We start from the raw sequence: 144,179 nt of genomic DNA, 5'->3' as shown, positions 1-144,179 counted from the left end.
TCAGAGAAGTTTTAGAAGGAATGTGTTCACGGCAAGAGGCAGTGCTGTGATTTAAACCCGGGTCTGGACCCAGGTCCACCACCTGAGGTGCCCCTCATTATCTTCTGGGGCAAGTAGGACTAAGCCCCGAGACTCCTAGCCCCAAAGACTGGAGTTAGTAAGGAGGGACACCTCCAGGCAGGTCCCCGTCTGGTCTCCACAGAGTCCCCTCCATTCCCCAGGGAGGGCAGCCTGACTCAGCAGGAGCAGATGTCCGTGCGCTGCTTTGGTCAGGGGCTTGCAGGCACCTGCTGTGACTGTGTTCGCTCTCACCAGGGAGAGCCCAGCCCTGTCCCTGCTGACAGGGCACCACAGGTTACTTGGCCAAAGAGGCAATCGTAAACCCTTCCTCACAGACCCACCTTCAGATCCCCTTCAGAGTAAAGATGTCTTCGCTCCAACCTCAGTCAACGATGAACTGAGTCTCTAAGTTTGCAAGTGAGGGCTGAGAGCAAAGCCCTGGTGATACGTGGAGGAGGCTGCCTGATTTGCTGTGCCTCGTGGTAGCCTCCCCACTCTGAGCAGCGTCTCAAAGTGAGTCCAGTACAAAGTTCTCACTGTCGGCCAGTTTTCTCTTCACTGAAATGTCCCTAAGTCACACCTTCTCTCATTAACAAGGCTGGAATCTCCAGGAGGCCACACTTTGGAGAATTGAGTCACCAGGGGGCTTTTGTGCCCCAGGACTTGCTGTTGGTGTCTTGTTTTTAATTTGTCCTCCTATCCTGGAAAATTCTGGAATCCCATTTTGATGCTCAGTGTTCTGAAAAGTCATGTTTCTTGGTTTGAGCATTGTGTGTGGGGAAGGGGATATTTGTATACTGTGTTTGTGAGTTGGTGTGTGTGGCATGGAGTGTTTGTGTGTGATGTGTGTGTGTAGTCTGTGTGTGGTGTGTATCTGTGGTATGGGGTACAGGGTGTGTGCATGTGTGTGGTGTCTGTATGTGAGTGGTATATGTGTATAAGTGTGGGGGAGTGGGTGGTATGTGTGTATATATGTGTGGTATGTGTGTGCTGTGTTTACGAGTCAATGTGTGTGGCATGGAGTGTTTGCATGGGAGTGTATAGTTTGAGTGTCTGTGGTGTGTATGTGTGGTACATGGTATAGGATGTGTGCATGTGTGTGGAGTATGTGGTTTGTATGTGTGATGTAGAGTGTATGTGTATGTGGAGTTTTGTGTATGCGTGTATGTGTAGGGTGTGTGTGTGTGCATATGTGCGTGCCGGTCACTCTGGACCCTCAGCCAGGAAACCCATGCCCTTTAGTTCTAAGAAAATTGCCAACATTGATTCTTTGAACATCTCCTCCCGTATATTTCCCTTTTTTTCTTTTAATTTTGGGAGCCTGTTAATAAAATATTGGACATCCTGGCTGATCCTCTAATTTTCTTACACCTTTCTCCTAGTTTCCATCTCTTTGTGTTTTTCATCTCCCATCATAGAAATTTCATCAACATATCTTCAAAACCTTCTATTAAACTTTTTAATATTACTTTTACACCTTCAACTTCCAAGAGCTCCTTTTGCTCTGAGTGTTCTTTTTTACAGCCTCCTGTTCTTGTTCCATAGATACAAACTATTTTAGGACTCCAATTACATTAAAGTGTTAAGGTTTTTCTGTGTTTCTGCATTTTCTTTTGTCTGGCATTCATAATAGAAGCTTTCCCTAAGTGTCTGGTGATCCTTGGCCACCCAGTCAGATTGATGTAACTGATACTGGAAGTCAGTTGGAGGCTGTGTGTGCATGGATGGGCGTGTTGACAGGAGACATCACTAGGGGTGAAGATACAGTGGGTCAGCTTCTTTATTAGCATCCCCACAATGTCATTTTCCATGAGTCTTTCCTTAACTGGTCAGTTTCCTTAGATGGTGCTCCAAAACTCCTGCAAGCAGTACACGTCTGGAAGCCAGTTTTCAGGGGGCCAAGTGACAGAGGGGGCAGGGTGAGAGGGGAAACTCGCTGTTCTGAAGGTAGACTTGCCCTCAAGCCACTGTTCTTAATATGATCACCATCCCCACTGTGCTGGTGTCCTCGAAGTTAGAGGTTCTTGTTTTGTCCAGAGCTGACCTCCATTACCCTGCTGCAGGAGGTTAGGACCCGTCATCTGCTACATGGATCAGGAGAAAAAATCCTGGGGTCTACCTGGCTCTATATAAAGACTTTTGAACCGCCTTATTGCCTAAATTACTCTGAACCTTTACCATCAGAAGTATTGAATGCCTCCAATTTATGAGGGTTTCCAGGGCTCTGTGGTGAAGGAGCTGGCTTTCTTCCTGGGGAGGTCTCAGCTCTCTCCTCTGCTAAGTCAGTTTCCTTTGTCTGTCACTTTCTATCTTCAAGAAAGGCATTGATATCTCTCAACTGACATCATGTCCTCTCTCTTTGTCCTTGAGAGTTGTTACTTTTTAATTCCTTACTGTACTGTTTGAGGCTTTTGGAAAGGAAAATATGTAAATGAATTTTTCAGTGTATGTTCAAATCTGCATTGTTTACCTCTAAGTACTTGATTTAAGTCTTCAAATCTGTATGCTTCAGGTTATGACTCATATGAAAGAAGCCAAAGAAGCCACATAAAATGTTTTTTTAACCAGGGAATTAAAAAATAATCCTCTGCCCTGAGGTGAAGAAATTCTGGTCTCTTTATTACAAACATCAAGTCATCAAACAATTATTAAGCACTGTTACATGCTGGGTACAGAGCTCAACGCAGGGATGCTGACATCCTTGCTCTCAGCGAGCTGGTGGTTTAGCCGGGGAGGCAGACATGGAAAAGAGCCAGTGTGATCGTGGATGCAGGCAGGGGAGGGAAGATGTGGTGACGACAGAGAGCCAGCGAACAAGTCTGCCTGTGGTGGGGAGGAGGCCGGCGTGGGGTTGAGCTCTTCCTCTTACACAGCTGCAGGTCTGCTCCACGCTCCTACCTGCTTACACACTAAAGCACGAGCAGCTACACCAACACCAGCAAATGGGCTGCTGCAAGGGCGTGTAAAGTTGCTGGGTCCCAGTGCATGCTCAGTAAGAACTGATGGTATGAGTGAAAGCTCTAGGTCTAAATGATGCGCCAAAACACATAAGCTGAGTGAAGGCAGGGGTGTCTATTACAAAAGGACGGTAGAGAGAGTGATTAATTCTCTGTATGGTGGGTTAGGGGAGGCAGGTCACAACAGCTCATTCTTTCTATAAAGCTCTGAGATACTATTTGCATGGATTCACACACTCATGCATAAATTCTATCTATTTATTTATCTGCCATCTATCCATCCTTTATGCATCTACCTTTCTTATAGATACACACACATACACACGCACACACAGACACACATATCACAAAGCTCCTGCCCGGAGCTTCTGAGTCATGTGAATTCACAGTACAGAGGTCTGCAAATTACAATGTGAGAAACCCCTCTGTCTGTATGGACTTTACAACAAAGAAGTCAGGAGAAGAAAAGAGTATGCCAAGGGGAACAGGGTTTGGGGGCACACACCAGCCAGGGACCAGCTCCAGCCACAGAAAATGAAATTCCCACTTGGGAAATTCTAGTACACACAAGCTTGTGAAGGAAGCAGGGACCCCAGGGGTGAGGGAGGTGGTAGGGCATCAGAGACAATGCACTGCCATCTCGCGAAAACCAACAGGTTGCTCTCAACAAAGCAAAAGGTGCCAGTGGGGAGCATACGTGCATGAAAGGGATAATTCAGAGCTTTTGAGCAGGAACTAGAGTGACAAAGAGAGGAGAGCACAGAGGCTTCCCATAGAGGAAGAGGCAGCAGGGAACTCCCTGGCCACAGAGTGCCAAGAACTGAATGTGCATTAAAATCTTCCATGACAAAGGGGCAGGCAGCTTAATATCAAGTTGCAGTGGTAGCAGAGAGCACGTCCCTTATGTCCCCCACACCACCAGGACAGGAGGAGGGGAGGAACAAGGCTCAGGACAGCCAAGGGAAAGCAATTGGTATTCACTCTCTGTGGCCTGTTTCCCCCAGCCTGCTATGAAGCGAGATCCTGGTCAATCTAAAAAGAGAGTGGAGGGGGAAAAGGGGTCTTAGAATCTTAGGGCACCTTAGAACTGTGGAGGAGATTTTCTCCCATTGCCCACCTCATCAGCAGACAATAGGCATCACGTAGAGATGAGATCCAGAGAGGCTGAGCATCTTGCTGAAGGTTGCACAGCAAATTTAGGACCAGAATCCATGTCTCCTGACTCTGAGTCCAGCATCCGTTCTCCCTGAATACCTGTTCCTCCTTTTATCTAGCAGTGAAACCCAGCTTTAGCAGATCTTGCCTTTTCTAGACACCAAGGTGCCCTGGTCAAATCCCATCTCCGGATTGTAATTCTGAATGCATAACCCGGATATGGCCCCACCTTCCTGGGAGATGGGGCTCCAGCTTTAACGGTGGACCCACTTTTGCCCACCTCTTTCCTCCCCAACCACTCTCTTTCACCTCATTCCCATTTGTCTCCCTCACAGGACTCATCTAAATCAGAAAATGCTCTGCTGGTGTGTTGACACGTCTTCTAGTTTGTTGTCTCTTTCCTCTACTAGAATCTAAGGACAGGGACTTTATCTGCCTTGTCCACTGTGGTATTTGCAGTGTTACAATCATGCCTGGGGTGTATACGCTAAAGATAATAAATACTGGTTGGATGAATGAAGGCAGGGAAACTTAGCTCTGAATGCCAGCACCACCACTCAGTAGCTGTGTGACCTTAGCCAAGTGACTTAACCTCTCTGAGCCTCAGTTTCTTTATCTATAAAATGGGGATAGTGAGAGCTACTTTGCAGGTAAGTCATGAGAATTTGTTATCATGGGAACAGCATATTTAGCACATAATATGCATAAACAAAATACATGATGGGTATTATTAGCACTGTAAGTGTTGGCACAATTGCCCACCCTGGATTTAAAAATGAAGGCCCAGTGAACTTCTTTACAAACCAGAAATAGACTCACAGACAGAAAACAAACTATGGTTACCAAAGGGGAAAGGGATAAATTAGGAGTTTGGGGTTAACAGATACACAGTACTGTACATAAAAGAGATAAACAACAAGGACCTAATGTATAGCACAGGGAACTATATTCAATATCTTGTAATAACATATAATGGAAAAGAACCTGAAAAATAATATATATATACACATATATATATCTGAATCACTTTGCTGTGTGCACCTGAAACTAATACATTGTAAATCAACTATATTTAATTAAAAAAGAAGAAAATAGCCACATCTCTTATTATTTTCATCTGCGAGAGCCAATAAATGACACCATCCCCCATGTCACATCCTGTAAGTAGACGTGGGGTGAACCGTGATTCTTTGTTATGAAACCCTTGTTTCTCAGTGTCCTAAAATACAGCTTGCAAGTGGAACACTAGAGGTGCAGTAAGGCCAGTGGATCAGGAGATGACTGTCACTGACTCTTCCCAAGAGGAAGAAGCAGCAGGGCCAGTCAGGAGGCAGAAGGAGCAAGAGGAACTTTGGACAAGCGTCTGTATTATGGTTTCCACAGGAAGAAGCCCACAAGCCAGGAGAAGCACACTGAGGATTGGTTAGTCTGAGTCATCTCAAGGGGCCCGGATGTGAGGACTGTCCCCGGTGTCTGGTACCTGGCCCTGGGGTAACTCGTCTTGGTGGATGGTGGTCTGGAGCGTGAGAGCCTCAGAAAGCAGGTGGTTGGTGGTATGGGCTCTGGATTGGTTGGTTTGTATTTTAAAAGTGAGTACCCAGCCAAGTTGTTTATTATCTCCAGGAATTGACTATCTCCGGGAGGGGCAGTCTCTCCAAAGTCAGCAAGGTCCCAAGATGTCAGTGCAACAGAAGACGGAAAATGAAAACCATGGTTAGTGTATGCACCCATGCCACTGGCCGGTAGACCCTGGTCTAGCCTACATCACCCACATCTGAATGCCCTCCACTGAATCCCTCAGAGGCAGTTATCCCCTCCTCCAATGAGGGGCTGTTCCCCACCCCCTCTCCAAAAGGGTGCCCTGGCCTGCCTCTGCCCAGCCCTGCTGGGGGTGGGGCTGCAAGCCCCTGCCCACCATCAGCGCATCATTTCCCGAGCGCATGCAGCCTGCCGCCCCCTGCTGCCGCTGCAGTCATAACAAAGATAAGAGCAGGAGGGAAGGCTTTCTCTTAAGTAGTTCAACGCCCTTTGACAAGAAGCTTTCTAAACATCAGCTCATGTGGCCAACACTTCAAAACCCCATTCCGCACCCAAATCACTCTGGCCCTTGATCCAGTCTTAAATAAGCTTTTTGGTGCCAGGAACTAGTTAGACATCTGGTTCCACTTGACTTTGCAGGAGGGTTGTTAAGAGTGGGAGTGCTGCTACCTCAACTAAAACCAAACCCTCCAATTCAGAAACACACATCAAATCAGATCCCGCAGAACTGCCTTTCAAAACAGTCAGGAGAGATCAGACGACGGAGATGGAGAAAGATAACCACCAGGGGAAACCCACCTCCACGGAGCCCGGCCCAGCGGCACTGCAGCCCTGCCCTCAAGCCCAGCCAACCCACCCACTGCACCGGGGGTTCCGGCCAGAAACCCTGGAGTCAGCCAGGCCCCCTGCTCTCTTGGCGTCCTCCTCTGCCCCAGCCAACCATCATCAACAACAAAACCTCTTGGTTCTCCCACGTATGGTTCCCTGGATCCATCCTCTTCTCACTGTGCCTGCCACCTCCAGCCTAGTCCCAGCTACTACTGTCTCCCTTGCACCCACAGAGCCCTCCCAACCAGCCTCCCTGAACCCACACTTGGCCCTTCTAATATGTTCCCAATGCAACCACCAGAGAGAGCTTTTCCGAAAAATGGATCTGCTCCAAACTTTTCTAAACCACAAACTTTTCTTCAAAACACAGGCGTAACTGAGACAAAGGATGAAGACCACAATCACTGATAGTTCCTACAGGACCCATAAGTCCTGCCCCTGCCTGCTGCTCCAGCTCCATTATGCATGGTCCTCTGTCTCCAAACTCTATGCTCCAGCCCCAGGGCCTTTGTACACGCTATGCCATCTGCCCCCTGCCTTCACACCTCACCTTCACTAGCTCAGTATCACTCTTCCTCCAGGTCTTAACTCAGTCCCTGCAGCTTCATCCTTCACATTTCAGCTCAAGTCTCACCCCCTAAGGAACACCCTCTCCACCCTGAGTCACCACAAATCAGAGTCCTTTGTTCCAAGATCTGGCAGAGCTCTGGGCCTTCCCACTAGCAATTACCTCCCACACTTTTTTTCTGGATGATTATTTGTTTAATACTTATCTTCCCCATTAGCTTGAAAGTTCTGTAAGAGTAAGAGGTGAGTAAAGGGTATGGAAAATGTGTGAGTTGAGTGAGTTCTGTAAAGGGAAAAGGTAGGTAACATTTATTAAGTGGCTGTTAGGTCAAGCACTGTGCTAGGAATGTGTTTTATATATATATAAATATATATATATATGTAAAATCTGCAGACTAACCAGAGGAAGAAGGTACAATTATGACCATTTTGCAAATGAGGAAAACAAGCCTCAGTAAAGTCATTAAACTGATCTGGGATCACACAGCTTTGAATGACAAAGCTGGGATTTGAGCCTTTGGAGGAAAACTTTGCTTTTTCCTTGAGTCCTCACTGCAGATACTAAGGCGCCAGCTGAAACCAGAAACTGGGACTGAGCCATTCGGAATGGAATTGAAAGAGAGCCTGTGGGAAGAAACCAAAGTAGGACAAGATGGAATGAGTGGCAGGAATGGGGTCCAGCATCCAGGGTCTCTGAGTAGATTTCATCCCCAGAGTTGGTCCCAAATTTTTAAAAATTACCTTTCATTGATTCTAAGATACATTTTTCCCCCACAACGTAGCACCTTTAAAATCAGGACACACCTTAAGTCAATGTCAGCCAGGCAGCAGTCACCGAATAGTTGTCATTGCTGGAACGTGTGTGTACATGGTCATTGATGTTCAAGCTGCCTCACTTCAGTTGTGCTGTAAATGCTATTGGTACCCTACATGTGGAGTTTAACTGCTGTTTATAATGTACTCCTAAGATTACCCTATGATTCAACATTGAAACAAGAACTTCATGGGCACACAGAAAGTCATGGAAACAGAGCTCAGGTAAGATGTTGAGATCAGTAAAGCAAGCATTGGTATTTGAGCAATGGCTGCAATTCCGTGTTCGCTTGCAAAACACAGGAGCATGGGTGCTTGGTGACCCAATCAGGAGACCTCCCCCCACCCCCCCATATCAGCCCCAGACTGCTTACCCCTGGGCTTTTTTTATGTGAGAAATCAATCTCCAACGTTTTAAGGCCCTGTAACTGAGTCTGTCCTTTGCCAGCACCAGATGCTCTTGCTGGCTGACAAGCTGCTCAGAAACAGGATGCAAATGGTCTGAGGGTCAGATGCAGCCCAGAACGCTGGAGGTGACCTGGAGTGTTGGCCTGCAGGACAATAAAGATGATGATGATGATGATGGTGGGGATGGTGGTGAAGATGGTGGGGATGGTGGTGAAGATGGTGGGGATGGTGATGATGGTGACAAAGATGGAATTCATTGCCAATATTTGAAAACTAAGAGATTTGAACTAAAAATTTGACTCTCCAGCTTCATTTGAAAAATCAGACATGCCAATACCAGGCCCTCGTTCTTGCAGTCTGAGGGAGTGGAGAAGAGGTGTCCTCCCCAGGCAAGGCAGGTACCCTCCAAGAGGCCACAGCCCACATAAGGCCTCTTACCCCTTTATTCTGCCTGTCTGATGCCTGCAGGTATTTGAGTTTGTCACCCCAGCCCCTAGATAACCTTTGATGTCCCTTCTAACTCCAAAAATCTAGTAAGAAATGTCTAGAAAAGAATTTCAGCAAATTGCTGAAGATAGTTGGATAGAGTGTGTTTCCATTTTAGCACAGTAAGTTGTTTTTACTTGTTTCTTACCTGATGGGTGGCCCCACTAAGACAGCTAATTTTCTATCTTCCCCCTGCAGCAAGCCCTCCAGTCTCAAATCCAAGCTATGCTAAGAAACTCCAGGTTTCAGAATTTCTGACTTCCCTGCATTCGTCCTGGTCCTTCCTGTACCTGTTCCATGTCTGATGGAATAAAGATCATTTATTGGAGCCCATGAGTAGAGATATTCATGTTCATTCACCTTAACCATTTCTAAAACGTGAGATTTTCATTTCCTGTGGCTGCACTAGATTCCCTCCTACCCCCTTCTCCATTCCAACTTCTCAGCTCCATTCCTATACACCCTAAGCCAGGGTTTCTCAGCCTCACCAACAGTGACATTTTGGGCTGGATAATTCATTGCTGGGTAGGGTGGGAGGGCTGTCCTGTACGTTGTAGGATATTTAGCAGTATTCCTTACCTCTATCCTGTAGATGCCGGTAGCACCCGCCTTCCAGTTGTTACAGCCAAAAATGCCTCTGGACATTACCAAATGTCCCCTGGAATCAAAACCAACAGGTTGAGAAGTTCTGCCCTAGACCAACTCCTCTTCTTTTCTTGTGAATGTACTCTCCTAAGAGATAGACAACACTATTTTATGACAAAGTCCTTTTTGATCCTAAGGGAAAAGCCTGGGGAAGAGAGACGTGGTAGACAGAACAGGCCCCAAGATTCCAGCCAACTGGTATGCATACCTTACATGTATAATCCCCTCCTTTTAGGTGGGACTTGTGACTATAATGAGATATCACCCCTATGATTATGGCAGAAGAGATTTTGCAGACATAAAGAAGTGTTCTAGTCAGTGGACTTTGATTTAATCAATAAGGAGATTATTCTAGGTGGTTCTGTTCTAGTTGAGCCCTTCAAAAAGGTCAAAGTGATTCCAGCTAGGAGAGATTCTTAAAGAAACAAACTGCCTCACTGTGGAGAAGGCCACATGGCAGAGGATGGCATGCTACTTCCAGGAGCTCAGAACAGCCCCCGGATCTCAGCCAGGAAGAAAGCAGGAGTCTCAGTCCTACAACCACAAGAAACTAAATTCTGCCAACTACAGTGAGTTTGGAAGAAAATCCTGAGCCTCAGATGGGACCACAGGTCCAGCTGACACCTTGATTTCAGCCTGGCAAGATCCTAAGTAAGAACCCAGCTGCACTGTGTGCAGACTTCTGACCTACAGAAACTGAAATAGGAAATGTGTGTTGTTTTAAGTCACTGAGTTTGTGGTAATTTGTTACACAGCAGTAGGAAACTGATACAGGAGGGAAAGGGCCCAGGGTTTGGAGGGTTCAAGATGGTTTTGTTAGGGGGAAAGGAAAGAAAGAAGGAAGGATGGAAGTGAGAGAGGAAGGGAGAGAGGAAAGAGAAGAACCCACAGATGAGGACGCAGTCCTGTGCTACTTTAGGCCAAGGTTGTTTTGCATGTATGAGTTCTGCTATTTTTAATTGTCTTAAACAATTAAAGCCACACTTACTCCTTGCCAAATTTTTCTAAAGGGGGGAATGTCCCCAGATAATTCAAGAAAGGAAGAGAGAGACTGGTTTATTGATTTACTTTAGGTCTAACTGGTTTATTGTAGATTTTAGAAATGAACTCTTCCATTTTATTGTGTTGTAATCAGAAGTGTCTCATTTCTTTCCTTCCTTTGTCACCTGCCTTTCCCTCACCTCCTACTCTCTGAGTTACCTTGTGATTCCCACTGGGAAAACAATTATTTACAACCTTGAATTTTTTAGTGACTTTGGATATAGTTATGGGTTAGAACATCTATCAGTTATCCCAGCTCTGTTTTTACTTGGACCCCTAATCACAGAAGAGAGCAAAATTTGTGTGATAAGTAGATTATCAAAGGATGAGGTTCTCCTCTAGTTATTTCTGGTCACAGAGCCATTGTCACTTTTCTCCATCTTCCAGTAATGCCTGACTTTCCAGGGACTCAGTGATCAACCCAAAGAAATTCCAAGCCTCAGTATCAGACAGTGTAGTTAGTGGACAAGCCCCATGCTGCCAGCTTGGGACTTATTTTAATGAGTGCCCTTCTGAAAGAGAAGAGTTAAGAAACAGCAACAACTAGGTTGTTTTCTAGGTTTTAGTTTGATGGAAGAAGGAAAGAAGGAAGCAGGAGGGGAAGAAGGGAGGGGTGAGGAGGGAGGAAGAAAGGAAGGGAGGAAAACACTTTAAAGTGGCAGAACCCAGATAGCTATGCTTCCAGCAGAAGCTGAGTCTGTTGGGCTACATCCGTTGGCTCTTCTGGAGCACCTGGCTCTCCTGCAGTGGAGGTGAGTTTTCAGGGGGCATCTCCATCAGCCGTCCTGGCGAGGAGCAGATCACTAGCTGGTAAGGCCACCTGTTCAGATCCCAGCTCTGGAGTCACTTCTAGGGAGACCTCACCACCTCTTTCCACCAATCTCTTCTGTCCATGAACTCCCCAAAGCTAAGGCTTTAAGACTTACTGGATAACCAAATCAATGTCTATTCTGTTTATGGATTGGATACATTCTTATTGAGCACATGCAGCATGCCAAGCAAAGTACATGTCCTGGATACACACTGGTGAAAATGAGAGACATCAACATCCATGCCTGCCTCATGGGGCTTATGTTCTAACAAGGAAGACATGGAGAAAAACCAACAAAGATGCCTATAAGTGGGGGAGATGGCCAAGATGGCAGAGTGGAAGGACGACTAGCTTACCTTCTCCCATGAATACCTCAAAAACTACACTTACATATGGAACAATTTGGACAGCACACCTACTGAACCTTGGTAGAATATCTCTTACTTTGGAAATACAAGAATCCTCCTCATAAACACGGCTAAACAAAAGTTTCTTCTGTACAGCACAGGGAACTATGCTCAATATCTTGTAGTAACCTATAATGAAAAAGAATATGAAAATGAATATATGTATGTACATATATGACTGAAGCATTGTGCGGTACACCAGAAACTGACACAACATTGTAAACTGACTATACTTCAGTTTAAAACATGAAAAAAAAATGCCTATAAGCATAATACCTGAGAAATGTGTTAGATACCTTGAGAGAGGTAAGCAGGGTGGCTGTGTACAATCAGACTCCCTGCACTTTTCAGGGGCACACCCCATTACTCAACACAAGCCCCCACGACAGACTGGCTGAGGTCTCTCTTCTCACCCACTCCAACCAAGAAGGATTCATTCTAGTGCTCTAGTTCCCAAGTCGTGTCAAGGGGAACATCAAAGGAGGACACACCAGTCTAAGCTGTCTCCAAGTTTAGAGTTATTGGCTTGTATTTCCTTCTCTATTTAAAATCTGTACTCCCAATTTATTCCACACAGGATTGGAGGCAGCATAAGCAAATGCATACAACACAATGACACAGAAAACGATTTTAAATAATGATTAGGGAAGATATAAATAGAATAGGAAGCTAAGGCCAGTGGATAGGTAGAACATCCATGTGTATATTTATAAAAGAAACTCTAGTGATGAAATTTGAGTGGCACCTTCAGCCCTGAGCTTCCAAGCAGCCAAAGAGAAATGAGAAATGGTGAGTTACAAAATTCACATTGTATAAGAGAAAATAAATTCACGTTAAGAGAAACAAATATTTCAATGTTATTTAAATCTAAAATAAATTTCGGACATGGGTTTTCACATAGGGAACACTGAGGAGACATGCGTTTGTCATAGTTTGTCCTCTCAATGTGATAAAATCTTTGAAAATAGGGATCGTGATTTAGGAATAAGAGAAAGAAAAGGAAAACAGCCTTACCTCCTTGCCTCGTCTGAAATTTTGAAGGAGCAGCTCTATCTCATGATCCCTGTGTTCTGACAATGAACACAAGGCGAAGGTCTTTGGTCTTCAGCCCACATTCATCACTCCCTGCCCCATCATGAAACCCTCCACTGTTGTATATATACACTCAAGGACAGAAGTTCTGTGAGGATGAGGATTTTGCCTTGTTTAGTTTACCGCTAATAACCTAGCTCTCAGGAAAATGCTCAACAAATATTTGTTGAATGAGTGAATGGATGCATGAACATGCCTACTGCTTACAGGATTTAAGGAGTGGAACCCCATTGAGAAGGACGGACTACAGCTTGTTTGTTTTTGCACACAGGCCCTTAGTACTTTACACGTAGCAAGTCCTCTTCAAATTTGAGAGCACTTCAATGATGATTCACGGATTCAGCAGTCTAACCAGCCATACTTCTTGTTGGACTTCAACCTGCACTATCTTGTTAGACCTCAGCAATGTTGTTGGAAAGGCTGGACTCTTGTGCACATGATTTGGATAAGTTAATTGAAGGATAGAGATGTTAAATGACTTCCTTAGAGTGACACTCTTAGAAATAAAGCCATGCTTGACATCTAGCCCCTTGATAAGTAGTCCAATGCTTTTCATTTTCTCCAGAACTATGTTCCAATATTTCTTGAACTCCCCCATATCACCTGAAGATATTTAAGCATAGAGTAGGTTCTCAAAAAAAAAAAAAAAACTGCTTGAATTCCTAGTCTCTCTTAATGCCCTATGTATACCACTATGTATGAGTCCTAATTCTTGACCAAGTCAAAATCCTTCTTAAACATGAGAGTCACTTCATTGAAGATGATCAATGTATCAGAGAAGCCTGAACCTTGTGTCTCTCAGCTCTCAATTGTTAGATGACCTTTAGGAAACACAAGAATTATAGGTTCTCCACAACCTCCCTTCCTTTCATCTCTTCCTTTAAAAGAGCCTGTTGAATGAAGTAAGTCTACAAAGAGTCATTCAGAAGGGCTACCATTTGATGACTCAACCCATCTATCATCGGGCCACAGCCTGGTTCTCTGACCCCATGGAGAATGTGAAATCTAGCCATGAAATTGGATAATAACAAGCAATGAGGGATCCTGCAGCATCCAGAAGCCTCCAGAAAGTATACTCTTCCTACAGTCCAATGAAAGTAGAACCAGAAAAGTGACAACGTGGCTACTTATCTATTTGAGGAAGAAATATTAACATCCAAGTGCCACATCATTACAGGCACTTGGACAATTACAATATAATATGGTAAGTACAAGCAGAGACATTAACAGGGCATTATTGGGTAGCTGAGGAAGGCAGCCACCACCAGCTTGAGATGGGAGTGAAGGGACAAAGAAGTCTCCCTGAGGAATTGGTATGTCACATATGCATCCTGTAATTGAAATGCTGTGTCCCAGTCTCTCTCATTACCTCTTTCCTCTCTTCTCCTAATGCTGTGCTCTGCAGCATATTGGTTTTATTTTCAAACATGGTATAAAAAGACCACCAGTAAACCAGACTTTGAAGGTCCTTAGAAAATAGACTTTCTTCACATATCCAGGTAAATTCCCAAACAGGATCCTGATTCGCTACCTGAGATATTAGGGAAGGTCGTGTAGTAGAAAGCATTCTACCAGGCCAGAGAGGGGACAGCCCCAAAAGGAAAGGAAGGATTCTGTTATGAGACAGACAGGCAAGGGGAGCAGGCTACGTAATTCCCTAGAAGCCCCAGTTCTGGACTCCTTGGGGTCCAGGCTAGAGTTTTGCCTATTTGGCTTGAAAACGAGCATCACACGCTGACCTATGACCCTTCTTCTCTCATCTGAGCCACTGTAGAGTCACTGCCCCATAGCCCCTCATCCACCTGTAGCTGTGGCACTCAGTCACCTGCTCTCAGCCCATGGCTCTCTTCCTCTCCCACCAAGGGCTTTCTCTGGCACCTGGAAGCTTACTTGTCTGACTCAGGCACAACCTTGAAGAGCAAGGGGCTACACTCCACCAAGGACCAAGGATGATGGAACTCAGTGGATGAGTGACCTGCTCCTCCATCTCCCCTGGGTCAATTCCTTCCCCATGATTTTGCAGAGGTTACTTCTTGGACTTGAGTCCCCCACACTCCCACATGTGTCGCTTGATTTTATCCCTTCCTCACTCACTTCTTCCATCCTACTCTATCCCTGGGTCTATTTCGGGGAAATTCCAAACCAAGAAAGCTGGTTAGGCTAAGAGCCTGTACAAATAAGAAAATACAGTAGGAATTTACTGGTCTGGACCAAAGTGATATTGCTCTTCTAAGTGAAAGGGAGAATTTCTTGAGGGATCAATGGTGTATCTCATTTATCTCTGGTTGTCTCTGCTGTCCAGCATTAAAGCAATCAAATTGCCCAATGTATGTGTCCAGGAGGTGTGCCCTCTTGCCTATAGAGACATACCTTAACTGAGAGGGAGGTGTTCCTATTGGCAGGAAAAATATTAGAGTATTTTTAATCAGGGTTGTAAAAATAGAGAGACAATGTTAGGGATGCTTCTCATAGCTAGAAGGAAGATAAAAAGAGAGTTAGTTAATAAGTGATTAGGGAAAAACAGGTGATGGTGTGGTCCCTCCCCACCCACTCCCCTACCACTGCTGCACTAATCAAAGGCACCTTGGCCACCATGGGGAAAGATTCCTGGGTCTGGGAGTCTCAATAATTAAGTGAGCACCAGTTTGTAATTATCAACTTTTGTAACTGACCATTGATCCTGAGACTTATAGCCGTCAAGGGCACCATTTACTTAAGCCAACAATTGTGAGACCATCCCTCCTCTTGCTTGAGACGTTATGAAGTTTAAAGAATTATCACCAAAAAAACCCAGTCTTCTAAGACTAAGATATCGTCTTTCAACAGAGGGAAGTGGAACGGTGTTGTCTCTAAAGATTTCTCCATTTCCATCAGGTACAAACTCCAGCGTCCCAGCCAGCAGGATGGGAATGGCTGCTCCCAGTCTTGTCACAGGGCAGATGGATTATCTGAGAGATTGGACTCTTGTGAATTCTGTACCCAGAACATTCATGAATCTTCCCTCCCAGTTGGAGGGGTTGTCTTCTGCCTTGAATTCAGAAGGAGAGAACTCCTGTAAGATAAATAGATGCACTCCTCTGCACAATATTTTATACAGGTACATGATTTGGAAAATTAGGTCAGAGGAGGGAGGGAAAACGGTGATTCATTACTAGGGTTTGAGAGAGGCAGGATTACCTCATCAGAAATTCAAAGGTAATCAGTTTTTCCCAATTGTCATGGTAATGAATCACCATTGTTAATAAATTGGGAAGTCAGTTACACCTTTGAGTAGCTGGATAAACCAGAGTTGCCTGGCATCTGTCTTCATTAGAAAAGAACCAAGGAAATGGTGGATGGGGAGGGAGCGCTGGGTGATCCCCATGCATTTCTCCACCTGAAGGTCAAGAAATTAGGCTTTTTACTTTACATTACCTTCATAGCCAAGTCACTCAAAGCCAAACTAACCCAAATAAGTCTTTAAACCTGAAGTCACCCATCCGAGATCTGTCAAAGACCCTTGATGAAAAATCAAAGACAGCAGCAATTTATTTATTTAATGGACGAACAGCAGCAGGAAATAATTCCTGAACATCAGCCAGCACAGGCAGAGATCTTTATTAGAATAAATTTTTTTCCCATGCAAATGAAAACCAGGAGTGGAAAATAAGCCCATCCCCCTGCCTCCTCCCCTACCTCTGAATCTTGAGGGTTTTGCCTCAGAGCTGGTCACTCCAGAAAATCCAAGCCCAGTGGTTCAGACAGAGTGGTCAGGGTCAGAGCTCACTGCGGCGTTTTATGGCTCAGTGAGGGATCAGGTCTCCAGTTCTAAGAGATAAATCAGCTCAAACTCCATCAGCCTTCAGGACAGACAAATCTTTGGTCATGGAGTCGTCAAACATAACTTGGAATGCGGTTATAGCTCTTTATTGCTTTTAGGCTCACAAAAAAAAAAAAAAAGCAACAACTGAGACGAATTCTGATCTATGTGATTTGATAATGGCATTTGACAAGTTCCTATTTATTCGAAGGGTGGGGGATAAAAATCGTTTTTGTCTGATCATTGTGTCAAAATCCTGCAAGTCATTTTCATTTCTCTTTCTTGGGCAAGATTAAAAAGCAAACCCCCATGCATTCTGTCATATGATCCTGGTGCTGAGAGTTCGAAACATTTCAACAGTAATTTAATATAGGGGATTTGAGGAGACTGAGGAGGGTGGGACAGAGAGAGACAGAGAGAGACAGAGAGAGCATGGGCAATCCCTGGGAGGATAGGAAGGGTTACCTGATAGGAGAAAAGATGAACATCAAATTTGTTATTGTGTCTCATTTCCCCACTCGGGAGGGGAGCTGCGTTTGACATCTTCCATAGCCTCACAAAGAAGCCCTGCAGAAAAAGGAAGAGGAGGAGGAGGCGGGTTGGATTGCCAGACCCAAAAAGTAGGGCCCCCGTACTCCTCCCTTCCCCAGCTGTTTCTACCATAGCCACGCTGTCCTGGTTGGTCCTGATGATGCTCCTCAGCTGTGAGAGACTCAAGGCAAATGCATCATTCATTTAAGCACCAGCCCCCAGTTTACAATCAGGTTGGGGGATGAGCAACTTCAGGTCTCCATGGCAACTTGAATTCCATTCCTCTCCCCTAACCATTCCCCTCCTCACACACAGGCAGACACCTGCACACACAAGTAAGCACGCACACACACGAGACTCAGCCACCTTTTCTTGTTTCTCATAAATCTCCATAGCTAAAAAACCATTCCTCTTGTCTACCTTTGCCAAACATTATTCATTCACCTACATTGTCTTGTGAGAAAACCATGACTGTGCGTTATGCAAAAATATTTTACATAATTGGTGACTATTGCTGGGCTGTGGAATCTTAACGGAAGAAATATTGCTCTCCACCCCCAGAAATGGGAACTCGGGACATACTGGGACCACTCTGCCCTCCTGAGCCACTAGAATAAATGGCCGGCTTCCTTGCAAAGACCTCCCTCTACATAAAAATGGTCACCTTATCCTCCCTTGGTTTTCTCTTCTTCAGGAGTTTCTCAGAGACACCCAACTATCCAACTCAAATATATATTTACTACTTTAGGGCACTGTTTTTTGCTTGGCAGCACCCAGGCTTCCCCCCACATACTTCTTGGGATTTCTCAATTTTTCTCATGGAATCACCCTCCCCAGCCCAGCAGTTTGGGGCAGGTTGGCAAACCCCAGTTTCCAGAAAGGAAGATGGGGCTGGACCTGGCCAATCAGCGTATCCCACTCCCTGGTGTGGGTGAAGGATTCAGTTAAAGGGCTAGTGGGAAGGCTGGGAGAGAGGCAGGTGCCCTCCTGCTGGGCTTGAAGCAAGAAGATGTCAGGTCAGGTCTGCAGCACCTGCAATCACCTCTGAGGCTGAGGGAGAGCCTAGCCCTGGTGGATATGGAGCCAACACAGATGAGAGAGGAACTAAGAGACGAGGGTAAGAACACCAGATCCTGGGACGTGGGCTCCTCTGGTAGCAACTATGAGTTCTCTGCTGTTCCTTTCTGGCTTATACCACTCTGTCCCTGACAACCCACGCACAGCACATAGGTACGAAGGAGTCAACAACACACAATGGACAGCACCCCTGCAGAACCCCAGCATCCTCCCGATGTTCCCACACATTCCAGTATCTTCCTACAAATCCCCAGAGAAAATCGCCAATGTCCTTGCGTTCCTACTTTCCTGCAGTGCACTGTCTGAAACTCCAGCACCAACCCCTCCAAGATACCTGCTTCACCTCTTCCCTGGGCCCAGTGCCCAGCTTAGGCTCCCTGCTCATGTGGACTCCTGGACTCACTTCTATCTTGCAGGTGGAGAAATACCTCTTTGTCTCCTCGTTCCACTTTTCTGGAGTGGTCCCTCAACAGAGTGGACTCGGCGCTGGTGCACATCACCCATCCCTTCCTCCTCCAGCTCAGCACACACACCCCAGAGGTTAGATCAAGCTGAAATTGTGCGTTCAGGTCCAAGCCGCCCCTTAGCCCTGCAGCGCCACCCAAATGTGGGAAGATAGTGGGGTCCCTGGGGGTCGTGGGGTTCTTGGCAGGATTTTATGAAATATCAGCAGATTAACTGAAGATAACTAAGGATAACTTTGTATTAACCTAGCAATCATTTTGGGGTGAGAGTACCATATACCCCAAGTGGTTGCAGAACCAATGTGTTAATTAAAAGTCAAGGCAGTACATCAAAATGGTGAAAATTAAACTTACTCATTTAATTTTCCACAAACTGAATCAAAAATGATTATTCCTGGGTTTTGGCTGTTCCACACCTTAGTTCAACTTGGGGAAATGCAGTGTTCTACAGAAGCGTGATTGGGAACTTCTGGCCCAGAATAAACTGAGGGAACTGAGGTCCACCAAAATATCAACCACACACAAGGAAAATTAAGTGAAAGAGGCAAGTTGCAGAGTGATACAGAGTATAATCCCAGATTTTTAGAAAAATAAATCTTACTGGCATGGACACACACACAGAGAAAAATTGGAAAAGGGGGCAACAAGCAGTGGCATCAATCGCTTGAAGGTGGTCAGATTTTATTATTTTTTATTAACTAGTTTTAAAAATTGACTCAACTTTATTTTGTGTGACTTTATTCCAAAACAATCTACTAATTTGTAAATGTATTAGAGGACAATTAAATTAAAAAGTATCAAAACAAAAGTCCAGACCAAGAGGGTTAAAACAGCCCATCAAGTTTGTGAAACAAGCAAATTTTTGCAGCAAAAGGGAGTAGGGGTAAGAGGCGGGGAGGAGGACTCCAGGGTACCAGGGAGGCCACCTGCCCACTGGGAGGGCAGAGGAGGCAACTGCTGGTCACCAGCAGCCACAAGAGGACTGCCTGGGGCTGCAGAAGGGAGATGCCTTCCAGAGACAGGGATCTATGAAGAACAAGGCAACTGCCAGCTTATAGCAGCTTGACCCGGATCTGGGGTGGTGACCCAGGGCAGGAGCAGAAAGAAGAAGAAGAAATCACTTCCAGGAAAGGGACTGCCACCAAGCCTCCCAGCAGTGCCCTGGCCATCTCAGGACTGAGGGAGGAGAGGCACCCAGGGCAGCAAGCCCAGAACGGCGCCAGCCAAGCCACTCTGTGGGAAGAATTAGAGAAGGAATTTGAGTTTGCTGAAGTCAATCATTTCGTGCTGCTGTGATTTCTTTGTTTCCTTTTTGTTTTGCATCTTAGTAAGGCTCCTTTTGGACAATTCCAGCCTTCCTCAGAGCTGAGCTGAGAAGCAATGGGTTTCTATACACACTGAGCAAGGTGGTACGGTGTAAGATTTGGGGTCAAGTAGCCAGAGATAGAAAAACGTCTCTCACTTGAGGCAGCCAGGTTTGGAAAGTTCTGAGGTGAAAAAGAGCAAAGTATCCACAATCAAGCCAGGCCAAGCAAGTTCAGTGTTCAAGGTCAGAGGCCCAGGGACAAGGCACAGTTGGCATCAAACAGAAGAAGACCCATCACTGTGGAAGAGATGGGGCAGAGAAGCGTCTGCATTTGCCTCTTATTGGCCAGCAGACATGTGATGTGTCAGGGATAGTATAGGGGGAGCAGCAGTGAGGAAAATGCCAGGGAGTGAGAAAGTGCGTTTCCCTTCGAGTCTGGTCCAGGCATCCTCAAACACAGTGAGTCTAGGTCTCCCCTGGCCCCGCCCTCCTGCTCCTAACCCCCTCGGATGGTGATAGCGTGTAGGATGTCTGTTCCTGGGACAGGATGTATTTTCTGAGGCAGTGTCTTCAAACTGAGTGGCTGAGCTCTAGATGCTCCAAGAGCCCCTCCAGGCCTTGCTGTTTTGGAGAGCAGAGAGCAGGAAAGAGGGGTGAAGCCCAATCCCACGTCCTCAGCCCATGCCCATCATTTTTACCCCTTTTACATCCTGGGCTTCCATGGCAGCTTGCATTTGGACAAGTGGCTCTGCAGATAAAATACATTTGAAAAGCTCTGCTCTGCCATGATGGTCCCTACTGACCAGCAAGACAGCCCAGCCCTCAGGGACTTAGCTGAGAAAGGACAGTGGCTCTGGGCTGTTGCTCAGGGCTTTACCCTAGCGTGACAGTGGGGGTGAGGAAGTGTTCCACCAGCAGAGGGAAAGCATGTTTAACCGAGATGTCGGGAAGTCGTGTCAAGCTCAGAGCAGGAGGCTTGGGTTAGGAGAGGAAGCAGAAACCCCCACAAGTTCCGAGATGCTCAGAAGGGAGTGAGTGGAGACCAATTTGAGTTGCTAGTGGGTTGAAGGTCACACCACCAGTAACCAAGCTCTTACTGCTTCTTTTTCACAAGCCTCCGTGCATGTGGTTGAGTCTGGGACACACTCTCAGTGAGACAGGGCAGGTGTCAGGGGACGTGGGTTCAAATCCTGGTCCCTGCCTTCTGCTGGCTGTGCTACTTTAGGCAAATCGCCATCTCTCTGAGCCTCCTTAACATCTGTGAAAATGGCCCTAGTATGAGCAACCAGGCAGAACTGGCAAAACTAAGCACCATTACAAGGAACTGCAGCAGAGTGCTTGGTCAGAGGACATTCATTTCCCTTGTCTTCCTTGCCATTATCATGATATAAACAAGAAACTAGTCTGCCTGGGTCATCATCTGTCTTCAGCAGATCATCAGATTCTTCTCCCAATCAGAATCTCATTTTGAAAACCCAGAAACAGAGCATCTTGCCATTATATCAGATTTTATCAGAACAGATCCCAGAGACAGGATGGTGGATCAGAACATAGGTGCACCAGGCAACAGAAACGGGGGAGCAGGCTACAGAAGACCACCCTGACCCCTGTCTCTTGATTGAGCCTGCCCGGGCCAGTCAGGAGAATAGGACTGAATCCAGGCAGAAGGCCCTTGTGGTCAGCACCAGTGGCCCAGCCTCTCCAGCAGCTGCTTCAGAGATACCATCCCCGAGAGAGCAGAGAATCCAGAGCTGGAATTTGGATGCAGCCCACACACTCCAGGGACACCCACACACAACCAGTCACTTCCGCCCCATCTGAAATCGGCTGCCCCATCAATGCCGTGTTCACCATGCCTCATCACAAGAGGCTCCAAACAGCCTCCCATGGCTGGGCCAAACTAGGCCAGGTGTTCAATGGACATCTAACAAAATCAACTCTCTTTCCATGATAACAAATGGGATTGCCATGTTGGAGGCTCCATTCATGATCTTCTCTTGATCTTGAGATTATAGCTGAACTTTTGTTTTCTTTAGATTTGTCTATACTTTTCAAGTTTGTTTGATTTTTTTTTTAATGAGAATATGCTTTTTTCTTTCTTTCTTTCTTTCTTTTATATTGGTGAGAGTGAGTTTAAAAAAAAATGGGAACTAACTTTGACAGCCTCTGGAGTAGAAGTCCCCATTTTCTGGTTCCCTTCTCTTCACTTGACTATTTCTCCAGACTCTAAGTTTCTGAGGGCAGGGATTGTGCCTTTTCATTCAACAAAGATTTATGGAGTATCAGTCATGTGCCAGGAATTCTGAGTTCAGCTCAAAATGTGCAGTAGCACCAGGCATCTAAATATAGCCCATCATGGCTCCCCCTAGTCAAGCCCTGTGAGCTTCTGGAGGGCAGGGCCCAAGTCTAACCCTTGATGCCAAGCATGGTGCCTGGTTCACACTTAACCATCCATCAACCTTGCTGAATGAATAGGTGAGAGAGTGGATAAAAGAATAAATTACAAATGCACTGGAATCCACCCAAATTTTGAGGGGATGGGGGAAAAATCAAAGCAAGAATTTAAATGTTTATAGGAGAAGAAGCTTTTTGGGGGGCAGTGTCTGGAAGTGTTTTGCACCTCAAGCCTCTCCTTTCTCAGCCTAGTCATTCACTTTCTCCCTGGTAAAACCAAATGACAGTAGGCCTTGTTCCAACCACAGATATCCCTGATTCTGAAAACACCCTGGAATTCCAGGGCAGCAGATGGGGTGAGTATCCTCAGGGCACAAGGACTGACACGCTCTGATAACATTGATTTTCTTTATGTGGGATGGATCCACACTGACCCCCTGCAGGCACTAGGGAAACTGGTGTTTTGTTTATTTTGACTAGTACGTGAGGCCCTGAAGATTTTGCTTGTAGTATCTTTGCAAGGAAATAGTCATTTTAACCTGTTTAACTGTTTATTTCCATTTTCTAACCTCTCTAATCCAGAGGTTAAAAAAATCATAGCTTGATTACTGAGATAGTGACAGAAGTTATTTTCATCTCCTGTTGGGTTGTGGAAAAGGTCAGTGGAAAAAGGGAAAGTGTCAATAATCAGAAATGGGTTTTTTTTCTCTTTTTCTTCAGAAACCATAGGGAGAATGATGTTATCATTTGACACAATACAAGAACTGAACACCCAGTTGACGAGGCACCACTATACCTAACCTCCTGATAAGCCTTCTAGGAAAATGCAGCGTCCAGGAGCATGGTAGAGAGAGCCCAGCTCCCCAGCGGTCTATGGTATCAGGTAAGGGGATTGCAATTTGGAAAGTGACAATCTAGGACACAATAAGAGAAAAAAAAAAGCCCATGTGTCTTAGGAATCAAGCCATCTGGATTTGGGTCTTGGCCCTGACACAAAATGCAGGGTCTTAGGAAATCGTGAAATCTCTCAAAGCCTCCATGTTATCATCTATCAAATACAGATGAAGTGGTCCACTCTTCCTGTTTCTCTTCCCAATCTTTTCTCTCCCCTTCGCTTCTTGAATACTTCACTCCCAAAATCATTAAGTGGGACTGAATAAGGCTAGTAGTAGTCTGAACAATATCCAAATACGTTACATCCTAATCCCCAGAACCCATGAGTATGTTACCTTCCTACATGGGCAAAGGGGACTTCACAAGTGTGATCAAGTTAAGGATCATGAAATGGGGAGGTTATATTGAATTATCAGATGACCCTAGTGTAATCTCAAGGGCCCTTATAAGAGGGAGACAAAATAGCCAGGTATGGAGGGAGAGGATGTGAAGACAGAAACAGAGATCAGAGAGGAGACAAAATGCTACACCACTACCTTCAACCATGGGACCACGAGCCCAGAGCTGTGTGTAGCCTCTGAAGCTAGAAAAAGCAAGGAAATAGATTCTCCCCTAGAATCTCCAGAAGGAATGTAATCTCATGAATCCACTTTAGATTTCTGATCTTCAGAACTGTAAGATAATAAGTGTGTGGTTTCAAGTCACTAAGTGTGTGGTAATTTGTTACAATAGCAAAACAAAAGTAGTATAATGTGCATGAGGGAGGGACCTGAGCAGTATGAAGAGGACATTCTCTTGGAAGGAAGGCCCCCACATGTAGTGCTGGAGTCTGGGCAGCTGAGGTTGGCATTCCTGTCGGGGGCTGCACAGTGCAAGTGACAGAGCCCAAGTGAGGAGATTATCCCACCAGGGAACAGGAACAGCAGTGACAAGAGGGTGGTTACATACAGAGGGATTTATCAAATAAGTAAATATTATGAGGATAATGGGGAAAAGATTTCTCACTGTCAGAGAAAGTCCTAGATTGAAATCAGAGATTAACTCAGAGAAATATACATCTATTCTCTAGTTCTGTCACTGAGACCAGGAAAATAGCAACAACCCAAGAACAATGAGCACTCTCAGAGACCCAATCTTGGCTTCTAAATACCATTCTCTACTAAGAAGAAGCCAGGCTTCTTAGAGAAATGGCTGATTTCAGGACTGGGGCAAGGAAGAGCAAAGTATTTTTGTATGTGCCAGAAAGTAAAGAATTGCTCAAAGATCGATGAAGTCATATCTAAAGGACATGGAAAGCTGATTGAAGGTGTTCCATACGGCCAAATTTAGGATAATCTGAGCATCAACATAAATATATAGATTAATGGATTAGCTAGGTAGATGGATAGAAACCTAGTATATATGTTATATATTTTATATATATATAGCAGTAACCTAGTCAATAAAATAGGAATATGTGAATTCATACTCTACAAGTAAATGAATACATACACCAAAACTTTGACGAGAACTAGAATATTTATATACATTCCAAGTACCTCTCCACAAAACACTTATTAACCACAAAGAGGAAAAAGATGTAAAGTAGAGATATCTGGCAGGCACTATCTGGATCAAGTAATTAAAGTTAACATCATCAGTGACAGGAAAATTTTAAATTGTGCACTCTCTGAGAGGATGTAATGAAAATTACATAACATCACTTCTGTGATATTCCTGCTAAAGTTGTAAAACTGAAGACACCTCCACCAAACCCAAATTATAGGTCATTCTATAAAATAAATGGACTGTACTCTTCAAAAGTATCAAGACCATGAAAGTCAAGGGAAGACTGATGGAGACTTTCTCAAACTGAAGAAAACTGAAAAGACACAGCAACTAAATGCACCTATGGTTTGGGGCTGAGTCTTTCTGCCATAAAGGACATTACTGGGGCAATTGGCAAACTTGGATAGGTCTTAGGATTAAATAGCAACAATAAAATGATGTGAATTTCCTCGTTTAGATGGTTGTCTGGAATGGAGCTGTCTTAGGAGCAGCATCGTTCATGGTCATTGGCTGGAAGCAGCATGGTCTCTACACAAATGTGATGGAAGATTTCTAAGGGCACCATTTAGGGCCTCTCATCAATTATGCTTCTTAGCAGCAGGAAATCCTGCACATTTTCATAGCCTTCACACAACACTAAGAAAGAACTCTTCTCCCCCACAAAATGACTGGAAGTTTAAATGTTTATTTTAACAGTCATGTTAAATTACTGAAGTTTTTTTTTTTTTAATCCCAAGTCAAAAACTACTTTTCAATAATGAAATATCTATACCACATACAAAAGTCCTACAGATGCCATCCCAATTGGCACAGTAATTGATAAAGCAAACATTTCGCCCAGAATTTGGAGCCATGAATAAACCCAAGCATATTAACATTCATTGAGAAAAATAGGACCCACTCAAGTCTTAAATTAACTTTATCCTCTCTTCATCTCCTTTGCCTTCTCCTCCTGCCTGTTTGGCTCATGTCTCCAACTCTTACTGGTCCAACCGGTTACTTCAGACGTCCTTCTAGACTTGTTCTCAGGACCAAGTTCTCCACCTGAAAGGGATCAGCTCTGCAATGAAGACCATGTCCATTACTCCTACTTCTTTCCAGGGAAGCTTCTGGACTTGCTGAGGTCTCCACTGTCTCTCTTTTCAACTGTTACATCAACCTTCTAACCAGTCTCCTAAACTCCAGTCTTTCCTTCCAATCTGTTCTCCATTTTACAGGCAGAATGTCGCTCTGAAATGCAAGTTTAATCATGTCAGCTTAAACATTTGTCAGCAATTCTCTATTGCCTAAGCAAAAAAGAAGGGGTTCTTAGCCTGGGTTTCAGAAGAAAGGTGAATTGTGCCAGATGGCAGTCACAGTTTCATATACATAAGGATGCAAGCAGTTTGCTTAGAAGTCCCATAGGTTTGATCAGATTTCCAAAGGGAACAATGAGAAAAGGTTGAGAATCCCCAGATGCAGGATGAAGTCCAAGCTCCTCAGCCTGGCAGACAAGAACCATCCGGGCTGCTGCCCACCCACCACTTTTTCTCTTTGTACATTTTGCTTTAAAAATTCCAAACTACTCAGAATTCCGCACTTCTGCCATGTTGTTTCTGCACCCCCGCACCTTCACTCTTGCTGCTTTTCCATCTAGAATGCCCTCCCTCCTGCTTCCCCTGGCTTCCCCTTGCTTGTTCCTAATGGCTCAGTACAGTTAGGTACGCCCCTCTCAGAGAGTCTTCTAGAATCCCAGGCCAGGCTGAGCATGTCTCCTGTGTCCTCTAGAATGTCCTCTGCCCACCTTAGTGACAATGCCGACCACAATCTGTTCTAGCTACTGATTTGTGCACCTGTCTCCCCACTGGGCTGCGGGTGCCTTGGGGGCAGAGACCATGTGCTATTCATATCTGCATCTCCCAGACCTCGCACAAGGCCATGCACAGGCGGACTGCTCAAGATACATTTATGGGACCCAGTGGAACACCACGCAGATCACTGGAGCAATTGTTGTTTCCTTCCCTAGCATTTTATTGGCCTGGGCTGGACATTCAGGGAGGCTCTTTCCTCCACCTGGCACAGATGAAGGACTGGGTATGGTTTCCCTGGGTTCAGAGGAAGACAGCCTGGCTCCACTGGTGACCTTGGGCGAATAACCTCATCTCTCCATGACCCTCACTTTCTCCTGTGTAAAATGAAGCCGATAGTCCCCACCTGCCCTGCCCCACCCTGACAGTGCAGACGGAGGAGAAAATGGGTCTGATGAACTTCAGGGAAGAGGGCCGATGCACTTGCAGAATGTGCTCCCTGTTCCACAACTGCAGGGAGAGGATGGAGTGTGTCTGACTCCAAGGCTAGGGGGTTGCGAGGACGAAGTCTCTTGGTTCTGGAGTTCACAGGGAACAAAGAAAGTCAGATAAAATATGAAGCCAAAGATTCAGCCCATTGGACCCCGCTCTAACTTTGCCCAGTTCTTTGACCAAAGGCAGTGGGGGAATGCCTGCACCTTCATTTTGTCTTCTTGATCTGGCTGGGGGCAAAGAGGGCTGAGAAAGGCGGGGCAGAGGATGGGGGAGCTCGAGAGCTGACAATCCACCACTGAGTAACTGAGAGTGAGGCTGCATGGGAATTTGACTTTCCACTGGCAGATTTCAATAATACCATCCTTTGGAATGTCCTTGGAGCCTCCAATTGCTGTCTTTTGGTTTCGATTAAACCTTGAGACAGCTTGCCAAGTTTGAAACCCACCCGACCCTCACTCAGTATTTGTTTTGAGCTCAACTTGAACTTTATGAGGTGCAAGTTAATTTGCATTTGGCAAAATGCAATTTCCTGTTTCTAAGAAAAGGGGACTTTAAAAATTTATTTAAGAGACACAAATGGCTTCCTGGACATCAAATAGATCTTACAAAGCAATATTTTAATAAGTTAAGTGTAAATGAATTGAAAACACATGAATCTGATTTCCCTTGAACTACAGATGCGTTTAACAAATAGAGGGGGAAATGGCTTGGCACGGGGACTTGGGGGTTTTCTCCATCCAAAAAGTTTAGGAAAGTAGATCAAGATGTTAGACAAACCCCTCCACACACCAGGGTTCCCGAGCTCAGATTGTGTATCTCTAGGACTCTCACTCCATAAACAAAGGGAGGATTCCAAATCAATTCCACTGGGCAAATCCCACTTACCCACTCCGCTTTCTACCTCTGCTTTGCCAAGTCTTCTTCCCTCTGCCTCTTCTCCTCCCTCACTCAGAAGTGCTGAGGCTATGGTTTCCTCCCACCCTTCCCAAAGCTTTCCTGCCTGTGTTCCGTGACAATACAGGCATTGGCGCTCAGGTGGGGGTCCCCCGCAGTGCTTAGCCCTTCTGTCCAGCCTCAGCTGCTTGTGCCTGGAGAACTCATTCCAATCTAGGGAGCCATGGAAATGTCCCCAGGCCTGTGCCCCAAGCATCACCAGACCTCCCTCCTCTAATTTCATCACTCTGTGAGATGGATTGAAGCTAATTAGAAGGATGCCACCCCTCCCTTTCTACCAGATGAGTGTACTTACTCTGGAATTGATGCTTTGTATGGGGATATGGTTATACTATGCAGCCTGGAAAGGCAGCTGCACAGCAGTGTATGGAAGATGGAAACTACCCTGCCAGAGGGCCAGGAAGGCATTCCTGGGGTCACAGGAAAAGGCAATGGTCCTCAGACAGAAAACCAGGTGATAGCAAATGGCCCTAAGCCAGCAGGACACAGGACTTAGGAGTCAGCCTCTCTTTCTGGCCTGGATCTCAAGGCACCACAGGGCCTTGTGGGTGCTCCTGGATGGTGGGCAAAAATCGCTAGAGTTGATTATAATTTGCATTAACTCGGAGCAGAACTACCAAAGAAAGAGCAAGCCAGTCTCACCCTTAACATCCCCCAGCCTAGATGAGACAAGTTGGAAGGCCCAAAGCAGTCAGATGGGGATGGCAAGGGGGAAATAATCACACATGGAGCACCAATGCTCCCTGAGGCCTTCAAGATCCCCAAACAAAGGTGGAGCTTTGGTAAGAGTTAAAGTGGCCACATGAAGGTGATGAGGTTTGTTTTTATTAAGGAAGGTGATACTTTTTCATGGGAGGTGGGGATATTTCTTAAGGACTCTAGAAGAGGTCATTGCCCCATTTTCTTCTTCAACAGAATTTCCCTAGCTACCAGTCACTGTAGGATCATGCTAGGCCCTGCTGGTAAGTTGCTGAGATGCTATGGATTCAAAAACAGAATAAGACTCAGCCCCTGCCCTGGAAGGACTTACAGCCTGCTCAGGCGTGTGTGGGAACAGGGCACTTGCAGAGCAACGGAACAACCTCTCCAGCCAACTGGGTGGGACCAACAGCAAAGGGAAAAACAGGGATGTCAGAGGGGCTGGTGCCCCTCAAAGGAGGTGGACCATAACTTGGGCCTTGAAACAAGCTAGTACTTAGACTCCTCATTTTCCCCTCCTTTTCTAATTTGCAGCCTCATTGGATATATAAATCCATTACCCAAATTATTCAGCAGTGAAGTTATCCAAAACTGCTGACAGCTGTGTAGTCCAGAAAGAGGAGGGTGTTGGCATACTCAGGTCTGGGCTCCAATACCATCTCTGACACTCACTAGCTGGGTTACCATGGCAAAGTCAGTTAACCTCTCTGAGCCTCAGTTTCCTCCTGTGTAAAATGGACCTAACCACATACCTAACAGAAGTATTAAACAAGAAACTATATGTAAAGTGTCCCTGTAAAGACCTTGGCAGAGAGATAACTGACCCATAAAATCATAGTAGTTCATGTGAAATCTCAGCTTCAACAAACTAGCCATGCATTCCCCCTACACACACACACACACACACACACACACACACACACACACACATCCACTCCCACACAGCTTACAAACACAAATACCTCCTTGCACTAGTTTTCTATGGTTTATAATAAATCATCACAAATTTGATGGCTTAAAATATCACCCATTAATTAGCTGACAGTTCCGTGGGTCAGAAGTCTGGCACAGCATGGCTGGGCCCTCTGCTGGGGCTATCACAAGGCTGAAACCCAAGGTGTCAGTGGACTGCATTCCCATCTGAGGCTCTAGAGAAATTTCTGAGCTCATTCTGGTCATTGGCAGAGTTCAGTTCACTGCAGTTGTTGAGTCTGCAGTCCTTGGTGGCTGTCAGCTGGGGGTAGCTCTAAGCTCCAGAAGCCATCCCCTACCCTCCACCCAGCCCCTACATTCTCTGCCACATGTCCCCTCTGTCTTCAAACCAGCAATGGAGTACTTCACCTGAGTCATACCCTTGCTCTGAATCTCTGACTCCCCTGTCTCCAACATCTAGACCCAGATTGAAAGGTCATGTGATTAGGCCAGGCCAACCCAAATATTCTCCCTCTTTTAAGGTCAACTGATTTGGGGTCTTAATTATATTTTCAAAATCTCTTCACAGCAGGATCTAGATTTGTGTTTGGTTAAATAACTGGGAGACCTTGTGTGTATGTCAGGGGTTAGGAATGTTGGGGCCCATTTAGAATTCTGCCTGCCACAATCCACCCCCCAAAAAATAGAAAAAATGGAAGAACAGGCAAAGGAAGGAAAGGAGGGATGAACAAAGAAATAGGTATACCTTACTAATTTGATTTAAGAACTTTAAAAACATTCACACTGTCTGACTTGTTTAGGAAGCCAAACTGAGGAACCAATCTGAAATGCAGGGGGAAAAGTTTCATACGTGAAGATGTTCATTATAGAATTATTTATAATAGTGAAAAAATAGAAACACAAATGTCAACCAATAGATTATATGTGAAAACTTTTCTAGTAGTCATGTAATGGAATGGAATGGAATGATTTGAAATAAGTTTTTTTTAGATTTTTTTTTTAAATGGAGGTACTGGGGATTGAACCCAGGACCTTATGCTTGCTAAGCATGTGCTCTACCACTGAGCTTTTACTCTCCCCACTTAAATGACTTATAAAAATAATTTTTTATTGACTCGTAAACGGTTAATGTGATCATGTTTTTAAAATATATAAAATCATATATTTAGTATGAGTTTGACTATGTAATATTAAATATATATATACACAACTATCTGTATAAATAGCTAGCTGGATATGCATACAGAGAGACACAGCTAGGATGAGAAGGGAATATATGACAATGTTCACAGAGATTATCTCTGAATAGTAAAAAGACTATTACTATTATTATTAATATTGATTTTTTAAACTGTGGTAAAACATACAAAACATAAAATTTAGCATTTTAATTATTTTTTTATTTTAATTATTTTTAAGTGTTCATTGATATTAAGTACAATTCACATTGTGGTGCATTGTCACCACCATCTATCTCCAGAAATGTTTTATCTTCCCAAACTGAAACCAGCTCTGTACTGAATAAATAATAACTCCTCATTCCTCCTCCCCTCAGCCCCTGGCAACCACAACTGCACTTTCTGTCTCTATGAATATGACTATTCTAGGTACCTCAGATAAGTGGGCTCATACAATATTTGGGGATTTGGGGCTCTGGCTTATTTCACTCTTTCACTCACTTTGTCTTCAAGGTTCTTCTGAGCCTTCTTCTTGACTAGAACTTTTATCTTGGTCCCCATCCTTGTTGGACCTGCATTGTCCATTTTTTTTGGCAGAATCCTGCTGAGTCAGTTTAGCAAGAATCCCCCATCCTTAATATCTGATCACTCAACCTCTTCTTAGCAAGAATCCTGTTAAGTTAGTTTAGCAAGAAGCCCTCTACCCTTGACATCTCCTCAGTAATTTTCCATCCACTGACCACCACACCCCCTCACTTGGTGGTTGTAAATCTCCAGCTGACTTTGTCATATTTGGAATTGAGCCCACTCTCTCTCCCCCACTGCAATAGTCTTGACACCAATTGCAATATTCCTTAAAAAGTAACTTTTTTACCATTTTAACAAGTGTAAGAATAAGTTTTCCTTTAGCAGTCAAAATTCCAGTCCTTCTTAAGGCTCGGTAATATTCCATTGCATGTATTGTTAAATTAAGTAAACGAGGGAGCCATTAGACTGAGGTGGTCCTAAAGTCATGGTAGTCTACATAAGCAAAATAAGTTCTGAGCCTGTACATGCCTCAGGATCTGAAAATAAAAATCTAAGGACAGCCAATCACAAACAGCCATCTAGGCTTTAAGCAATAGCCAAACAAATAATTTTCTTATTTTGCTTCCACCTTTTCTCTATAAAAGTCTTCCCCCTAACTACTGTTGGTAGAGCACTCCTAACAACTTCAAGTTTGATGCTGCCCAATTTGAATTCATTTTTGCTCAAAGAAACTCTTAAAAATTTTAATATGCCTTAGTGTCTAGCTTTTAACAATTCATATCATATTTTGTTTATCCATTCATCTCTTGATGGATATTTGCATCATTTCCACCTTTTGGCTCTTATAAATCATGTTGCTATGAACATGCATGTACCAAATATCTATTGAAGCCTCTGCTTTCAGTTCTTTCGGGTACAGTCCCAGAAGTGGAATTGCCCTATCATGTGGTAATTCTATGTTTAATTTTTTTGAGAAACCATCATTCTGTTTCTCAGAGCAAATGCACTATTTTATATTCCCACTAGCAATGCCTAAGGGTTCCAATTTCTTGACATCCTCTCCAACGCTTGTTATTTTCTCCTTTTTTGAAAATCCTAATGGCTGTGGAGTAGTAACTCATTGTAGTTTCAATTTTCATTTCCCTAATGATTAGTGGTGTTGAGCATCTTTTCATGTAATCACTGGCCATTCATATATCTTCTTTGAAGAAATGCCTATTTAGATCCTTTGCCAATTTTTAACTGTTTTTTTTTTTTTTAATTGTTGTTGTTGAATCACAGGAGTTCTTTAACATATTCTGGATATCAATCTCTTATCAGATAATTGACTCACAAATACTTTCTCACATTCTGTTGGTGGCCTTTTCACTCTGTTGATAAGGTCCTTGGCATGCAAAATAATTTTTTGGTGTGTATTCCAAAGTTTCCACAATAACCATGCAATATTTTCAAAATAGAGGGAAAAACTTTAAAAACTCTATATGAAGCATATAAAGAGTATTTAATAAAATGAATAAATATATGTAATATAGTGTTGCTAATTAACAGAAGAAATTCAGTTAGAAATATTATCATATATACCCAGTACAAAAAAATCAGGGAAAACACCCCACAATTTTGTTGTTTTCTCCCAATAGTGAGATTATGGGTGAGATTTGTACTCTTTCTACTTTTCAGTGTTTTCTAACTTCCTATAAAAAAATACAATATCACTTTTAAACATGGAGGAAGAAAAAAATGACATTTAAGAGGAGAAAAAAATATCTGGGCTCTCAAGTGTCAAATAAAACCTTTCAAAAGCACAAAGAAAAGCAAAAAGGGTTTTGGGCCCCTTCCCTTTTTCCTTAGGGTCTGGGACCTTCTTTTTGGAAGTAGCAGGTGAGTTCCCTGATCCAGGCACTGGGAGTGGGGGAGGGAAGTGCATCTAACCGCTTGTCTCCCTCAGAAGCCAGGTCTTCAACACACATTTCCATCTTGTGCTAGCAAGGCAGAAGAAGGATCAAATTCTTGCAAGACATGAAAGTTTTCAGTTCTATTTCTGAAGGTAATTGTGACTGAAAACTGCTACTGCCTTTATATAATAGAGAACTTGCAGACAACAAATGTTTTCTTTTACTGAGTTTTGAGTTAGCTCACCTCAAGGTATGAAACTCAGCAAACACTTTCATATGCTAATCTACAGCATGAAAAAGCAGAAATAAACAACTCATCTTAGGGGAAGCCCTATAAGTGAATAGGGTCTTAATTCATGATTTCACTACCTTCCCTGCTCCTGCTCTGGGCAGCAGCCAGAGTGTGTATCACTTATCTCAGATGTATATACTTATGTATTTTGCTGTAGAATCCATCACATGCTCTTTATTGAGTAATTAGAAGACTCTAGGCTGTATTTGATACTGGACTGTGGGCTTCCTCAAAGGCAGGGGCAGTACTTTTAAAACTGGGTGGTAAAGGTTACACTCTTGAGGCCAGAGCAGTGCCCCCAGCCCAGCAACCATCTGGTTATGTGATCCTGGGAAAGTCACTTCCTTTTTCTGTGTTCAGTTTCCAGAGAGGAGTCCAGAACCATCATTCCTCTCAACACAAGTGTCCAGCTGATTCTCTCACTCTGTTCAAGTCTCTGTGCTCAAAGCCACCTCCTCTCTGTCAACACTTCATTCTCAATCGTCCCCAACTTGGCTTTGTTCTTCCTGGCACCATCATTTCCTGACATTACACTCTGTGTGTATTTGCTTGATTACTTATATTCTGTCTCTCCTGCAGAGTGCAAGTCCAATGTTGACAGTCTTTGTTGTGTTTATTATCCACGCCCCAGCACCCAGCACAGTACCAGGCTCATGGTAGGTGCTCAGTAAGTATTCATTGCATGATTTAATGAGTCAATCAGTCAACATGTCAATCATTAAAATAAGTTAGCTTCAACCTCCTTCCTGTTCTGAAGATTATAATCTGTGATTATTTTGGTGAACTTTAAGATTCTACATCCTTTTCAAATATTCTCCATCTTTGTATGCCCCCAGTGTCTAATGCAATACTTTGCATATAGTTGGTGATTACTAAATCTGGCAAATGGATAAATAATATAATATATAATATACCTACAATCAGTCAACTTTCAATCATATGCATTAATAAAGGGGAAGTGGGTGATGGATGATCTGAAACAGAAGCTAATCTGAAGGTGAGTTCTGCTGGCTGGTATGTGCGCCATATTATTCATAGCTTGGCCTCCCAGTAGTCACCATCAGTCTATGAGCCGAGGACTGCTCCAAGCTCAGAGCACCTGATGACTCACTCTCCAGACATTTCAAGTCCCATTTGCCATGTGTTCCAACAAATGTATTCATTTCCTGCTGCCTTTTGAATCCTGGCCTGGCCTGAGTTTCTCCATCTCATCCCTTCAGCTCTGATTTACAGGCCTATTCTCAAAGCCAGAGGCATCCACAGGCGGCCAGAACTGGGGCAGGCCCTGAGCAAAGGCTGCAGCAGCACATGGGGGAGACCGGGTGGATGATTCCAGCACAGTATGTTCCCTTCAGCAAGACTGTGGCTTTTCCCCAGGACCTCAAAGGTCTCCTGCAGAGCAGCAAATTTCCTGGAACCCTTTGCTTTCTTCTTCTCTGACTTTACTACAAGTGCAGCCAACAGCTAGCATGTATTTCTTGAGCCTGCTTTTGCTCTGTTCATGAATTATCTCATTTAAAGCTCAGAGCAACCCTCAGGGATCAGTAGAGATAATCCTTCTCCTCTGACAGATGAGGAAGAGAGGTTCAAAGAGGTGAGATTCTCACAGGGAGTCATACAGCTGGACAGAGACCCGGGATTGGCCGTTTTGTCACTCCTGCCCCTCAATTATCATCTTAATAATCAGACATTACCTTTCAATGGGTGTTTCCCCCAAATGCGCTGGATTCTCGAAGGAGGTTTTATTACCACTTAGGAGCACATTTCCAACGTAGTAGTGAAGACCAATGAGAAAATGGGTTCGGGACATCAAAATTTGGTAGGAAGTTACACACAGACTCACCGCTTTGATTATGCTTTGCTTAGGCCAGTACTAATGCTAGTTTGTACTTCCAATCAATCAGTATTTATTGAGTGCCTGGCACTGTTTTAGGCACTTGGGGATACAGCAGTGAACAAAACCAATAAATGTCCGCCTACACAGATCTTACATTCTAGTTGAGGGACACAGAGAACAGAGGTAATAGATAAGGAAAATCCAGAGTAAGTTAACTAACAATACAAAGAAGTGTAGTAAGGAAGGGGGATGGTGAGCAGGTTGGTGGGGGATGTTCCAACAAGGACTCATGAGAAGGTAGTGTTTGAGGAAAAAATCTGTAAGAAGCAAGGGAGTGAGCCATAAAGATACTGGCAAGAAGAGCAGTCCAGGTAGAGACAACAGCAGGCTCCAAGGTCCTGGGGCAGAAATTTGCCTGGTGTGTTGGAGAAACAGCAACAAGGCCAATGGGGCTAGAGAAGAGGGAGAGAGGGGTGGGTAGGTGAGGGATGAGGTATGAGAGGTTAAGAGTGGAGGGTTAGATCACATCAGGCAGGGTGCATAGAAAGCGTGTGTCTGTGAACTCAGCTGGAAAAGCACCACAGCTGCATTGTCACGTCCAACAGGACGCACGTGTTGCCTTGCCAGACCACCCATGGTTGAACGTTCTTATTCATCTGAGGCCACTACAACCTCCACCTAACATGTCTTTCAAAAATTAACTCTGTGATATTTTTAAAGTATTTATATGGAAAACAAACTATGGTTACCAAATGTGAAAGGGTGGGGAGGGATAAATTAGGGGTTGGGGATTAACAGATACATGTTACTATATATAAAATACATAAACAACAGGAACTTATTGTATAGCATAGAGATCCATATTAAATTTCTTGTAATAACATAATGGAAAAGAATTTGAAAAGAAAAAAATATATATATATAACTGAATCACTTTGTTGTACACCTGAAAATAACATTGTAAATCAACTACACATCAATAAAAACATTTTTAAGTATTTTACTATATACTGTATTAATAAAGCATGCATATATCACTATGTCCTAATTTTGTTGTGTAATAGCTTGATAACTATGTTCCACTATAATTGGTGTTATGAACTGAAGGTTATGTGATCCTAAAATTTCTATGTTAAAGCCCTAATCCCCCAATGTGACAGTATTTGGAAATAGGGCCCTTGGGAGCTAACTGGGTCATGAGGATGGGTCCCTAAGGGTGCAATTAGTGCCTATAGAAGAAGAGAAAGAGAGGGATTTGCAAGGAAAGGCCCTGTGAGGACACAGAGAGACGGCAATCTGAAACCCAGAAAGACAGCCGTCACTAGAACCTGACTATGTGGCACGCTGATCTCGGACTTCCAACCTCCAGAACTGTAAGAAATAAATTTCTGTTGGTTAAGCCACCAGCCTATGGTTGTTACAGCAGCCCAAGCAGACTGAGACAGTTGGTTTCCTTTGAAATCCTGTTAATTTTATTTTATGCATTTTAAAACATGCCGAGAAGGAATCTGAAGCTTCAATGTGTTTCCAGAGGAATCCAGGGCACAACAAAGTTTAAGAATCCCGCCCCTGGGGTGTTTTGAGTCATTACAAGAATATGGACTTTTATGCCAGCTGGGAGAGGTGGTCGTTGGTGGGGTGAATGGAGGTGTTATTGAGCTGACACATGTCCAAGGATCAGTGCCTTCTGAGTTGAGAGTATATGGGGGGCAAAAGCAAGGAGACCAGTTAGCAAGCTACTGCAGTAATCCAAGCAAGAGATGACAATGTCTTAGACTTGGGTGGTTATTTTTATTTTTTCTCAGATCAAATGGTAATTATTGAATGAGAGACAGACAAGGCCAGGAGTGAGAAATCACCAAGGGATTAAAGCCTCCAGAGATCACTGAGAGCTGACGGCAGAGTGTAGCCAGGAAGGAGACAGCAATTATACCCCGGTAGCTAGGTACTTATTTCTATAAACAGCAATCCTTTCATCATTAAAACATTATAAAAAGCCATTTATGGGGCAGCCTAACACAGACAAATGAGACAGTAGAATTGGCAGTAATTAATCCCAATTAAATCCAGTCTGAGTTCCTGGACACACTCCTCTCCCAGCTCCCCACCCTCTCCTCTTCCTCCTTAAACTCCGCCCATCACACGAGGTCAGCCCTTCCGGATAAGACTGGGCTCTTAGAAAATCCATTCGACAGGCACATAACAGGCACACTCAGCTGGTGAACCAAAGAGGTACGTTCTGCTCCAAAAGGACCAGGCTCCAGATGGGAAGAGAGGCAAAAACTCACCACCAGCTACAAAGCTTAAGCGAGAGCCTACTGTGGGAGCAGACAGGAAGTGTTCCAAGGTTCGGGGGAGGGAGAAAACACTACTGGGCAGGGGAACCTCGGATGCTTCACTGTCATGAGGGGCTTTGCCTGACCCTGGAGGGAGGAACCATTTGGGAGCTTCCTTGAAGCCAGGAACGTGTCTTCATCATCCTCATAACTCCCATGTCCGGCTTGCACGAGCTGCCCAGTGGATGGAGGGCATGGAAGAGAGTGGACACTCTAGGTGGGAGTCACACCATGAGCAGAGACAGTGATGAAGAGACCCAGGGGCATTCAGATGACCAGGCCACTCTGTGGTTTATGTCAGGGTCTGCCAACTGCCGCCTGTGGACTAGGTCCAATCTGCTGCCTATTGTCCCGCCTGCAAGCTGAGAATGAGCTTTGCATTTCTCAAGAGTTGAAAAAAAAATCAAAAGAGGAGTCATCTTAATTATTTTAATTTTAATCCAAAATTCAATTCAGTGTCCATAAAGTTTTGTTGGAATATAGCCACGCTTACTCATTCATATATTGTCTGCAGTTGCTTTGGTGTGACAATAGCAGAATTAAGTCATTGTGACAGAGACCATCTGGCCCAGAAAGGCTAAAATACTTACAATTTGACCCTTGACAGAAAGTTTGCCAAACCCTGGTGTGCATGAATGGCTCGCCCTGGAATTGTGCAGTGCACAACCTGTATCACAGAACATACAGCCCTGGCCCCAGGTCTTAGTTCTGGCTCCTGGGTGGTTTCCACATTGTGCACCTTTTACCTAGGCCAACACTTTGCCACCCTGCTCCAGGCATATGCCTTCTTGCTCATCAGGGATTTTGCACACATTGCTCAGACTTCCAGGAACTCTCCTACCAGGTCATCACACACCAAGACCTCATCTTATCATTCAGAACTCAGTTCAGGTGCCCTCTCCTCAAAGAAGTTTTCCCTCACCATTCACTTAGGGCCCTGACTTATCTTCTTCCCACCATTCCTTGTCATCCGAGATGGCCTGTGTGCGTGCATTTGTAAATTTCCTTAGGTCTGTCTTCCACACCAGAATATAATAAGCACCAACAGAGAAAGCCCTGAGTCTTGTCACTGCTGTACCTCCAGCACTTGGAACAGTGTCTGTCACAAAGCAAGAGCCCAATGAATATCTCTCAAATGAATTTAAAGATTTTCCATGTTAATAAAAATCTTTAGAATACCCATAGACACAGGAGTTTACGATATTCTATTTTTAAGTGTCCTGAGCAAGAATCCAGAATGGAGAGGCTCAGCATCCAATTATATTTTCTTTGTAAAATGACAGCTACTGAGGAAATTACCCTTTTCACCATTTGTATCCATTCCAGAAAATGTTGTGTGAGAAAGACCTCACACAATTTAATGCCAAGAAAATTAAAAATGTTCTTACCAACACCTATTCTTCCCGACTATAAGCCTAAGAAATCCATCACATTTCCATTTTTGACTGGGCTTCCAGGAAACCAAGATGTTATTCTATTTTTATATATGCTTGAAATTTTTCTTAAGGAAAAGCAAAAACAAACAAACAAAAAATTTCTGCACACAGCCAACCTACCGTTCAGGTGTAAAAGCAAAAACAAAATGTTTCAAACAAAGAGCAAACAAGAGCCATGAGGAGATACCAGGGTAAATTCTAAGACTTGTGCCTTCCCTGCTCCCCTGTGTCTTCTGTCAAAACTGGGGGCTGGGTGTAAGAAATGAAGACCATCTCACAGAAAAACAGCATGAAAAGCAGGACTCTTTCCACTGCAAGTGTCGAAATCTAAATTCAGACTGGCTTAAGAAAAATAAAACAAAATGTATGGCTAACAAAGCTGAAAAGTCTAAGGGGCACACTCTCTGCAGGTGCAGTGGGATTTGGGGACTGAATTGCCTTCCCTGGCCCCCAGCCTCCCTCAGACTGGCCTTGCTTCACTCTCAGAAAGCAGTCTGTGTGGCTGCAGGATTTCATGGTCATAAAGGGAAGGGCCACATCATTCATTTCTGCTAAGACTGTCAGGAAGCCCCAGTGACTCTGACTGGCCCAACTTGGGTCACATGTCTGTCTGGAACTAATCAGTGAAGCTAAGAAAGCAGAGTCCTCTGGCCAGCCGGGGCCCCTAGGGCAGAGTGGAAGCTAGGATCTCCTCCATCCAAACCCATCAACTGAGCAGGAATACAGTGGAACAGTTGAAGGAGGGTTCCCCCAAAGAAAGGGATGTTTGGCTACACACAGAAAACATGCAAGGGGGCTTGGTGCTAGGACCTGGCTTCTACGCTAGACCATAGAGGGACAGAAGTCAGGAAACTGGCTCTGGGGGTAGAACCAGGCAAAGATTATGGAGCTCCAGAGCTGTCCTTTCTGTCAATCCTGGATGTTACTAGGTGACTGAGGGTAAGAAACAAGGCCACTGACTGCACCACTCAGAGCCAAGACAAAAATTCAGTCCTGGGGATGAAGCCAGTGTCAGGGTTACTTCGGGGGAGGCAAGAGTTTTGACTCAGGGTCAGCCCCAAATTCCAGGGATGGCTTCCTGTGTCTCCAGATTCAGGACTGTGTCTACCCTGAAGGAAGCAAAAGATGGAGTGGCCAACATGGGCATCCTCTCACCTGCATGGGCACAGGACCTGGAAGTCAGCCACCCTGCAGCCTCAGGGCACTGCACCATGACCCTAGGGACAACAGAGCTAGCAGAAGCTTCAGCAGATATGCACGGTCAGAAAGGATGTGGCTGGGCGCCTTCAAACATGGAAGAGAAAGAGAGAGAAATGGTAAAAAGAAAAGAAACTGGGGCTCAAAATTACCCCCGGTCCTGCCTCCTCTCTCATGGTTAGCTTTCCCCTCTTCCATCCAATGAGCCCACAGTTTTCTCAACTGCAGAAAGCGGGAAGGAAGAGCATGTGCTTCCTGGGAGCAGTTGAATGGAGCAACAGAGACAGTTTATGCAGTGCAGTGAGCACTGTGCCTGCACAGAGGAGGCAATCAATCAGTGTTTGTTTTTCAGTTTTTATAGTAGCAGTGATGCTAAATGTGTCCTGGGAGTGAACGAATGAAGGAGTGGATGAATTCATTCACAGGTAGCAATGTGGCTCCTCTCAAAATGGCATATACCCTTGACTTACGCAAGGATGAGTTCCTCTTATTATTTTTCTAGCTAACTGAAAAAAATCCAATTTGAGCAAATTCTCCATCAGCCTCTTGTTGCATCCTGTGCAAACGGCTTCTTTAATTAAAAGATTTTAATCATAGCACAGCTTTTCCCACAGAGCTTTCCAAGAGGAGGCAGGATCTGCCACAGTGTGTCCTGTGAAACAGTGGAGGAAGCGAGTCACCCACCTCTGCAGGCGCCTTGGGAAACCCACAGCGTGAGGCGCCCCCTCTCCCCGTCTCAATCCCCACTGCCTCTTAGCATCACCCCTCTCCTCTCTCCTTCTAACAATCTTTGGTCTCTTTGAGGCTCACGCTGTCTTCTTCACTGCCCTTCCGTCTTGGTCACTAGTCACCCTGACCTCTGTGGTCCCTTGCTCTCTCCCTATTCCAGTAGGTTCTCCATATTGAGGCTGGTGGCAGGTGCTGCTTCCCCAGCCTGCAGACTTGGTAACTGTGGACACTCCTTGACAAACCAAGATGGTGCTCCGTTGATGATGCCTCCTTGGATAACTTCCACTTGGGGGCCTTTCCTCCAGTCCCTCTTCACAACTTGCTCAGACCCAAGCCTTTTCTGTTGCCTCCTTCAAGCTGACATTCAGCCGCAAACTGCCCTCCTCCAAGACACTTTGATCGTGGTGATGATGATGATGATGATGATGGTTGCTAAGACCCCCCACCTTGTACAGAACTCCCTCCAATCCCCAGTTTCTGAGGACCTCTTTGGTGTAGTACCTTGAGCCCTAGCTGGCCCATGACTGTGCAGCCCCCACCACAATGAATCTGTCCATATCTGCCCTTATCTGCCCCTCCCTGGGAGCAGTCAGGTAACCACTGACCAAAATGAGGTTGGCTTTCCACAGGGCCATCTTTGAACAGAATCTATTACAGCTTCATTTGACATACTTATGCCAACAGTGTGGCCTGACCATAGTTTATAAAAAGACATGATTTAGTCCAAATGTCCAAGAGAACTTAGATTCTGCGGAGTCTGAGGCCATAGTGAAAGCTAAAGTCAGGGAACGGGTTGTTGAGCTCCAGGCACTAAGCAGGTGAGGAGGACCCCCAGCCATTTCCAGAAAGGCCAGCAGGACCTGCAGATCCTCTTCTGGACTGATATGAATGGTGAATGAGCCACCAGGGAGTGTGAGTCAAGAGGGGTGGGGAAGAGGAGGACGGTATTTTCACATCAAAAAGGACCATAGAGATCTCCTGTTCCAGGATTTTTCACATAGTTTTTGAGCCTCAGAAATTTCTTCAAACGAAATATTTTGCAAAAGCTCCAAACAGATGTTCTCTGACTTGCTTCACTATCTAGTTCAGAGACGCCTTGCCTAGCTCATAGAAATCATCGTTTTGTAGGTCAGCTTCGTGTGGTTCAACCTAACAGAAATGTTTCGGGATAAATTTCTGTCGATTTTTACCAGCACTGGCAGCCTCACCACTCACTGTCACTTTAAATCTAAGGAACCACCAAGTTTGCACTGGATTCACTGTCCTTTTCCTTCTGTGAAGGTCAGACTTGCAGCTTTGGTTTGGATGGTGGTTTGCTAGTTATCACCAGAACATGCTAGAAGGATCAAACACAGGGCCGCACTATGGAACACGAGCAGGTGCGCTGAGAATCCGGTGTTCCAGAGACAAACGGGGAGGATGTGTGTGTTCGTGCTGCTGTTAGTTATTTTCCACATGGAACTACTTTCACACAGTGAAATTCCTGCAGGTGAATGTTTCATAACCCAAGGAGTGCTCTCTCCATGGTGACGCGGACAGAGTGACGATACTTTATGTTTCTTTATTACTAACATATTACAAATGTTAAAAAAAATCCATCACGTAATGCAATATAGAAAATACAGATTTAAAAAAAGATAAAGATGAGATGTGTTTTAATCACCAACAATCCTACCTCTTAAAGAGAGCTGTTCTTAACGATTTGTACATTTCCTTCCCGTCTTTTCAATGGTGATCTTCTGTTCCTATTGGCCTTACTGCACCTCAAATTTTCTATTAATACACTGTATTCTAAAACACATGGTAACCATAAGTTTGTTCTGAAGGGGGTGGGAAGGGATAAACTGGGAATTCGAAATTTGCACCTGCTGGGAAGTGATGGAAATGTTAGCTATTTTGATTGTGTTGGTGGTTTCATTGATGTGTCCATCTATCAAAATTCATCAAACTTTATATGTGAAATATGTGGTTTACTGCACAGGAATCATACCACAATGAAGCTGTTAAAATACATAGATATTGATTACAGTGTTGCTCATTATAATAAAAATTTGAAAAATTAAAAATTAAAATAAAAAAAACACATGGGCAGGGGCCGGGGGAGGGGCAAAGGCTGGTCTACCTCTATTTCTTTTGCAACCCGGGCAAAGTCGACAGAGAGCCCTTTGGCGTGGCATGCTCCGTGTTTCAGGGCGAATTTTCTGTGGTAACAGGAGGAGGGCTTGGGCCCAGAACTGACCACCAACAGAACAGGCTCATCAACAGCCCCCCGCCCACCACCTTCTCCTGCTGCATCTCCATCCGCCGCTCCCTCAAAGGGAAGTTGGGTGACAGCCTGTCCCGCCACATCTGGCCAGCTGGCCTCCCATAAACAGGTATGAAATGCAGGTGAGCAGGCTTCTTGAACCTGTGCCTTGATGCAGTTTCAAATGCATGGCTTAGATGTGTGGGCATGCACATAAGTCAGAATGGAACAGGAGCTGAAAGAACGCAGTAGACCAAACAAGTTGATACTATGGTAAGCAGCACAGAAAAAAATTTAAATCCCGGGTGTTAGAGCTAGGCAACCTGGATTTCAGTCCAGTCCTGTTATTTGTTTGTTTTGTGAGCTCTGGAAAATTTCTTAGACTCAATGAATGTCAATTCCCTCATCTCTAAAATGGAAAAAAAAAGTTCTATCTTATAAGGCTGTTATTAGAATTAAATGAAATCATGCAGATAAAGCACTCTATTAGTTAGAATTCTTTCAGTTGCAAATGACAGAAATTAAGTCCCTCCCCAAAAAAGTATTAGGTCACATAACCTGGAAGTTCCAGAGTGGTTAGTTTCAGGCAGCGCTGGATCCAAGGGCTCTAAGGACATGACGGTGCCTCAGCCTTTCTCTCCACCACTCAGCTCTGCTGCCAGGGGTCTGCAGTCCTTGGCAGAGAGGCTTTCTGCATGGAGTGCCTAACTGGCCCCTGGAGACCCCAAGCCTACATCATCCCCGTGGCTTGTCATCCCTGTAGCGCGAGGGTGATCGATCAAGCAGGGTTCCAGTAGGAATCCTGAGAAAGTCTCCAATTGGTCCAGCTTGGCTCATGTGTCAGCCCTCAACCAATCACCTCTGTGGTCAAGACCAGCCGCATGCCCACCCCGGGTGGGAATCGGGGGAGTAACACCAAGGGTGGTCACTTAAAAGAAAGGGAGCTGGGGTCAACACCCTTTGTCCACTGCAAGTTTCGGCCGAAACTGGAACTGAGTTTACAAGCTGAGACCCTTTGGGGAAACTCTGGCCTGAGACACGTTCCCTGTGGCTCACACAGTGTGGTCAGCACTGGACATTAATCGGCCACATTAAATGTTGCTGTGTATCACAACTCTCATGAAGGGCAATGTAGCAATAATTACCTAAATTTAAAATGTACATGATTTTGACCCAGCAATTCCACTTTTAGGAATTTATCCTACAATATCTTCACATATATGTAGTTCTGGAAGATGACTACATAGAAGGTTATGAGTACAGTTTATAAGAGCAAAAGACTGGAAACCACCTAAATGCCCATCAACAGAGGACGAGCTGGAGAAAGCATGATACACTGATTCAAAGGAATTTCAGCCACAATAAGAAAAAACAAAAATAAATTCTCTTGTGGACTGATACCGACCAATACACAAAATATTTCACTGATTGAAAAATCTAAGTGCATCAGAGGACATAGAGCATGGCCCATTTGTTTAATAACTGAGGGACTCATGTGTGTATGTGTGTGTGTGTGTGTGTGTGTGCATATGTGTGTGTTTGCTTTCATGTGCCAAGAAGGAATCACAAGAACTGACAACACTGGTTATCTGTGGGGGAGAGAAATGGAGTGATAAGTCTAGAGGATAAGGGGGAAGGTCAACTTGTATTTAATTAGCTTATAGGTACATTATATTTTTGAACCAGTGAATATATTACCTAGTTTAAAATAAAATAACATTGTTATCCAAACAATATGATGTTAACTGCTTAGTAGGGCTGAGGTTTATATTTGGACTTCATATACAGCCTGGAATCTCAAAGGAAAAATACACATTTCTTTGGCTCGTCCTTCATGTTGCTAATCACCTAGGTGTTTAACACATAAGTTTTCCTTTGCTGTGCAAAAACTTTTAAGTTTAATTAGGTCCCATTTATTTATTTTTGCTTTTATTCCCTTTGCTTTAGGAGATGGATTCAAAAAAATATTGCTGTGGTTTATGTCAAAGAGTGTTCTGCCTATGTTTTCCTCTAGGAGTTTTATAGTATCTGGTCTTACATTTAGGTCTTTAATCCATCTTGAGTTTATTTTTGTATACAGTGTTAGAGAATGTTCTAATTTCATTCTTTTACATGTAGCTGTCCATGAAAAAACAACCTACTAAATGGGAGAAAATATTTCCAAATGACATAACTGATAAGGAGTTAATATCCAACATATATAAACAACTCATACAATTCAAATCAAAAAAACAAACAACCTGATTCAAAAAAACAAACAACCTGATTCAAAAAAACAAACAACCTGATTCAAAAATGGGCAGAAGAACTGAATAGACATCTTTCCAAAGAGAAAATTCAGATAGCCAACAGGTACATGAAAAGATGCTCAACGTTGCTAATTATCAGGGAAATGCAAATCAAAACCACAAAGAGATATCACCTCACACTTGCCAAATGGCTATCATCAAAAAGAACACAAATAGCAAATGTTGGCGAAGACGTGGAGAAAAGGGAACACTTGTACACTGTTGGTGGGAATGTAAATTGGTGCAGCCACTGTAGAAAACAGTACAGAGCTTTCTCAAAAAGCTAAAAATAAAACTACCATATGACTGAGCAATTCCACAACTAGGTATATATCTGAAAAAAAAAAAAAAGAACACTAATTTGAAAAGATACATGAACCCCAGTGTTCATATCAGCATTATTTACAATGGCCAAGATATAGAATCAATCTAAGCGTCCATTAACAGATGAATGGATTAAGATGTAGTTAGATATGCAATGGAATACTATTCAGTCATAAAAAAGAATGAAAAATTTCCATTTGCAGCAATATAGGTGGACTTAGAGATTATCATACTAAGTGAAGTAAGTCAGACAGAGAAAGACAAATACTGTATGATATCACTTATATGTGGAATCAGAAAAATGCAACCAACTAGCGAATATAACAAAAAAGAAACAGACTCCCAGATATAAAGAACAAACTAGTGGTTACTACTGTGGGGGAAGGAGGGGGCACAACTGGGGTAGGGAAGTAAGAGGTACAAACTATTAGGTATAAAATAAGCTACAAGGATATTTGTACAACACAGGGAATATATCCAATATTTTATAATAACTCTAAATGGAACATAACCTTTAAACATTGTGAATTACTACATTGTACATCTGTAACATATAATATTGTAAAATAACTGTACTGCAAAAAAATTAAAATTAAAAAATTAAATTAAATTAAAAATATAGAAACACATAGGGACAACTTCCGTGGGATGAAGTGAATCAGGAAGGCTTCCTGATAGAAAATTCCAGCTGGCTCTTGAAAGGTGAATAAGAGCACAGTGGACACAGAAGGAGAAGGGGTTTCCAGGCAAAGGGAACTGCACGTGACTAAAGCCTCAGCATTTGCAGAAAATATTGTGAGAGGACCAGGCTGAATCTCCAGAAGCTGGAGGAGCATGTGTGCTCTGAGCAGGCAAGATGAGGGAGGTGGGCTGGGGTCAGGTCACCACAAAGCCCTCAGGGCTCTACCCCATGGGTGATGAGAAGCAGGGCAGTGTCCCGTGCCGGGCCCAGCAGGGATGAAGGCATGCAGGCCGGCCCAAACCACAGCCCAGGGGGCTAATGAAAAGGCCCGACACCCGGGGACCAGAAACGCCCTCTCGCTGGTGGCTTCATCTTCACAAGCCGTGTTTGCAGCCTTCCCGTTATAGCATCTGCCTTAAAAAGGAAAAAGGCAATTACCCCTGTTCCTGGGAGCCAGCTGTATTTATTCCTCTTCCTTCCAAGCCCCTGTCTGTCCACAGTGGGTGGTGGCTGCTCTCCCAGGGTAGAGCAGCCCCAGCCCGCCCCTTCCTGTTTGCGACCCACGGCATCTTCTGTTTCTGGAAGGCACCAAACTGTGTGGCGAAGCTGGAGAGAAGCCAGCTGTCCCGGATCCTCACCCTCAGGCCCCGAGGCTCTCCTTGCCCTCCTTCACCTCCTCCCAGACCTCCCTCCTCAGTTTCTGTCCATTTTTCCCATCATATCTCGTCGCAGACAGGAATTACCCCTGACCACAAGGTCACTTGGACGGCAAAATGACCTGTCTGCCCTGCTGTCCCACCAGGGGGCTGGGGACTGAAAACACCAGTGACAGGTGCTCAGTCCCAGGGAAGTGTGACGGGGCAGCAAGAGGAGGGAGCCGGGATTCAGACAGGGTCTCAGGACCCCTGAACTGCCCCCCTCCCACGCCGGCTCCCGCTCAGCCCAGAGCAAGCCCAGCCTGCACTGGGGAGTTTGCTGTTCTCCAGTTTCAGTTTGAAAGAAAGATTTGACAAAATATCATTGTTTTACTTTCAAAAAATTACATATGTAATCCATCTTGATTATTTTTTAAAAACCACAATCTAGAAAAAGAGAGAACGGGAATACAAACTATCCTAAAATACTGATGTTTATTACTTTGATATAAATCCCTAAGTTGTTTTTTTTTTTTTTTTCCAAAAATAGAATCATGTGGTGTGTTTTGCTTTCTAAGCCGATGTGCCACTTACCGAATCACAGCCATCTTTCTACAACATCAGACGGTCTCCTACACCGTTGTCCTGAATCGGCTGCACGGGACTCCGCGGTTTAGGTGTACGACAGGGTCTATAACCAGCAGCCTTTCCCATTATTACTTTCTTCCAGTTTTTTGCTCTTGAAAACAATGCTTCAGTGAGAATTGTCTGCATGTACCTTCTATGCTTCTTCATTAGTTCCATTATGATAATTTTCTAGAAAGAAAACTTCTAGTGGAATGGCATGTTCTCGTTTAGGTATCTGAGTTACTCTGCCGAATGATGGAAAATAAAGTTTCTCCACAGAATTAAATCCCATCTCAGCAGCTTAGGTTGACCACGCCTACCCTGGGGATGGGAGGTGACCATGACCAGCAGAGCAGCCTCAAAGAGAGGGACATGAATTCATGAGAGCACATGAATCAGACCACGTAAGGAACCCAGTCCATCAGGTCAAGAACTTCATCCATCATGGTGATGCCTATCTGCTAAAACACTGCCTCAACCCTCACAATAATTCTCCCAGGACGTAGGATCCCTGCTTCCAGCTGAGGAAATGATGCTCAGAGGGGTTAAATGTGTGCTCAGTGCCATGTAGCTGGTAAGAGCAGTGCCGGACCCAAAGGAAACCATCTGGGCTCTGAGGAATGGGGCTTTGCCACATCCTGCAAAGAGGAGGGCACTGACCAGAGGGCAACTGGGACAACCCTCTCCTGTTCCCTACCCACCGCTCCCCAGATCACTGGCATAAACACCAGCCACTCAGAGCGAAGGGCAAGTTCCTTACAGCATCTCTCCGGAAGTGGCTGGCTTGAAGGACTGGAATTCAAGTTCAAACCATTTTCATGTGCAGTTGGTGGTGGGAGGCAGTGTTGACACTTGGTCATTTAACTCACAGATCCCTGCTGGGCGCCCAGAATGTGCCTAGACCGCCCCCTACTCAAGACAAAGGCAGATGTAGAAGAGTTTAACACTCAGGCTTCCAACAGAGGCTGGAAGAGGTGACTGAAGACCATGGGCTATGGGCTGTTCCCTCTTGGACAAGAATCAGTGTTGGGTTTGAGATTATGATTGGGATCAATGAAATAAACAGCAGTGTCCCCAAAGCCAATGTCAACTTTTGCCCCACTCTTCTCACCTTAAGAATCTGACCCCCGTGTGGAAACATAGCTTCTACTGCTGGGTGGTTGTTCCACCTGAGATGTAGCTCCCTGGTACAAGCCAGCTCAGGCAGAAATCCATGGGCAGTCTGCCTCAGAGAAATATTCTTGTCACATAAGAATCCCCCTATTAATCAAAAATCACATTATGGCTCCTAGAATGAAGTTTCCTTTACTACTCTTTAATAATGAGCCCGAGATAAGATAAAATTGGTAATTGCACGTTCTCTTCTGATGGGAGATAATACAAAGAAGGTATAGAAATTTGACTTAAAAGAGTATATTCACTTGGCTAATAGGCTTCCATTATGCAGGCTTTACTTACTCATTCATTACAATTTTTGCCACATATGGAGAACTTTAATTGGAAGTTACTTACGACATTGTTCCTGAGTGTTAGCAGTGGAGGAAAGTTTTTGATAATCAAAGAAGGATGAATGCAACAGAAGCCCGGATTTTCTAGACAGTGAATCCTGTGGAAGTTTACCACCTACACCAACCATCAGAGAGGGCTTTCTCTTCAACAGATGACCTTCAGATTAGAGATCAAGGACAAATTTCATACTGACAGAGCTCAAGTTTTTCCAGTGGATGAAAAGTGCAATAAATGGATTCTAGGTAATATATTAAGAGGTGCATTTTATTTTATTTACAACCCATATTGTAGAGAGCAGCTGATCCTCAGCTACGGTCCACAGGCAAGGGAGGACAGTCAGACGCAAGGAAATTATTCCATTTCTAGGTTTGTTTGTGAGATTTTTTTCCAGCATCCAGGTTAGGCCTTAATTATCAGTCATTAATGCCTATTGATTAATTAAATCATATGTACATTGCTGGCATCAGCAAGCCCAGTTCGAGCAGCACTTCCACAAGGGAATAGTCCTGATCGAGATGGAAAGCCCAACAAACTGACATAACTCATATCACTGATGGAGGAACTGCAGCCCCCCCGTCACTGACGGGTTCACATCAGTGCTGGCTACCCCAGGTGGTCCAGCCCTGTGGCACACCTCGTAGGTATGAACTCAGCATCAGGGGCTGTCTGTGATCCAGAGAGCTGTGTGAGCTTTGTGAGCAGAAGTGTTTGAAGCAGACTTGTGGTTCTTCAGCTTTGATTTTAACCATAAAATGAGGATGTGTTCATTTGCATTTGAAAGTATGTGCAAGCCACACTCAGTCCAGATCTACAGGGAAGGCTGGCAGAGGTTCACCAGCAGCCTCATGATCACCACTGCCATCTTAGAGATGCCAAAGCCAGAAGGATTACGCTCTCACCCGGTGCCACCCAGTAGCGCGCAGTGGGGAAGTGGTAGACGTGTCAGAAGCTCAGCCTTCTGACCACCTCTCCCCGAACCCAGCCCCACAGGTGTCAACTGCTTCAGAGGGACCCAGGCAGAAAGTCCTCTCTAAACAGGCAATGACCCACTGTGGGCTGAACAGAAATTGGTGAATCAGTCTCTCCCTTCAGTTTTAACCCATCACATATTTATAGAGCTTGGATCCTTCTTCAGAGAAGAATCTCATGAAAAATACCTCTTCTAGCTCAGCTCGCATCTAAGCTCTCCCTGCCCTTTGAGGTCTCTTTCATGAAACCTCAGGAGAGTGATACAATGAGATGACAGCCATTCCTGGGTACATTTTTTTCTCCCTTCCAAAATCACCACCATTAATTAAGAGCACGCCAAAGACGGCACCTAGTTGTGGCACTGGCTGGTGAATAACTGCACCAAAATAGCTAAAGCCTCTCACTAAGGGTCATAAGGCACATGTGGGGAAATCTAGCATAAAGCAACTTTAAGATGCTGCAGAGGGCCTTCCAGCTGCTACCAGCAGTGATGGAAATCAACATGCCCCAGCCAGAGCTCCTGGGACATTCTGATCTTTGTCATTTATTCACTCCACAAACAGCGCTGAGCATTGAAGAAAACACTGCCACACCTCTAAAGGAGCTCACAGTCTAGGGTTGGTGGGGGGTGGCAGAAAAGTCACCAGAAGATTATAAAACAATCAATGTTGGGGTAACAGTCCAAATGGGATAGGAAGAGATCCCAGAACGGCAGACCTCATCCAGACTGGGGGGGTAGGAAAGCTTTATCCATGGAGGTGGTGCTTGAGCTGAGTCTTGAATGATGAGAAGAGGCTGCCCAGATGGTCAAAGGAAGGAAGGCCATCTGAACAGGGTACTGTGGGTACAAATGCAAGTAGTCAGAGGAACATGACGTGGGAGGAGTAGTTATCATGGGAGTGGTGAGGAACATAAAACGTCCGCCCAAGTTCTTCAGCAACTCCAGAAGCCCACCCTCCCACTGGTGGAATACAGGACCTCATAATGTTACTGACACGGCCATCCATCACCCCTGGGCACTCAGGTGCGGTGCACCTGTAGCCTGGTTCAGGATTTGATCACAGTGGAGCCCAGACCTGCCAGTGTCACACTCGAGGTCCCTGGAGAACTTCCTTAATTTCTCTCTTCCTCAGTTTCCTCATCTTGAAAATTGGATTAATAACACCTGCTCTAAATGGTTTTCCAGAGCATTTAAAAGAATGCCTATAACACAGCTGGAGCAAAGGTAACAGGAGCCCCACACGTGGCAGTTTCCCTGCTGTTATGAGGATAGGGCATCTTGGCTGGACCTGGGGTGATCCCGGAGCCGCAAAGGCAACACCACACATCCCAAACTTACCTGCTGATTTTGAGTTAATGGCAGATCTAAGGGGTGGCAATGTTTGTAATTCCAGAGTCCCCAGAGGCCACATTCTGCCTTGTCATGAGGCTTACCTCTCCTTCGAATCTCACAGAATACAGATACCACAATTTTTCTCCCCTAGGACCCATACCCATGGTCCTCTGTGCTTGAAGAATTCACCCTCCATTTATTATTAGTTGGAGCCAAAAAAGAATCATGAAGGTAAGTCTGTTGGAGGGAAGGACGATGTCGCATTCCCAAGACAAAAGAGAAACGTTGTTGGAGCAGCTGCTGTTTGGATTGACCGCACCCCCTCCCTGCTGCCCCAAGACAATTGGAATCGAATCGGTAGTTTTTCTTCTCCATCTTTCTTTCTCACTCATGTGCTTCCACTCTTACCAATCAGTTTTAGTGGGTCTTTTGTGGTAAGAAAATTAACTTTATTTATTACAGGGATGACTCTTCATGCCCAGTTTCACTAACTCTCCACCGCTACCCAACAGATCATACCATTAACTCAGCAAGGAGGGCCCCCCATGCCAGGAAAGCCTTCAGCCCTGGGCAGCCTGGGACCGTTGGGCAGCCTTCCTGGGTACCAAGCAGACCTTATGAATCCCAACTCCACTGTGTGATGTGACCTCGAGCAAGGTGCTTACCTTCTCTCAGCCTCCATATCGCACCTGTAAAATAGTGATAATTTACTCATCACACTCTTGTGAATGCTTGTTATGCAGCAGACAATAAATCAATGACAGCGGTTTTATATGTTAGTATCATTATTCTCTCCCTTCCTGACTCTGCAGGGATGTCCTGTTGATGAGGACCTCACCATCCCCATTGAAGAGCCCACATGGATTCTAACTCCTAAGCTTTCACTGACTGCAATCTCCCTTACAGGGACAGCAGCCTTCTACTCTCTGTCTCTACCAAACCACTGCACTTCTCCTCCAAAAATGTGAAGAAGAGACATTCTCCTTCAGGGAGTCTTCCTAGATTGATTCTATCTGTGTCCAGTCTCTTTCTTTTCCAGTCTTCCAGCAGGAAAGAGAAAGCACTGTCAGATGAGATTCCAGGGTTAATTTAATAGAGGGGCCATGGACAGAAATATGAACAGGGTTTAAAGAACTGCTGGGGAAATCAAAGTCCCAGAGATCAGCAACAGCAGGAAGCTGCATCCGCCCCTTGGCATGAAGGAAATGGTGTTTTCGGAGCCCCATGAGAGCTGGAGCCAGTCTGCAATTGGCCAAACCCAAAAGCCAGAGGGCAGGGACCCCGGGAGATTCAGTGCATGCAGATCAGTGATGGCCCCAGAGTGCAGGACTGGGAAGGGAAGGGGATGGACCGGGGATGCGGGCGTGAATGCTCCAGCTCCTCCGTTAGGCTCTGCAAACAGGATAACTGGGGAGGAATCTGCTATTTGAGAGACAGACATTTTCCATTTGCAGATCACCCCACTCTGTTCCCCACAAAACTCAATCCATGTCTTTTTCTCCCTCTGGCTGGTGGAGCTCTCACCACTTACTGAGCACCTCCTATATGCCCAGCACTGAGGCTCATCTGATCTGCACTGCAATCCTGTAAGGGCTCATGGTCTAAAGATGAGGAGAGGCTGAGCCTTGCCCAAGATCACTCAGATAGATGTGAGCCCAGCTCAGTCTGTGAAGCCATCAATCTGTGTCCCACGACTCCATGATTTTCATGAAAGAGTGCTGGCCCTGCCTCCCCCGACCCTGGCCAGCTGCCCGCAGGCCTTTATTATTCATCTGCACAGGGCTGGTTAATGGGATCCACTCAGCCTTCAAACGTGAGCCCAGTTAGGTGCACCCAAACAGAGGGGCGCCCCATGTGGTTGTCTGTCCCATCTAACATCACCTCCCCAACAGCATTATACAGACAAGCTGCACAACACGCATCCTTCCCCTGGAACTGACCTTCCAGGGGCGCGACCCCAGAATGAAGCCGAGACAAGCTCCGTCTACAGCACCAGGGCCCGATGGTCCAGCCGCAGAGGGACATGACTCCTCAGCCTCGGAAATGGGAGGAGGCGTTGGCCCCGACTCATTCACAGCACGAGAGGCTCCTATGCAAGGAAAGGAAAGGGATTGAGAGGTAGGGTGGTGGAAACAGAATGAAACAAAATGACACATGTCCACTACTGGATAATTTGAAGTCTTTTGACAAGATTCTCATGGCCTTGGAGGCTTTGGGACATGGTTCTGCCTGAACCGGGGAGGGACGAGGAGCTGGGCCAGGAGTCCCCTTCCAGCTTTCAACCTGAGCTCCACATTGAGCAAACCCAGTGTCAGGGTGAAGAGGCAACAGCTTGCTATTTTCACCAGGAACACAGAACAGATCTTGAAAAGCTGTATCATCCATCTTCCCGCCTCTGAACGCAGCCACATGGGCTTTGAAAACCACCAGTGTCTCCCTGGTTCCCAAGCCATGGTCCCCGCCCATCTGGCGGTGCTAGCTTCCATCTAGCCTCCACCTCTCCTGTCGTACAGGCAGTCCGCTTCCTCTCTCCCCAGCCTTGTGGAGATGGGGAACAGCTGGGCCTTGATCCTCTGGAGAATAACTTTCCAGAGGTTTGTTTTAGTGAAAACACCAGGGTCCCGAGGAATTTTCCCCTTTGTTTGAAAACGAATGACTTCCTCCCAGGGCCGCTGTGAGGGGTTTCCACCTGAGTTGTGGTAACTTCAAAGGCTCCCCACATTTCTGCTGCAGAGGCCAGAGGCCTGCTGGGGCCTTCTCCTGCTGTTTCTGCCTGAGGCTTGGCGGCCTCTGCCTCAAAGCCACCCCTTCGTAGCCTGGGGCAGAGCCCCGTGCACACGTGCTATGGGCGAGGTGTCTGCGTTTGCACAGATGCGTACAACAGCGTGTGCTCAGGAGAGCATGTGTGTATCCCCAGTGCACTACTCTCTTTGCATTGTAAAGAATCCACCTTGGAAAGCAAAGGGACAGGAGAGGAGACAGCATTCAGTGGAGTTTCCCGAGTTTCAGTTTGTAATAAGTATTTATGACCAAGTTACAACAAGTCTTGAAAAAGAAGCTTTTAAAGGAAATGCAGATACTACAGTTGTGTTAATTACAGGCTTCTGCTGGCCCTTCCAATACATGCTTGATGTTCATTATTTAACGCTTTGTAGTGATTCTTTTCTTCCTATTTTTAAAAACCATGCCCAGCAAGCAGCTGTTTTCTATATGCAGCTGGGTCTTGCAACAGACAACTGTTTCTCTTTTAGCAACGTTGTCAAGCTTATTGTGAGATTAATCTGACTGCAGGTGTCAGGTAAGAACAGAACTCTGTTCTCCAAGACCAAGGACCCTGCGGAGGATGGGAAGGGAGGCTCAGGAGCCAGAGGGTACACCGATCAGCATGCAGGAAGCTCAGGGACCTGCAGGCTGAACCCAGGACGGCTGCATCCATCTTGCCTGGCTGCAGGCGGTACCACATTTCCATCAGGGATTCCATGCCTGGGTCCCAGAGAAAGATGCTTTGCAGGCAGAACGGCAGAGCCTCTCCATTGCCAAGTCCCCAGTGACATAAAATCTCACAAACAGCTTCCATAAATCACGCCCTGACAGCTACCAGGCTTGTCCAACGCTAAACACAAGTGGACGCTCCTTTTAAGTCGAGCCTTAAGTTGTAGGCAGCACCATCACCCTTCAGCAAACATCTGCAGTTCATCTTATCGTTTGAAGAAATATATGAGTTTCACTGTCTTTTTTTTTTTTTTTTTCTGTAAGCCTTTTGCAGCTTCTGCTCCTTGATTTCTTTGAAGACCATCTGCTCCATATAAAATTGGGGGTGGGGGGCATGCTGTGCAAAAAGGAACGTTTGGGAGATGTACAGGCTGGGAGAAAATGCAAACGCTGAGAATGCTTTGTCCGCGTCGGTGGACAGCCACTCTCCTTCCCGACCCTCCGCCTGTCGATGAGTGTTGGACTTGGGACGTCACCGTTGGCCCTGGCTGCTGTGTGTTCTGGTTCAGCCGCATGGCCATGACTCTACTGCTCAGAATGAGAGTCCTGGTGTCGGTGGTTCTGAGAAAACTCGAACTTTGAAAACACATGCTAGGGTGATGGCCCACACTCCCCTAAAGGTATCCCGTGGGCTGTGGCATGACAAGGGGGACCCAGGGGCCTTGGGAGATGTCTCTCACAAGCATGGAGACTAAGGTCCCCAGCATGGGAATATCTGTCATGGCGTGAAACTACCACAGGGCGGTACAAGTTGTGGGGTTGCCTGTTCTCACTCGGGCCGTTCCTCTCCGAGAAACAGAGGGGGAAGAAACTGAGCTCTTGGAAGCACAGAACAGCAGCCCAGGGCTTCCTGCCCCTCCGGCCCTAACAGAGGTGTCAGAGCCGAAGCTGGCTTCATGGAGGCAGCTGATGCTTAAATATTTGACCCCTGAAATCATCGCCACCCCTAGCCATGCCCGACTGGGTTTCCTCAACCCTAACACGGCCCAGGCAGCCCACCTTACTCAAGGTCCAGGAGAACCGCTCCCCTTGCCATTTAAAGAATGCATTTGACAAGCAGGACGGTGGCTGGTTTGCCCTGGAAGCAGAGCTCAAACGGCGATGATGAAGGAGACTTCAATGTAACACCAGCTTTTTCCTTACCCTGGAAGTTTCCATCCTTCTTGTGTTGACCAAAGAGACTCTTATAATTCCCAAAGCTTTCAACAGCCTATTTTGCTTTTCCCTCTGTCCCACAAGCTGCAAAATGCTTTAGCAAAACTGATTAAAGCATTTATGGTTATCATCCTTATGATCAGCAGTTCTTTTTATCACTAGAATTTATAGAAAAGTGGTGTGAAGTTCTCATCCAGCTCCTTGCGGGGTCCTCTCGCTTTTATTTCTGCAGTGGTCTGGCATGCGGTTACACACACACAAAAAATTTAAACAATGCACTGAGCCACAGGTTTTTAAGGCTCCTTTGAGCCTTTGCCCTTGAAAAGATCAATTCAACCATTGTGGGTAGCATCATAGTTTATACGGGAAGGCCCTTCTCTGGCTGAGTGCTCAGCGTCCAGCTGGGTACCCCAACCAGATCTGACTTTGGCCACACTTAGAAGGCAGTGTGGGGCTGCAGAGGCCACCTTCACGTATCAAGGGGCTGTCACTGTCCCCACCCCTCCTTCCAACAAGACCGGTAGAAAACCCAAAGCAAGGAAGTGTGGAGATTCCTTTGAGCAACAGCACAGATTAACCCAACTCTGTCAAGCCTGCAGATTTATGGGACAGAGGAAATTTTACCCGAAGGAAAAGAAAAAAAAAAAACTGTCACGTCAATCACCTCCTACAAGCCGAGAAAATAAACTTGCTTGCGGTTGTTAGCTGCTTGGTGGAGAGCAGCGGAGAAGTTGCTTTCAAGAGTTGATTCAGCAGTAAAAGTGGAGGAGGGTAAGGAGGTGACAGTAAGTTTTCCTCCCTGCCAGAGCTGCCTCCTCTCTGTTGCTGTGTGTGAAACACTCGCGTTGTTCTGCGATTATGGTCATGATTTGTTGGAGAACTTTCATGCAGAAGCGCCTGCATCTGCTGAGATCGGCCGCGCTCCCTCTTGACAGTTCCAGATGTTGTGAAGATAAAGTACCTCCTGCTTGAGGAACTGCGCCATTCGGAGCCCCCAGAGGTGTTCTGGATGCAGTTTAAAAAGGCATCTGTCTTAAAATAATTTCAACATCTCACTCGTCTGTTTAGAAGCCCTGTCAGATGGTATTTCGGGGGCCCTCTCAGACTCTTTTAAGAAACTCACTTTTACATCAAGCTATTTTAACCAACGAACTTTCGAACCTTTGTCCTGTTTCTTTCTCCGCCTGGGCCCACCTGTTCAACCTGCCTTCCGACGCTCTGGGTATCTTTGCACGTCAAGCTGGAGGCAGAAGGTCCTTACATCTCTCCACTGGGCCCATCACGCCCAAGGCTGGGCGTTGGGAGGAAGGTGGAACAGTCCTGGCTTTGATTGACTCAAGATTCATTGGTGAGGTGGGAACAAAAAGGCGAAGCCCCGCTTCTCCCTCAGATGTCATAACTCACCACACTGTCAACCACTGCAAACAGGAACGAGGCCCGACCTTTACCAGGACTTGGGAGTGGTATCTGAGCTTGCGTTTCCCTGGGTGACAGCCTACCCCCGAGACCACCCTTTAGAAGACCCGCCTTGCTCGTTCTGGTGCAGAGTGATGTTTTTCTTGGGTCATTTAACCTCACTCTCAGGAAGAGTCCAGAACGGTGCTAAGTTGTAAATTACTGCCCTCTGGAATGGATTTGTGCCAGAACCCACCGATCTGAGCATTCCTGCCTGGCTGGATCCTGGTAAAGAGATTATGGTACGTAAAATTCAGCTAAACATAGCTTGTTTCGATTTCCTACTTTCCTGGTTGTCTGTCTCGCAGTGAAAGTTTAAGACCTAGGAGGGGAACAGCGTCCGTGCTGCGGAATCGCTCTCACTCCAGGGCAGCGCTGCCTACTCAGATGAGCCATCGCTGGTGATCCTGCAAGGCTCACGCCAAGGGAATTCGTTCCCATCAAATAGATAATCCGTAAACTTGGCCTTGGGGTGGTTTTAACTGGTCCTTCTCACAAAGCTACTAAAACAGAGGGCAGCAAAGCCCGAAGCCAGCTTGCAGTAGTCTGCGCTTGTAAATCACTGTTCACATTTGCCATTTCATGCAGCTGAAATCAGCTTTCCCTTTTCCCTGATGTCATAGGCTGAGTCCCCAAACTGCAGTGACATCACCTTAGCTGATCTGCTTGCCCTACTGGGGAGTCTCTCTGAAATCCTTCAACCCACGTGGATAATGGTTTCTCAAGCTGCAGTCTCTTGAGATTTCATCTTGTGGTCCAAATATCCAGTTTAAAAAAAAAACAAAAACAAAAACATTTTCTCTTCTCTCCCTGCTGATTGGATCACCTACGTCCACCAGCCTGCTGGAAGAGGGGGACCCTCGAGATGAGAATGGTTATGCCCACCATCAGCATCACTGTCTTCAGATCACTGGGAGCCCTTTTGCTTTCTGGGGTGTAAATGTCCAGAGACGCTTCTCTGAAAGAACATGGCGGGTGGTACCTGGGTGGCAGAAACAGGTCAGCAGGTGAGGAGGCCAGGATGCCGTGACAGAGGGGCCTACACCCCACTCCTGTGTGCACAGAGAGGAGGGGGGCTGCAACATGGTCAGACAACCATGAGCAAAGACATCTGCAAATTAAATCCCAGCCTCTGGGGCCGTGTCATGCATTCGTCTTGCTGAATAAGATAGAACCAGAAAGTAATTTTGATTAGCATTCGTCCAAGCTATCTATCATAGGAAATCACACAACTGCACCGGAGGCTGGGGTTCTTCCCCAGCTATTCCTGGCTGCACTGTTGTGATTTCACAGTAGGAGGCAGACGTGTCAGGTGTCAAAGGCCCCTGTGCTTGACTTCTGTGCCGTGAGAGTCAATATATAAGGTATCCTGAAAGAAGATATTTTAAAATTACAAGCTCAAGAAAACAAACCAGAGGGAAGAGGATCCCTCTTTCATTCTCCCCTCCCCCACATTAAAGGAGCAGCAGTAAATGTGTTCTCTCTCGAGGGGAACAAATCCACCAGCAGTCCTGAGAGAGAAATTTCCCCTCGTATAAGACATGAAAGAAATCCTTGAATCGAAAGGTTGACTAAGGGTGATGGAATCTTTATTAAGAACTATTTTCCATAAAAGGAAATAGGTCTGGATTAACAGGATCATTCTAAAAGTAGCCTTTATAAGAATTTTTAAGTCTGAGCCTAAATATCTTCACACATGTCCATGCATTTTTGGCAAACAATGCATTTACTTTCTCTATCCGTGCTGCCACCAATACAGCACTTCCCTAGTTTTCTAAGGCAATAATATTTGCAGCCTGGTGGATTTGGGGGGACCCGTAGAGAGGATAGGAAATGCCAAGAGTGCCATTTAAAGCATGGAATGCACTTTTCAAATCGGTAAAGTCAGACCAACAAATCTCCGGCAGCTTCGCTTCTTATCTGCCAGCCTTTGTTGGAAAAAGAGCACCCACGGGGTCCAGCCCCGGAAACACTGGGAGAGCTGTACTTTTTCCCCCTCCCGAGCCCTCTCGTCACCTCCTTGCCTCCATCCACTGGGTGGGTCTGCAGTACAAGCGAGATCGTTCGGCAGGGCTCAGCCCAGGAGTGGAGGAAGCACCCCGTTCCCTCATCCCCCAAAGAGCTGGGACCCCAGGACCTGGCGAGGGCAGACCTCGTGATCCTGCTAACGAAGGCCAGGATACCTGCAGCTAGGCAAGGGGAGAAACTCATTCCTTATCATTTCAGCAGTCTCCGTGGGCTTCCAGAAGAGAAGCTGTCATTCCGGGTTTGCAGAATGGCTGCGCAGACAGGGCTAAATCAGCACTCTCCAAGCCCTGCCATCTGGCTAAAACCTGAAAAATTCAGTCTGCAAGCTGTGTGATTTCCCAACACTTCCAAGGCATTCTTATTCTATGGGAAAATATCTGAATTTCTGGCCACTTGCACATAGACGTTTGAAGTCATTCAGAGGAAATCCTAGTTCTTCTGCTCGTGGATATTGATGGGACATGTGACAAACTTCTGCAGGACAAAGGAGCCTCCTTTAACCACAAGAAACATGAATATCTTTTTGGCTGCAGCAACTTGGGGGTCCTTGGAAGCATCTGGAAGCATGCAGTCCGCGCTGCCTCTCCTGCAGATGTCTGGCATTGTGGATGCCGGGTCCAGCTATTCTTGCAGCCTTAGCACTCATCTTGTGTCCCCATCAGCATGAGGAGGACAGAGGGTCCGTGGTGCCCCGCCCAGCGCTGGCCCACAGCACGCACTAAATAAATCCTCTGTGATGCGATGTTGGTGGAAAATCGGTGTTTACACACAGACAGCAGCTTCCCAGGGACCGTGCTTGGGGCTTGATGTGCCCTGTTTGGTGGGAGCGGAGCAGCTGCCTCCCTGAGCCTGGGGATTTCTCACTTGGTGGAGGAAATCCTTTAAGTATTTACAACCATTTAACAACTGCCTATATCCTGACAGTTTTACCTCCCAAATTTCTTGTGATGCATGTCTCTCAGCCTCCACACTACCCGCATCTCTGCCCCCTGCCTGCCCTGATCTCCCCGCTTCCGCCCCGGCCCCAGGGAGGTCCCTTCTCCAAGCAGCAGCCAGCCAATCTCTTTACAATGCAGATCTGCTCCCCCACCCCCAAAAAAACCCCAAAAAACAAAAAACCTGCAGTGGCTTCCCAGTGCATTCAGCATCAAGATGAAAAACCTTACTAAACTTCTAGATCCTGTATAACAGAGCCTGTGTCTCACCCCAGTCACCGTCTCTGGGCCCCACCTGTACAAGTTTTCCTGCATTTGCTCAGGGCCTTTGCACATCCTGTTTCCTCTTCTTGTGGGGGTGCCCCTGTCCCAGCCCAGCCTCCACCCCAAGAGCTCCTGCTGGCCCTTCAGCAATCAGCTCCAATGCCATGTCTGTGGGGAGGCCTATTTGACAGCCCCTGACTTGGTCAGATCTCTACACACACACATACACATGCACACACACATCCTTGTAGCAGCCCCTATGGTGCCCTTCAAAGCATTGCAGCTTTTCTGAGGTCGTTCAATTATCAGTTTTCATTCTAGACTGTAAGCCCTGTGCAAGAGGGACAATGACAGTTTTGCTCAATCTTGTATCCCCAGGGTCTAAGACAGTGCCTGAAGAACCTGGCAGACAGTAGGTGCTCAATAAAAAAGAGCTGAATGAAAGAAAAAACTGGCAGAGATACAGAAGGAAAGAGGGAAGAATGGGAAGATGGGGGTGGGTAAAAACAATAACAACCAACTTACCGTTTTCTAAATCCCCAAATCCTTGAATCCCATACATATCACTTCTCTTTTCTCCACACACTTTTAAGAGCATCAAGAATGCAGTGTTCTATCTAATTCAGAAGGACACATGCACCCCAATGTTCACAGCAGCACTATTTACAGTAGCCAAGACAGGGAAGCAGCCTAAATGTCCATCGACAGAAGACTGGATAAAGATGTGGTATATTTACACAATGGAATACTGCTCAGCCATAAAAAAAGAATAAAATGATGCCATTTGCAGCAACATGGATGGACCTGGAGATGGTCATTCTAAGTGAAGTGAGAAAGAAAAATACCATATGATATCACTCATATGTGGAATAAAAAAAGAAAGAAAGAGAGAAAGAGAGAAAGAGAGAAAGAGAGAAAGAGAGAAAGAAAGAAAGAAAGAAAGAAAGAAAGAAAGAAAGAAAGAAAGAAAGAAAGAAAGAAAGAAAGAAAGAAAGAAAGAAAAAGAAAGAAAGGAAAGAGAGAAAAAGAAAGGGCATTAACTGATTTACAAAACAGAAACAGACTCACAGACCTAGAAAACAAACTATGGTTACCAGGGAAGAATGGGGTGAGAAGGGATAAATTGGGAGTTCAGGATTTGCAGATACTAACTACTATATACAAAATAGATAAACAGCAAGTTTATACTGTAGAGCACAGGGAACTATATTCAATATCTTCTTGTAACCTATAATAAGAAGATGAAAAAGAATATGAAAACAAATATATGTATGTATATGTATGACTGAAACATTATGCTGTATGCCAGAAACTCACACGACATTGTAAACTGACTACACTTCAAATTTTAAGAAAAGAAAAAAATAATAATTTGCAAACTTAAAAAACAAAAACCAGAATGCAATGTTCCAAAGAGGAAAAGGAAATGAGAGGGATGGCTGGTTCTCCCATAATGACTGGTCCATCTACTCCTTCCACAACCCACCATGCATCGGGCCAGGTGCTCACTGCTGGGAGAAACACGTGGCACAGGAGGTTAGAGCAGGGGATCTCAGCAGACTCCCCCTCACCTGGGACCTTGGCCAAGTCACCCACCAGCTTTGAGTTTCAGTTTCCCCCTTTGTAAACTGAGGAGGTCGGGTGTTTCCTAATGACCCTCCCAAAGCTAATATTCTATTGCCCCAAACTGGATGATAATGACAGTAATAACAATCAGCATTATTAGTTGAGCATTTTGTGCACGATGCTGGTGTTTCCCTATATTACCTTATTTAATTCCCAAATACCCTGTGAGAGAAGTCCAATTATCCATGACTATTTTAGAAACAAAGGAAACTGAGGCAAAAGAGGCTGGCTGACTTGCCAGCGGACAATAACTAGGAAGTGACAAGGCTGACATGTAAACCAGAATCCCTGACTCTACTTTGCTCCTGGACCGCAAACTGCACGACGCCCTCCAACAAGACTGGAGGTGGCCAGTCCTGGGGGCCTGATGCAAGACAAGGAGGCAACACTGAGTTCTGTGTTTAAAGCAGGCGATCATCACCACTCAGGGTGAACACCTTCCCCTGGTGCTGGGGAGACCTCTTACCCAGACGTGTGCCTGCTCAAGTAGACTTGGAGCTCACAGGTGGAAAGAGACAGCGTCAGCCATCATGCTCTCTATCCCCTCAATGCTCTCAGCTGCTGTGGATGTTGTCCGGAAGCTAGTTCCCCCGACTAGACAACTTCCTGACCCAAACCTCCCCTGATTATCATCTGCCTCCACCTGAGGTCATGAACTGGGGGCTCTCAAGCCAGATATGATTGCAAATAAATTTTCTTTGGCCTCAAAACATCTGAAAATTTGCAGATTTTACATAAAATTCCAAATATGACTTCACATGGAAAATCAAAAGATCTGGCTACAATCCCACCTGGCAACAATTGGCAGGAACTGAGTAGGAACTGCCCCTTTGGATAGACAGGCTCTCTCTGGCTGACCACAGACCCCACCACTCCTTATTGCCTCATAAGGATCCTTTCAAGCATTTGAATTTGGCAACCTCAGACCCCAGAAACAAATCCAAAGACTTTAGCCTGGTATTCAAAGCCCTTTGTTACCTGGACCCTGACTTCCCTTTCCAGCCAACCTAAAGCCCCTCCTCTACATCCTTTCTCACACTTCACCCAGTGAGTCTTCCTACACTCCCACCCCCAGTTACATTTGCTTCTGTATCACGGTTTTCTTTTCATTGCATGTGGCCTAACTGCTCAGCTGGACAGAGCACAGAAGGGGTGGAAACCCTGGCTTGTTCTGGTCTACACAGAAGAGCTACTGAAGGAGGGCCTATTGCCTGATTCCTTCCTGCCAATCAAAGTGTGGTCCATGGCCTGGGAGCTTTGGCATTGGCTGGGAGCTCAGTAGAAAGGCAGAATCTCATAGGAAGGCTATGGCAGTAGTTACAACATTTCCACATCAAGATGATGGCCATACTGCCCTCTGACTCGAAACAAGAAGCTGTTGGAAGGCGGTTGGGAAGGGACAGACTGGGAGTTCGAGATTTGTAGATACTGATAGGTATATATAAAATAGATAAACAAGTTTATACTGTACAGCCCAGGGAAATATATATGAGATCTTGTAGTAACTCATGGTGAAAAAGAATATGAAAATGAATATATATACATTCATGTATGAATGAAAAATTGTGCTGTACACCAGAAATTGACACAACATTGTAAATTGATTATAACTCAATAAAAAAAACGAAGAAAAAAATAATAAAAGAACTGAAAAAAAAAAAAAAAAAAAGAAGCTGTCTTGACCCTGGGACCCCTAGATCAGGCATCCAGAGATTTTTACTCCCTGACAGGCAAAGTCATTGCCCCTACAAAGCCCTGAAGCAGCTACAGAAGACAGATCATTGCCCCTTTGCTCCCCACAAGATTACAGGAGTAAAATATCTGAAACAGATGGGAAGGGGGCAGAACACAATCATTAAAAGAATGACACAGCAACTAGGCTGAATTTGGCAGAAGATCTGCCTTCCAGCAGACCATGAGCCTCATGGCACTCCCACAGGTGCCATGACAGCTCCCTGGCTGACAGTAAAAGGCCAAAAGGTGGGTGGAGCCTAATTCCTAGAAATCCTTGCCCCTTTCCCCAACATAGTTGGAATAATCCTCCCACTCGTTAGCATATGAAATTACCAAGCCCATAGAAACTAACCACTGCCCCACCTCATGGCCATTCTCCCTTCTGAGTAAGATGACTGCACTCTGTTTATGGAGCATGTGTCTCTCTAGATAAACTTGCTTTCCTCTAAAAAAAAAAAAAAAAAAAAAGACAGAAAGAAAGGCAGAATCTCAAGCCCCACACATACACTACTAAATCCAAATTTGCATCTTAACAAGATCTCCCAGGTAGACAGTATCACTTTAAAGTTTGAAGGGCCACGGCCAAGTTGAGGAATTGGAAGTCAAAGCCAGGCTCAGCTGCAGGTCCTGTCCTCACCCTTGAACGCACCCCAACTCCTCTCCAGGCTGCTCCGTTTCTCCCATTTCTCCCGTGGTACAACAGCAGGCCCGTCAGGTGGCCACTCTCTGAAAAGGTCAGAAAGAAGGGGCTCAGGGTCCCGAGAGCAAAGGCACAACTCCCCTCACATGGTGAGTGCTGCCCGCTTTGTGCCATGTCAGGTCAGCCTTCTGACCTTCACGAAATGTCCAAATGTCCAAATATCCCTGCTCTGCAGTGATGAGAGGGAGTGGAATTAGACATGGCAGGAAGTGTCCTGACACCAGACTGTGGTCATGAGCCCTGAGAGTCATCGGGGATCCACAGGGATGCTGGAGAGGGTCTGACACCAAGAACAGTGTATACTGCAGAGAAGGAGGAAGCTCAATACGAACACAGGACCATTGGTGCAACCGTGAGATTTTTAGCTGCAACGCTGCTTCCCCCGATAGAAATCCAGTTCAATTCTGCCCACCAATCCACATAACTCCTGATTGGATACAAAGGCCTGCTGGGTGAGAAAGCACTGCTGTCGGGCACTGCTTCTAGGTGTGAGACCACAGACAAAAATCCATGCCTCCATGAGACTCATAAACAAGTGCAGGGCGACAAACAGGAAAACAAGAAACTAGAGTTTAGGAAGATAGGAGGTGCCGGTGTGCCCACACGCGCCTGTGTGCTCTGAGGTGGGGGGAGAGCTCTGCTGGCCTGAGCAGCTTCAACCTGACATCAGTGGCAGAACCCAGCTCTGTGCTAAGCACGTTTTAACTCTCCCAACCCTCACAGATCTGTGAGGTAGGGTGGGACTCCTGGAGGCCTAGATGGTGGCCCCTAGTATCCCCCCATCACTGGTGTTCCTGCCCCTGTGTAACCCCCTCCCCTTCAGTGTGCGCCACACCCAGCGACTGGCTGCTGACAAACAGAAGATGGCGAAAGGTACTGGGAGGTCACATCTGAAATTAGGTTACAGAACGCTGACTTCCGACTCCCTCCCTCCCTCTCTCCCAGCCTCTCTGGTCTCACTGTGGGAGAAGCAAGCTGGCAGGGGTGAGAAGCCCTAGAGGCCCATGTGGCAAAGACCTGATGTCTCTGGCCAACAGCCAGCGAGGACCTGAGGCCACCTACAGCCTTGTGAGTGAACCTTCCCCAGTGGAGCCCTGAGATGCCTGCAGCAGCAGCCCACACCTCGATTCTATTCTTGTGAGAGATCTGGAGAAGAGGCACCCCAAAGCAATGCCTATCTTTCTGACCCCCAGAAACTGTGACATTAGAAGTGTTTGTTGGTTGGGGGGAAGGTCTAGCTCAGTGGTAGAGCGCATGCTTAGCATGCATGAGGTCCTGGGTTCCATTCCCAGTACCTCCATTAAAAAAATAAATAAATAAACCTAATAACACTCCCTCCAAAAAAAAAGTTTTTTTAAAAAAGCATTTGTTATTTTAAGCCACTATGTTTGGGGTAAGTTTTTACACAAAAGGCAATACACTTTATAGGCAGGTACTATCAGTGCCTCCATTTTACAGACGATAAGACTGAGGGCAGAGAGAGGTAAGTTAACTTGCCCCAGGATACACAGCCAGTAAGTGTCAGGGCCAGGATGTGAGCCCCAGCAGTGTGGCTCCCTGAGCCCACTGAGCATCACACATTGTGTCTGTAAATGATCGCATTTGACTCACGTATCTGTACATCTGCTTCTCTTGTCAGACTGTGCTTTCCATTTCAGGTCTGTGTGCCCAGCTCCTGGTCAGCACCCAGCACACAGGATGTGCTCGGTTGCAGTTGACCAAGTGCAGCCAGGAGGGTGGCCGTGAGCAGCACAGGCTGCCCCCGTGCCTGTGGCCTTGCACCAGAGAAGGGGAACCCAATGGGGTGGAGAGGAATGTCCCCCAAGACCGTATCAGCCCTAAGCTCCCTGAGCAGAGATGGAACCTTTTTATTTTTTTTTTTATTTTTTTTGCTGAGACATACAACTCCAAGCAAAGCATGTTACATTTGGCCCAAGTATAATGTTCTTGATATGATCTCCTAATCTTTTTCAGGTGCATCTCACATTCAGTAATCTTTATTTGGCTTCCAAACAGCAAGTTGTCTCTTGTACCAAAAAATATGTGACTTGTATCTGTTTATCTTAAGTAACCACTGAAAGACATGTTTATAACTTTATGGGGAGGTCCTACAAGCCTGTTAAACAACATCTGTTATTGTTGTGTGTACATTTTCAGATCTTTGGGATCATATGTATATATATATGGGATTTTATATATGTGTGTGTGTGTGTGTGTGTGTGTGTGTGTTTGTGTGTGTGTGTGTGTGTGTATATATATAAAGACAAATGGCTAGGGAGAAATTGGTGGGTTTTTTTTTTTCCACTTTTCTGGTGGTAAGTAAATGTGAACTCACATCCCCCAAGCATGTGGCTTTGTGCAGGAGGGTGGGAAAGTCCAGGCTGCAGACACTGGGCAGGGGCGGGGCCAGGTGAAGGCAGGGCTAACTGCAGGGCAGGACTCCTGGGCCAGGAAGCAGGAGTTGCATGAAGAGGATGCATGAGGTGGGAGGGACCCCGGTGAAGGTGGGATGGGGAGGGGCGTTGCCTCTCCACCCAGCTGAGGAGATTAGTGTGATAATGAGAACGGGTCATAAGCACCTCTGCTGTGGACTTGATCTCTGAGCCTCAGTTGACTGATCTACAAAATAGAAGTCGTAATAAACCCTTAGACAACACAAGAGGTTTGCCTTGAATACATTCTCTGAAAGCAACACCTTTTGGGGGGGGATGGTCTAGCTCAGTGGTAGAGCACATGATTAGCATGCATGAGGTCCTGGGTTCAATCCTCAGTACCTCCTCTAAACATAAATAAATCTAATTACCTCCCCTCCAAATAAAAGAATTAAATAATATAATAAAAAATAAGTAAAATATTTTAAAAGAAACAACTCTTTAAAAAATAAAAATTAAAAAAATAAAAATGACACATTTTCAACACTTTTTAGGTAACAGATGAAAGCTATTAAAAAGACCTGCCTGAGAGCAAAATGTGTAGCACTGAGAAGGGGGTTAAAGGGGTGCCTTTCTTCTGTGCTAGTCCCCCCACCCCCTGGCTCGCCCTCCTTGGGTGGAACCTGGCTCCCTCACTGGAGGTAAGTCAGGAAGGCTCTTCTGGAAGCCTGCAGGGTCCTCAGCTCTACAAAATGGGTGCAAGAAAGAGAAGACTTTGGCACTGCCTGGGGGTGCCAATGTCTTGCAATTTCAGGACTTCCTACACAGGCACATTATTTTTTATTAATTAACTTTTTTTTTTTTTTTAGCAGTTTTAGATTTACAGAAAAAGTTGAGTGAAAAGTACAAGTTCCCATATACTCCTTCACACACCCCAATTTCCCCTATTTTTAACATTTTGCACTAGGGCGGTACATTTGTTACAACTGATGAGCAGCTAGTGATGTATTGTTATTAACTAAAATCCACCATTTACATTGGGGTCCATGCTTTGTATTGGACATTCTGTAGGTCTTGATAAATGTTATAGTACTGTACAGAAAAATAGCTTCACTGCCTTAAAAATCCCCTGTGCTCCACCTATTAATCCCTTCCTTCCTCCTCAGCCCCCAGCCCCTGACAGCCATTGATCTTTCTCTATCGCCATAATTTTGCCTTTTTCTGAATGTTCTGTAGTAGGAATCACACAGTACGTAGCCTTTCCAGGTTGGTTTTTCTCACTTACCTATGTTCATTCAAGGTTCCTCCCTGTCTTTTTGTAGCTTTAAAGCTCATTTCTTTTCATCACTGATTAATATTCCTTTGTATGGATATACTGAAGTTAGCTTATCCATTCATCTACTGAAGGACATCTTGGCTGCTTCCAAGTTTTGGTAATTATTAATAAAGCCATTATAAACATTTGTACAGGGAGGGTTTTATAGATGTAAATTTTCAACTCATTTGTTTAAATACCAACAAATACAATTGCTGCATGAAATGGTAAGAGTGTGTTTAGTTTTGTAAGAAACTGCCAGACTGTCTCCCAAAGTAGCTTTACCATTTGTTAATTCCCCCAGCAATGAATAAGAATTTCTGTTGTTTCACATCTTCATCAGCATTTGGCATTATCAGTGTTTTGGATTTTGGTTGCTTCAATAGGTACATAGTGATATCTCACTGTTGTTTTAATTTGCAATTTCTTGATGATGTAGGATAAAAACATCACACCCATCATTTTAAATAATGAAATAAATTAAATAAATAAAAATGTAATTGGCCTGCTCTAAAAGGTATGCTCTGCAATCATTGTGTATTTAGTGTACAAATCTCACTGAGGATCACAGGAGATACATGATTCAGACTTTCTTGCCAAGAAAGTTGGACTTCTTTTAAAGATCAACCTGCTCATTTTCATAATCAATCAATTTCTTTTGTTACTTTTTGCTTTGGCTACCAGGAAGCTCAAGATGATCTCTAAAAATGATATCAGATTTATGGGAGGTATTTCTATACACAAAGTTTACACCTTATTTTATCTTACTGTCTGATCTCTATCTTCCCTTCATTCTAAAATGTCCTCATTTATTGGGAGCTGAGGAATGGAGGAGAAACTAAAGTAATAAATCTGGTTACACAGGCTTCTATCATGCTGGGCCACAGATTGAATTGGCTTGAGCTGCCAGCTGCCTCCCTGAACCCAACCCAGAAGAAAGGAGGAGGCTAACAATGCCAGCATCCATCACAGAAACTGCGGGAACTCCTTGGGGAGACAGAAAGTGGTTGGGTTCCATTCCAAAGAAATAATGCACCTCTGAGGCAGTGGCCCTGAGGTGGCCTCTGATGAGTGATGGAAAATGAGAACTAATCATTAAGAATAGATGAAATAAATAAGATAAAATGAGAGGAAATTTGCTTGAAGAAATTATGTTTGCCATGACACGCCATGGGTTGCTCAACCCAATTTTGTACACCTGAGTGCCAAATAACAAAATAATGGAAAGACCTACCAAAAAAAAGGTGCAATCATGCTAAACTATAAAGCACATTATGAGCATTGGTTGTTACTATTATGTACTGCTTTGATTCTTATTTGAAGCCTTGTAAAATAAGCAGGACATGCATTATATTCCCATTTTACTGACAAGAACATTGAGACCCAGGACATTTAAATTAAAGAGGCCATTTAAATCTACCTGAGGATTCAGGTCCAACTGACCTAGGATCCATGAGGCAAAGGCTGGATGGGCCTGTTTCCCAAGAAAGGACAAGAGGAAATTTTCTGAGAGTCAGCCCTGAGGACCAAAGGTGAGTTGTTGGAAGAATCTGCAATACTTATGATGTGACTTTAGAACTTTCTCTGCATTTTTTGTATTGCTTGTATTAATCAGTGCAATGGGTTGAATTGTTTTACCTCAAAAAAGACACATTGAAATCCTAAACCCCAGTACCTCGACATGTAAACTTATTTGGAGATAGGATGGTTACAGATGTAATTAGTTAAATTAAGATGAGGTCATACTGGAGTCGGATGAGCACTTAATCCGAGATGACTGGTGTCCTTGTAAAGGAGGAGAGAGACAAAGAGCAAAGATGGCCACATGAAGATGCAGAGACACAGGGAGACACCATATGAAGACAGAGGCAGAGATTGGAATCTGCATTTGCAAACCAAGGAATGGCAAACTGCCGGCCATCAGCAAAAGCCAGCAGCAAATCGTGTACCAGATTCTCCCTCGCAAGCCTCAGAAGGAACCAGCACTGTCAACCTCTTGAATTCAGATTTCTAGCCTCCAGAACTGTAAGAGAACAAATTTCTGTTGTTTTAACACACCAATTTGTAGAATTCGGTCATGGCAGCCCTCAGAAATGAACAAGTCAGAGTAGGCTAAACAGCTGTAACCAACACACCCAAGATGAATAATGGCACAAACCCAACAGAAGTTTACAGTGACAGTCCAGAGCCGAGTTCCATATAGGTGGGCAGCTCTACTGAACACAGTCATTCAACGATCCAGGCTGACGAGTGGTTTCCAAGGCTGCCCTGGCCCTCACCACTCCAGCCTGGGGAAACAGAAAAAGAGCATGAGAGTTTTGATGGGTCAGACAGAAATGGCTCCATCACTTCTGCTCACATTCCACAGGAGAGAACGTAGTCATATGGCTCCTCCTCTGCGAAAGACGGGTGGCAATAACCAGTTTGCAGGGCCACTGTGCAGAGTGAATAAAACCAGTCTGGCCTGATAAAGAGTTATCTTCCTTTTCCACCTCCCTCTCAGTTATGGAATCAGTGTGATGGACCCTGTGATGTCTTCTTGTAGCAAAGTGTACTCAGGAGACAGGAAGAGTCTGCAGTGAGATCAGGTCTGCCACCGCATTTCACACATCCATGAGATGGAAATGTACACAGTTTACTTCAGGATTTGCTCACACCTGCACCTCTAGTGACCTCCCCACTCTTTTCCACCCACCAGAATTCCTTCCATAACTCCAAGGCCAAGATCACAGCCGGCTCTACGGTGAAGCCTGCTCAGGTCTTACAAGTGGGATTTGACGTTCCCAACCTAAATGTAAATACCCTGAGGGCAGAGTTTCAATCTGTCTTGTTCACTGCTATATCCCCAACACTTGGGAGAGTGCCTGGCATACAGTAGTTGCTCAATTAATATCAGTTAAGTGAGTCAGTTAATTAATTAAAGGTTCCCCTCTGACACTTACTGCCTTACTCACCACCATTCATCCATTCTCGCAGACGCCAACAAGCACGATAAGCCTATTGTGCAAGACATCATGGAAAATGCCAAAATGGCCCGGGAGACAGACTGGCCCTGGCAGACAGGCCTGCCCTCTAGGAGTGCATGCCAAAGAGGGGACATCAGACATGTACCATATACATACATATGGTAAGAATAATGCCAGGGAGGGGTAATATGATTTCACAGGGGTTGTTCAGAGGACAGGAAACCTGCCTTCTGCTGGAGCCATGGGATGGAGAGACTAGTATCAGATGGAGAGTTCTGGTTTTAACATACCTCCCACTGTACATCTTGTCACTTATTTTCATTCCTGACTCCTCCAACAGCCCACAACTCTCTGGAGGCTCAGTCACCCCCTCATCCTTGGGGACCCTCAGCCCACCTTGAAGTGTCACCCTAGTGACCCTCTCCTAGTACAGGCAGGTGACATGCTGTTTTAGAATGCAGTTATCACCAGGCAGCAGTTGCTCCCGCAGAGCCTGCCTGAGTCACAGGAGGAAATGTGTCTGCACGTCTCTCCCTTTTAGAAGGTGAGTAAGTGAAGGAACAGTGCCAGCTCAACACAGGTCCTCAATTTCCCGCTGAGCTGGTTTGAGGGATTTTGCTCCAATGCTGCTCCCAGAGCCCAGAGGCTGAATTTCACAAGGACTGATATTTCAATCCTTCAAGTATCATTTTCTTTTTTTCAATTGTGCGTATATATATAAATATATATATATATATTTTTTTTTTTTTACTGAAGTATAGTCAGTATACAATGTTGTGTCCATTTCTGGTGTACAGCACAGTGCTTCAGTCATACATGAACATACATATATTCATTTAAATATTCTCTTTTTACCATAAGTTACTACAAGATATTGAGTACAGTTCCCTGTGCTCTACAGTACGAACTTGTTTATCTATTTTATATATTAGTTTGCAATGAAAATACATTCTCACTCTTCACTTTGCTGGGAGTGCATTCACAGAGGGGTAGGGACCTAGGGATGTGGAGTCTTAAGAGAACAGAAGTTTATCTACAACCACTTGCCCGTTACCTTCTGGACAATGGCAAATCATTTTGCAAAATCTAGCCCACATCCTGTTAAACCACCTCTTGCCCCAAATTCACCTGAGCTAATGGCCTCTTATGAAGGCAGGGACCATATACCAGTACAGCACAAACAAGACAATTTTCTTGTCTCTAAAAATGTTAGCCTTCACAAACCCAGCAAGTACCATATATAGAAAAGGCAATGAACTTGGATCAAGGACATCTGGTCCAGGTATAGGACTAGCTGAAGTCCTACCTCTTCCAGAACACTGTTCTGACTTCTCTATCCCTCACCAGTCTATCCTTTCTTGGAGTTTTTATTTCATTAATGACGTGTTTCAAATGATTTATTTACAGAATATGCTTAGCACACACTTGATATCTAGTTGGCCCAGCAAACGTTCATTCATCATCACTGTTACCACATAATCTACCCCTGAATATATATATTCTACCTTAAATTATGCTCTCAAAATGTCCTATGTAAATATCCCATGTAATCAGAAAATCTTAACCTTTAAGAATGAGAACTGAGATCTATGGGTCCCCTGGGTGTACACCAAATGCTTAATATTATGATATTTTATTTTCCTTTTTCAATTTTGAAACCATAAGAGTATATGCACACACACCCCAATGTTCATAGCAGCACTATTTACAGTAGTCAAGACAGAGAAACAACCTAAATGTCCATGGACAGATGACTGGATAAAGAAGATGTGGTATATTTATACAATGGAATACTACTGTGCCACAAAAAAGAATAAAATAATGCCATCTACAGCAACATGGATAGACCTGGAGATTATCATGCTAAGTGAAGTAAGTCAGAGAAAGACAAATATCATATGATATCACCTATATGTGGGATCTAAAAAAATTGATACAAATTCTATTTACAGACTCACGGACATAGAAAACAAACTATGGTTACCAAAGGGGAAACAGCAGAGGAGGGATAAATTAAGAGTTTGGGATTAACACATACTCATCACTATGCACAAAATAAACAACAAGGACTTACTGTATAGCCCAGGGAACTCTGTTCAATTTCTTGTAATAAAATATAATGGAAAAGAATATGAAAAGAAAAAATATGTATGTATGTATATGTGTGACTGAATTGCTTTGCTGTATACCTGAAACTAGCTTTGTAAATCAATAACAATTCAATAAAAAAAAAAAAAGTTTTAAGAGTACATGCATGCCAATACTCTATAAGTAGAGGAAGAAAATATGGGAGAAACCTCTGTCGATTTTAGCCCATCTCAGTGGGCCATATTGCAGGCATGGCTGTAATCTCCAACATTCAATTCAACAAAGAAATGTGTTAAGCAGGATTCTTTAAAAAAAAAAAAAAAAAAAAAAAAAAAGAGCAAAAAACCAATCCAGACTCAGCATAAAGGAATAATAGGTAGAGAAACTACACACCAAGGGCACATAAACAAAAAGCAGAAAACCATAGTGGACCACAACCACACACAAGCAGAATGCAAGTCATTTAGAGAAGGCTGTTTTTAATGGAGGGCATTGCCTGGGAGTGGAGAGAAAGGAGCACAGGGCATGGTCTGGGATACAACAGAACCACTTAATCAAGATTGCTTTGAACTATCACAACTCAAGAATGATGTGGGAAATATGGAAAAGATTTAGAACAAGTTTGCAAACAGGTCATAGGAAGACAGGGAAAACCCTCAAGTGAACTGTTACTCCCGAGCCTGAAGAAAAAGATAAAGAGTGAGGCTGTGGCAATTTTCCTTTGTGAGCAAGCAGGGCAGAGGAAGAGTGGTGAGCAGCTGTTCCTCACTCCACTGAGTCCCAGACCAGAGGAAATAGTCAACAAGAAGAATTTAGGTTAAATGTCAGGATTAATTTCCTGACTGTGAGGCTTGTTAAATGCTAAAGCAGTTGACCCACAGATGTTAAGGACTCCCTTTCGATGATACTCTTTAAAAGGGAAAGTGAATGAAAAAGACAATTCTGTCTTAAACAACTTAGGTGAAGACTGCCTCCAAACAGAGGGATACAGCAGACGGCCTTTGAAACCGTATGTCCACCTATATAGGTATTATTTTACAAATATCGGTGAGGTGGGGACGGTTTAAGAAATAACTACTACACACTTAGAAAATTACACTGTGCCCCAGTGTACACTTCCCCCTGCGATGATGCTTGAGGATGCAAAGGGGTCTTGCATCACCGATCACCACCATTACCAAAACAAGCATCTTCAGCGATGCACTCCAGATTAGCCAAGCTCAACATACCTAGCAATGATGTTCTATAGCCAGCCCCAAAGACAGTCCTCTTCTGTTAAATTTCGCAGGTAAATTGAGCAGGAACAGCTGAAGCTGTCCGACCTGGGCTGAGTCTGCCTATGTTTGGTGACACGGACAGTCTTGGATGGCGGGGGTGTGCTGTGCTCACAGACAGGGGCCTCAGTCCTGGTCTTGTGTCTGACCCCAATCTGCTGTGTGGCACCAGGCAGATCTCATTGCTTCCCTGATACAGTCAGTGTTCCCGTTTGTGCAATGGGCTTGCCAACAGGAACTGTGTTAAGTTAGGATCAGATAAAACTACAGAAAATAACAGAGCTCTAAGGCATTGTGTGGAGTCCCTATTGCCAAAGTGAGTTTCTGCTAAGGAGCCCTCTGCTAGGGAAGGGGCTGAGCTGGACCGAGCTGGTGGTTCCTGAAAGCAGTGTTTGGAGCAAGCCGAAGGAAAGGCCAAGGTGAGGCCTTGGTTTTCCAAATGCAGTTAGCTCCCTGAGGATCAGCAGACGGCAGGGGAACTGGGAGTCACAGCGCCCTCTTGCAGCTTCACATGCACACATGTCTCAGGCAAAAGGTCCATTTAAAGATCCTGCCCTGTTTAGCAATCGGCTGATCGCTCTTCAAAGAAAATGATTTCTGGCTGGAACCTGGACAGAGATAACATGAGGAGAAGCATTAATGACCCGACTTTCCAATAAGTCAAAAAAAAAAAAAAAATCACTTCCTCATGAGGATACGCAGCAGCGTTGGAGATGGCGTGATTCTTGTTTTATGATGATGATGAATGTTTATGAAAATACCCCCTCAGGGCCATCTCCAGTTTCAGATCTGTGGCAGTGGTACTAGAAAGTGCCCTTCCCTTCCTCCCGTCACCTTCCTTAAGAACCCTCTTCAGCCTGCTTGGTTCCCCAGACGTAGGGGACAAGAAAATCACAAGGGTGAGAGTGAATTCACCCAAGTTGGACTTAAAGAAGGCTGGGAGGCCATCAGTGAAACCATTTGCCCATCAAGGCAGAGCAAGAACCGTCGACATGGGGGGAGGAAGACAAGCTGTGCTCGCTGGCAGGTGATGATCAGTTACTGCATCTTTTTACACATCTCTTTCCAGAGTGATGTCAAAAAAGGAGAGTTGTTTCATACAAAAACCAAAGGATTCAGAGAAAGGAGAACAGAGTTCTAATCCTGGGACTGCCATGGCAAGACTTCTCTGGCCTTCAGTTTCTCCAACTACATGTAAAAGAAATTGGACTAGAGCAGCGAAGGGCAGGCAGAGTTTCCCTTGCATGTTCCTTCCAGCTGGCTGACTGTGACTGCATTGAAACAGAGTCTAGGGCTGCATCCTGGCTTACTAGGAAAGAGTGCTGTGATTGATTAATGATGCCTGCCACAGATGCAAACAGCAGGTAGGGAACATTCACCATGGATTTGCCATCCTTGAGGTGAATGAGTTCAGGGCCTCCAGGGTTGCATTCCACAGGGGTCGGGATTCTGTGAAGCCTTTACAGAGTTCATCAGAGCCCAGAGAGAAATCATCCTTCCCTTTACAGACCAAATCCAAGGCTCTTCAGGCTTTAACTGCCCACCCCCATCTCCAAATTGCTGGCTCTGAAGTGCCTTCCCCAGTCCCACATTGTCCCACATGTCCCAGCACATACCTCACTCTCCCTGTCCCCTGTCACAGTGGAAGATGACACCTGGCAAAGAGGTGAATAGGAGCAGAACTATTTTTTCATAAAATCCTGAGTGACAACGCCATATCACATGACTAACTCTAACTAATGCGACATAAAGAGAAATGGGCCATTGAATCAGGAGCCCTGGATTGTAGCCCCAAACTTGCCATCAGCCTGAAAGCTCACATGTACCCCACTCTTCTGAAGGACCCCAAGACCTCCCTTTTCCACCTCAGGTGGGTGATGTCCTCACTGCCCCCTCTTCACTTGTTACTGCTCTCAACTTTTTTATGGGAATTAATTACCCTTTGAACCTACAACTTCAGTGCTGGACTGGAGCTCAACTTCTTCCCTTGGATGAGAAAACCAAGGCTTCAAGCAAAATGAGGCTTCTCCTAGAGACCTGAAACTGGGACCAGATCACCAGACACCCAGGTGAGGCCAGAGATACTGTCCGTCTAAGACACCCAGCCAGTTGGGTAAGGGTTTCTCTTCCCACATGAGCTGGAGGCTCCCACGGTCAGGCAGCAGTGCACAGACAGCAGCAAGATGCCATGGAAAGTGGTTCCCTGCCAGCCCTGCCACCCCCAACTGGGCACAACACCACCCCCTTTGTCGAGTCATCACCAAACCTTCGTCCACAAGAGAACCCCACACAGTCCCCTCCTGCGCCTTCTCCATGCTTCCTTCCAAATCACCCTACGTATGTTAATGTATAACCTGTCTGTCTCCCTACTCGCCTGCATCTCCTGGAAAGTTTCTTATTCATGTTTACTATTCCCTGGTCCCCAGAGCCAACTAGAGCAAGGTCATTCAAACCTCAGTTTCCTCCTCCTGGCTAAAACTAAACACTAAAACTGCACTCAACTAAAACAAGAACGGCGACACTTTTTATTGGGAGCTGGGCACTCTTTCTCATTTGACGGCTCCATCGCTCTTCCCATTTTACCAGTGAGGCTTAGATTTAACAACTCGCCTACAGTCTCTCAACAAGTAAGAGCTGGAGCTGGAAGGTGACCCCTGGCAGGCGGAGGCCAGAGCCCCCTCTTCACCGCGTTGCCAGCCACCCCTACTGGAATCCCTGATGACTGTGGGGACATATGTGACCCCCTTCCTTCCTTTCCCGCTCCAGGCCAGACCCCCTCCCTGCCCAGCATGCCCCAGTGGGATTGTTCTGGGCCTTTCTCCACCCTATCTTTGCCCATCACAGCCCAAAGTCAAAGGCTCCAGAGAGACACGGGAGTTTTTAGGGCTGGAACCTTCTGGCACTCAGGCCCCTTTTCCACACTGCCATCTCTCCACGAAGGAGGGATATCAGAAAGGGCATGAGCAGGCATGGTTCAAAGCAGCAGGGACCCCAGGATCCCACAGACAAGTATAGGCTGGAACTTAAAGATGCTTTGTAAAGGGTTTGGAGAAACTCAGCCCTCTCGGCTGTAGTGAGAGGCCACAGCTGGCAGCGCCCCGTCCAGCCCACAGCTACCCATGCACTAAGTCCCCCTGCCCAGAGCAGCTTTCAAAGAGCACTGCTGCCATCCTGATGGGAGGGGAAGGGGCAAGGAAGGGTGACAGCCAGGTGCCTGCTACATGCCAGGTGCTGGGCTGGAGTTCATGTACATTGTCAAAGTTAGGACCACATGCAAGGTGGATGCCATAAGTCCCATTTCACAGATGAGCACAGCGGGGCTCAAAGGTGAAGTAACTTCCCCAAGGACTCCCCCAGAGGACAAAGGCGCCCTAGGGTAATACTCCCCGTTTACCTCTTTCTAAGGATGGGGACAGTTTGGAGTGGGGGTGGGGTGATGGTCAAGCAGGGTGGTGTGACAGAAATATGCCCTTCTTAACGGGGCAAAAAGCAATCCATCCCTGTGGCTTCTCTGCCTCTGTAACCCCCTCTCCTCCTCCATACAGCCTTGGCTATAGATGCACAGGCCAGTGAGAAGCATGTCTAAGCAAAGGTTGACCCCGAACAGACCCTCTGATCTGGGGGTCTGACAGCAAGGAGAACCAGTGGGTGATCACGTTCAAGGAGGGGCAGCCAATGGCTGACCAGGACCAAGTCGGAAGGGAGCTTGGAGGCTGCGCTCCGGCCAGGAGCTTCTGGAGCCGCCCCAGGCTAACTGCCACGTGCAGTTAATAAAGTTGCATCCTAATAGCCTCTGAGGTCTCCCAGGCTGAGGTCCCAGAGGGGCCCAGGCATCAGGAGGTGTTTCGTTCATTTATTTTGGCAAGTTTAGCTCTGTGTGCCTCTCTCCGCACTTCCCTGTCTGTTTTGCAAGCTTAATAAAGACTTTGTAATGAGGCTCCCCTTCAGTGAGGCTGTGCAGAAGCTACTGAGAAATGGGGGCAAAAGTGACAGGTTTTTTCTTTTTTTTTAAGAATTATTGTATTTGCAAGAGAAAGAAGTAAGAACTAATAAGCTCCTACTCAGCTTAGAGGCTACAGTCCCCATTTTGATGAGGCATCTCTCTCTGGGGCGCCCTGTCTCTACCTGATTAGTTCCAGGTTGAGTTTTTGCAGGTCGCTCTTAGGAAATGGACACTACAGTCCCGATGTCTGGGCAGAGGCTGTGAGATCCGCTCAGGGGTAACACCTCCTCGTGGCTCCTTCGTGGGGCTAGCCCCGTGCTGGATGCTGACGGAAGCCACAAAAGAAAGAGTCAGAGGAGGCGGAGGTCATGGCCGCAGCATGGCTCTCCCAGGACGGGAGGTAAGGTCTGTGCTCCTTAGGGAACAGCATGCGCAGCGTATGCTCAAGGCTGGCTTGACGGCGCAGTCGGTAAGGGCAGCTGCAACTCATTGCAGGGAAAGGAATTTGGGACTAAGGAATGTTCCTTAGACAGAGCTTCCTGGAAGAGGGTCTTGCCCCTGGTTTTGAAGGAAAGGGGGAAAGAATGGATTTACTATTTGTTGAACATCATGTTAGCCATATTACCTTATCCACCCACCCTACGAGGGGAGGATTGAGATTAGCCCTATTTTTACAGACGAGGAAACTAAAGCCCAGAGAGGTTAAGCAACTGGCCCAAGGTCCCACAGTAAAGTCAGAACTTAAGCCTACAGCTGTCTGACTCCAAAGCCCACACCTTTCCTCTCATCCTCCTGGTTCCTGAAAAATATAGGACTTGGATTAGCAAGAAAGATTTAAGAAGTTCACAGACAGAAAAAGATTTTTTAAATAAACATGAAAAAAAAGATGAATGCTCAGTCTCTAAAGGTGAAGGTCTGGGTGCCTGCAAACCAGCTGTAAATTCTAGAAAGAGAACCCAGCTGAAGCTCAAAGGAGATGTCTTCCATCAAGGAGAGCTCACTTTTATCTGTTGCATTAATTTCCTCAGGCTGCCATAACAAACTACCACAAATGGATGGTTAAAACCACAGATACTTATTTTCTCATGGGGCCAGAGGCCAGAGTTTGAAGTCAAGGTATTGGCGGGGCCACGGTGCCTCCGAAGGCTGTGGGGGAGAATCCTTCCTCACCTCTTCCAGCTTCCTGTGGCCCCCAGCACTCCCTGGCCTGTGGCAGCATCATTCCAACCGCTGTTTCCCTCCTCATGTGTCTTCTTCCTGTATCTCTCTGGCTCTCCTCATTTGCTGTCTCTTATAAGGACAGTGGTCATTGGATTCAGGGCCCACTCCAATATGGGGTGGTCTCATCTCAAGATTGTATCTTGATTACAACTTCAAAGAACATATCTCCAATATGGTCACATTCACGAACATTCTGGAGTTAGGTCACAAGTCACAGTCACATTCAGGAGTTAGGACTTGGGCGTATCTTTTGGGGAACGCAGTTCAACCCACTACACTTGCCATGCTGAAAATTTAACTGACTCCATTTCACCCAGTGAACCCGACTAGAAAGCAGTTTAAGACGGGATTGGTGACTTCCCAGTGGAGGGCAGGGGACACCTCCTCCCCAGTGGAGAACAGAACACATGGCACAACTCCCACGGCCTCCCCCCTCCATCCTTTGGAACCTCAGCCAAGGGTGTTATGACAGGTCTCGTGAGTGCTGGGCACACTTTTCCTTCCACGTTCTGTAATGCCTTTCAGATGCGTGTGTTCCAGGCAGCGTGGTAGAACAGAAAAGGACGAGCGTCAGAGTCAGATGAGCCAAGTTCAAATCCCAAGTCTGCCACTCACCAGCTCTGTGACCTTGAGCAAGTCATCTGCCTCTTCTAGCCCCAGGTTCTCCATCTATAATGTGGAGAAGTAATAGTACCTTTCTTATCCGGATGTCATATGGATTGACACGGTAACCTATGCAAACTTTCTGGGCGGTTCCTGGTACCTTTTGGCTAATATAACTTTGGGACTTTTATCTTAGACATCCCTGCAGCTCCAGCACCTAGGACTGAGCTCGGTAAGTCACGAGCAACAGCAGGTGATTGCTGAAGGATGTCCACGAAAACTGACTCAGCCGGAGCTCTGGAGTTGTGAAAGGTGGTGGACGCTGTGGGCTGGATTCTCAGCCTCTTTTGCTCCCTACTTCATAACTTCCCATACAGCAGAGGATGAAAGCTAAGAGATGTGCTTCCCGGAGTGCTTTACCGCTGATGTACTGGATGGATGCATTTTGGGTTCTGTCCAGGTTTGGAAGTCTCCTTTGGCAGGTTTTTTTTTCCCCTCCCCTCTCCAGTTTTCCCCAGCTGACAAGGAAAATCACAGAGAATGAGGAATTTCTACAGCAAGGTCCCAGAGTTCCTTCTTCAGCTCCCTGGGTATCCAGAGATACATGAGGTGGTAGAGGCAGCTTCCTGATTCCAGCTTTCTGATGCAGGGATCACGGGGACTCCACAGTGGTCGAGACAGTCGCTCTCCTGGGGGACCAGTTTGCAGTGTTCCAGGACTCATTCCTGGATGTCCAGGCTAGACCCCACTCCTCCTGCCCTTCTGATGCATTTGTAAGCATCTAATCCCCTCTATGAGATTTCTTCCTGCTCAAAACTTTGATCTGTTTATCCTTTCACAAATACCATGCTGTCTCGATTACTGTAGCTTTATGGGAAATCTTGAAATCGAGTTCTGTGAGTCCTCTAACTTCATTCTTCATTTCAAGCATTGTTTGGAGAGTGTACATGCCTACTATTCCAAACATAAATTTTAGAATCAGCTAGTCAATTTCTGCACACACACACACATACACACCCAAAAACTGGCTGCCATTGTGAATGGGATTTTGTTGATGCTTGCTTGAAATATCCAGAGTTGATTTTATGTCCAGCTTTCTATCCAGGCTGACAAAGGCTCTTCCCTGGCCCTTACTTCTGGGTTTCCCTTTCCATTCAGTTCACCTGTGGGTCCCTTAGTCAAACTAATGGCAAAGACAAGAACTCTTTTAGCTTCTTCCCAAGTCCTGAGCCATTGGCTCCAAGAGGCAGCTGCTGAAAAACACTTCTCCATTTATTCTGGGTGACGCATACCTCATTCCTCGCTCCCCTCTCCCAGGGCCTGGCACTCCATTTTTCTCCCCTCACTTGGCATCCCCCCTCCCCTGAGCCCCTTCTGCCACCTGTCACCTCAGCTTAAAGTGAAAAGACCTTGAAATCTACATGCAGATTTATTTTTGCACAAGGAAGGACAGCTCTCTCCATTGCCCTCATTTCCCTCCCCCTCCACCCCACCTCGCACCCTGCCAGACCAGCTCCCTGCTCTGATACAGCAAGCCACAAACGCCCTCCCCAAGTCCTAGAGAAAGAGATGGCCAAATCCTTCCACTTCTAGCCTCCAAACTGCAGGGTCCTGCAGATGGGGAAATATAAGGTGTGAGGCCCCAGAAAGTTCATAAACTTTTATGCAGATTGGTTTTAGTCTGGTTTAAATTAGGCGACGAAAAAGAATTTCCAGATGTTCTATTTGGAATTAACTTGGCTACAGAGAAAGGGCTACTAGGAGGAGGAGTTGGTAATAGGGTTATTTTTACATTCCAGAAAGGGAGTCACAAAAAGCATGTGGACTTGATTAGAAGAGAAGAACCTGCTGGTTGGCACATTAAGAAAACTGTTCCCATTTATTCTGGTTGAGGACACGCAAAGGTGCGATGAAAAATTCTCAAGCCACTGGGAAGATAAAGGGCCAGGGCAATGGTGTTTTGTCCCAGCAGTCAGCTAAAAGCTGCAAAGATTTTGGGCAGACATAAGGAATTCTTGGAATATAAGTCCAGTGCGTCTCAAACTTTAACGTCGCTCTAATGAATCCCGAGGATCCTATTAAATACAGACTCTGAGCAGTAGATGATGCCAAGGCTTCTGGTCTGCAGGGCACATCTCCTGGAGCAAGGCATTAGGGTGCTAAAATGGAGCTAGGAGAAGAGATCCTCTTAAACCACTGTTTCCTAAGGACCTTCCATGGATCACACACATGTCCATGAGCCGGAGGGTGGGGAGGCCAAGAGGGAACTTGCGAAAGACAAGCATCATCATGTTCTCCAGTGAAAGTGAAGTACAGATAAATGACTAAAGCAAAATTCAGTACCTGGGTTCATAAATATATGACTCAAAGTGCTACAGGGACCCTGAGGAGGGAGTGACTAATTCCATGGGAGCTAAAAGAGGTTCAAACAAGGCAGGTCTTGGGGACAATGTTGTGTCATGGAGGAGAGAGAAGGGCATTCCCTCTGTGAAAGTCCCAGGAGGCATGAGAAAGCCACGATGTGTTTAGGAAACAGTGAACGGGGTGGGGAGCACATGGTGGGTGAGAGAAGGGCTAGAGGGGTGTATGGACACCAGATAGGAGGGTCCTGACAGTCTTGCTAAGGAATTGGGAGTTAGAGCAAAAAAAGTCACTGGGCATGTTGAGCAGGAACAAGAGTGGCTCGGGCTTATGTCAAGGGTGGTAATTGCAGAGGAGGGGATGACACGCCTTCATCCTTGTTGAAGATGAGCTTAGAGGACCACAAGCCTGGGTGGCTTGGACGATAGGCAACATGGAGGCAGGAAGTTAGACTTGATGTACTGACTCTGCCTCCACCTGCCCTGCTGAGTTCGAGGCCAATCAGCCTGACGGTTTCATGGGTGGACTCAAGGCTCCACAAACCCAAGAGAGAGGCAGGTGTCTGGGACTCAGAAAAACGAGCAGAGAAGGAAGAAAAGGCATCTCAGGGTCAGGATGAAAAGGTTGGGCATTGTCATTCATTCAACAAACCCATGCTCTGTACCCGGGCAGGGATCTCCATGTCCTCTGGGAAATAGTTTGCATAAAGGTGAGTACAGGTGTAGCAGAACTCATCCCTCAGGAGAGGTAATCCAGGTACTGGGAAGGTTCGAGGGCGTGCCAGCCTGGGTGGCAGGAAGAGGATGGAGTCAGGGGAAAGGCCTCACAGGTGACCCCTTGGTTGAAGGTTGAAGGTTGAAGGTTGAAGGGCAGGAATGATTTAGCCAAAGAGGAGGAGCAATTCAGGCAAGAGGAACAGATAAAAGGATGGAGCACAGGGTCCTGGGGTGCCATTCAGCACGGCAGGGGCAGGGCGGCCGGGAACAGCTTGGGGTCTGGCAAGAGATGAGACTTGGGCAGAGGCTAGATCTTCCAGGGCTTCTGGGGTCAGGGTGTTAACACTGGAGCAGACTAGCCCAGCAGGGCTCCATGCAGCAGGAACTGGGCATGACAACGGTGGCTCCAACAAAAAGGCCTAGAAGCTGCCTGGGCCAGGGCCATCTGCTCGGCCTAGGCCAGGCTACGTTGCCCTCACATGGCTGGGCCAGGATCCCGCCAAGCACCCTTCAGTGTACGCTTGGGGCAGACACGTGGGGTCAGGGCCTGATCGCGGGGCCGTGACGTCGTGCTTCCCTTCAAGGTCACCTCAAGAAGAACTCTCAGCCCTGCTGGCATTCCCAGCCCAGCCCAGGAACGCGAGCAGAGGTGGTGGGCTCCGATGGAATCCTCAGGTCTACGCCCCTTCCCAACAGACAGGCATCCCACTGTCATCAGCTGATGCCGAAGTTTAAGATTTCTGGAATCTCAGTGTGGCTGGTGCCACCAAAGCTGGATGAATCACTGCCATCCGTTACCAGTCTGGACGCACCAGGAAGGGAGAATCACTGGGAACAACCACAGCAAAATGGAGATGAGGGACCCGACATTAGGGCCGATGAGGAACAGGAGCAACACGCAGGAAGGCATCCGGGCTGGGCAGAATCTGGGCACTTCCCTTGGGGGGGCAGAGGCCCAGAAAAGCCTCCCCCAGATGGAACAGTGAGGCCAGGAGGAACAAAGGGAGGAGGGCACAGAGCGGTGCAGGCAAAGAGCGGCTGACACTCAGAATCCCAGCTGTTCTGAAAGGAAACCCTGGTGGGGCGCTGGAGGGGAGAGCCTGAGATCTGCGCCCTCTGCCTCCCCAAGGGTGGGAAAGCTCTTCGAGGTACAGAGACGCCTCACCCCTGCTGTTGTTAAAGGGAAAGTTACTCTGAAACTTTTTAAATGCTAAAGAAGGCTTTACTCTGAACTATTGCAAATCAGTGTCAAGATGATCACAACAGGGGAGAGACAGATGGGCTCAGCTCCAAGGACAACCAATCGGCTGGGGAGTTACAGCCAAGTGAGGGCTTTGAGGGGAAGGGAGGCTTCTAAGAGGACACACCAAGGGTGGGGGGCTTCTGCTAAACCAACCTAGCAGGATTCTTGCTCAAGGGAAGCCAGGGTGCTCATGCACCAAGGGTGGGGGATGAGAGGTTTGACCGGATATCAAGGGTGGAGGATTCTCTGTTTAACAGATTTAAAAGGACCCTTGTTACAACTGGGCTTAGCAAGCGGAAGATAGCGCCTAATCAAAAAGAAGGCCCAGAGAAGCCTGATGAAGGTCTGGTCAAGGAGAGAGTCTTTGTTGCTGTATGTGAAGGAGGACCTACCCAACAGGACCCAGAGGTCCCTGGGGCAGGAGTCCCTTGGAGGAAGGCGTGAGCTGCCTGGGACACAAGGCTTCCTCACTCAAGGAGGGAACGTGACAAGTGGGGCCAATATGTCAAGGGTACTCTGTGTCTGTCATTCATTGTTTGACGTGCTGAGCATCCTTCTCCCTGCCCAGCACCGTGCTCCATTCTGCATGGGGTACCAATGGCCCCAGCAGTCCCCGTCAGCCTCAGAAGACCCAGCCCAGCCATCGCATCTTCTTCTCAAACTTCCTAGAGACCTCAGAGCTCTAGGGTCCGGAGGGAAGCAGCACCAGCAACCCAGCCTCTCCCTTTGGACTACTGCCACATGTCCCATCAGCAGGCAGGGGTCAGGCCCAGCCAAGGAAAGGACTTGGAAACACATCAGAACAGTCTTGGAAATCAGGTGATCTGATCCCTTCATTTTAAGATGAGATGCTTGAGGCCGAGGGCAGAGCAGAAGCGTGTCCAGCCAGACAGAGACAGACTGGCCAGATTAGGACGTGCTGATGACCCCAGGTTTGTTGAAAACTGCCCCTTACTGAGTACAGACTCCATGACGGGCCCCTCCACTAGGCACTTTAACACAAATCACACAGCAGTAACAGCCACCCTTGGCTGACCACCAACTCTGGGCCCGGCACCGGACAAATGTAATCATGTTGGACCTTTTGAATCCCATCATAAGGAAGTGATTGCTACCACTGTTTGTGGAAACTGGGGTTCAAGGATGCAAAGCCATGTGGCCAAGTCACACAGCTGTGGTCTCCCCCACCGCCAGGCCAGTCCAACTCTAAACTCTCAGCCTCACAGGAACTCTACAAGTTGGTAATATTCTCTCCTTTTTTCTGGATGACAACACTGAGGCTCACAGAGGTGAAACGACCAACCCAAGTTCACAGAGCTCACCCATGAAGGAGCTCTGTGAAGGAGACCAGCCTTTTCTTCCTGAACCAGGGAGCCCTGAGCCCTGAGCCCTCTGCCTCCCTGGGATCAGGGAGCAGGGGACGTTGGGAATGCCTGCCTGGGCACTACATCGCACCGCACAATCTTGGTGGTCCAAGGCACCAGCGGGCTGGCATGGCGCCATCTCCTGGAGGCCCAAAGCTATGACCCGGAAAGCTCCTCACAGAAGGCCAGATGATCTGAGTGTGCTGTTGACCGAGGCCAAGGTGTGCCTGAGCGTGGTGTGCGTGTCGAGGCCACAGAAGGAGACCAGAGTGGCGTTGAGACTGCCAACTGCCAGAACAGAAAGTCCCCTAGCACACTGTTGGTGGAATACTGGAGCACGGAGCGGGAAGCAGAAACCAAGTGGCATCACTGAACCATCTCCCTGACTGAAGTCCATCCCACAGCCATACTTCTGCCCCCCTGAGTCACTGCCCAGAACCTTCTCTGCTGCCGCACTGCCTGCAAACAGCATCAACATGCTTCACCATGGCATTCAAGACTTCCTCCCAGCAACACACACACACACACACACACACACACACACACACACACACACACACACACACACGCACACAGAGGCATGCACACAGTTAGTGCTCCCGTGTCTGCTTGGTTGTTAGTCCCTAAATACACCTCAAGCTTTCCTGCTTCTGGGCCTTCGCTGGGGCTGCTTCCCTGGCAGGGATTCCCCTCCCTCCTCCTCTTCTTGCTAAAAACCAACTCCATTCTTCAAGGCCCAGCCTGAGTACCCCCACGTGGGGAACATTCTGTGTCCCCTCATTTGGAATGACTGTTCTTCTCTCAGACCTTTCAGAGGACACTACTCACACTTCCCTACTAAGTTTTCCATGGGGGCCTGGCCCTCTATTCCCTGTGGACAGGTTCACCTCTCCCAACTGAGGGAGAAAAGATGGGCCAAAGTCTACCTCTGTGGTCTCCTATGCCAAGAACTGTCCCTCACAGACAGTGGGAGCTTATTAATGTTTATTGAAGTTGAACCAGTGTGTTCAAAATGTGTACTCACTGCCTGGCCGGATGGATCCCAGGCTGATGGTGGCCCAAGGACTGACTCGTTGCCAGTGGAGGCTGGGAGGCTTTCTGGCCAGCAGATTCCAGCCACAACATGACGTGCCCTCAGAGTGAGTTCTCAGCCACTTGCTAGTGAAACAAGGGTTATTTGTAAGCAGTGGTGCTGGCAAGTGTTTAACAACTGGTTCTCCAGGGGGAAAAAAAAAAGCCCTGAGTTGGAGCATTTGCTAATTTCTCTGTTGTAAATATGTCACCTTAGCTGATTTCAAGATACCAAATGACATCATTGAACTGAGTTGGGAAGAAACACTAACAATAGGCTCTTGTGAGCAGGTGAGAGCCAGTTCCGTCACACTGCTACGTGGAAGGCATCCAGGCCTCACTGTCTGTGCATGAGCATTTCTGAGAATGACATTGGGTTCCTGGGTTGTATAGTCCAACTGGTTCCGTTCTCCCATCTGATTCTAAGATCATCCACTACTTCATTCTAAGCCCTCATTATCACTGATGTAAAATCTTTCAGTAGCTTCCTGTCTACTCTGACACTTTCTTCTTTTGTTCCTACCCACCCTTCTTAACACACAATCTGATCATGTCACTCCCTGGGTCAAAAACATTCAGTGGCTTTCCGTTTCTATTAGAATAAAGTCCAAACTCATCACCACTGCCCACAAAAACAGCTCTGATTTGGCCCCTGTCCACCGCTCCAGCTCCATCAGGACCTCTCCTGGCTCAGCCACTTTGGCATTTTTGACTGAGCCAACCTTGTCTTCAACTCCAGGGCACGCAATGTTCTTCCTCCTCCCTTGTCTCCTTAGGTAACTCCTACTCCTAAATCCTGCAGGCTTCACTCAAAGGTTTCTTCCTCAGAGATACATTGTCCACCCCATCACCATTCTTGCTGTAACCACAGAACCCAGATTTTTAATTTGCAGCACTGATCTTATCTGCAATCATGCATTTATTTGTTTGGTCACTGTTTAACAGCAGCATCCCCCACTGGACTGTAAGCTGATGGAGAACAGAAACCATGCCGGTCTCATGAACCATTGGATATTCAGCCTTGAGCACAGAGCAAGGCACATGGTAGGAAATAAATGTGTTTTTTTAATTGAATTAATAGATTCATGGTCAACAAGCCCAAAGAGATAAGCGAGGTCTTCATGGATGACCATTCCCAGCACTGATCTTTCAGGAAAGAGGAGGAACCCCAGAGAGAAAACCAGAACAAGAGAGCAGGCATGAGGCCCACAAGGGAGGCCATGTGTCTTTACCTGTATCTAGGCTTCCTTGTCTTGAACTTGGACTTTGAGGAATGAAGGAATCTAGACACATGTCCCGAGTGCGGGTGCTAAGGAGGTAGGCATGTGTGAAGATGGTTATACCTATAATCCAGGGCCCCTAAAGGCCTTGGTTTATTCCCCAGACTTGGAAAGAGTGGATGGACTTAAGTTGGTTAAGTGGAAATTAGAGGGCCCTGAAACTCGAACCTTCTACTTTTGTGATGGAATCGGGAAAGGAATGTATTTTCTAAGTTTGGGCCAAAGAGTGAAAAACAAAGCATCAATCCTTCCTAAGGTGCTTCTCAGTGGTGGTGGTGGAAATTAGGAGGAGAACTCAAGAGGATGCTAAAATCTCAGGACCTGGGATGAGATGAAGAACTCTTGGTCCCACTACAGCCACTCACGTGTAGAGACTCCCTCCACAGCTTGGAGGATTGGGCCTTGGTTGTTATGAGGCACAGAAGAAAATGTCTTTATGGCCTGTGGTCTGCAGTCTCTGGTCCTTCACTCTGAAGGCTGTAGATCCATGAGATTCAAGGTTGGCCAACAGTAAGGGGCCAACCGTGGGCCCAACACAAGTGCCTCAGGGCAATGACCTCTGAAGGAAAAATGCACTGGTCAGGTGGCTGGATTATTCCTGGGAAACTGGGCCACTAGGACATGACAAAAGGATCTTGGATGCAGTGATGGCAAATCAAAGATGAAGACGGACATGGATAGGCAGGGGGAGTGGCAGGCAGATAGGCCAGACCCTGTGGCTCTGCCAGGAATCAGAGGAGCATCAGTCACAGTCCCCGCTCCCATCACTCTGCTCTGGCTCATCTTCGGTCGGAAGTGGTGGGTTTGTCAGTCTCTGCTGGGAGGAGAGGCCAAAAGGGAGCCCACACCTCCCAGAGGCTGCCCGAGGGTCCTGACATATGGACCCATATCAGCTCCTCTCTTACTTCCAGAGCACTTCACTCACCCAAAGCCCAGCCCATGTCCACTGTTTGACATTCCAGCCCACTCTCCTTGGAGTCTACACCACATAATTCCACAAGGCATAGCATCCTGAATTGGGCTCCAGTTCAATCATCTCCACAGTAGGATGCATGAAGAAAGAATAAGAAATTCTACTTGTGTTTATTGTCTGTCTAAAGAGTAGCACAAACCTGACAAATACCTAAGTCAGGATTTAGCATCGCTGCTTTCACTGGGTCATTAAGTCTGATGCTCATGTGTCAAGTGATATGTGTGGAATTCAGAGGAGCCCATCACCGGTCTGCAATATGGTGAGAATGTTGGTGGCTCCCTCACTCCTCTGATTGTTTCAGCTTCTTGTGACATATTCAGCCTATGTGGGAGTTATGGATGACAACATCTTAAGCAGTAGAATGTTTGCACTTTGTAATGAGGTGTGGAGTGATTATGAAAATCTTCTGTACTTAAAAGGACTGTAGGTTATCTTGCTGCAAAGTATTTTTCAAAAGTGATTTTATATGATATCACTTATACCTGGAATTTTTTTTTTTAAAAAGGACACAAATGAACTGATTTACAAAACAGAAACAGACTCACAGACTTAGAAAACAAATTTATGGTCACCAAGGTGGGGAAAGGGGTGAGAAGTGATAAATTGGGAATTTGAAATTTGCAGATACTAACTACTATGTATAAAATAGATAAACAATAAAGAACTATAATCAATATCTTACAGTAACCTATAATGAAAAAGAATATGAAAACAAATACATGTGTATGTATGACTGAAAAATTATGCTGTACACAGAAATTGACACAACATTGTAAACTGACTGTACTTCAGTTTAAAAAAAAAAAGAAAAAGTAATCAATTTTAAGGTGAGTTATATGTTTTTCTTTTGCAAAAACATTTGTTCTAAATTTGCTGGACTTTTCTGTGATGAAACTGGCTATCATAATATAATAGATGGAATGTTCTTAATTTTTTTCAAATCTATCCTTTCCAGGTAAAAGTAATATTTTAACAAGGAGTGATAAATAACTGTTTTGCCAAAGTAATGTATGCTATAGTAAAAGTACTTTGAGTGCAGATGTTTGGAAATGTTTCCATCACTGTGTGATTTTGTTCTCCAGGATAATATATGTAATACTTTTTCTTTAAAAAGCTCTGTATATTTGCACACTTTAAAAAAAAAACAAAAAACTTGGAAACAATTTCTAACCTATTTAAAAATTTTCCAAAAGAAGAGCTTCAGTGAATCTTGAACCCATTTGTTAAAAATATAACTTTTGATTAGTTTACAAGAATTGACATTAAAGAAGATGGAAACTGACTAGCTGACTAGATGAATTTCAATAAAAACCATTGCATGATTGCTGGATGGGATTTTTTTTTTTTTAATGAGCATCTTGATTTAGTAAGCACAGCCAACATTGCATTTCTTCAATTTGGATCTCTATGTCTTTGTAAAGATTCTCTTTTCAGCTCTGACAACCACTAAAACTAAGTATTAAAAAAAAAAAAAAACTAAACTTAGAACCAAACTGAATCCTATAGTCTATTATAAAAGGTTAAACCAATACCAAAATACATTCGAATACATTTCTCTGAAACTAATAATATTGAATGAGAACAAAATGTTTTTTTTTTCCATTAACAAATAAACATAACTTTTTAAACATTAAAAAGTACAAAAGTACGATTGGGTGCACCTTTATCACATCCATTCTTGTTTCTATAGTTTAGTTTCCTTTGTATCTCATTTCTTCTTATACTTAGTTTCTTTTGTCCTATTGATACATTCTTTTAAACTGTTAAAATACTGCTTAACTTTGTTTTCCCCTCTCACTCTCATTCGTCTCTTAACTCTGTGTATGTTTTATCCTGAATGCAACACTAGTGCAGATGGCTTGTAAGTAAGTAATCACAATGGGAGACTGACGGGGCTCCATCATGGAAAGTGTGGGGATCACTTCCGAACCACGTGACTGCCTGTCTTCACGAGTAGACTCCCTGGCGACCAGGAGAGTGATGTAATTCTCTCTCCCACCCGACACCTGGCCATTGCTGCCCGGGCAACATTTGTTGAACGGAGGGATGACAGAGCAGTGGCTGATGGGAAAGGATGAATACAGTTGCCGGGGAAACTGGGAAGATGCCATTCCCTCCTTGGAATCCCACTGGCCTGGGAGTCAGAAGACCTGCGCTCAAGCCATCACTTTGCCACCAACTGGTTTAGTGACCTTAGTAAGGGTATGACTGATTTTTTTTTCCCTTGGCTACAAAATAAAGCTTCCCAAATTTCAGGTATTTACATGCCAACAGGATTTTTGCCATTTTCCGATAATCCCTGTCTTCTAATTAACCGAATACATCTCTTTCAAAGAGCTCACTTTTTTTTTTTTTTACAAGCCTTATCCTAAATAACAATAGCCTGAAATCATGGAATTGATGAAAGAGTTACCTTTGTCTACTACACATTAAAATAAATAACTAGCTATTAAAATATAAAAGGCTCATATTTTTATTACCCAGAGTGTGTGCACCATTCTTTGGAAAACATGGAGCCAGATGGTTCTTCTAAGGTCCATTGAGCTCTGAGCCCTGTGAGTCTGTAATCCTATGAATGGGGTGATCCCCTGACTTCCTCCAGACTCCCCAAGTCTGCACACCAGGTTGGGACTGGGGCTCCCACCTTATTTCCTAAGCTGGGGAAGCATTTTCTGCTTTCCATCTGGATCGTGACCTCAGACTGAGTGCTGGGGATGAAGGTGGAATCATTCTGATTTCAATATGACAAGCTCTGTTGTGGTGTCAGCCACTCCAGACCAGAGCTACATGATACTCCGTCCATGAATGTCTGGCGATTTCTTCTTAAATTGTCAGCTTTTAACTCAAAGCTTCCTTTCCACCCACAAGCACCAAAGCAACGGTCAGAGTTGTTTGGCCAGGACTGTGGACTTTATACACAAAGTGAGAGGGGCCTGAGCCCCATGCTTAGAATCAGGAGACTCAACTGGGTCCAGCCCACATGTAACTTGTCAGCACTGTCCCTGGGGAGCAAGTCACCTAAAGCACCTAGGGCATCAATGGAGCTGTGACTGGTCCCATCCTATGTATGAAGGATGGAGACACATATGACGGTGCCAGCATGTACACACAGGGCCAGTCCGATTCACACAACAAACACAGCTCTGATCCAGCCTGTGCTGAGCACGGGGGATACAGTAACAGCCAAAACAAAGAGCTCTGCCCCCATGGAACTTACACCCCACTAGAGGAGCCAAACAATGAGGAGGCTACATCCCACAGTGGGGGATTTTAGGAGGTGGAGGAAAGTAAAGCCCAGTCAGGAAGACACAGATTTGGCAAAAGTCAGAGATTCATTTTTCCTCAGACTGCTAGTCCCCTCCACACCCTTTCTATCAGCTCCTCTCCCTTCTCCCTCCACACTCGCCCCCAATTTCTAACGCCCCTCACGTGTCAGGCCCCATTACTCAGGTCACAACTAATAGCATGAACCCTCCACCAGTCCTCAGACCCAGATCTTGTGATGTTTCCCATCTGGTCCTTGTCAGACAAGCTATTAGGCTGGCCCTGAACTAAACTGAGACAGAACTGGGACCTCAAATCCACCCTCAGTTGAAGCAGACGTCCAGGCAGGACCTGGGTCAGTCACCCTGCTTCTCTGGAACATCAGGTCTCCTTTTCTAGGAAATCTGGAGGTGGGACTAGGTTATTTCCAGCACTAAAACTCCTCAAGTGTGAATTATCAACAACAAATAATAATGCCAAAAAAAAAAAATTACTGAGAGAAGTGGATTATACCCAAAACAATAATGTTGCTCCTAAGACCCTATAAATGACAATAACCTGGAAATTGGAACAGAAGATGGAACTGACGTAGCCCCCAACGCCATTACTGACCTAAGTAATCTTGGGAAAATACTCACTATAGGACATAAAACACTACAAGGTTGAATTCCTGTTATCTGCCCGGCACTTGCTAGACACTCATTGAATGGTCCCCACAGTCCCAGGAGAGCTGGCTTAGACCTCCATAGCAATTTCTACAAGATGAAGCACCTAGTAGCTTCTGCTGGCTCCTGCCTTCCCCAGCTCCACCCAGCATCATGCCTGCACAGAAGAGGGCAGGTTTGTGGGGCCAGGGGTCACACACTGAAGGCCCGTGTCTGGCTCACAGCCATGTTTGATTTGGCCCACATGTGCAGTTGGCCTGTACCATTTTTCAAAAGATATTAAACAGTTACCAACTAATTTCACACTAAAACAAAACAAAAGTGATTTCTTTTGAAAAATCTGAGACTTTAGCCCACATTGATGCCAGGCATTGGCTGGAGCTGGGCCACAGTCGCCCCATGGGACAAGGCGTGGTCACACCAGTTTGCCACAGACCCCACCACTCTCTATTGCCTCTGGCCACTTCACTCACTGAAAAGTCTTACATGGCCTAGTTCCAGGCTCCTGACCTCTGTTGTAGACCGTTGTCCCAGTACTAGAGGATGTCAGGTTCCAATGAGTAATGGGACACTGAAATGTTCTCAGCCAAGTGAGCTGCAGTGAATGCACATTACATTTATGTAGGAGCCAGAAATGGCAATAAGTAATAGCTACCCTCCATGGTGGGCCTACACTTCTCACAGGTCATTTCCTTTGGTCCTCATGGCAACCATTAGTAACCTTCATTTCCAAAAAAGGGCCGAGGAATTTAAGAGAGTTTCAATGACTTGTCCAAGGTCACACTGTTGGTATTTCCAGTCCAGACCAGCCCTACTCTTCCTTAAGCCAGGCTTCCCCTCACCTCCCACCTTGCCTTTGTCTGGTCTTTCTGACTCTTCCAAGGTGAGCTCTCACTCCATGATTAAAATCAGGATTTTGCTCTAAATTAAATGATGTTTAAAGGGGCCAACCAGATATATGAACTCTCCCGTGTTGGTGGCGAGAGTGCCAGGGGCCCAGGCAAGGGGTAAGAGGCAGGACCAGAGGCAGACGGAGATAACCTCACAACTGTTGAGCCGTGTCAAATCTGGAAGTGTAGGCGAGACCCATCAACAGGCGCGACTGTGTCTTGAGCAAGACTTCAGACATTCCAGGCCACCAGGCTGATCAAACCAATTTAACGGGGCTAGGGGTGAGGTTGAGCTCAGATTTGCTCAACTTTCGGCTGTGTCTGGGCATGCAAAGTCACGCATTTCTCACTGACTGGCTGATACCACCGCAGCAAGAAGAGCATTAAAGAAAAATGCAAAGTGAAAGCTACACATGTTGCTGGTGTTAGATTATCCTGTGACTTGCTGGTTGGTTTTTATAATAGATGATCCCCCAGAATCTGCTCTCCCGGCCCCCATCACAACGGAAGAGCCGCTCTTTGACGTAATGCGTCCTCACTGGGGGTCGTTTCATGCCAGGTGTGTGCGGCAGATGACTCAGACGTGATTCTTGCCACAGGAGAGACTCCCAGGCCATCGGGGACAGACAGACATGGAAGCAGAGGGTTCTGGGTCCCGCTCTAAAACTCTGAATGAGGAGTTAGGCCACTCAGCCATGAGCTGTGTGGCTTTGGCAGCAAAAAACCACTCTGGGACTCCCTTTTCCTCTCACCAAAAGGGTGACGATCTACTACCCACCTCACACGATGAGAACGACAGATGCTTCCTTTGTCTTCTCATCTCACCCCAGTGAAGCCTGACCCCTTGGTAGACCCCGCAAGGGCACTCAGAAAATTGTCAGGCATTGAGATCCAGGGAGAGAGGCTGAAACCCAAGATCTGACCGTCCTGAGGGAAAGACTCTAAAGTCTGCAGAACAAAAGAGGAAGGTCCTAAAAATGGCTAAGGAGAACACAACAGGTGAGGAGGTTCCACGGCCTTCTGCAAAGAACATCCACCAGGGCAGAGGTAGATGTCTAATTCACGTCTAGCTTTTGAGTGAGGGCTTCCTCGGCGGTCAGGATGGGAGTCAGGAGGATGAACCATACCCTGCCCCCTCTCTGAGCGCTTACACTCTACATTGGTGAGATCTTTGGGGACTAGCTTCTTGTCAGTCAATCTTATTCTTTGCTTACCATGCAGGTGCCTAGTAAGGATTTGCTAAAGGTGTGACTAGACCCCTGGTGCCCTAACATAGAGCATTCTCTGTGTTCTTCAGAGCCTACATGCCATTCCATCCCTGCTCCATTATCACACAGCTCCCTGAAGCCACTTCTGGCTCCTTCAGCGCAGAACCCTGGGCTGTGACTCTCAGCCACCACTCTACCCAATGAGTGCAGAGCAAATGTTCTCTTGCTGGACGACGCTGAAACCTGAACCCACTATGTGTGAAAAGCCCCAAAGAGGGAACATGGGTGTTCGCCAAGTGATGCTTTTCAAACCATGCTTTGAAAAAGTTTGGAAGAGATGGGCGGCAACCCATAGCCTGTCTGTCCCCTCTTTGGATCGGGGCCGATAGTGATTGAAGGATAGCATTGTATTTTTCCCAAATTAAGTGGCATTAACCTGTTTAATTCATTAGGCAGATTAAATCGACATCTTCCTGGTTTGTATATTTAAAGAAATTTTCTGGAGCTTTGTTGACACTCATCATTTTTCAGTGAAATGATAAGATCTGTAGCTCCCAAACCAAATTCAAGCCATTCACGAAATTTCATGTTAAGCACCCCCCAGGGCTGGGTTTGGTCTCAGATGATTTTCCTGCTCAAGCTCAAGTCTAAGCAGGGAAATGTCACACGGAAAAACAAGAGATCACGGGCTTGGTAAGGCTGGACGTTCCTCCCACCCGGAAATTCTCTTCCGAACTGTAAGTAGCCAAAAACCACCCTACATTCTTAAATTCCAGTGAAAAATATCTCAGCCTGGTTGCGATGAATTTGATACTTCGATGCTCCGTGCAATATGTGTATATAATCCAAATCAGGGTTTCTAATCCCAAATGTAATACGCATCCTGGAAAGAGAGTAATTCTTCGCTAATCTTTTTGAGTTTATTGCATTTGCTGTCTGGGAGGACTCAATTCTAACAAATCCACTTCTGGCCTTAAAAAAGTCCCTCCCACACACTGTCTGTCTATCTCATAATGTTATCAATGGAGCCCAGTTATTTATCTGATGACGCCTCTGAGACCTCTTTCCGTGATTCTTTAACAATTACAATAACTGAATCATTGTGCAGGAAACGAAACTCCCATTCAAACTGAAGTTTAGATTCTGTTCCTATGCTTTCTGCACATTGAATTGAAAGTTCATGAGTTTTATGACCAGACTGCGAGGGTGCCGATGAGGGCTGGGGAGCAGAGGAGGAGGGCTGAGATCTACTGGACTGTCATACAAAGAAATAACTGTATAAAATTTTAATTATCTATCTTGAAGTAATAATAAATGTTTGATGAGATAATAATGAGACATGCAGGGAAATGTTAATGAATGTGTGGAACATAAAGCGTTTAAATAAAGGAAGAAGCGGGATTGCTCCAGTAATTGGCTGTTACTATTCATATATTTGCGACAGCGTCTTGGAAGGATGCCTCATGGTCATCCAGTAGTCAGGATAATATTGTGTTTGTTTATGGTGGGAACAAAGATCTTTGCATATTTTTCCCCTGGCAAAATTGTTACCAAAATAACTCCTAGACTTCCCTGGGATCTGGAGCCCTGTCCTGAAGTTCCATTTTATGTTTTTCTCCCCGTCTCTCTGAGCTGGTTCCCACTTCTGAATTGCTGCGGTCCAGAGAGGACCTTCACCAGAGCGAGGACAAGATCAGAGGCCTCAGGTCACTGAGGTCGTCAGCCATCATGGTGCTAGGATAGTTCCCAACTGAATTCCCCATAAATTCGAAATCATTTTCTCTTTCGGTGGGGTTGTTTACTTGGAAAACCACCAGCTAATTAAAACCATTTTATGAGTTGTCGCAAGAAGAGAAATGATGACACAGGACTCAAGGTTTGTCGTTGCAGGCGGGTAGGGGTGGAGTTTGGCTCAAGCAAGAAATAGAAAGTATTGGCCAGATGGCACATTTGCAAATAGTTTTTATTTTTCCTTTATGCTTATTGGGGACTTACCCCAGGACACCCAGAAGATATCGGAGAGGAGAGGCAGAACTAGAAGTGAGCAGAGTGTGCCACAGCCTTTTTCTGCCTCGGGCAATGCCAATGCCCTGGAATTGGGTGGGAAAAGGATGGGGGTGGTGGTGATCACTCAGAACAGGCTCCAGGCAGATTTTAGATTCAACTCTTGCTGAAGCATTTAAAGACAAAAAGGACCTTTTCCTCTGAGTACCTAGAAGTCCCAACACTCTGTCTGAGTAAGTCTGGCAGCTGTAAGAGATGACTTTCAGGAGATACTTACCGTGTTCTAAGCTCTGTGTTAACCAGATTGCAGCTCATCTGATTCTCAAAACCCCAAGACATAGGTACTCCTACCCCCATTTTGGAGATTAAATAACTCAAGTGTGGAGAAGTTAAGAATTTTCCTCAAATCACCGTGCCAGTAAGTGGAAGATTCAGGATCAAATTCTAGTCTCTCTTAAGTTGAGGCCTGTGTGATCTCTTTGCATGAGGTGGCACCACCGCTCTAAGCTGTCCTCCCACACTACTGAGGTGACATAGTCCACACTTTAACATCAGGCACACATCCAGCACCTCCTGCGTCACCAGCCCTTCCAGAGCCCTATGCCCTCGCTGCAGAGGTTGGGGGTAGATGGGCAGACGGTGGGCTGGGCTGTCAGAGGCCTCAGAGGGAACCACCTTGGACAACCTCCTCATTTCACAGGCCAGGAAACAGGGAAGCTAGGTGGCTGTAGGGAGGGGCTAGGAGGGTGGAGATAGAAAAGATCTCTTTGCTCAAGACTCCCTTTTCAGGGCCTAACTGTTCATACACTTTCTGGCCAACTTCATAAAACCACCACCTTCGAAACACAAGGTGTCCGAAGGGCTCTGCCTTGAAGAGCATCCACGTAGGGGCCTGATGGGAAGCAGGGAGGAAGCAAGAGGGTAAGAGGAACCCAGAGTGAAAAAGAGAAGGAAAAAAGAGAAAGAAAGAAAGCAGTGTCTGAATTCAAACTAAAACATATTCTGTCGGGATGGAATTCCTTTTTGTTTTCGCGTGTATCACTGACTCAGCATTTCAGAAGACGCCCCGACGTTCTCACGAAACCAAGTCAGACTCAAAATACACCATTACGACTTAATATATCCAGTATGTAATTTGTACTTAACGGAGAGAGATTTGGGACCATGTGCCTTCTCTCCGCCCCACCCTTCAGACTCCCAGCCGCGTGGTGGGAGGTGGGCCTCAATGCAACCTTTGTTTTGAGTCTTCTGATACCAGTGGCAGTTGGCTGGCTATAAAATGACATCAATCTCCTCCGAGGTCCTGGGGGCCTGGGCACCAGTTCTCCAGCAGGAGAACTGACCTTCCTGGATCCCTGACATTCCAGAAAGAGCCTCCAAGGCCCAGAGCCCAGAGAGAGATGGACAGCAGTGGACCCCAGGCAGACCTTCCTTCCCTCGGTGAGAGTTACCTAGTCAGCGCGGGCTCCCTCCCTTCTCTCTAAAGGTAGAGAGGCTGGCCTGGTGGAAGCCAGCAATGAAAGTGGTCACAGAGGCTGGTTTATCTGGCTGAGGGCTGCTCCGTCCTGCCCATGATATGTGTGTCGGTCCACATCGCTCCTCACCAGGCCAGGCGAGACGGGCTTTGCACAGCCCCCCACCCCAACCCCCACCCAGGATCTGCAGAGCAAGCTGGGTGGTGATGAGGACATCACTGAAAACTGTTGCCTAGTGTTCTCCTAAGCCATGGCCTACTTTGTTAAAAAAAAAAAAAAAAAAAGGCAACAACAACAACAAAAAAAACCTTCATCCTTCAGGCAACAGCTGGAAGGCTTGGCTGAATGGCCTGGTTCTATGTGGAGGGTCACAGGGTACTGATCTAAGGGCTGTGAAGCCTTGCTCACCCAACTGTTGACGCTCGGTAAACGGGGCAGGCGGGGCCGGTGTGGCATCTGAGGAAGCAGGCCCCCACCCCACCCCTAGCCAGAGAAAGAATGGGAAGACTTCTATTCAGGGTTCACAGGGGTCCCTAGCCGTCCTCCGCCCCCTGCCAAAGCCACCAGGCCCTTTCCCTGCCTCCCAGTTACCTTGTATTATAACAGGATTAAAGTATATTTAGCTCCTCGATTAGCATACTTGAGCCCCATTTTGGCCTACTTAAGGGCTTCCGGCTGGCTTTGATCAGTTTTGCGTTCTACTGGCCAACAGGAGGGCCCGGCAAGCCAAAAAAAAAAAAAAAAAAAGTGGGGGGAGGGGGTGTCAGACTGTGAAATTATCTTGATGTTCCTTCTCGAGCTCCCAATATTCCGTTGGCTTTCTTAAATGGCCCAGGTTACACCCAGAATGGGCAGGAGTGGGGTGGGTAGCAGGAACCAATAATAATTAGGCCTTAGTTGGAAAAGGAGAGAAAGGATTTGAGCATCTCCTAAGAAAGGAGGTGGGGGGGGAGGAATCCCTATAATTTCTACAGTGTCTGCCTTTTTATTGCTTGCATTTGCATATAAATTAAATCCATATTGTAGCTTTAAGGCAAGCCCGGGCTTAGAATTCCACACAGCTCGGGGTCCCATTGTCTTACATCCAGTTCTAGGCGGTGGCGAAATGAAAAGGGAGGGGAGAGCAGAGGAAGGAGAAAGTCAGCTTTGTAGCGTTTTTAATTGCCTGTTTGTTTTCTTCGCCAATTACAGGCAAATTAATATTTAAACCTGGGGAGGCTATGAGGAAGTGCTTACAAAATAGGTTTTGGCATCCGCGGCGCGCAGCCTCTCCGCTTTCCTCCATCCCACGGTGGAAATTTCTTAGATATGAAATAAAAAATAATCATCGGAGAAGGAACGGTGTGGACCCAGAGCCTGTTTCGATTTCTTCTCTCGCGGTGCCCAGGGCGCTTTCTGGAAGGATCCGGGGTCGCCAGGAAGCGCGGCGGCTGGGTGTCCCCGGCTCCCCCAGTGCTCCTGTCGACCCGAGGTCTGGCCCAGAGATGCTCTGCTCTGTGGCAAGTGGCCTTCGGTTAATTTGGCTTCAGTGGCGTGTAGACAGGGAGCCTTCAGATGCTGGGTGAAGCCAGTTTCAGAAACCCTCATGCTCTCCTAGCACGCACTCAGGATGGACGTGATCACACAGGTCTGCAAGGAACACGGTGGGAAAAGAGGTTCCCCTGCTCTTTCTGAAAACTGCCCAGAAGTAGCAGGGAGGAGCGGGCCTCTCCCCGGGGTTCAGCCTGGCCCAGCAGTGGAAACACATTTTAGGGAACCCCAGAATCAAAAAGTGATCAATTACAAGAGGTGCTAATAGAACGCCAAGGAGACAGGAAGTCCTGGCTGGGCCCCTGTATCCTTTTTGTGGGATGTGTTGTTTGGGTTTATTTCTTTCATTAATATAGGTACCCATTCCCCTCATCTCCCAAAACATCTCTTCTCCTCCTTATTGGTGCCACAGAGGTGTGTCATCTAATTTGGGAGGAGGGGCCAAGCGAGTTATTATTGTTATTAAATTCCTCCAATAAATCTCCACTCTGACATCACTTCCATAATTGGTTCCACGGTGTCCTTGGCACCTCTCTGGAATTATTTGCCTTTGCTAAGCCCCCTCAAAGGCAGCTTCTCTAAGCTCCGTAATCCTCTATACTCTTGGAGTTGCTTCTGTCTAGAGGTTTTCTGCCCCCGCCCTTTTTTGTTTTTAATTTCCATCATGTTTCTTTCCTGGAAAGAGAGTCAAAAATGCTGCAGCTTCCCAAACACAGCCTCCCTTTCCTTTGTACTCAGAATCTCAGAAAAAATCCATAGTTTCCCCCCATGATACAGACCCTGCTTCTCTGCTGCACTGAAGTCTTCTGAATTTCATTTTCATTCTCTTCAAAGACCACTCCAAATGCTCCGTGTTCCTCACTGAACTGCACGGGATTTTTTCTTTTTCTTCAAAACAAGCCCTTCATGGACTCCTCCCTGACCTGGTCCCACGTGGTTGCCACACGATGGGATGCAGTTTCCTGGGAAACAATGATGAATCGCATTGGGCGCATTTTTGCCCATTTGCCTGATCCGTATCTCTGGGAAATGGTTAGCTGACCACACTGGAGATGCCAATGTCTGCACCTCCCACTGTGTGTCCAAAAGAAGAAAAGTTCAACCTGGTAACCAAATTTTTTTTTTTTTAAGATCAGTCATTGACTGACTAGATGTTATCAAGTTGTTTCAAAAATAGTAAGAATGATAAGAATACAAGCAAATATTCTTTATTGTTTACTCTGAGTCAGGCTCGATGCTGAGTGCTTTACAGCAGATGTATTTTGTTTCCAACCCTGCAACAATCCCCGCCCCAGATGAGCTCAGTACTATTATCATCCCCATTTTACAGCTTATATAACACAGAGAGGTCAAGTAACTTTCCTTAAGTCCCACAGCCTATCATTTGCACAGCCAGGATTTAAACCGAGGCTGCCTGCCTAGCCCATTAATTAACATACCCATCTGCCATAGTCCAACCATGTCACCTCAGTGACACCAGGCTGCATGGGCATCTGGGAGGGGCTGAGAGTCTGCACACAGCATTCCTGGGCACAATCAGGCTGGGGTGGACCCCATTTCACTGACTGGAAGCTGAGGCTCAGGAAGGTCAAGGATCTGGCTCCTAATTATTGTTAAAATGTAAACTGAGGCATATTAAAATGTTTAAGAGTTTATTGGAGCAAAAATGGATTGGAATGAGGAAGCGCCAAGCCAGAAGTAATTATGAGCCCTCCGCCACAGGAGCTGAGAAAGATTTATACAGAGAAAGTGCAGAGGCAAAGAAAGGAAATTACGTGATTGTTCAAAGCTTGACGCCTAGGTGGCTGTTAAGATGGGGCATCCTTGGCATTTTGATTTGGTAACTTTGAGGCATTTATGAGCTTAGATTTTGGGCTGCTTCCTTAGGCCACCACCAAAGCCCATCAGTCTAACAGCTTCCTTGTCTACTTAACATCATACTCCTCCTATGTGTACGGCCACCCTCAAACCCAGGTCAGCGTGACTCCAAATGCCACCTTCTTCCCGCTGTACCACCTGCTCGCAGTGTAGACGACCCCTGGGTGTCAGCAGCCATGCTGGCAATACCCCGAACCCAACAGCCAGCCGACTCCATCGGCATCCCTGTAAGTACTTGCAGGTGTGTGTGCAGCGCTGCGTGGGCAGGTCACCTCAGGCCACCACAGACTCTGCAATAGGCTACGTGACCATCCCTGTCCTCACAGACCTCACCCTCTGGGAGTGGGGTGGGGAGGTGGGGAGAGAAGGAGAAGAAATCAGACAGACAGACACTTGGAATGGGGCTGTGATTTGGCCCAGCCAGCCATATGGTTTCAAGATCACCGGCGATTCAAATGCTCTGTTTTGATTCCAGCGGCTTTGGGGTTTCCCAGACCTTCTGAGCCAGCCCGGCTCCTCCCCATCCCTCGGCCTTCTCTGGCCCACAGCTGAGCCTCTTCCAGACACAACCTCCTTCCCAGGCCTGTGCTCATCAGTGCCCCTGTCAAACAGAGTGACACTGTCACTAGGGGGTGAGACTGGCCCAGAGACATGCCTCTCTGGATCTCAGATAGCTGAATTAAAGGCTTCTCATTTTTAGAACCCAGGAATATAGGCACACAATACAAAATCCAAAAGGGACAAAGGAGCAGTGAAAAGGGTCCCTCCACCCTCATCTCTCAGCTCTGCAGTTACCCAGCTCTCACTCCCAGAGGCAACCACTTGTACTATTTTTGTGAGTATGTCCTTCCAAAGATAATCTGTGCTCATATAAGCAACTTCCTATATACATGTGCCCGTATAGGTACACACACACATATATGTGTTATGTTTACTGCTGTTTCTAGAAATGGTAGCATTCATTGTACAATTACTCTTTTCACTGAATATACATGAGGAATTTTCCATAGCCATACATAGGCCTGTCTCATTCTTTTTCATGGCTATATAATATTTTATTCTATGGATATACCACAATTTATCTAACAAGTCCTGTACTTAAGTAGTTTATTACTTGACTCAGTAACTCTTTTGTTGTTCCCAAAGATTTGGTGAAAATCTCTGTACATGGTCACCTTGCAAGTGTGCTCAAGTATCTATAGGAAAAATTCCTGGCTATAAAAGGGATACAAGTGTGCATTTTTTCATTTTGATTGTTGTTACCAGATTATTCTCCATTGCAATTTGATCAATTTATACTTCCACTGCCATGGGATAACAGTGCCTGTTTCCCCACTGCCTGGGGAGCCCTAGGTGATGTGGAACTTTCAGACCTTTGCCAGTCAAGGGGAAAGCATTATCTCACATTTTAAATTTGTATCTCTGCTATTATAAGTGAAATTGTGCAGCTCTTCAAAGGCCTAGGAGCATCATCTGTTCTGTGACTGATGCACATTCTATTGAGTTGGTGGCTCTTTCCTTATTCATTTATGATGGCTCTTTATATATTAAAGAAATGCATTCTTTCCTGGTGTGGTGAGTGAAAAACATTTTCCCTGGTTTTTCATTTCATTTTGTTGATGGTTTTAGGGTTTTGTTTTGTTTTGTTTTGTTTTGTTTTTGTCTGTTTGTCTGTTTCAGCTAAGTGGCCTGGATTCGAGTTTCACATTCCCGCACTGTGAGTTACTTGATAAACACGGTGCTGTTTAAGGATGCAGATACTATTTTAAGGAATCAGAAATGTTCAATAGCACTGCTGAAATTCAAACTGCCAGAAGTTCAGCAGCTCCAGATCTCAGAATCCTGGCCTGTGGAATGAGGGGGTGAGACTAGACGTTCTATAATGTCTGATCCTCTTCTCCCCTGAAATATTCCTGCAGCAACTGCCGGAGGCAGGGGTGAGAGGCTTTTTTGGCACAAGGGCCTTGTCTTCCCTGAACCACAGACTCTTGTCCCCCACCTTTAGGGCAAGCCTCTGCCACCACCTCCACCGGGCAAGTATACTGAATTCACACCCAACCCTCTCTGGCCTGCAGGGCATGAAGTAGACAGGAATCTGGGTCACCAAATATAGCCTTGAACTTCAGCCTTCCCTGCCAAAACCTCCCAAACATCCCCTAACACGTGGATGGTCACTGAAGCCCCCTGGCTCTGCCTTTGCAGTCGTCTTTTCAGATTTACTCCTAGCACCTGCAATCACATAGGGAGATAGCCACATTTGTTTTCAACTACCTGGATAATATAAGCAATATAGACTTGGGGCATGGGGTCAGGTAGTCATCTCCAAAGGACCTGGATGGTGACAGTTGTGCTGGCTTTTGGTACTGCCATCATGCTTTTCTGGACAAATGCTGATTTCCTTCAACTGATCTGTGTCCTCCCCTGGGAAATTGATATTTCTTCCTGGCATCCGCCCTACATCTCTGGCTACCACGGAGACAAAGAGAGCCTTCCCTGGCTTTGAGAATGGCTTGTTTTAGAATTCCTCACCAGCCTCTCAAAGAAAGGTCTTGGTCTAGGTATGAGTCCTTTTTCCCTCCTGCCCTAACTCACAGCCTCAAATGACATTTTCTGAGATCAGAAACTCCTCTTTGAAACAAAACCATGAAAACCCTTCTTTTGGCCCAGTGGCAAAGGCCTGTCACTTCAGCATGTAATTTAAAAGGTGTTGGAGGTCTTTGCAAAAAGGCATATTCTCTCCACCCCCTTGAGCTGGCCAGATATTTTTGGACATTTCAGAATCACTCCTTTGAATTAAAATAAGTAAGACTATGATATCCAAATGCTCCACAAAGACTGGCTATTTTAAATGCCCTGGGCCCGGGACTGGGTGCTGGAGATGGAGAGGTGAGGGGGTCAGGGTGCCGCCAGGTGCCCCAGTCCAGGGCAGGAGAGCACAGCAAAGTTCTAGTGGGCCGGGCTCACCAGCGTGCCCGGGAGAAGAGCTTGGGGTAGCAGACTTGCTGATGTGCACCTTGGGAGGCCCAAAGCCCATCTGACCTTGAGAAGATGAGCTGTGGGGCAGGGGGATTTCATGCTGTAACAGCTCTGTTTGTGCATCAAAGAGAAGCAGAGAGAGACAGCTGAAAGGAAGGAGGTGCCTGGAACACCTTGACTTAACTCCCAATTTTGCCAGAAGTGGAGCCTGGGGCCAGGCCTGATGCAGATCCCTGCTGGAGCCGGCCCCACGCACTCCTCGCCGGGCTGCACTGTAACTGGGCTCAGTGATGCGTGTGTGCAGGGTGCCAGAAACGGGGCTAAGGGCTTTGCACGCATTCTGCAGGTACTGTTTGACTTAAACCAGCATCCCTAAGAGGGAGGGGAAACAGGCTTGAATGAGTGGAATGATTTATCCAAGGTCACAGCGGGAAACTGGAAGAGGTGAGATTAAAATGCAGGTCTGGAGGTGGGGTGGGAGGGGAGGGTATAACTCAGCCGTAGGGTGCATGCCTAGCATGCACAAGGTCCTGGGTTCAATCCCCAGCACCTCTATTAAATAAACAAACAAACAAACAAACAAACAAACCTAATTACCTCCCCCCTGAAAAAAAATCTTTTTAAATAAAAAAAATAAAACTCAGGTCCGTTCACCCAAAATGGACATGTTTAACCAATTGCACTTACTCTGTGGGATGAAGGCCAGAGGAAAGCATAAATTTTTGTCCTTTCACTGGTACCCAAAACAGACCGGAAGCCACTGTGGGCCTGGACTCCAAAGAGACGGCCCTGATATGTGTTCAAGCATCTCTACAGAGCAAGGACCCATCTGATGGGCACCAGATTACATGGTGTTGGACTAGACAGGGCCTCAAAAAGCATCTTATTTTGCAGGGGTTCAAATGTGCTCCACAGAAACCAAGGGGCCCTGAGGTGTGGCCAGCACAGTGTCCAGATGAGGCCAGCCACCTGGCTGCCCAGGACTCTGTCCTCAGCCTGGTCAGTATCCCTGTGGTCTTAGTAAGCTTGCAAATAAGATACCATTTCAACAAAGGCATCCTTGGCCCTCAGTGTTTACAAACCACTGATGAAGTCTGAGCCCCTCAAGGTGCCCAGCAAGAGGATGTCAGAGGGTGGAATTGTGTCAGGGGCCAACAACTGTGCTGGGCTCAGCACAGACCCCTCTTCTCCCCAAGGAAGCCCTGAAATCCAGCTCCTCCTTGGCCTCGGAGCATGTGTAAGAAAGCAGAATCTCCAGGGTAACCTGCATCTGGCAGACAGTGCATGCTCAGGAGGCTGGGGGGTGGGGCAGGGGTAGGGCAGGGGGCCAGGGGCTTTGAGGGCCCCCAGACACAAAAGAAAGAAACACCTGTGCTTCAGGTCAAAAAGCCTGGGTTGGGGCAACAGCCCACACACATGACTGCAGTCAAGGGTCTACCCATTACACACGGAGCCGGTTCATAACCCACGCTCTGGTCAACAAAGCTTGGATTTCTGCGTATGTCCGAGGGAGCCCAATCACCTAGCCCTTTCTGAGCTTCATTTCTTTCAGCTACAACATGGGACTTATCAGACCTCCCCCGCCGGCTGTGCACTCACTTTGGGACTGAATGCCCATTATTTGATTTTCTTGTGCCTCTGATTCCTTGTCAGCAAAAGGAGGTTATAACCCCACCTACCTCGTATTCTCCCAGGAGACCACGCATGTAAAGCCCCTAGAATGGTGTCGTGCACACACTGAGTATTACACATGTTGTACACACACATGCAAATACTAGCCCTTGTTCTTGGTGTCACCGATCATGTTAAGTCGCCGTGGCTGCGTGTGTGTGTTTGGGTGGCTCCTGTTCCCTGGCGGGCGAGGCTCTCATCTTGTGTGTTGCTTGGTGTCCCCATGGCACCTGAAACACTCTTCAGCCCATAGTGGATGCTCTGTGACTTCAACTCCTCTTTCATTTCTTCAGTCTTCCTTCTCTGAGCACTTCCTGTGTATCTCCAGGACTCAGGTCCCCGAGGGGCTGGTAGAAAATGTTATTATTTTGAATTGGCTGAGTGAAAATAATCATTGGGGCCACACAGCCGGGATGACGTGGGCCAAATTTAGAAGCCCTTTGATGTTCACGCTGGCGTAAAATGACGTTGTCTGGATTACAACCCTGACTCTCCACCTGTGTTGACCGACAAGAGAGATGCAGGGAGCTGTCTTCTCTGGCCTCCCCACTGGCATAAGAGGCGGTTTGGTTGGGAGACTCCCAACCCAGTCAGTCCTGCAGGGCTGCCTCAGGCTCACCGCGACCCCACCTCCGGGCGGCCCAGGGGTGCAGGGTCTCCTGGGCTGTGGAATCCTGCCTGTCTGTGATGACATTGTTCCTTCCAGCCTTTGTCTCCTGCCTTTCATCCTCCCAGAGCATCACACGGCTTCCAGGATGGGCCCTTCCAAGAATGCACTGCCATCATATTGTGCGTGCATGCGCGCGCACACACACACACACACACACACACACACACACCCCGCACCTGCCTCTGTCAGGCTCATTTTCACAGAAACCGCCCCTTGCCTGGGCTGCAGTCCCCCCTGGCAGGCCTCTGCTCCCACCCCCAGCCCTGCCCTGGCAGCATCCACCGGCCCCTGCGCCCTGCCACGGTGCCTGCCCTTGCACACAGGCCCTTTAGAAATCCCTTCAAAGGGGCTTTACAGCTGAGTACTTGCGGAAAATTTGCCACTTCCGGAGGTTTCTCTCTCTCTCCTGTCTGCTGCTGGCGCAGGTAGGCCAGCGCCCTCTTCCCAGCAGCCCGGTTTGCTTTTCCATCTAGAATTTCCCCAGAGCCCTCCGAGGCAGCCTGTCCGTCCTCCTGCTATTTCTGCATCTGCCTCAGCCAAGCTGAGAAAACTGGGTATTCAGGAAGGGCAAAGGGGCAATCCCTTGTCTCCAGGCAAGTCAGCCCAGGATGTTAGAATCTGAGACCCAAAATCCATTCCAGAATTTCAGAGTTGGGAGGTCAGCCTGGGTCCAGTCCAACCTGAGTCCCTCTTACCTATCACCTGTGTGAGATGGTGCGGGGAGCCTGGGCTTGGGGGTGGGCAAGACCACCACCAGAGTTCCCCCCCAACACACTCACTGGGCGCCCACAACGTGCAGACACTGCTCGTTCAGTACTCACAGTAGCCCTACCAGCAAGGCTCTGTAAACCTTGCCTCTTTAAATAGGAGGAAACTGAGGCACAGAGAGCCTGAGGAGCTTGCCCAAGTCCCTCAGAAATATGGGACCAGAGATTCAAGCCCAGGCCGCCTCCACCATCGCACTATGTGCCTGGGGAGGCTTAGGCGCAAGTCCTAGCTCTGCCGCTCATTTGCTGTGTGACCTTGGGCAAATCACTGCAACTCTCTGAGTTGCCAACTAAGATGGAGGAAGTAATAGCTTCTTTTGGATAGCTAGCAACAATGCAGACCCAAGCCTGCCCATAATGAGGGCTTGATAATTCAACCCATTCATTCCTGCCTGGTCCTTGTAAAATCAGAGAAAAGCCCACTCTCACCCTGACATGGTTTATCGTGGTTGCCTCCCTTGTTTGCATTCATCTGTTATTAACTGGAACTGGTTTCCCAGCTAGCACATCCCACTGCATGATGGAAGCTGGTCCGAGTTCTTATGAAAAGAGAGGGCTCTGCAGTGGGAATTCCTCAGGGTCACCGGTGGATCTGTCTATGAGGTACACCTCCCCCCTGAACTGTGCACTTGATGTGTAGACACCTTTAAGGCAACACATGACCATTCATGGAAAGCCTCTGTGTGCCTTTGTACACGTTGAACCTTTTTCTGCATCCTTCAAAACTCAGTGTGGGCCGTGTCTCCTCCAGGAAGTCTTCTCTGATTGCATCCACTCCCACTCACTCCCGATGCCTCAGGTGTCCCGCTCTGAGTTTCCTTAGCACTCTGTCCCAGCACTTACCACTCCATCTCAGAGGGCTGCTTCTCGTCTTCCCACTCAGTGGTCCTCACCCTTCCAAAAGCAACAAAACCCCCTATGAAGTTTTTAAACAGACAGCCACTGGGTCTGCCCGCTTGGAGCTTTGAGTCTAACATGGGACCCATGGATCTGGATTTGAAAAGCTGCAGGGCTGGTTCTGCTGTGCAGCAGGGGAGCCCTCAGGGCCAGTCCTGCATCCTAGTCTCCATAGTAACCCCAGCATCCAACAGAGACCTGCACCCAGTTGGTGCCCAACAATTATTCATTGGATTAATGAGTTTTTCCTCTCTTTTCCTCCTGTCCCCCAATTTTCACCAACCCTTACACACAATTTTGAGAATACAGTGCGGAACGTGCCAGGAGGCAGAGGGGAAGGAGAAGGCAATTTCAGAAAGGAAACGGGGGATTCGGCGACTCCTTGGCTAGCTTAGGCCCCTTTGAATCTAACTGTTAAGGACTATACTCTTCATACCATTGCTTTGGTGTTTCCTGATGGTTCTCAACAGGGCTCCTCCTGTGAATGAAGCAGGGCAACCATTTCACAGATGGCCTCAGAGATTTTAAAGAAGGCAGAGGTCCAAGAGATTATTCTAGCGATAGAAATCCTGTTCATTTTTAGACCAGGAATGAGGCCCATGGAGAGTGAGGAGCTCCTGGTGGCCGAAGGAGAACTCAGGTCTCCGGATGTCCATGGTCTCTCAGGTGCCTTAGAGGACTGACCCTGTGTAGCCAGGAGGAGACGGAGGTCAGGGATGCGATCAGGGAGGGGGCTTGGCTAACAGCTTGACCCCCTGTCTCGCCCTTCTCTGGCTTCACTTTTTCTTTCTAGCTCTTGATGTTTTCAGAGACAATTTGGGGAAAGTTCTCGAAGGCCTCTGAGCCTCATGTGCCCACTGAGTCAGTAACCTGAAGTTCGGCCCCCATGGCTGTCTAGTCGCTCTGGTCCCAGTTAGGGCCTCAGCGCAGTACTGCACGTAACACAGCAGGCGCACCTCTTCCCTGGAGCCTGTCCCAGGCTTCCAGGATGTCCTCTCCCCCTGAGGCTGGACACTCTGCCCACACGATCCATCACAGCTGCCTCTGGCCCTTCCTTGCATGTCAGTGATTCTTGGGGCTCCATCCTGGGCCCTCTTCTCCTTTGTTCCCACACCCCCCTGAGCCCCAATCTGCATCCTAGTCTCCAGAGTAACCCCAGCATCCAGCAGAGGTTGGGCCAACTCTCCCTTGGATTCCATGGACCATCATGGTCATGTCCAGCTGCAAGTCTCACCCCTCGCTCAAACTCAGTGTATTTGTGATGAATGTCACCATCAACTCTCACAAAAGACAAGCCTGCCCTCCATCCTGTGTTCCCAGGCTCAGTCAGCCAAACCCCAAACCCAGAAGGAGCCTCAGCTTCCGCCACCACCATCCCATCCTCCAGTCTCATCGCTTCTGGTTTATAAGCATCTCTTGACTTCTTTCAGCCAACACTCTTTCCCACAACCCACCCATCAGATGACGCCTCCACTGCCAGCTTCACCCATCCCCACACTGTGCCGAAACTCAGGCTCCCTACCTGCTCAGAATAAGGTTTTGTGGTGCTTTTCAAACTTTTTTTTTTTTTTTTTTGGCCACAAGTCATAGTTAAAAATCAAATTACACACGCCCCTATAAATTTTTAAAAGTTCACAAAATTACACCACCCTTACTATCCAAGACAGACAGACACGTATTTCCTATCTTATTCTATTTAAGTTTAACTGTTGCACTTTTTTTGGAAAGTTGGTTGCAACCAAGAGAATCGATTTTGCAACCCTCTAATGGGTCAAAATCAGTGGTCTAATGGAGTGGAATTGAATTACAGAATTTATATTTTGAGCCTGGTGGATCACACATTGTATACAGACCTGGTCCTCAGAAGGAGGGTCCAGGGGACAGAGGCTCTTCTGCTTGTGTGGCCCTTTGTGTCTGGAGTTTGGAGGAGAAGCCCACAGATGAGGCGAGTTGGCAGTCAACAAACGTGTGTGAACATCTGTGATTGCCGGCGTCTGGTGGCTCAGGCCCTTAAGTGTGTCAATACACACATAAGAGGGTCTGTATGGTGGGGCAAGAGGCAGCTCAAGTTGGCGTGACCACAAATGCCTGAGTGTGAGTGCGCGTGTGAGTCCGTGCGCGTGCACTGGGAGAATCACGATGGAGTCTCAGGCTGCACTTCTCAGTGTCCCTGTGGACTTGACCCCACTGACCCCACCCTTTCTCGGCAGCCCCTTCCAGCAGCAGAGAAGGGGAGGACACTTGAGAGAAGTCCCAGGAACCCAACCAAGTTCATGAAAGCTTCTGGAGAAGGGTGCCACCCTGAGGCCTGGTTGATCCACAGACACGTGGCTCACCGACTGGGGAGCCACTCAAGGGAGAAAAGAGAGAGGCCTTCAGCCTGTCTGGGGTCCAACAGACCCCAGCCCACGGCCCCAGGATTCCTCCTTCCCACACCTCAGATGCCATCATCTACCCCGGCTTCTCCCAGAAGCCTCCCCACATCTCCCTTTCCCCTATGATAAAAAAACATCACAGCTGTGACGTCTCTTTGTCTTAATCATGTCCCCAACTCTCTCGCTGGCCATGACACGGTGGCCAACTTCTGTCCGCTCAGTACCTCCTAGTTGTCCCAGTAAGACATGTAACATTCCCAGAGCCACCGGACCACAACGAGGTCTGCTGCTACGGTATTTACCACTTCATCTAAAATATTTTAAAATGTTTAGATGTTCAAACCATTAATCAGAGAAGGGCACCCCAGCTCTGCTCAAAGCTCTCTGGCCTCTCCTGGCACCAAACCATAACAAGCTCCCCAAATCGTGCCCTGCCACCCCTCGGGGGTCCAACGTCTGGCCCTTGGTTCCTAACCTCCTCCCCCAGAATTTCACATGCCTGACTGTTTCATCTTGCAGAACTTGGCTCAAACATTAATTATCCCTTCAACAGAGTTGGGGCCAGAGGATGAGCTTTGGGGGACGTTAGTTTCTTCCCAACATAAAATCCTAAATAGGTCACTCCCAAAGTCACCTCCAAATAAACTGATACCTTAAGAAAAAATCATTTTGAAACAAACACCCTGGCCCCGCTCTCAAACCAAATGCCTCCCCAGACCTCTCCAAATAAAATTCAGCTGCAACCGCTGACCTTGCAATTTAATTCTCTGTCACCGCTTTATAGCATTTGTCATTATGGGAAATTCTTGTGTTTCTGTTTACCTGTTTATTGGTTGTCTCCCAGGCTAGACTGCAAGCTCCAGGAGGGCAGGGGTCTCCCCTGTCCCCTTCAGGCCAGGATTCTGGAATGCAGTGGGTGTTGCACAGATATCTGTTGAATGAATGGGCTGACCATCGTTTATGCGGCCCATGGCCAAGGCCTGCTTGTATAGAGATGGCTGTGCTCACCATCAGCCTCTCCCAGTTGCTCGAGACCATCTGAAAGGAAAAGTATGGACACCATCGTAAGGGACTCATGTTTACTGAATGCCAGTCACTTTGCAAACATAACCTCGTTTAATCCTCAAAATAGTTTCAACAAATAAATATCAACAGTTCTAGCAGCACAACCCCACCCTCATGGTCTCTGCTGGCGCCCACCAGCACATATACCCCAGAGGCACAAAGTCAGGTGTCTTATCACCTGTCCTGGCCCCCTTCCCCAGGCAGCCCAAACCCTTCTGCATTCTGCTCCCACAGCCCCTGGGCCCTGCCCACCTCATCAATCCCTCAGTGACAGCATCAGCTCTAATGGAGCCCCCCCCCCAAAAAAAAACCAGCAACTAGAAATGTTGCCATGGTGAGAGGCTTCTGTCCATCATGGCACCCCCGGCCCACGGGGATGCAGGCAACCGTTATTTACGATTTTGTGATCACAAAGGCAAGATAGAAAAAAAAATTCTGATGTCAAAGTCTAAAGAAAGAAAAGACCTCAGGTTGTATCTACCCGATGTTTACATCTGTGTCAGCAGGATGTGAACAAACAAATGGACAGGAGCTGGAAGGGGTTGTAGAAAGTGAAAAATGATGGTTCAAGGGGAGAATGGTAGGACTACATGATGAGTGATTCTTTCAATTAAATTGTATTATTGCTTCCATGCTAGTTTTAAAAAGCAAAAAGTAGGAAGAAAAGAGAAAGAGAAAGAGGGAATGAGGGAGGGAGGGGGGAGGAAGAAGGGAGAGAGAGAGAGGGAGGAAGCAAGAAAAGCAAATCTTTTGCCGTTTTTTTCTGGAATCTGTTATGGAGCAGGGAGCCAGAGCCGCCCCTGCCACCAGTGTGCAGAGAGATGTCTCTGGTAGCCAAAGAGAGAGGTGGAGCGAAAGGCATGGGAAAGAGACAGGTGTCCCACACCTGTCATCTGTCCCCAAGCAGCAACCATGGTGGCAAGGTCCCTCCCCAGGGACTCAGGCTTCCTCTGTCCCAGCACTTCCCTCTCTCCACACACATCACCTCCAGCTCAGTCTATCCCTCCACCCTTTGAACCCTGTCCCCTTTCTTTTCCAAGAGCCAACTCAAAACTCTTCTTGCAGGAAGCATTTCTGGACTACCTGTCACTCTAGGAATCTTCAGCTTGCTAATGTCTGCCTTCTTCTTAATGTAAGGTTTTTCATCATATAGAAGCGAATCTTTAATATTGAGAAAGACCATGGCCTTTAGTTCCAGCTCTGCCACTCTCCAGCTGTGTAATCTTGGGCAAGTTACATAACCACTCTGAGCATATGAAACTATAAAATGGAAATACTGATACATCCCAAAGGGCTGTGATAAGGAGTCAATGAGATAACATATATGTAAATATCCCTGGAAAGTATTGGGCAAAGAAGAAGCAGTCCATAAATGGGAGTTCTTCTTATGACATGTGGCATGAAATTCTAAGAAAGCCGTCATGTCGTTAGTTGTATTCTGAATTGCACTACCTCTACGTGAACTAGATGTGACACTCCCTGAGGAAGCATACTGTTCCTCCTAAATCCTACATCTCTCTCTAACCCCATCCTTGCTCCCATCAGAGCATGTGACCCACAGCCAGGGGACAGGCAAGTTGCTGGACCCCCAGCCTTTTCACGCAGAGACCCAGGACTCTGCTCACCAGGGCAGTGTGGCCGGACCCATTTGGCTGCTAGAACCAGCGAACCAGCCAGGAGCCAGGAGAGAGGTGGGCTCAAGGTGGGGTGGGAGCTGGAGATTCCCTTCCCCAAGGTTCAAAGCCTAGAATTCGCCAGGAATCACCACACCCACTTTGCCCTCCTGCTCTAGAAGCCTGTGCTGGTGGAACTTAAGACCGAATTATTTCCTGAAAGGGCTTGGAAACCAGCCCCACAGGGGCTCCCAACCATGTCTTCGTGAAGGATGGAATGTTCCTGCTAGGCTCACACTTTGAAAGCTTTTGCCAACCAGGTAAGCTACCATAATATTAATAATAATAATAACCACCATTTCCTAAGGGACAACAACATGCCAGGTATCTTATAAATGTTATTAATTTTTAAATATTTGCTAAATAATAAATTTATTTTCCCATTTTTATTCATCAAAGACACATGTAACTGCCAATCAGAGCTTCTGGTCAGCACGAAACCACATCTGCGAGCACAATGAGCTGTGAGACCTGGAGCCCCAAGCGAGGAAGTGTCAGGTCTGGCTGGCCAGTCAGCCTCAGCAAGGGGACTGCAGATGTCTTTCCAGTGATCGCCTAAAACATGAGACTTGCTATCGGTCCCTCCTCCCCTGATACGCCTGTCAAGGACCTCAAGTAAGGAACAGGGAATGCCGGCTGAGCTAATCCAATCGCCTCATCTTGCAAACACCCGGAGATAACAAGAGTGTTACCCCCAGGTCACACACCTGGTGGCAGGAGCAGGGCTCCTGATCCCAGTGCAATGCGCCGTGCTGGGAAAAGCAGCCTGGACCCCCAGGGCCAGTGGTCAGGGCTGCCAGAGGAGCTTCCCCCGTGCACTCTGCACGCCCCCCGTCTCCCCTCCCCCGTTCCCTTTGAGTCCGGGCTCTGAGCATGAAGGGAACTCTCCTTCCATGGAGAAAACCCACCTCCAGCAGGGCCGAATCAAGCAGCGGCTGGGTTAGAGTGCCCACCGACGTAATTCAAACTCAAACAGTGCTAACCAGAAATCTATGTAGCGGGGGTTCTAGAGAGCTTTGAGTTTTCCCCTGGTGACCATGTCAGTGCTAACATTTGAATATCAGGTATCAAGTTCTCTTCCCCTCAAACTGGTTTGGGAGCCCTGCTTTACCAAAGCCACATGCTCAGGACCCTCGGGATATATCCTACTCTCCCTCCAAATCTGCCCTCTTCCCATGTTCTTGTTTGTAGAGGAAAGCGTTCAGCATCCTAGGGCTCTTTAAAATACATACATATAATATAAATATTATGTAGACAATGGTATATAATAAATGAATGGAAAAGGGAACATGCTTGCTACAGATTAGGTCTTCCATCACCAGAAATATATTCTCAGAACATGCCTCATAGCCAATGAATTTTTATACATCGCTGTTGTCGACAGATCTATATTACGGAAGGAAAGGCTTAAAGATGCAAGTAGAAAGAGTTCGGTCAAAGGCATCCCATTGCTAGGTCCTCTCACTCCAGATATGTTATCCTGCCTTTAAAACCGGGGCATTTGATTGGCATCTGAGGGGCCCACCCTACCATGTTTGAAGTTCAAACAAATATTCACTTGAAATATTCACTAGTTCTCCCACTGAAGCAAAGTTCAGGCTGGCTTGGTGGGATGGGATGGGGTGGGGTGGGGTGGGGTATGACAGGGCTGCTGGCCGTGTTTCAAGGTCAGAATTTTCACCAAGCCAGAACTTTCATATTCAAATGTATCTCGTTCCCTTCCAAAGAGACATTTTGGGAACACCTATTTTATTCCAATGACACTGCCATGCTTAAAAGCCCCAAGAACACTTCTTCTAGGAGTACACCAGATCCTGCGGCACACTGTTTTGAAAATCCTCAGTGGTGGAGAAGTTTCCTCCTTCAGGGAGGATCTGACTGAGTAAGATTTGAAAGTCCTTCTGAGCCAAGTCTGGTCAATAAGGTAAGTGATCAGACCAGGAGGTGCTCTTTTGAGCAGAAATGAGACTGGGATAGACACCAGCAAGACTCCTTTCAATCTGTCTGTGATGGGTATGTGCGTGTGTGTGTGTGTGTGTGTGTGCGCGCGTCCACGTGCGTGTGTGTGTGTGTGTGAGTATGAATATGTGATTTGGAAACTAACTTCTGAAAGAGAAGCCCTTAAAAGATTGGGAGTGCTTGCAGTGTTGCTGGAAGGACAGCATATCTTTTCAAAGTCACGGCTCCAAAGAGGTCAGCTGTTACTGGGAAATAGAAACGGGAGCGTACGAACCCAGGCTGGCGATCTCAGTACTTTGGAGCCCGACTTGGGGGAAGAAAGCAGTGAGGCTCCAGTGCAGGCTGGAGTGGAAGCCACTCGGTGGTCAGGCCCTGGGCTGCACCGTGTTAAAGGAGTCCCCTGGGCGGGGAGGCTGGGAGGCGGCTGCGGGGCCCCTCCTCCCGGGCCTGCTGGCTGGCCGGCTCTGTTCTGAATGACACAGCTAATTAAGGTAAGTACTATTGCAGCTCTGGGCTGGAGCTGCCGAAACGGGGCTCCCCTTCCTCTTGGCTCAGCTTCCAGATGAATCCATATTTCAGGGGTTAACAGCTCATCTGTAAATAAAATAAAATGTCCTCTGGGCTGCAGCCAGGTAGCCCATTCCTGCCTTTGGCCTGAATGTGATTAGCACGTAGGAGCCCGAGCGAAGGCAGAGAGGTGGGGGGGAGGGAGCAGCGGAAGGAAGGAGTCAGTTGGAGATGTTTAAGACCTCTGAGAAGCGATTTTGGTGACTGATTGCCAAGAGGGGTTCCCCCCTGGACGCTACCTCCCTGGCCTCCAACTTCTGAAATGAAGACCACTCGGAGACAAAAACCTAACATGGTAAATTAGCTACTTACTGCTCAAGGCCTCCAAAGAGAATGACTAAGGCAGGGGCACCGGACATAGGCCTAGGAGGAGCCCAGCTGTCCCTTGGACTTGGAGGAGAAGGGAGTGGTGGGAAGGAGGCTGGCTTTGCTTTAGGCTTTGCCCCTGTTTTTGTCAGAATCTCAAAGGTTAACCAAGAAAGACATAGCAAGACAACACGGGCTGTGTCGGTAGCAGCAAACAGGCTAGGAGGATTACAACGGGGTAAAACCACAAGGCACCTTCATGGAACCATCCATGTGAAGCTGGTCTTCTGACTAAACCTAGCTTGGGGAAAGAAAAAAAAAAAAACCTGCTATTTGAATACATTTAATTGTTATTTTATTTTTTAAATTGATTTTGTATGTGAAGCCCCTGCCTCTTCTTCAAGGGAGACAGGGGCCCTGATAAAGCTACACAAACAACATTGTATCTAACTTCAGAAGGAGCCTTCTGCCTCTTGAGAATGTGTTAAGAAGGAGGGAAATCTCTATGCCACCCCGGCAACTGCAGTAATTAAAATAAAGCAACAGTCTTCACAACCGTTCTGTAAATCGAAAACTCTGCAAAGGTTAAAAAGTTGATTAAAAAACAGCAAGGCGACATCGTTTAGGGATAAAACACACACTTACGTAGCCGAGAGCCACCCGTCATACTGGGTTAGGTTTTGCTTAATTTTCCAAAATCCCCTAAGTGGGTGTCCAGGTGATACTTTTTATGCCTTTTTATGTGTCTAGCTACTTAGTCTCTTTAATAAGCTCGGAATGACGATACACATGGGTTACATTAAGGGCTTGAAAAGTTTTCTCACATCCAGCGACGCAAGAAATTCCTCCCAGTATATCTCTCTTGTCCGCGTGTCTGCTCTCTCGTTAACGTTCCAGCAACCCTTCCTTTCTTCACCCCAATTTCAGCATGTGGTGAAGGCATTAGCGGGGGTCGCAACACATTATTTCCCGGTTCCAGTGAGGTGAGGAGGAAAAGTTGACTGTACTTCTAAAAGCGCAGTCAGCTTTGGAAAGCATGGTCTTTTTTTTTTTTTTTCTTTTACAAACAGCCCAACTGTAAGCAGCCTGTCATTTCTCAGCCTGTTGTTGCATTCCTAAAAAACAAACTGTAGCTGTTATCTTCCCACATTAAACACACACACACACACACACACACATACACGCAACTCAGCTTTGATATTTCTAATACCATCTTTTGGCATACTTTCCATGAATTATTCCGACATTGAACGTTCCACAGGATAAGTTACATAAGGGTTTTTTTTTCTAAAATCCAAATCTGCACCGGAGTTTTCTGTTTCCATGAAAAGCTTTCTAACATGTGCCCAGAAAATGAACTTCTAGTAATTGTCACCACCGTATTAATGCGTATCTTCTGTTGGAAGAAAATCTGTAACCTCATCAAGGAATAGAATTCAGATAAATTTTCATTGTCCCACTGCACAAAGCTAAGCTTAGGCGAATCCTAATTTGTAATTCATTCTTCTTGTTTAATTCATAATTTGATGCTAAACGTGATGACACAGTGGTGCCCCTACAAATTCGACTGCTTCTGTCCTCAGATCCATTTCTTGTATCTACACGGGCTTATGTTGTATGCTAAAACTGGTTTTAAGCTTTACAGAAGTGCAACATAATTGGAAGGGAAGGAAGTTATTTTTTCTAAGCATAGCCAGCCATCCTTAATCTCTCTCCAAATTCTGGGTCCCATTTTTATTGTTTTTACTCTTTTCCACTCTTTCCCACCCCCCCCCCCATTCTGGCTAACTGTGCTTCTCCATATTTCCCGAACCCCTTATTTGAAGCAAAAATTCCTCCTTGACAAATGCTTTTGGTTTAAAACTAATGTTTGCCCCAACTGGGTAAATGCCACAGAAGTAACAAGGCTTTCACAAAATATTCCACAAACTGATTTTTAATTTGCTGCATCATCAGCTACTTTTATGATAATATTTAATCTACTGAAACAAAACCAGCCTTGGTGGGGGGGAAGAAAACAAACAGCCACAACAAAGAGAAAGCGAGTTTATTTTTAGCAGCTCCATTCCCATGGAAGGAGGCTGCTGACACCAACAGCCTCACCTAAGAACACTAGTGTTTCTCTTTTTTTCTTTCTCTCTTTCTTCCTTCTTTCTGTTAATTATTTTCTCTCTTTTTTTTTCCCCTCAGTTGCTGAGCTAAACAGATGAAAGGTTATATATTTCACTATGTACAGCTAACAAGTCTCCATAAGCAGAAGGCTCTCAGAGAGTAACTCTCTGACCACAAAAAATGTACAGACTGATGATGAGCGTAAACAGTCACCCGTGGTCCAGATGTGCAAAACCCCGAAATGAAAAGAAGTTTCGTGACGGCACCACCTTGTGAGGTCAAGTTTAGAAAATCTGGCTCAGACGCCCCCAGTGCCAGGCCATGATGGAGATCACGTCATTATTTATAAGTCAGGGAAAGTAGGGAAAGGGGACAGTAAAATGTCTCAAAATTCATCGGGTTCCTTCAACTCAGGCACTTCGAACTTTTTACTCCAGAGGTCATTGTTTGAGAGGCAAGTCAGATGGGAGAGATGGCAAAGCAAACTCAACGTTCTGGGGGCTTTTACTAGTCTCTTTTGCCTATGTCTGTTAAGACAGATTTCTCAACAGCGAAGTATTCTATTGAGAGACAGTTCCGCCCAGTACTGTGCGGATAAAAACACACCTGAGAAACCATGCCCTGAAGATGCAAACTGTAATGGAAACTGAGCCAGGCCAATGGATGCCTCCCCGCCCCCTGCCCCTTGAGGAACTGCTTCCCAGCCAAAGGTGAGCCCCTCCACACGCCTCCGCATTTTTAAGCACTGGTCTAGATTAGGCAGCTCAAAACCATTAGAATGGGCCTTTCCTGAGTGGGAAAGACATTACTGAAGTTTTGCCTGTGTCTTTGGTCAAAAACGGTCCTTCCCCAGGAGCGCTGGGCTCGTGGCTCCTTGCTCAGCAAGGTAGAAATTGTCAGTTGCGTGTGAGCCGTGACCACAGCATGTACATCCCGTACACACCCCTTCCTCTGCTGAGCAGCTGCTGCGGCTGCAAACAGAGCAAGATCAAGGGGACCAAAGAGGCCAGCAACCCCGAAGCCACAGCGGCTCCGGCCACGGAATGCTGTGAGAGAAACTTCCAGTTATGTCAGGATATATGTTTCCCCTGGAAACGACTGAGGAAATTTCCTTTCAGCTCTGTAATTAGCTTGTTGGAAAGCTCTCTGATACACCTCCACACCCGAATTCTTACTATCATGAATTTTGCATTATTCTATGCACAATAATGCACATAAAATTAAATAAACAATTTAATTAATTTAATTAAAATTAAATATTAAACATATCATGGGTAAGAAACCTGCGCCTTTGATTTAATTGGGCGGGAGGACCCAAAGCAGTTTGGGTAACAGCAAAAAATAATTAAAAACAACAAGTACGTTAGCCTCTGGGTACATGAAATGTTGGGAGCCTCCTCTTGAGAAAAGTTTATTTAATTAAAGTTAAACTAATCTTTGGAAAACATTTGATAAGCATTTCACAATACAAATCATAATCCAAAACAATGAGGCTGAGCCTGCCTCTTCACAATACAAGAAAATCATGTTAAATAATTTATCTCTGGTGGTAGCTACTTTCTCCTTACACACGCACACACACACATACACACGCAGTAATCCAACAGACAGCGTGTTTACTAGGTTTGAATTCTAGGCAATATTTGATTCATCTACATCTAGATAAACATTAGCAAAGTGCATTAAGCATAATATGTCCACAGTGAGAATTCAGGAGACTTCGTGCCTGATTTTGAACTGGGTGTGGATTTTCAGAGCCAACAAACCCCCAGCGAAAAACATCCTCATGAATTTGTTTAAAAAGAAAATGCAAGTATTTTGGAAGGTCAGTATCTTGGTCGGCACTAATATAGCCCCCGATTACAGAAAGAGCTGCGTCCATAGTCATCCTCAGATACATCTAATTCGCAAGGCATCACTGTTAGTGCTTCATACCAGGAGAGAAAACTGTTTATATTCCCACTGTTTCCCCCCGGTTGGTGTGGCTGGATCTGTTATTCAGTTGTACACAGTTAGACAAGATTACTGCCAAAGAAAGACAGCAACCAGGCCCATGCACACACTACCCTGGTGACTATTTCCAGGCCCTGAACTGCCAGCACCCCCCAGGGGTCCATAGTCTTTACCAAATTAGGGCCCGGTTTGACACCTACAACCTAAGCAGGAATATCACCAAAATCAGCTTATGGTCCAATTCCAAAGTTACTGGATGCACACAGACTTCTCGGCTGACAAGTGCCTATAGGCATAACCCTGAGCCTAAATTGTGTAAATTCCAATTGTCCACCACTCAAACATCCCACATCCCTGAAGGAAGATCAAAGGTAGACCATCCACTGGCTTGAATAATTCTCTTCACTTCTATTTCATCATATAGAATAACGAAGTCTGCCAGAGGAGTTACAATATTTTCTTAGGCTCTGAAGATTCATAATTGATAAATGCAACCACATTCACCTCGGAGATCTGCTGGGAGCGTCTGATAATCTTTATAGCAAAAGATTTTCGCTATGTCTCTTGACACCAAGTCACATTCTCCAGCAGTCACACATATCCTGAAATTCACTGTGTGGGCCATGCATACCCACAGGTGCCACGCACATAGCAAAACACAAATCAAAGCGTAGTCCTGCCTATACCGAGGTTATTTTACAGTGGTTTTGCTCTGTAAAGAAAGCCGTAATGGTAGACAACATGCTACTTTATAAGCAGTAATTCATAATGGCAACTAATAATTACTCCTGCAGCATCAAGCATTCCTCAAAATATTCGGCTAAGCTTTTAACCACTTTCTCTGTTAAGTTCAACTTTTCTTTGATCAGAAGAACAAAGTACCTTTGGAGACTTCCAGTTGGGCCAAGAGACACGGCGATCCAAAGGGTGGCCTGCCTATATTTTTACCAGACTGATATTTAAAAAGAAAAAAAAAAATTCTGGAGAGCAGGCAGAGCTAAGAAGGATGCAAGCAAAAGATCCCAAAGCCACCTCCAGCTCAATTAAGTCTTTAACCTAATTATTGGAAGAGGATGCTTCACCTTCTAGAAAAACACCCAGCGAAGAGCCTGGTGCAGCCCTGGTTTCCTCCAGCCAGGACCACAGCTGCAGAGGGTTTCTCCTCTGCCATCCAGGCCTTGTCAATGGTGCCCTTCATTTGCATGTCAATCCTTTTACATGATTAATATGTATTTATTGACCAGGAGGCTTTCCCAACCTAGGACAAAGGGAGACAGGCAGTCAGTCCCCTTTTAGAGGGCAGCCATAACTTTCCTGGCAGGGCTGACAATTGTGCACAGAAATAATTCTCTTCCAGAGAGAAAGTTCCCACCATTCAGACACACGGAGTGATGGAAAGAAAACAGTCTCAACTGCGCACCGCAAGCTTCTGGTCACCCTTCACTCCTTTTCCCCCCCAAGAGTCATCCATCTCCATCTCCTGCCACCTCAACTAGGGAGCACAGACAGGCACTTTGGAGACTGGGCAAAAATGACCCAGAGCCCGGAGTTTGCAGGTCTCATTGAGCCTGTGAAGGCCTCTGATGCCGAAGCCTGCCCACAGGAGAGGACTGACCAGCACACTGAGTCACTTGAGGGGAGAGACCCGCTTTCTTCCAAATGAACCTGACTCTAGAAACAGAACAAGGCTGCACCCCACACCGCCCACAGTTCAACTCCTCATGAATCTTTCATCCACTCAAATAAACGTCACCTTTCCCAGATCGACATGTGGAGTTTTGTTTATTAAACAGCAAACTCCGTTTTTAGAAAAAGATCAGCCTTATAGCTACCATGAAAGACTTCCAGAAATTCTCTCCTCTTACAGCCCTCCACTCCCCCCACAGGAGAAAATAAATACACAACAGCCTGGACGGTCCAACAGTGGCATAAACTTCCATTTTCACTCTGGCATCCGCCTCTCGGAATGTCGGAGATGAGACTCCAGATAAGTTTAGAAAAACTGTGCGAGGGATTATGATGACTTGTTTGTCCTGACGCCAAGGATATTGAGTCAGATTATCCAAGAGGGTTTGTTGTGTGTGTGTGTGTGTGTGTGTGTGTGTTTTGTCTTTATTCTGGGTGGTTCTGGGACTTAGTCTGATTGCTGGCTTCTCACCTCTGTGTGTATTAAGTTCTCGGCCGCACTGAGAGGCTGACAGTTCACTGTCTAGGGTTTCCAAGGTTGAGTACACGGAGCCGTCTCTTTTATAAAGTTCTTAAATGTAGAAATTAACAAGAAAAAAAGGGAATTTCCCTCAGGTTGAAGCAGTTCAAGGGCAGCCTCTAGGTAAGTCCTCTTGAAGGAAACACACACCCACTCATCAAGGGCCTAGAGTTGGAGTTTCTTAACAGAACCCCAAGAAGAAGTGGGTCATCTTTCAGCTCAAAGACTGGCTCCGAATTCCTCCCCCGGGATTCAACATCCTGGGAATTGATGAAAGGTATTCATTAGAGGTAAACTCACTTGATATTAAAAGGGAAGTCTCAGGTATCGGTCCCCCCAGATCCATCCCTGACCTACACCCTCCCGAACTCTAAGAAGTCAGGGACATGTGGTACCCTTTGTAGGAGGACCGGCCACAGGCTTGCTTTCTACCCACAGCCTGATCTGGGCAAGGTGAGGGGAGAGGCTTAAACAGCAACTGCTGTTTGTTTGACTTCAACCAACTCCTATTTCATTCACTGTGTCATTTTTACTTAAACTGGTTTACATGTAGAGGCTGTGCCTAAAAGACTCCCAGAAAGAGTCCTAGAATTCCAAGAATGTAAACTTCAAGGGCTAGGCCTGCAATGGGGAACTTACCGCAAGCAATTTAACATAAAATGGCCCCAGTAGGATGTTTCAAATTTCTGCCCAAGTTTTGCCCATACAGAAATGTGATGCTTCTGTCGAAGAAGGTATTTTCCTTAATAATAACTCCGAAGAACATTGCCCCAAAACAGACGTGGTGTCATTTCAGCCACGCCTCTCTACCTTCATACATCTCCTATGACTCCCAGAACGCCAGGAGTCACCCTGGGTCCCAGCTCTAAATGCCCTGTTCCAAATCCAAGGCTATGCTTCTGAAAGCTCCATATAAGCACATTTCCCAGAAAAAAAAAAAATCCATCAAAAATGCAGGCACATATGTCGATAGCCCCTGAGAACAAACATAAGAATGAGGAGGGAAAGTATCAAGGAAAATCAAACATCATCTCTAAATTCTATAAATCTGCGGTTTACTCTACTAACCTGAACAGATCTATGTGGTGGAAATAGGGAAGGACTTTTTTTTTTTTTTCTGAAGCTATCGACATACTAAACTAAGGTAGGTACACCTAAAACTGCCCGTGTTTTCTATTTCACAGGTCCTAAGTTCAGCTAAGTTAACCAACTCAAAACGGTCCCACAGGTAATGCTACTGACATTACCGAACTTAAGAGATGGGCTCCGATTGTGTTTACAATTCCCAAACATCCAGGCATAGCCTTCAGGAATTCATTTGGCTAATCTGGAAATCTGAGCTGTACCTCACCAACACGAATACCTGAAACACCAGGAAACCACCCCACTGGTACCCAATTCCGAGTAACACAGGCACGTAACTTAGGCCAGGTGGTGTGACTGAATAATTGATCAGGACACAACAGAAGGTTTATCCTCTGATGTTTGTCATCATTAGTATCCAACCTCGGTTCACTCAGGACGACCTTTTGTTTTAATTTTTCAAACCACTGACCACTACTTCTGGCGTCTGGCTGGGGGAGCGGGTGGAAACAACCACAAAAAACAAAAACAAAAACAAACCCTCTAGTTTTGAAAGAAAGGTTGAAGACTCCTGAACACCTCTCCTCTCTCTTTGGCTCCTTCCTCATCTAATTTTGCAGGCCATTAAACCAGAATGGGCGCTGGAGCATTTTAGTATTTGCTTTCACATTAAAATGACCGAGTCATTAATGAAAGCTGGCAGTTGTTCATGCAAGCAGCAAGCCCTCTTTCCTCCTTCCCGGACTTAAGTGTTGTGTTATCACATCTACTTCCTGTCGCACCCCCCGACTCCGCCCCACCCAGCTAGCCCTGCCTTCACTTACTGCATCAGTGGAAACTTGCAAGGCTCTGTGGGGTGACCTCGCTCTCAAAAAACCATTCAGACTGCCCCTCTTGGCCACTGAGGACTTTGTGGTGAAACAGTCATCATCTATTAAGGGCAGAGAAGGCAACTACACGGGCTAGACTCCCTTGCAAGCTATAGACGAGTGACCAGCTATCTAATAAGGGAAACCGCATCATTTCCAGGCTAGTCTATGTTGACACCCCAGGGCAACTCCCACACGCACACACACTTCCATAAGACAGCTTCTTAAGAAAAACAAGCCCCTAGAAAACAAAAGCACAACTGACCACTTTCCCCGCAATCTCTGAGCTGGGTAAGGTGAGAGGAAGAGGGGCTGAGAGTCCCTCCTGGTGATCCCCCACCTTGCAAACAATAGCCTTTGTGTTGGAGGGGCCCCCAGTGTGGGATAGCTGGAATGTGGGGACGCCACTGTGTTGGAGTTAATAACACTGTGTCACAAAGGAATTTAAGCCTGAACTCGAGACATTCTCCTTCTCGGGGCTTATACTTTCCCATCTTCAAACTTCTCCCCTCTGTCTCAAAAGAATAAGAACCCTCTGTAATTTCCCCCACCCACCCACCCCAAGGTCACTACTCTTCCTTCCAACTGCCCCTCGTGAAATGACTAAAGAACCCCTGATTGTGGAGAAGGCAACGACCAGGTCACGAGGTGAGTGTTGTACACCAAAGGTGAAAAGGCTCTGGATCCACTTCCAAAATGACCCACCCTTTCCAGAGGGGATTGCCTGCCCTGGGAGCTGTGTTTATGAGCCAAAATAAAACCGTGGACACAGAGCTGTCACTGTGGACACAGGCTCTTGGCCAAGCATGGAGGAGGTCAGGGAGGGCTAGTGTAGGGTTGGAATAGGAACTGGATGAGGTCAGGAGTGGGTACCCGGGTCTCCTGGCTCTCTCCTGCAATGTACCCCAAATTTCAAGGAACTCCACCTTAAATAGGAAAGGGAGGTGGTGTGGCAGTGAGGACAACCAGTGTCTCCCACACACATAAACTGAACACTACAGGGATCGTTGACAGTTAACGCTGTGGACACCCCCACCCCTTCCCCTGGTCTCAAATCCCTCAACTCTCAAGTCAGGGGTCAGTGGATGGGTGTCTACTTCATCCAGCGGGAAGTTGCAGTCTGTAACCCCAGAGAACAGCTCTTCCCTTCCCCAGGTAAGCCCACTGCAGGGGCTTTCCCCGACCAACGATGCCATCTCACAGCCAAGTGAGCCTGTGAACACTGAGACAGCTAAGACGAGACAAGGAGCTTGCTCGCTCGGTTTTTCCCGGCCGTGTTTGCCATTTGCGGGAATAAATGAAGCATCGGTAATCTCCATAAAAGAGCTTTCACGCTTCATTCTCTGAAACTAAATTGGGGCTTATATGGAAAGGAAAAAAGGGACTTTTAATTTAAAGTAATGATCATCAACACTCTGGCTTTAGAGGGCCTCTAGGAGAGAAGGGGTCCCCACCCTACCCCGGGAAGCTGGAAGGAGGGCCACTGAGCCTGTGCCTCGCCAGGTAGGTCTTGAAATGCTTGGACTGAGTCAAATCCAAAGGCGGACAGCTCTCTTGGGGTAACTGAGGGGATAGAGGAGCCTCGATAGCAAGAGATCGGAGACTGATTGTCCCGGAGAAAGGAAAGTGACAATCCTCATGGAGGCCCTGGCCCTGACTGGGGACAGAGGCGTCTTCTTCCAGCGCAGGAGTCTGAATTCCAGAACGTCAGTGGCAGTGGTGCCTCCCCAGAATCCCTCCCACCTCTCTGGTTATTTTCACCTGGTGGGTCGTTTGCGGCCAAAGTTTGCACGTGGGTTGTACAGAACACTCAGAGCCGCCCCAACCTCGAATCCCCTGGTCCTGCCCTGTCCGAGGCCCCAACGGTTCTAACCCCGAAAGGGAACTTGGTTCACTTAGCTGAATGCAGGTGGTGTAGGGGAGGCTCTATCCGTCAAATCCCCCCTCCCCCAAGCACTGACACAACACCCAGGCCCCCTCACTCCCGTTCTAGTTCCCAAGATTTTTCCTTAGGCACCTCCAATGAGGTAGACCTTGTGAGGGCATTTTAGAGAACAGATAAGAAACTCCAGGCCGGATGAGCGTGGATCTGGGTTTGGCAGTCCTCCCCGGGGTATCTACGTCCCGAGTCCCGACGGAGCTCTTGGTTTCCGCCTGCTGAGGACAGCGCACTTGGACTGGCCCTGATGTCGGAAGGCCGGCGGTGAAGGCCAGACCTCAGCCTGCAGGGGGAGGAGGCGGGGAACACCGAGCAAAGGATCGAAGGACGCGTCCCAGACGGGCCTCGGTCTCTAGCAGCCCTCCGTGCCCGGCCGAGCCCTTCTGAAAGCTCCGCAGGGCCTGGGCGGGCGCCGCCGAGAGAAGATGCAGATCAATGGCAAGTTGGCTGCTCTAGTTTTAAAGAAATTCCAAATAAACAGTGAACCCGAGCGGGGAACCACAGCTGTGCCTAGGAAAGCGAACTGGCCAATAGCCCCCAAAAAAGAATGAAAGAGGAGGTGGGCCTATGCCTGCGCCCTGAAGGTGGGCGCTTTATTAGGGGAAAAAGCGGGGGTGGGGGGCAGGGCTACTGCTACAACTTCTTCTACCGCCCCGCAAAAGGAGCCCGCACCGGGGATTTCGGAAGGCGCTCACCTAGTCCGGGAAAATGCAGGTGGCGGCCCTTTGCGGGCCAGGTCCGCCCCAGCCACGCACCGAGGAGGCTGGCGCCCGAGCGCTCTGACGCCAGGGCCTCGGGGCCAGCCAGGGCCATGCAGGGCGCCGAGCCGGCGGGCCGAGTCGGGCCGCCGAGCCAGCGAGGGTCTGGGCTCCCTGCGGCGGGTGTACGCGAACACGCGCCTTGTCTGAACGTTCAGGACAAGTTGTAACAACACAAATAAAGTCGGGTCTCCGCAGCCTTGAGGTTCACCCCCTCCTCCTCCCTGGTTTGACCCCAGGCCCGGCCGCTGCGAACCACGGTTTGTGCAGCCCGGATTGCAAGCCGCCGCGCGTTATCGTCAGGGGAAGGGCGCTCCCCCAGTGGCCACGAATTGGGAGCCCCCGAGTCAAGGGGGGCTGAGGGTGGCAGGGGAACGTGGGGGGTTAGGGGGAGCGTGGCCACCTCCAAGGTCAGCCCTGGTCCTCAGCAGCCGGCCCGGGGAGAGGAGCGGACGGTCAGCACGCCCCAGCCTCCCTCGGAGCAGCAGAGCGAAGCAATCAGGGGAGCAAACTTGGAAACTGGGGCGGCGAAGGGAGGAGACGGAGGGCAGGGAGCGGAGGGACGCCTCGGAGCAGAGGCCGAGTCCGAGCGGCCGGAGAGGTTGGCCGCAGGAGGGCAGCCTCCGGAGCGAAAACGGAAACCTCGGAGCAGAGGACTTGAAGGAACCCAGAGGCTGGGGAGCCCTCAGAAAATGATCAGAAGGAAAGCGAACCCGGCCTAGACACAAACCGAAACTGTACAAAGACAGTAGCTTGGGAGGACCCGGGTGGGAGGTGAGGGAGTGTCAGAGCCTGCGGCCCGAGCGCGCGGGTCCCTGTCTCTTGCGCGGAGCCCGGCGCTAGTAAGTTGCCAGGGCCGCCTTCCCCTTCGTCCCCAACGAGCGGGTGGGTAGGATCCGCGCCCCACGCTGGGCCAGCAGAATTGGGGTGTCGCGGCTCCTGGAGAGAGGGCGAGCCCCAGATGTGCTCGGATCTCCAGCCCGTGACTCGACTGGCCAGCGCGGTCCAGGCCTACGACCCCCGCTGCGCTGACCGGAAGTGCATCTGCGAAGCGCCCTCCGCGGAGCCGGCTGGGCGAAGGCAGCTCTGGCCAGGCTGGCGCCAGGCCAACGTACAGGATGCCCGATAGGGCAGCCTGTGTCAGCGGAACCAGCCTGGGCTCAGGTATGAGAGGTCAGGAGGGTAGACACTGCTGATTGTGGGGGGAGGGGGGTATCTTAACTGGGGGGAAAGATCAGAATCTCTTGGGAACCTAATCTGAGACCTACCTGGGTGGAGTGGGGTTTGAGAGCAGGAACTGAGACATGAGTTACTAGCCTAAGCCAGGAGTTGAGGTTGGGGGACGGTGGCCGTGGGGGGGGGGGGGGCTGAGGACTACTCCTGCTTAACATTCCAGAAGAAAGAATAGCCCTTAACCCAAGTCAGCACCTCTTCCTACCTTGTGCTGAAGACTCCTTGCTGTGGAAACTTCATACTGCCCCGTGCCAATCATCCTGGTTTTTATGGCATATAACTATAGTATAAGCTTTCATGTGGTTTGCTGTGACCTTGGCAAGAATGACCCTGGGCTTCAATTTTCTTATCTGTAAAATGGGGATGCTAATATCTGCCTCAAAGAACCATGTGAAGTTGAATAAAGTAAATTGTGTCAAATGGCCAGCAATATGCAATGTCGGCCCTCAGTAAACAGCAATTGTGTTATTATCATTTTTAAATGTCTGAAAATGTCATCTTCTGAATTGCTTCTACTCTGCCAAATGGATCAGTCCTGCACGTGGAAGTGGGGGGTGGTGTGGGCATGGAGGGACATGCTGAGGTGGCTGTCACGGGGACTTGCTTTTGTTTTCTTCGGGCATCTCCATTACATTCCAACTGGATGAAGTTGAGACTCTTAACGCTGCTTCTCTGCGGCCCAGTGAGGCCTCCAAGCAGCAGCAGAGCTTTATCAGTCAAGCTTCCAGCAGGGTTCGCTTTATCAGAGGCACAACTGTGGGCCCTTCTGCCAGAATCGGTTGGCCTCGGTCAAGGCCCTAGGCCTCTAGCCGTGGTGGGTCGGTCTGTCGTGGCTGAATTTTAAATACTAGTGGGTCCCCCTCTTCCTTGGATTTCTTCCATCTTGCCCACAGGGGGCTCCCTCCCCTCTGCACTGTAATTGCTGTTCCTGGGGTGCCAGCTGTCCAGGTCTTCAGGCCACTGGGAGGCTGATCATGGCCAGGACCATGCTTCCCAACACCCGACTCATGCACTTGTGCAGTGGCCCGGGTCAGGGAGGAAACTTCTAGTGGCTTCGCTTTATACCCCATCCTCTAGCATAGCTGAGGAGGGGAGAAGTTTGTGTTCACTGCTTCCCCTGCACAACACTTCTACCCCAACCTCCTAACCCCAACCTTCACCCCAGTACTGAAGCCAAAAGCTGAGCCTGGAACCATGGATCCGAATCCTCTCTTCGGGATAAGATGGGTGTGTCTGAGCACCCACAGTGAATCTCTGCTTTTCTACAGACTTTTCTGCTTTTCTGCAGACCCAGAGTCTCCCATTACTGCAACCTGAAATCTTCCCAAATATTCTCATCACCACCCAACCCCGTATCTCTGGGGAAAATTCCAGAATGGAGGGGCTGGCTCTACCCCCTAGAGAGGCACCTCTGGGAAAGGCTGCATTCAGAAGCAAACTCAAGCAGCGAGTTGAAATGGCCCAGGACTTGCCTAGCTCTCTGAGAAATTACTTCAGGAAGTTTTGCCCCCTTCTTCTCTTGGCCTGCTCCTCCCCCAGGAGGAGCACCTGGGAAGGTGGGGAAGGTGCAGGGTGCACAGGAGGGATGGAGGCAGGTGTAAAGGGGCATTTGTGTCCCAGCCCGGAGTCGCCCAGCCCCAGCTCTCTCTGGGGAGACAGAAGGGGCTGCCTTGATTCCAGTCTTTCTATCCCCACAATCAGCCCACCCACCTCAGCCCCAATTCTCCCTGGTGACCTCCGTGGGAAGGAGGGAGCAGGCAGGTATGTCCTTGGCCCTGGAAACGACAGCCTGCCCCTACACAGGCTAGGAGCGAAGCCCACCAGCTAGGGCATGCAGCTGTGTATTGGACACCAGCAGGTGTATTCCTGGACCATGAAGGAATGTGTGCCAGAAACTCCCATATGGGCAATGGCCATGTGCTTGCTTGGAACACACCTCTGTACTTCAGTTTAAGACATCAGCCGACTGACGCTTGTATATTGTGCATGTATTTTACCTATATATATGTGTCTACACACAAGTGAGGGCATTTTGTGCACTTGGATGTGCAGAAGTGTGCTATGTGGCTGCGTGTGCATTGGTACTACCCATTCAGTGGCACCCGGAGGCTCTTACTGGACTCAGATGAAGTCTGAGGATTCTGCCTCTCACTTCTGGTGTGCCCTCACTTGCTGAGAGGCACTTTTCCTCCCAGATCCGAACCCCCACTCCCCCCACCCTACCATCCTCACCCCCAGTAAAATGACCTTTCATTCAAGAATCCCTGAGGACCCCATCCAAAAATGGGACTGTATTAAATGAATGGCCCAAAGCATTTGGGGAGGAGTTGGGGCTGACAGAGTCTCCAGCCCTGTCCCTTTCCACCAGTTGCCACAGAAGAGTAACTCTCACCTGGGTTCAAAGGGCCGAGAGGAGAGGGGAGGTCTCCGGTGAGGGTGGTGAGGGATGGAGCAGTACTTTGCCACCTTCCCTCCCCTAGATGGAGTGAACATGATTTCCAATTTGAACCCATGGTGACATCCAGATTAAATGGGCCCCAGGCTGGGAGGCAAAGCCAGGATGGCCTCGGGCCCCTCCCCACCCACTTGCTTCCCACGTCTGGGCCTGGTGGAAGGAGGAGTAGCGGTTGCCTGCATTGTCAGAGGAATGGCTTTCCTGCATTACAGAGAGGAATAGCAAGGCTGACCTGGAAGAACTGATGGCCACCCCCAGAGAAGCCAGAGCAGACACCTTCACAGGGCAGAGTCTGGGGAGGGCCTCCTTGACCCTGGCCTTGGCTCTGGTCTCTAGGAGTCAGCCAAAGTTCACCCTTACCCCTACTGTTAGGCCTTTTACACTGAGGGCATTGGGGCACAGTGGCCTCCCTGGTGATACCATCTGTGGAAGACAGGGCCATGGGGCCAGGTAGTGGCAGCCTAGCAGGCAACTCTTTCTCTGCACCCTCAGCAGCCTGGCCTAGGGGGCCTGAGAACTGAGCATGCGTACACACACACACACACCAATCACCACTGGCAACCATATACCCCAAACACACACTTTCCAACCTACATGAATATATTCAATACCACTGAGATACAGATGCCCAGACACAATACAACCCACAACATACAAGCTCACACAGACCTACAACACAGCCCCACCCACCCAAATACCCCTTCCTTAGTCTACCCCCACCCACAGCCTCCTCCTCCAGGCCCTACTGAAGGAAAGGGAGTTTCCGGCAAGACAACAGAGACCTTTGCCCTCAGAAAGAGCCAGGGATCAATACTGTTTAGACTTGGCTAGCGTGTATTTCCTCCTGGGCTGAGGAAGATTTAAGTTTATGGTTCAATCCAATCTTTAAAGAAAAAAAAAAAGGTAGAAAATAAGGAAGTTGGGATGGTGCACTGCAGTATTTATTTCGATGCAGCTCCAGACTTTAATACACAGGCGGCTCACTAAGCCAGCCCCATAAATCAGAGAAATCAATGCCTGTTTATGATTATTATTACTTTCTTTTTTCAGAGGGGGTGCATGAAAGAGGTCTGACCAGAGTCCTTCTCCTCTTTTCTCTGCCCCAATCAGGAGGAAGGAGAATGGCGATGAAGAGGAGGGAGAGAAAATAGGAAATTCATTCTGGAGGATGACTTCAGGGCCTTGGCCAGATTCCTGAGGTAAAGGCAGCTGTGACGAGGAGATGTGACAAAGAGAAAGACACACGGGCACAGAGGAGGCATGGACCAAATGTGTGAGTTCTCAGAGCTCCAGTTTCGTCTCTGGAACAATGAAGAAAATTCTATTTATCCAGAGTGATTGGAAGATAAAGTGAGATAATAAATAAGAAATCAAATTACACAATAAGGACACATCTATGCACTTTACTAATACCATTGTGGCGAGAAGTAACCACCTCCTTCCTGTGCCCCAGGATGAAGGCTCTTGGAAGAGATGAAGAGGGAGCCTTAAGGAACAGGATGCTTCCTGGAGCTGCTGCTTAAGTTGGCTCCTGCCCCAGCCTCTGGATCTGGTGGTGTTGAAGGGCTTAGGTACCCTAAGGGGCCACACCGGGGAAGGCATAAGGAAGGGTAGCCCAGTTTCCAGGCATTCAAAATAGTAAAGTTCCCTGTAGAACTGGGCACCCCCGACACCATATCTGGATATGGCAAAGAAATGTCTTGATATTCTGAGCTGTCTGGATTCAGGAAGGAACACCCCAGACCCTCAAGTCTCTGACCCCCTAACCTGAAGGCCTGGAGGAAATGAAGTTTCCAAGGTCCTCACCCACCCTTCAAGAGAAGCAAAAGCTATATTTCCAGCCACCAGGAAACAACTCACCTGGACCATCCCCAGGGAAGGGCCCACCTCACTGCTTCCAACTCTTCACCCAGGGATTGGGTGAACACCTATTATGTGCAGAGTTTACTCCACACACCCCGAAAAGGTGTGAAAGGAATGAAGGAAGAGATATAGTGCAATAAATTTGGGAACCTATGGCAATGTCGAATGCACCTTTCAACTCCAGGCCCCTGAATCCCAGGCTCCTAAAGCTTTGATCAGGGATTTGAAGGGCCCCTTGGCTATCTGGACTTGGCGCCTAGCCCTGTGACTTCCCCAGACACAGGCCCAAAGCCGGGGGAATTTTGCAAGAAAGAAGGCAGACATACTGGTCATTCCCACTTCCCACAAAATTGATCCTACAAAAACAGCAGGAAGAAAACCCAAGGGGAGAGCACAGAAACAGAGTTCCCACGCGTGCACAAGCACACCTGCAATCATTCCGGCATGCAAACACAAGTGAGTGCATGCGCACACACTGTGAGCTCACAAACGTCCAAGGGTGCATCTAATTACAGAGAAATGAACACGCAATGGCATAGTACTCACACATGCAAGGATACAGAGAACTCGGTGAGTACTCAGCCACACCGGCATCTACACATGATCACATGTGCAGTTTCCCAGGACATCTACATATCTGGCCACACGCGTATAGGCACACAGATACAGACTACAGAAGAGCGGAAAAGCAGAGAGAACAGAATTTACCATTAAAAAAAAAAAAAAAAAAACCCTCCTGAGAAGAGACCTTCCCGTGTCCTCCTCCTGGTCCCTGGATGGCTGGGGCCCAGTGTCTCTGCCCAGGAGGGTAGGCCCCAGGGGCAGGGGTGAGAGTCCAGACACTTCCCTCTAGGAAATCCGGGTGTCCTGAGGGTCCAGGGGGCTTGTGTCTGCGCCCTCTTTGGTCAGGAAGCAAGCCAGGCTTTGCTGGAATTCTGAAAGGGGCTCCTCTTGGGCTTTGCACTGGGGCGAGGCAGGCCTGTGCCCATTTCGGAGGTCGCGGCCCAGCGCGATCCCGACTGCAGACCGAGCAGCTGCCGCTATGCATAGCTTCCCAGCATCGGGACCTCCTCTCCCGGCTTTGCGGGACCAGGAGCTCCGTGCCCCTGGATGCTCCGTGCACTGCCCTCGACCAGCCGTTTCTCCAACGAAATCACTTCTCCAAAGGATGGGAGGTTAAGTCCAGGGAGGCCGAGGCGCCCCTAGTTCAGGATGGGAGGCAGGCCCTCACCTCTGCTTTGCCCTCGCCTCCTGCTTCTAGAGGAGAAAACCTCCAGCAAAACTCGCACCAGAAAAAAAAGAAAGAAAAAGAAGAGATGTTGGCTGGAGCGAGGAGCAGGTTGAAACAGAGGAGGATGCAGCCGGGCTGGGCCTGGCCTGGCGCAGGGCAAACCCGGACAGCCCCGCAGTGTTTCCGAAGTCAGGATGGGGGTTTCCGGCCTTTGGGCTCCTTTGAACGCAATTGGAGACCAGGCGTGTCCCACCAGACCCTCCAAGCGCGGGGGTCCGGGCCGCCCCTACCACCGCGCCCCCCTGGTCCCCCGCATTCGTTGTGCGGTGATCGACCTTAACGGCACAGTGTGTGTGCGATGCTTGCTGGGGGCCACCGTATGCCTGCGCCCTCGCCCTTCCCCAGCCCGCAAAGAGGACGGCTTCCAGCCGCTCGTGAGCACAGTGTACACTTTATTTCAGACTACAGGTTTCTGAACATAATAAAATCTTTGGCTTGTAGCGGCGGTTCAGTCTCGCAGTCTGTGGGGTCGTATTTCTCAACAAGTCTCCGGAAAACGAAAGGGGAGGGGAAAGGACAGACAGACTGACGGAAGGGGCTGGGGACGTAGGGGAGAGGCGAAGGGCAGACACAGGAGGAAACGCACTCTCACGCACACAAAGAAAAGTCCCAGAGAAACGAGGGCCAGTGATGCGGGGCGGGAGGCACCGGAGAAGCAATAACATTCAAAAGAAAACGAAACTGGGCCGGGGGCAGCGAGGCGGAGGCGGGGGATAAAATAATTATAATAATTATAATAATTATAACAATAATAATAAAGGAGATTAATAAAAAGTCCAGCAAATAGAGATCGCTACACATATTTCTTTTCCTTACCTGAAATTAAATATATACAAGGTCGTAAGCGGTTTGGCTAGATAGAGCTTTAAGGAGTTCGCAGTTTCGTCCCTTAATAACTGTGAACAGAGAACTGATCTTATTTTTCGATAGCACCTGTCCGAGTCTTTCTCCCTTTTGAAAGATGTCTCGTTCCAACGTGACTTTCCATTCTGGGGACCTCCTTCTCTCTTTTCCCGGCAGCTCCCTTCCTCCTTGGCGCTGATTATCTCTCCCCAAGCGTGGGGCCGGCGAAGCGGCGGTGGCGGTGCCAGGAGGGGGCGCGGGCGCGGCGGCCGGACCGCGCGGCCCCTGCCGGCGGCGGCTACTCGCTCTCGTCTTTGTCCTGAACGGTGGTGGTAGAGTGGTTGTACAGTCCCTGCGCCATGAGGTGCAGTGCCAGGCCGTTCTTGATGCCCGTGGCTTTCTTGATCTTGGCGCGCTTGTTCTGGAACCAGATCTTGATCTGAGACTCGTTGAGGCTGAGCTCCTGGGCCAGGGTCTGCCGCCGCTGCTCGGTGATGTAGCGGTTCGCCTGGAACTCCGCCTTGAGTCTCTGCAGCTGCTCGGCCGTGAACGCCGTCCGCGGCCGCTTGTCCTCCTTCTCGTTCTTCTTCTTCTTCAGCTTCCTGGTGCGCGGACCTGCAGCGGCGGAGAGGGCCGGGGTGGGGTGGGGACGGAGGGCAGAGGGGAGGGGGGAGAGGGCAGAGGAAGCCGTGAGAATTGCAGAGCTGAGCAGGGACTGCGCCCCGAGCTTCGGGGCGATAGTGGAGGCCCCGCTGCGCCCCCGGCTCCCTCCCGACTGCTGGCCTCTGGATTGATCGCCTGGCTGCTGGGGTCGCGGCGTTCCCCTCTGGGATGTCAGAAGGGCCACGGAGGAAAACCGGCCCCGGTTGTTTGTGCCCCCTACACCCCAATTCAGAACAGGAAAGCCGTGTGACAGGCTTAAATCACAGAGTCCAAGATGGAGAGATATCTGGAGCCCCATCGGCCCAGCTCAGAGTTGGCGGTCAGGGGCCTGCTGCCTTCGCAGCCCTGGAATAAAAAAGAGGCTCAAGATTGGGGCAGGCGCGTCCTAGGAGAATCACCAGTCAGCAAACGAATCCTCCCTTCTTCCTCAAAAATCGCACCTACACCCAGACACCTACAATAAGACTCCATCTGCTTATAGCTACTGACCCCAGAAAACAAGGGCCAAGGAGGTGCTGTGAGATGCTTGCCTGGCTCCAGCATATTCAGTATCTACCTGTTCTTTCCCTTTGACCTAAATGAAACTCTTTATAGGATACCAGGAAGACACTGACCACAGCTTCCCTGAAAGGGAAGAAAGGGCCATCATTCAGTTGTATGCCTTACCCACATGTCCTGGCCTCTGTGTTCTCTGCTTTGCCCCTTGGATGGTGCCCATAAGAGAGAGGGCCCTCCTTATTCCTCAGGCCAGTGGCACAGACAAGTCTTCCTTATCTTTCTTTAGGACACAGAAGTTGCAATTTCAGGATTGAAAACTAATAACAAAAGCAAGCCAGACCACCTATGGCATTCACTGCCCATCTATGACATTTGCAAGGAGACTGCATCTCTTCTCCCCACAATCTGTGAGCAAACTAGGGGCAGAGGGTCAGGGAGAATCAGACAACCCCGACAAAAATCGGTGCTTTGCCCCTAAGATGGGTATAGAAGAGGCCAGAGGAAACCTTCCCAGGAAGGTGAAGTCTCCCACAGATCCTAGTCTGGGAAGAGGGCTGCTATGGGGCCCAGCCCTGAAGAGAGGGGAGAGAAAGGAGGCAGCCTGAAAGGCCTGTACCTCTGCCCATCAGCCTCCACACCCAAGTCTCGTGGCATTTAATTGCTGGGCCTCGTCATGGTTGTGGGAGCTTCCTGAGCCAAGGGAAGCTCGTGGCTTCATCTCTACCACTGTCTGGAAAGAAGGGTCTTCACCAGCATCTCCAAAGCTAGCAACAGAGGGGCAAGCTGGGCAGTTGGCTCCTGGGGCAGGCCAGCGCCTGGGGTCACCAGCTGTCCTATGACAAAAGAGTCCAGGCCTGGCTGACTCAGGTCTCAGTGGAGGTTCATCTCCCTGAACTGCCCATGCAGGAGAATGAGCCGGCACCCTGCCTCCCAGGCCCCTAAGCAGGAAAGCAGCCAAGAACAAAGACAAGGCCCACTCCTGAGCACGGTGCAGAAAGCACTGGGAGGCGGGGTGGGGCGGGAGGAAGGCCTTGGTTTGGATTAGTAATTAGCTGAGCGAGCAGAGATGGCCCAGGAAATGTGCACATCCTCAGAAAGGCCCCGCTGCGCGTTGTGCGTCCGGGACGTTGTTAGAGTGTTGTTGCTGTTGTGTGTGTGCGTGCGCGAGCGCAGAGGCACGAACACTTGTAATAAAATCTCAGCCTCCCGGCCAGCTCGAGCCACACGGCCTGACAGCTCAATCACTCTATCCATCAGGCGAGTCAATCAAAGCAGCTTTTCGGAGGTTCAGGGAGCCCGACGTGTCAATAACGGGGCTCGAGATGGCGGGGGCTGATAGTGCGCATCGATCCGCGCCCGGCCGGCAGCGGTGGGGAGGCTGAAGATCAGCCGGAGCAGAGCCGCGCACCGCCACGCTGTGCCCGGCCTCCTGCCGGACCCGGGCGCCCGGAACCCCAATCGTAGGCCAGAACCCCTGTCGCCCTCCTCGGGGCGCCCATCGGCCTCCCAGGAGCTGCCGTCTGGGGAGGGAGGCAGGCCATAGCCTCCTCTCCCGGGGCCTAGAGGCTCTTCCAGAGCAGATCTCGGCCTTGGGTTGTCCAAGCGCAAGAGACATGTAGGGAAAGGGCAAAAGGAAAATCGGAGAAAAACGGGCCCACGGCTGGCAGAAATCTGCTAACTAGCAGATGTGAGAAAGGAAAGAGTGAAAGAAGGAAGGGTAGGGCCGGGAAGATGTGCGAGCCTTGCCGCCGAGCCGTGGAGGGGGCTGGCTCTGATGCTCTCGGCCCAGCTTTCTGGCCGGAGCCTGTCTGACCTGTCTTCTTTCCTACTGTTTGTCAGCTCCAGAGAACCATGAGCCAGGGGCTCTCGTCATCCACCGTTTCCGAAACCGCCTTGCCCTGGATTCTACCCTCCCGGGTCAGACTCTCTTGGCTACCCGGCCTGGGGAAGAGGGACAGCGATCCTCCGCGTTTCTCTCTCTTCCTGTCGTTCCCTTAAATTTATCTCTATACAAATGAGCTCTCTAAGGAAAATACTAAGATGGTGTTTCTGTCTGTAAGAACACAAAGTGAAGATTATTTCCCTAATCAACGCCTCGCTCGATTTCGGCCTCTGCAGGACCAGGCTGGCGGGATTTCACATCCAGATCACTAGGCCCACCTTCCTGCAGGTTCTAAACACCCCTTTCCCTGGAAGAAAAGTCAGTGACTGATTGTCTTTCCTGATAATAATAAAGATAAAACACAAAGGCCAGAAGGGCTCGGAGTTCAAAACCGAAGGATCGAGAGAGCTTCCCTTGCCATGAGCTGTAGCCTCCAGGGTGGTGGCCGCAGAATCCAGGAGCGCAGAACTGTGGGCAACACTCAGTTGTGACTGTGACCGGAGATAAGGAGGAGGAGGCAGGCGTGAGAGATGAGAGCGCCCGAGACCCGGCACGCTCTCCCCAGCACGGTAGCTGAGAGTTTAGGGGGCGTCCGCGGGCCGAAAGGCAAGGCGCAGCCTGGGGCTGGGTACTCACCGGAGGACGGACGATCCGAGTAGCGCGTGCAGTAGACCCAGGCGGGCCAAACGAGGGGCTGCTGCGAGTCAGTTTTGACCACGGGCCCGCCGTTGGCTGAGCCCATTAGCAGGATGGCGGGGTTGCTGTGCTCCGGGTACTTAGCACCCTGTGCACCTGGGCTCCCCACGCCGCCTCCGCTGCCGCCGCCGCTGTCCGAAGGCTTGGCTGCCGCTGCTGCCGCCGCCACGGCCGCTGCAGCTGCCGCCGCCGCCGCCGCCGCCGCCGGGTTCCCAGCTTTGGACGCGCCCGCGCCCCCGGCAGCGGCTGGCGGGGAGCCGTCGGGTGGGCCACAGTTCGCGTCCGGGGAGCACAGAAGCGAGGCGGCGCCTGGCGCCCTCGTGCCCAGCGGGTGGACAGGGTCTCTACCTGAGCCGGTCTGGCCTCTATCACGGTCGACTCGGCCTCCTCCTGCGCCTCCTCCGGCCGCAGCTGCCACCAGGAGCTGTGGCGGTGGCTGCTCCTTTTTGCAGCCGAAGTCCGGCCTCAGGATGTTGTCGATGAAAAAGTTGGTGGTGCGGTGCAGCTGGGCCGCGGGCTGCGGCTGGTGAGCAGGCGCCGCGAGATGCTGAGGCGGCGGCGGCGGCGGCGGCGGCGGGGGCGGGGGGGGCGGGGGGAGGTGCGGGTGGTGGGCCAGGGGTGGCAGGCAGGGCGCCGCCGGCGGCGAGGGGGGCGCGGGCTGCGGGGACACGGGCACGCTGTCTCCATCGCTGCCGCTGCTGCCGCTGGCGCCGGGACTGAGGCTCAGGCTGAGGCTGCCCGGGGCCGCCGCCACCGCCGCGGCGCCGAGGCCCGAGTCGCGCTGACTTTTAGGTTCCGGCTGCTGTTCTTCCATGCTCGGCCGCCCCGCCGCCTCGGCCGCCGCGCCGGCCCCCGCCCCCCCCGCCTCGCTCCCCACCCCACTTTGCCAGCGGCCCGTGGGGGTGCGCGGAGGAAGGAGGCCGGCGAAGCCCCAGCGAAGGCACGGGGCGGGTGCAGGAAAAAAAGCCCAGGCGCCTGGCCTGGATCGCTCGCTCTTATTGAGCAGATAGATCTCGCTGTCTCTCCCTCTGTCTAATTTGTAGACATCCAGATATGGAGATACTTGACTATTTCTTTTTTCCTTCTGCAACAAGATTCAATGATTTGTTTTAAATGGGAAGTAAGCCACGGCCAAAAAGAAAGGAAAAAAATGGGAAAAAAAAGAAAGCAAGAAAAAAGAAAAAATCTCCAAGAATTTTTTTTTCCAAGGATAAAAAATAGTCTTTAAAGTCTAGCCATCTTCCTAGGCAGTAGTGAGGGGTTTGACTTCCCCGAGTGTCACGCTCAGCTGTGCCCAGAGCGCGAGGCTGGCAGCGCCTTTAATCGCCTTTGCTTTTTTTGCAGGGAGAGCGCGTCTCCGCCAGCGCCGGGGCTGCCTTTTTTTTTTTTTTTTTTTTTTTTCAAATCTCTGACAGCTCGGATCTTTGCACAAACTCTCGCTTAAAAAAAAATCACCCAGGCACACTTTTTGCCTTCAAACCGGAAGCACGTGAGTCAGGGCCGCACGTGTGCGGGGCCAATGGCGAGCCAGGACTCGCGCTGACACCCGGGCCTCGGCCCAATGGGAGCGCGCGGGACTTTGCGGATAAATAATCCGGGGGCGGCGGCTGCGGGCGGAGAGGGGGCGCCGCGACGCGGGCCCGGCGCGTCCGGCCCGCCCTCCCCCGCCCGTACCCGAGCCCCTCCCCCTCTTTCAGGCCAGGACGGAGGAAGGGGCAAAGTAGACCGAGGAGGGGTGGATTTCGGGGTGTAAGCAAATAGAGAAGCAACTCCATAAACAACTTGTTGGAGAAATTCAGGCTTATGGGTGCGTGCGCGCAGGGCGCAGGGTCAGGAGGCAGGGGCCTCGGCTCTCTTGGCACTCCTATGCCTAAGAAACTAAGCCTTTTATTTTCTCTCGCGCGCTGTTTCTTGCTGTTATAAATGGTGAAAGGTTGCTGTCACTGTAAGAGTGTGTGTACCGTGTATGTTTGTGTATGTGTAGTGGAGGGGGAGGGGTGAGACGAGAAGGGTCGGAGATGTGAAACAGACCTAGAGTTGGTGACTTTCAGAGGAGCAGTTTATTTTTTACAAATAGCAAACTCCGGAGACCAGCCGCGCCTCGCTCTCACCGTCTGTTTATAGGTTTGCAGTGCATGCTGGCCGGCTGCAGTACGTGTCCTTCCCAGGGTATCCATGCCCATGCCCTTCCCTGTCTGGACCTTCAATAACCCCCCGGGAACTGTCCTGCCGCCATTAAGCCAGGTCCAGAGGGCGCGAGAGAGCCCGAGGGCCAGTCGCACAGGTTGCCTGTTTCTTCCCTGGCCGCCGGAGTGAAAGCCGTCCCAGCATCTTAGAGAGGTCCTGGGCGGGCCCCTGAGACAGGGAAGTCCGGATACAGATACGTGCGAGGCCCCGACTTTGGACTCAGGGCAGCCTCCGCGTTAGATTTCCCTGCAAAGTGAAATCAAATCAAAGTACTGTACCCCAGGTGTTTGCCCCAGCCAGCTGACAATGTGGACAGCGAGTTTCCCTCGGTTGCCCAGATTTTCCTGGGTTTGATCTCGACTCCTTGGAGGCCTCTATCTCTAACCCTGTGTATTCTTCCCAAGCTCTGGGGAAACTGCAGGACTCCCGCCGCGCCCACGCTCACGGAGGTCCGTCTCCAGTCGCTGGGTTCTTTTTCTCTGTTTCCTCATCGAGGCACCCCCAAAGTTTTTCCATTATCAGGGACGAGGTGGAGGAAGATGAGGCACTGGACACGGGCGAGGTTTGTCTGCCGAACATTTTTGGAAGGTCCTCTGTGTGCTGAAGCCTGCAGTACGAGTAGCTAGAAAAGCTCCGGTAACTGAGGCCTTGGCAGGATTGTTATTTTGGAGCTCCAGCGAGCCTTCTCGCCCTGGCTGCCATCCTTAACTGGTACGGTGGAGAAAGGATCTCTTTGGGGATACTGTCTAATGGAAACATGCAAAATAATCTCCCTGTGCCCAGAAAAGTCACGGAGGTTTAGGAAGAAAATAAAACGAAAACCGCAAGCTGGACCGCCGCACTAGCCGAAGTTCTTCAGAAGGGCTGGTGGAGAGCCAGAGTTTGTATTTATAGTTACATCTTCGGGTCAGCCAGGGTCTTCCGATTCCTGGGGCTCTTGGAGTTCCTGCTTAGACCTGCCTGGCAGGCCGGGCCGCGAGAACCACTTTCCGAAGCGCTGCGCTAAAGCAGGCCCGACGTGATCTCCTCAAATCTCCCAAGCCGGCCCCCAACCCCACCTTGGAGTCTTCCGGGTTCTCCTCGGTTCCACACCTAAGGGCTCCCCAAAATTTCCCGGTGCCCCCACCCTTTCTCCCCGAAATGGGGGGGTGGGATTTTATTTATATTTAAGTTCGCAAAATTGAAATCTTTATCCTGCAAGCGAGCGTGGGTACTTAATTAAATTCTAATTAGGACACTATCAATATCCTATTTAGCCGCGTAGCTTTTGTGCGCCGCGGTCCCTTTCAGCGCCGTAAATAGGGTCTCGACGCCTTATCTCGCCTGCAGGAGACGCCTCGAGAAGGGCTGCGGAAGATAATTTATAGGTTTTAATTACTCTTCATTCCGCCTGATCAGCTTGGCGTTCATCACAGGCCTGTGAATAAAACCCTGGTCAAAAGCTCTGTCACATCGCGCTGGCAAGACGCTTAATCAAAGTGAGCGGCCCCGCGCGCCGCGCGGCCCGGCTCCTCCACGTAATTTCCAGCCAGCTGATAAAGCCAGCTGAATAATGCGGCGGCCCTTTGGAGACACCATTTACAGAAATGACTTTATTGACGGCTTAACGTCGGTAATTCATTTTACCTTTCATGTAGTGGAGCCCGGATTTGTTACAGTAATGGGATGATAAATGCACCCGCGGCCCACGAGTTCTGGCTGGATTAGGCGGCGCTCGCTGGCTCGTCACCCCACTTCCCATCCTTCCCCAGGCCAGGCCTGTGCCCGATGCTCCGCACCCAGAGCCGCCTCCTCTCGGGGACCCCCCACCCGGTCCACGCGCCCCTCTCCTTCCTGAAAATGAACATATTATTGGGAACTATGTGTTAGCGGCTTGGTGTCCTGGCAAGCCTGGGAGTGAGG

General features: G+C 47.5%; 1 protein-coding gene and 1 long non-coding RNA gene across 4 annotated transcripts; both read right to left on the bottom strand.

Moving 5' to 3' along the window:
* Positions 1-49,529: 49,529 nt before the first annotated feature.
* Positions 49,530-113,214, bottom strand: LOC123616730 (uncharacterized). 2 transcript variants are annotated; one of them, XR_012506867.1, is made up of 4 exons: positions 112,999-113,214; positions 53,668-53,816; positions 52,393-52,416; positions 49,530-51,232 (listed from the first exon to the last, which is right to left on the bottom strand). It is a non-coding gene; the product is annotated as an uncharacterized LOC123616730 (long non-coding RNA). The 2 variants fall into 2 exon arrangements; XR_006724752.2 differs by lacking the exon at positions 112,999-113,214 and adding an exon at positions 60,013-60,118.
* Positions 113,215-135,883: 22,669 nt separating this feature from the next.
* EN1 (engrailed homeobox 1) lies at positions 135,884-141,541 on the bottom strand. 2 transcript variants are annotated; one of them, XR_012506949.1, is made up of 3 exons: positions 140,031-141,541; positions 138,129-139,885; positions 136,834-136,966 (listed from the first exon to the last, which is right to left on the bottom strand). XR_012506949.1 is itself a non-coding variant. In XM_074363526.1 (2 exons), exons 1-2 carry the CDS (start codon positions 140,902-140,904, stop codon positions 136,650-136,652), a joined length of 1,191 nt encoding a protein of 396 aa, XP_074219627.1. In that variant the 5' UTR covers positions 140,905-141,523; the 3' UTR covers positions 135,884-136,649. The 2 variants fall into 2 exon arrangements, 1 of the variants encoding a protein (XP_074219627.1); XM_074363526.1 differs by lacking the exon at positions 138,129-139,885 and having other exon boundaries at positions 135,884-136,966; positions 140,031-141,523.
* Positions 141,542-144,179: the final 2,638 nt, after the last annotated feature.

This window comes from Camelus bactrianus, chromosome 5, assembly GCF_048773025.1.
Source record: "Camelus bactrianus isolate YW-2024 breed Bactrian camel chromosome 5, ASM4877302v1, whole genome shotgun sequence".
In the NCBI taxonomy this organism is placed as follows: Eukaryota; Metazoa; Chordata; class Mammalia; order Artiodactyla; family Camelidae; genus Camelus; species Camelus bactrianus.
Note: the sequence above shows the minus strand (reverse complement) of the source record. Positions and strands in the feature narration are given on the sequence as shown.

Bases quoted from the DNA above. Each gene is read 5' to 3' on its own strand.
- EN1 (XM_074363526.1), bottom strand. From the start codon at position 140,904: ATGGAAGAACAGCAGCCGGAACCTAAAAGTCAGCGCGACTCGGGCCTC. The intron at 136,967-140,030 runs GTGAGTACCCAG...CCGCCGCTGCAG, and splicing joins CTCGGATCGTCCGTCCTCCG to GTCCGCGCACCAGGAAGCTG.